General features: G+C 48.7%; 5 protein-coding genes and 1 non-coding gene across 32 annotated transcripts; 4 read left to right on the top strand and 2 right to left on the bottom strand.

The window, feature by feature from the left end:
- The first annotated feature begins 6,951 nt into the window (after positions 1-6,951).
- DDX39B (DExD-box helicase 39B) lies at positions 6,952-19,366 on the top strand. 2 transcript variants are annotated; one of them, XM_084841035.1, is made up of 11 exons: positions 6,952-7,022; positions 10,839-11,070; positions 11,210-11,337; positions 11,493-11,585; positions 11,897-12,080; positions 13,011-13,129; positions 15,079-15,210; positions 15,968-16,077; positions 16,724-16,868; positions 17,137-17,284; positions 18,574-19,366. In XM_084841035.1, exons 2-11 carry the CDS (start codon positions 10,860-10,862, stop codon positions 18,588-18,590), a joined length of 1,287 nt encoding a protein of 428 aa, XP_084697161.1. In that variant the 5' UTR covers positions 6,952-7,022; positions 10,839-10,859; the 3' UTR covers positions 18,591-19,366. The 2 variants fall into 2 exon arrangements, with proteins under 2 accessions (XP_084697161.1, XP_084697162.1); XM_084841036.1 differs by having other exon boundaries at positions 6,952-7,124.
- Positions 16,938-17,003, top strand: LOC146355574 (small nucleolar RNA SNORD52). Its single transcript, XR_014788696.1, has one exon. It is a non-coding gene; the product is annotated as a small nucleolar RNA SNORD52 (small nucleolar RNA).
- Positions 19,367-28,338: 8,972 nt separating the features above from the next.
- On the top strand, positions 28,339-35,132 carry C2H6orf47 (chromosome 2 C6orf47 homolog). Of its 2 annotated transcripts, XM_084841033.1 has the most exons (2): positions 28,339-28,456; positions 28,910-35,132. In XM_084841033.1, the coding sequence occupies exons 1-2, from the start codon at positions 28,422-28,424 to the stop codon at positions 29,520-29,522; spliced, it is 648 nt and encodes a 215-aa protein (XP_084697159.1). In that variant the 5' UTR covers positions 28,339-28,421; the 3' UTR covers positions 29,523-35,132. The 2 variants fall into 2 exon arrangements, with proteins under 2 accessions (XP_084697159.1, XP_084697160.1); XM_084841034.1 differs by lacking the exon at positions 28,339-28,456 and having other exon boundaries at positions 28,800-29,613.
- Positions 35,133-36,690: 1,558 nt separating this feature from the next.
- On the bottom strand, positions 36,691-48,232 carry APOM (apolipoprotein M). 3 transcript variants are annotated; one of them, XR_014788643.1, is made up of 8 exons: positions 48,088-48,232; positions 44,977-45,119; positions 42,740-42,813; positions 41,492-41,590; positions 41,258-41,356; positions 39,419-39,459; positions 37,173-37,470; positions 36,698-37,068 (listed from the first exon to the last, which is right to left on the bottom strand). XR_014788643.1 is itself a non-coding variant. In XM_084841032.1 (7 exons), the coding sequence occupies exons 1-6, from the start codon at positions 48,196-48,198 to the stop codon at positions 39,434-39,436; spliced, it is 552 nt and encodes a 183-aa protein (XP_084697158.1). In that variant the 5' UTR covers positions 48,199-48,232; the 3' UTR covers positions 36,691-37,470; positions 39,419-39,433. The 3 variants fall into 3 exon arrangements, 1 of the variants encoding a protein (XP_084697158.1); XR_014788642.1 differs by having other exon boundaries at positions 36,698-37,059; XM_084841032.1 differs by having other exon boundaries at positions 36,691-37,470.
- Positions 48,233-51,048: 2,816 nt separating this feature from the next.
- Positions 51,049-79,430, top strand: BAG6 (BAG cochaperone 6). 17 transcript variants are annotated; one of them, XM_084841031.1, is made up of 27 exons: positions 51,053-51,551; positions 51,817-51,948; positions 55,388-55,496; positions 56,211-56,328; positions 57,333-57,523; positions 59,251-59,304; positions 62,010-62,084; positions 62,181-62,412; positions 62,680-62,809; positions 64,034-64,231; positions 64,337-64,613; positions 65,733-65,819; positions 65,950-66,060; positions 66,205-66,317; positions 66,431-66,515; positions 67,041-67,381; positions 68,983-69,325; positions 70,260-70,429; positions 70,543-70,596; positions 71,314-71,416; positions 71,511-71,635; positions 73,435-73,581; positions 74,151-74,210; positions 74,823-74,963; positions 75,069-75,176; positions 78,825-78,971; positions 79,111-79,430. In XM_084841031.1, exons 8-27 carry the CDS (start codon positions 62,267-62,269, stop codon positions 79,207-79,209), a joined length of 2,985 nt encoding a protein of 994 aa, XP_084697157.1. In that variant the 5' UTR covers positions 51,053-51,551; positions 51,817-51,948; positions 55,388-55,496; positions 56,211-56,328; positions 57,333-57,523; positions 59,251-59,304; positions 62,010-62,084; positions 62,181-62,266; the 3' UTR covers positions 79,210-79,430. The 17 variants fall into 17 exon arrangements, with proteins under 17 accessions (XP_084697152.1, XP_084697145.1, XP_084697157.1 ...); XM_084841022.1 differs by having other exon boundaries at positions 55,353-55,496; positions 62,195-62,412; XM_084841021.1 differs by having other exon boundaries at positions 51,313-51,551; positions 62,195-62,412.
- A 3,562-nt stretch (positions 79,431-82,992) lies between these two features.
- On the bottom strand, positions 82,993-123,855 carry PRRC2A (proline rich coiled-coil 2A). 7 transcript variants are annotated; one of them, XM_084841011.1, is made up of 32 exons: positions 123,642-123,855; positions 110,762-110,930; positions 110,320-110,497; positions 110,113-110,212; positions 107,876-107,948; positions 107,278-107,421; positions 107,019-107,155; positions 106,853-106,932; positions 105,622-105,761; positions 105,366-105,456; positions 104,858-105,077; positions 100,631-101,036; positions 98,780-98,997; positions 98,159-98,519; positions 97,750-97,960; positions 95,371-97,440; positions 93,768-94,018; positions 92,508-92,638; positions 92,248-92,377; positions 91,780-91,865; positions 91,346-91,591; positions 90,287-90,475; positions 90,062-90,139; positions 88,835-88,997; positions 88,691-88,743; positions 88,403-88,491; positions 88,025-88,283; positions 87,078-87,176; positions 86,769-86,981; positions 86,594-86,682; positions 83,852-83,945; positions 82,993-83,729 (listed from the first exon to the last, which is right to left on the bottom strand). In XM_084841011.1, exons 2-32 carry the CDS (start codon positions 110,871-110,873, stop codon positions 83,589-83,591), a joined length of 6,852 nt encoding a protein of 2,283 aa, XP_084697137.1. In that variant the 5' UTR covers positions 110,874-110,930; positions 123,642-123,855; the 3' UTR covers positions 82,993-83,588. The 7 variants fall into 7 exon arrangements, with proteins under 7 accessions (XP_084697137.1, XP_084697132.1, XP_084697139.1 ...); XM_084841006.1 differs by having other exon boundaries at positions 86,769-87,176; XM_084841013.1 differs by lacking the exon at positions 90,287-90,475.
- Positions 123,856-125,850: the final 1,995 nt, after the last annotated feature.

Raw genomic sequence — 125,850 nt, 5'->3', positions numbered from 1 at the left:
GAGCTCTCAGAAGCTCCTGGTGAGCTCACAGCCAGTCAGAAGGATAAAGGGCAGCGCCCTGGGCTTCCTGCAACCCACTTACCTCTTAGCCTCTGTCTCCTTTGTCTCCTTTGTCTCTTCAACCACTGCAACTCCCCTGGCCAACTCCTGTTTGCTCCCCCTGTTCGCTCGCTCTGTTCGCTCACTCTCTGGGAGCTTGCCTGCTTCTGTAGTCCCTGGACCAGCTGGAGCAGCTTGCTCTGCTCTGCTCTGCTCAGCTGGGAGGCGGGAAACAGACTGAAGCTTCCCGCCCAGTCAGCTGCTGGGAGTACTCAGGCCACACCCCTCCAATTCAGTTGGAGCTCTCAAAAGCTCCTGGTGAGCTCACAGCCAGTCAGAAGGATAAAGGGCAGCGCCCTGGGCTTCCTGCAACCCACTTACCTCTTAGCCTCTGTCTCCTTTGTCTCCTTTGTCTCTTCAACCACTGCAACTCCCCTGGCCAACTCCTGTTTGCTCCCCCTGTTCGCTCGCTCTGTTCGCTCGCTCTCTGGGAGCTTGCCTGCTTCTGTAGTCCCTGGACCAGCTGGAGCAGCTTGCTCTGCTCTGCTCTGCTCAGCTGGGAGGCGGGAAACAGACTGTACCCGGGTCAACTGCTTGGAAGGCAGCTATGCTCACCACTATACTATATATATACTATATATATATATAGTATATATAGTATACTATATATACTATATATAGTATACTATATACATAGTATATATAGTATATATATACTATGCTCACCACTATACTATGCTCACCACTATATTAGGATTAGAGATCCTAATCAGAAGGTACTTAAGGTGACCATTAGGAGGTCACTATCCTTAATCTCTGGTGTAGGTTTTTTTTGAGGAGCAAAAAACCACTCTCCCCCTACTTTTCTGTGGAACCTTTGACTTCTGCAGAAGTTTAGTAGCTTCAGTACAGCAAAGGATCCAATCAGCCTCCACAAACTTCTTTCTCCCCCTCTACTTTAATTTCTCTGAAATAGCTGTAGGACTCAAATTATTTCAAATGGAGGGTTAGGACTATGTGGCATCATGATCGAGGAACTGCTAAGGCTTTAAAACAGGTTCTACAGTTTAAAAAAAGCTAGAAAAAGCCCTCAGCCACCTCACTTCATAAAGTTCATTTCAGTACGTGCAATCCTTACAAACCCTCCACAGCCTCCTAAATTCTGCTGAAGTACTATCCCTCTGAAAGGAGCCACTTGGCTTAAGGAATTCTCTCTCCCCCCCCCCACATTTCCAATCACCATTCTTCTTTTCTTCTTCCCTCCCCCATCCTGTTCTTTCTTTCTCTTCTTTATTCCACCCAGAGCATACCTTGAGGAATTCTTAAAGAGAATTCTCTTTGGTGGGCAAGAGAAGTTCTGAACTGTATTTGACTTTATACAAACAGACAAGAGGGTTGGCTTTTCTCCTTCTCCTCACTCAAGTCTTTGAGAAGAGTGGGTTGACATGGTTGCAGAGAAACAAATCTGGGGCTGTTCTGTTTGTCAGTTGCCATTATCCAGCAATACGAAGGGCTGTAGGTCACTGGTAGAGCACACGCTTGGTATGCAGAAGTCCCATGTTCAATCCCCAGCATCTCCAGGTAGGGCTAGGAAAGAATCCTGCCCGAAACTCTGGAGAGCTGCTGCTGCCAGTCAAGTGCCAAAAATTCTAGGCTGGATGGACCCAGGGCCTGACTCAGTATAAGGCAGCTTCCTATGTTCCTATGAACAGAAAGCTTTAATAAAAATAGGAGTTTTTGATTTGTTATTTTAAGTGGAGGAAAGATAAATACTGCTCATTTATACAATCCTATGTTTGCTTACTCAGAAACCCCATTATGTTTAATGAGGTTTACCTTCAGGAAAGTGTGCATAGGATTCCAGCACGAGTTACTTTTGCTGGGAGGTTTGCAGCTTGATGTTCTGCATGTTTACTCAGAAATAAGTCCTGAGTTGTGAGCATGGTATTGCAGGCTTAATACAGTGCCTACCCAATTCCATTCAAAGAACTGACTACCCTTTCAGCTCAATCTTATGCATGTTTTGTCATTTGTGTTTTTTTCATTTTGCATGAACTCTAGCTTCAGTGGTGAGGGAAAGGCATTTAGTAAATGCTCAGTTTCTCCATAAATGAGCCCTAGTTTTGAAAACAGACTCATTAGCTGAAACCTGGTGAAGTCTTGGCACAAATGAAGTTATGGGGAGGAAGATACATTGAGAGCTTGTGCATAACAAGGAGGTGGTAGAGGAGAGTCGCACAAAACAAGAGATCTGTTTTTATGAAGAGTTGCTGGAGGACAGTAGGATGAGGAGGGATGATTGCATATAGGGGAATAGAATTGGTAGGGGGAGAATGTAAGTGCTCAGTGGTGAAAGAAAAGCATTCTGCATATGCTCAGAGGCACTCCATATTTAAGAACATAGGAAGAGCCGTGCTGCATCAGACTAAAGTCCATCTAGTCCAGCATTCTGTTCACACAGTGGCCAACCAGATTCCCACGGGAAACCCACAAGTAGGACATGAGTGCAATAGCACCTTCCCACCCATGTTCCCCTGCTGCTTATATTAGTGAAATGTAAATAAATTCTAGTCATTCTAAATTTGCATGCATGTATATCCTTCAGATAGGATATACATGCAGATAGGATATACATGCATACATACATATCCTTCAGAGATGCTGGGAAAGACTGAGATGCTGGGAAAGATTGAAGGCAAAAGGAGAAGGGGACGGCAGAGGATGAGATGGCTAGATAGCATCATCGATGCAATAAATATGAACTTGAGCACACTCCGGGAGAGAGCGCAGGACAGGAAGGCCTGGTGTGCTATGGTCCATGGGGTCACGACACAACTTAACGACTGAACAACAAAATATCCTTCAGAAACTTTGCAGGTTTCTTTCCTGGGGGACACTTCTAATGACCTGTGCATTTTCAAACAAATTTACCCCAAAAATTGTTGGGGAAGGGGTGAATGGAAGGGAAAGCAAATCACTCCCTCCCCCAAACTGGAGAACTCCCCTTCCACATGAACTGCTGCACCTATCCTTCTGAAACTTTGCTGGTTTCTTACTTAGGGACAACTCTAGGCTGTCTGTAATTTTCAGAGCTATGGTCCACAAGAAAAATAAGGAGAGAAGTATGTCCTCTTTTGGAGACCTCAAAATGTCAAGGCCACCCTTGCACAAAAGCCCTTGTGGCTATCATTCTGAAATTTGGCAGACTTGATCTCCCCTGATGGGGCAATGAATCCTGAAATGTTTATCCAATTCTTCCAAGTAATAAAAATGTTATTGGCAGTTCCCTTTAAAAGAAAATTAAAATATAAACCCTGCACCTATTTTTCTGACATTGGGCAGGTGTAATCCCCTTCTAGGGGGCTACTATGCCTGAAATTATCATCCAGTTCTGACCAAGAGAAAAAGTTAACAGTTTTTTTTTCTAATTTCCCAAGGTAGTCAACAGGAAGCATAAAGACTCATTTTTCCAAACCTTGTCTCAGGTTTGGTGCTGAGCTGAAATGGTCTGACTACAAGTTGGCCAGAGCAGAAGCGGGATGTTTTCCAAAATGCTGAATCAGGGTCTGAGTTGAAATAGGGTGTGGGGGGGGTCAGTGCACACTTGTTATGAATGTATGTAATCTATATACACACACAAGCACACCACATGCTCACACGCACACACACACACACATATATATTAGAGGTGCACTTAGGCTCGGATATATAAGTGTGTGCGCGTGTGCGTGCGTACGTGTGCAGATGTGTGTTATGGGCCTGTTCTTTTAAGAACCTAGCAACGCCCCTGCACAGAGTTAAGTTCATGCTTTACAGTGTAGTCCTATACATCCTACTCTGAAGTAAGCCCTATTGAGTTAAATGCAACATACAAGTAAATGTGTATAGGATTGCAGCCTTACTCTCTCATAGGAATCAATGATCATTAAGGGTGCAATCCTATCCAGATAGGCAGCCACCTCCGAACTCGGAGGCGACTGCCTATCCAAAAGCAGGACAGGAGAAGCACGGAGGGGATTGTTCCCTCCGCGCTTCTCCTGCCCTGCTTTTTCTGCTAGACAGCTGACTGCGGATGTCTAGCAGCAGGAGCATGGAGCGAGGAAGGAGGGTGCTGTGTTGTGCAGGCAGCTATGATCTCCTTGCCCTGGACGCCCCCGCCCCCATGCCCCTTTCTGGCCGCTCCACGCTCCTCTTGCAAGCATGGAGGACAGGGCTGTTCCGTGCTGCCTGTGAAGCAGCACAGAAATGGGGGAAGGTTGGTTTTCCGGGAACCAACCCGAGTGCGAGGTCGGTTCCCAGAAAACAGCATATCCTATGGCCGTCTAGCCACTGTCTAGCTGCCATAGGATTGCTCCCTAAAAGTGCTTAATGTGGGCTGGATCTTAATGTATGTGTGGAGAGAGCGAAAGAGAGCATATTTCTAAAGTTCAAAAGTGCTTCATATGCATTACATATAGTGTTACCATATTCCAATTCCCCAACTCAGTTACGGTTTGTTGCTCTGAGAATGTTTGTTATAGAGTGACTCATAAATATAATTTATAATAAATTAAACAAACAAATACCATTGAACATTCGATTTTGGTTGGAAGGGGGTCTGAGAGGGCAATTGAACTTTACTAGGTTGATCTTTGTGTTGTTTTAAAGGGGTGGGGGTATTTTTGGCTGAAAATCCAAAGAGCCATTGACAGAGAGTGACCAGATACTGTCAGATGTTGGTAGCAATAATAACTTGTACTACAGCATTTAAAATATAACAACCCTAAGGCTCACACATCACATAAGCCATGCTGGGAACAATCCTGTGTAATTATTATAATCATTAACCCAATATTAGAACTAAGTGGCTGAGCGAATAGAGGTGGATCTGCTGAGTTCATTTGTTCAATCGTTAAGTCATGTCCGACTTTTCGTGACCCCATGGACCATAGCACGCCAGGCCTTCCTGTCCTCTGCTCTCTCCAGGAGTGTGCTCAAGTCCATATTCATTGCATCGGTGATGCTATCTAGCCATCTCATCCTCTGCTGTCCCCTTCTCCTTTTGCCTTCAGTCTTTCCCAGCATCAGGGTCTTTTCCAGGGAGTTTTCTCTTCGCATTAGGTGGCCAAAATATTTGAGGTTCAGCTTCAGGATCTGTCCTTCCAATGAGCAGGCAGGGTTGATTTCCTTTAGGATGGACTGATTTGACCTCCTTGCAGTCCAGGGGACTCGTAAGAGTCTTCTCCAGCACCACAGTTCGAAGGCACCAATTCTTCGGCGCTCAGCCTTCCTTATAGTCCAGCTCTTGCTACTGGGAAAACCATAGCTTTGATTAGACGGACCTTTGTCGGCAAGGTGATGTCTCTGCTTCTTACTATGCTGTCTAGGTTTGCCATAGCTTTCCTCCCCAGGAGCAAGCGTCTTTTAATTTCATGGCTACAGTCACCGTCTGCGGTGATCTTGGAGCCCAAGAAAGTAAAATCTGTCACTGCTTCCATTTCTTCCCCTTCTATATGCCAGGAAGTGATAGGGCCAGATGCCATGATCTTCGTTTTTTTAATGCTGAGTTTCAAACCAGCTTTTGCACTCTCCTCTTTCATCCTCAACAAGAGGCTCTTTAGATCCTCTTCGCTTTCTGCCATTAGGGTGGTATCGTCTGCATATCGGAGGTTGTTGATAATTCTCCCAGCAATCTTAATTCCGACCTGTGATTCATCCAACCCGGCATTTCTCATGATTTACTCTGCATATAAGTTAAATAAGCAGGGTGACAATATGCAGCCTTGTCGTACTCCTTTCCCAATTTTGAACCAATCGGTTGTTCCATGTCTGGTTCTTACTGTTGCTTCTTGACCCTCGTACAGGTTTCTCAGGAGACAGGTAAGGTGGTCTGGTACTCCCATCACTTTAAGAATTTGCCACAGTTTGTTGTGATCCACACAATCAAAGGCTTTAGTGTAGTCAATGAAGCAGAAATAGACGTTTTTCTGGAATTCTCTTGCTTTCTCCATGATCCAGCGAATGTTGGCGATTTGATCTCTAGTTCCTCTGCCTCTTCGAAACCCCGCTTGTACCAGGAAGTGATGGGGCCAGATGCCATGATCTTAGTTTTTTTAATGCCGAGGTCATAGCTGTGAGCTTTAAAGCTGGGACATAAATCTCGCATAATGCCAAAATTTACTGCACACAAGAGGAAAGGTACTTGTGTAAACGGGAAGAAAAGAATTGTGGGAACTACTTTTATAGGTCCTGCTCTCGTGCCTTCAACATCAGCCTAATGTATCAGCTGAAGATTTTTCTCTTTCAGTGTTAGGAAAAGCATGCGATTTCTTTTGTCCATTTCAGGCTGCTGTTAAAGGCACAGGAACGAGCATTATTCAGTCCTAATGAGAACATGGCAATCTGAGTCATGACATCACTGGGCAAAAGGCTGAACCACACTGCTTCCAGCAGGCATAGAAGAGCTTGTGTGGAAAATTCTTAGGAAAAGATGTTGGTTGCCACTTGTTTTTAATGGCAAAGCTCTTGTGGTTTTTAGCAGCTTAATTTAACAGGTGCATATTTTATATATATATATATATATATATATATATACACACACACAGCCTTTTAACAGCTTCATTTAACAGGTGCATATTATATTTATATATATATATATATACACACACACACACAGCTTTTTAACAGCTTCATTTAACAGGTGCATATTATATATATATATATATATATACACACACACACACAGCCTTTTAACAGCTTCATTTAACAGGTGCATACATTTTCTTTCACCTGTTAAATGAAGCTATTAAAAAGCTGTATATATACATAGGGAGCGAGTGAGTGAGTTAGGCTCTGAATTAGACAAACCCCTCGAGAAACTCGTGGGGTCCTCACAGCAGGCCCCTCTTGGGTCTTCCGCTGCACTCCTCGCTCGCCGGAAGCTGTCCATTCTCCACTGTGTTCGCCGCTCCGCGTAGTCGTCCAGCTCCTCCCCTTCGCTAGAGGTAAGATGCTCCCCGATAATCGCCTGTCTGTCGGTGCCCTGCGTAGTCATCCGCCCCGTTTCGGGATGAATATCGTTTGTCTAGACGATTCTCTATCCGGTGGTTCGTTTTGGGGGGGCCATTTTCCTGTCCGGACGCTCAGGAATTGGGTTGGACGAGGGGGCGGGGGGCGCCTCCTTTCCTGCCATTGTAGTATTAAGCCGTAGAATTCAAGATGGCGCCTTTCTTTGCGCGCTGCTTGGCTTTCCTTGAGCGGTTCGAAATCGAGAGACATCGGCCGCGTACTATTAACCGGGCCTTACACGCCTCGGCATTTGGATAGAGGAGCCGGTTGTGTTCCTCATGAACCAGAAAGGGGCGGAGAATGTAGAAATACAGAAGTTTTATTTTTATTGTCTCTACCAGCCCCCCTTCCGTTCTCCAACAGGGCCTTACATGTAGGGTATGGGCGACATAACTTAGCGAGAGGGGACGCATGGGTCTCTTAAAGCGGGCTTTTGGGGTGCAGCTGCAAGTGCTGCTTCTTAGTACATTGTTACTGAGGGTTAGTCCAAAGAGTGTGCTAAATGCCCCTGTGAGGTTTTGCAGTTCAGCTCTTCCGTGGGTTTGCTTATATTGCCTGGTATTTGGCGGGGGTAGGTGTAGGCTATAGTTTGGCGTAATTTGGAGACATGATTTGCCTCACGAGGTTATAGAGTAGCTGACACAGGACAATGAACAGTAGGCTGAAGTAACAAAACAGTATTTTTTTTAATGCTGCTATTAGTTTGGTTACGAAGAGGGGGCACATGACGATGTGGCTTATGTTGGGGGTGTATTTTGAGATTAATTTGCTCTGTTGTAGTATTCATCAGCACCCCACCCCCCCTTTCCAGGCATCTGTTCTTTATTGCCCTTTGTATGGTAGGGACAGGACTAGTGGGTGTAACATCATTTTACATTCACTGTTTCCCATTCCCGAGGTACCCCTCTCTCTCTCTTCTGTGTAATACATTTGGAGGTGGGAAAGGGAGATTCAGAAATAGCAATCCAAAAATCCTTCTATAAAGATCTCATTTGGCAACAGTGAAAGTTAAGAGTGGAATTCCTTCTCAACACTTCATGTTTTTCCTGCACAGCTTTTCCTTCCTTTTCACCAAGCAAGTTTCATGACTGAGTGGGCATTTGAACTTGGGTTTCCTGGCATTATCGTACAAATCCACTTTGGGGAAAAATGAGCCTGTATTTCAACACCATGAATTTCTGGGGAGCATTCCCTCACTGTGGCAATTTAGACTTGCACATCCATCTAACTTTGAGGAATGCACCCCATGTGGGCATCGTTGATAATACAATTTTACAACGCTGTTACCTTACCCCTTCCCCTATTGCTGGCAAGATGGATGTCTGGATGTTAGTATCCCAATGGCTTAAAAAGCAGTCTTGCTCCTTCATGGATTTTGAAGTGAGAAAATGTTGGTTCAGGTCTGCCTCCCTGGACCCATTTTCTCACTGTTGAGATGTTTGCTTAGAGTGCCTGGGTTAGGGATGCACACCTAGAGCTCCATGTCTTGTAGGAAGCACAGTATTACTAATATCAGAAAACAGTTGAGACCATCTTCTGTTTGTTTATTACATTTCTATACTGCCCAATAGCTGAAGCTCTCCGTTTAGTTTCATGACTGAGTGGGGATTTGAACCTGGGTTTCCCTGGTCTAAGTACAACATTCTGACCTCTACACCACACCAGCTCACATGACTTTTAGTGATCATTCTCCCCACCCCCCACTCCCCAAACACTGCTGCATTGGAGATAGATTATTGGGTGTACCCACTGGGGCCGCAATTCATGGATTATATGAGGGTAAAGCCACTAAGGGTACAATCCTATGCATGTTTAGACAGAAAAAAAGTACTACATTTCCCAGTATGCTCCAGCCATCATGGCTGGCGGGAAGGATGCTGGAAGTTGTAGGATTTTTTCTGTCTAAACATGCATAGGATTAGGGCACAATCCTATGGCTGCTAGTCAGCAGCTAGACGGCCATTGGATAGGTCCGTTCCTAGGAAGTGACCTTGTAGCCCACGCTCTGAGGATGGTTCCCTGAGAACTGACCTTAGCTCCGCACTCATAAGGGGAGTGTGGAGCAGCGAAAATGGGGCGTTCCTGAGGGCGGGGAGGGTGGAAGTTCTGATCCAAGGCTTCCTATGCGTTCCAATGCTTCCTATGCGTCCGGCATCCGTGCGCCCCCCTGACTTCCTGCGGCTAGACTGCCGAAATCAGCTGTAGAGCCGCAAGTGCGGGGTGGCTGAAGCATGGAGGGGAAGATCCCATCTGCGCTGCCCCTGCCCTGCATTGGATAGGTGGTGGCCTCCGAGTTCGGAGGCAGCTGCCTATCCTGATAGGATTTCGCCCTTAGAGACTAAAAAAATGATTTTGGCATAATACACTCTAGTCCACGAAAGCTTATGCCATAATAAAGTTGCTAGTAACTTCTAAAAATGTCAGCTTACTTTTGGGCAGCATAACCCAGGCTCTTCAAACTTACCATGCTGTGCTCAAGCTAGTGAGAGCAAATAGCGATTACTCCTTAAGTGTTGCTCAGGAGGTTTTCCCTTCTTGCAATCTTTATGGGTAGTGTGTCCCTCATAAGGGGGATCATGTCAAGTCATTATGTGAGGGTCTGTGTTCTGTGCTGAATTTTACTTCTCTAGAATACAATATATTCTGTGATGGGCAGAAGCACTTTTGCAAGAGGCACAGATCGTTTAGACGACAAAGGGTTTTGTGGCATCTTAGAGGCTGACACATTTATTGTGGCATAAGATAAGATTAGGGCCCACTTGATCAGGTATGCGAATGTTCTCAACGTTTTAGGAGACTGTTCTCCCACTGGTTTCTGAATGTTGCCATTTTTAAAAATTACCTTTTTAATTGATTTTCTGAGGAGTAATAATAATAAAAGATTTTTTAAAAAATCTTATAAATTCTCTGTATTTATTATACTTTTAGACCACCCAATAACCAAAGTTCTCTGGGTGGTGAACAAATACACTAAAAACATAAAATCATAATAAAACAATAACATACAGTTGGAATGATATAATAAAGACAATTACAAGAACAGCTTGAATGTTACCATTTTTAATGTCAAATTTCTGGGCATACTTTTGTGTAGAGACTGACCTGTTTGTCCTATGCCGGCAGCAGAAGGGTCTACATACCAGTGGGAGGACAGTTTCCCAGGACACTGCCTCTAACCTAGAAGTTTGCATTCTTTACCAAAGTAACTTCAAAGGAAGACCTGTGGAGAAATCGCTGGATTAGAACTTGCCAGGAAGTTTGTTTATCCATTTAGGCCTGAACTGAGGTGATTGGCTTCCTCTTCCAATACAAGTGTTAATTAGCTAAGCTAGGATGATTGTGTTACCACCTATTATTGCTGTTATGAATGGTCACTGTGCTTTATAAATGCAAGCTTTATATAGAATTGTCACCAGCTGTAGCTCTTGCTACATGACCAGTCTATACCCAAATAAGTATATTTACCTGCCAAGTGAGAATAATATTCCATGCAACTGACAAAGTGGACTGTAGTCCATGAAAACTTATGCTATAATACATCTGTTAGTCTTTAAGATGTCAAAAGGTTCATTGTTGTTCTCGCTGCAACAGACTGACACAGACTGACTCTGGAACTTTTTATCAGTTTAGAAGTGAATCTGTTTGAAACGTGCACTGGTTCAGTTTATCTGGTCCTGCTGCATCAGGACAGTGGCCAGGTTTTCACCCTCTAGAATGCTTCAGCTCCAGTTTCACATGAGTCTTGGTCTCAGTTTTTAGAGAGAGGCATCACCATGACTGAGAATGATGTTGACAATGAGCTGCTGGATTATGAGGACGATGAGGTGGAAAACCAGGCAGCTGGAGAAGGAGTGGATGTCCCATCTAAGAAAGACGTCAAGGGATCCTATGTCTCCATCCACAGTTCTGGCTTCCGTGATTTCCTGTTAAAACCAGAGCTCCTACGTGCCATTGTCGATTGTGGGTTTGAGCACCCCTCAGAAGGTGAGCCCAGATAAGCCTTGTCTTGGGGAGAGGCTGGTGGGAAGAGTTTGGGAAAATGGCAGAGAAGAGCTGAAAGCCAGGGCTTCTGCTGTCTCTGCAGCACCAGAAAACATTAGTTGTATTTCTATTCTCTATGCAGTGCAACATGAGTGTATCCCACAGGCAATCTTGGGCATGGATGTCCTGTGCCAGGCCAAATCTGGCATGGGCAAGACTGCTGTCTTTGTTCTTGCTACACTTCAGCAGTTGGAGCCAGTCACAGGACAGGTATGTGTGGGAAAGAAAAATCCCCCCCCCCCCCCAAAAAAAAGGGTGGATGGGTTGGTTGTCAAGGAAGCATGAAAATCCACCAGGTAAATGGACTTGGATGAGTGTCAGCCAGGTGGGCAGGAGAAATAAAATATTTCCATCCTCCTTGGCAGGTGTCTGTGCTGGTGATGTGTCACACCCGTGAGCTGGCCTTCCAGATCAGCAAGGAATATGAGCGCTTCTCCAAGTACATGCCCAGCGTCAAGGTGAGAGCCCAGGGCGCTGTTTCTGTCCCCTCTCCTCAAGTCTCTGCACAAGCCCTTATCAGCATGAGAGTCAACAGTAGAAAATGTATCTAGGGAATTGTTGGATGATTTAATGGGTTGGGGCTAAAACTGATTATGGAGATAATTATGAAGTAAACTGTTAATATTATGAGTGCTGCAGAATTTGCATCCTGCCTATGGCCTTGATACCATTTTGTCTATCCATTTTCATAACTTCAGGCTGCTTGTGTGTCCTGGTTGTTGGGTTTTGTGTGTGAGTATGCGATCTCTCTCTCTCTCCCCCTATGCAGGTGGCGGTGTTCTTTGGGGGCCTGTCCATCAAGAAGGACGAGGAGGTGCTGAAGAAGAACTGCCCCCACATTGTGGTGGGGACCCCGGGCCGCATCCTGGCTTTGGCCCGCAACAAGAGCCTCAACCTCAAGCACATCAAGCACTTCATCCTGGACGAATGTGACAAGATGCTTGAGCAGCTTGGTGAGCAGGGGCAGAGCATGCTTCAGGTGGGGTGGACAGCCAGTTCTCTTGGGCAAGCTAAATAGTCTTTGAGGCAGCTAGAAGTCTGACATTTTGCCTTATTGGAAACTGTGTTTCCTTGAACAAAAAGAACAGTGCTACTTCCAAATACAAAGAATGTGCAGAATAGTCTGGGGGTTCCTCTTCTCCCTGCTTGCCAGGCCACTGGCCCGTCTTATGGGTCTTTCCTGACTCCAGCCTCTGGGAGGCAGTCTCTGTGGGCTGGACATGGAAGCAGCTTATCTTTCTCCTTGGGGTCAATCCTGCTGTGCCTCAGCAAGGAACAGGAAGCAGATAGTGGCCTGTTGACCTGGCAGAAAAGAGAGAGATCACAATTAGAGATGGCATTCTCAGATGGAGGTAGAGCTTGTGGATCTGTATCTTTCAGTAAATAATGGCTATGCAACAGTTGCAGCTAGGATGGAGTTGTGGGAGGATAGCTGAGTTCCCTTCTAAATTGGGGGGGGGGGGGTTGAGAGAGAACGTTTGCTCGCAGATTGACATCCCCAGGAAGGCACAGAGCAGGATCTCTTCGGAGGCAGCATTCTCAGAGACAGTTTGTTTTTTTGAAAATTTGACCCTACCCCTTACCTCTCAGGGCAGCTTACAGTTAAATACGAATTTTTAAAACAAAGATAGCAACAGCATAGTTAAAACAAACAGAACCAGTACGGTGGAGTAGTAGGGGGTTCATACTCCTTAAAAAGTAGCCCGTACTCCTATTCCTACCTTGAATATTACTCTGAGAGATCAGCACAGGAGTTATTAAGGGTGTGTTGGAAAAAATATTTCATATGGACGTGGCCAGGTGGAGGAGGAGAAAAGGCTTGCTGAGTTCTCAGGTTAGGACAAACCACCATTTCTAACCACTTGGTCCTTTATTCCTCCTAGATATGCGCCGGGATGTCCAGGAGATCTTCCGCATGACCCCACACGAAAAGCAGGTCATGATGTTCAGTGCCACTCTCAGCAAGGAAATCCGCCCTGTGTGCCGCAAATTCATGCAAGACGTAATTAAATCCCTTCTACCTTCTTTATCCACCTGGCCAGGCGGCCAGCCTCCCTCCCTCCCCAATGAGGGAAGGAGCAGGGGGCCAGAGCTTAGAACACCACCACTATCTACAGCACATTGGGCTGCACCGCTGCTGCCTGTCGCTTACCCCAACCCTCCTAAGGCACTTGTAGGGCACATACCTTCCGGAAGATCATTCGGGTTACGCTAGCCAGCTTACTCACACACACGAAAGACAGGCCTCTCCCAATAGGGCTAGAGAGCATTCACACCACGATCTTGTACTGCCCGCTGGCACACTTGGCTTAGAGATCGTCCATATTTTGTCCAGGGGGATCCATCCCAGAAGGATCCTCTTGTGCCTGCACACCTGGCAGGTGGCGCACAATTCCTGGCGCCCCCCTGCTATCCTGTTTCCCTGCACTCCCTCAGCGTGGGATCCACCTACTTGTCAGCGCCGTGTTCAGAAGATCCTGGCCCACACACCCCCATGTTCAGAAGATCCTGGCCCACACACACCCAGGCAAGTGTAGCTCTTTCTCTTACCGCCATGCTTTAATCAGGCGCACGCAGACACGCACACACTCGCTGCACGCATGTCCATGTTCCTGCCCTCCTTGCCCTGCCCCTCCCTGCCCACTCACTCTGGCTGGCACTCTGGAGACCTGCGGCGAAGGACTCCCCGAGGGATCCGAGAGATCAGCAGCAGCCAGTGGAGCCGACGCCTGGTGACCTGGAGGAGAAGTTTTATCCTTTTTTTGTTCTGAACTGGCAAAACGCGTCGTTTCGTTTTCGATTACCCTTTTTTCCTTCCCCTTGCGCCGTGTGGAAAAGGGATTGATTTGAGGGTCCCCGCTGTGGGAGGGAAGCAGACTGACATTTTCCCTGAAGAAGCCATCAAAACATGCAGCAGGAAAGGCATGAAAGTCGGTTCTCATTAGTCAGGAGTAGGTAACTGGGTTGCCTCCAGATGTTTTGGACTACAACTCATATAATCCCTTACCATTTGCCATGCTGGCTGGGGCTGACAGGAGTTGTAGTCCAGAGCATCGGGGTGGTGGGAGAACTAAGCTGCCTATCCCTGCTTCAGATAGGGACTATGGGAATGCTAAATTAATCCTGGAATTAATAGGATGTAAGTCAGTGATTGCTGTGAGGCAAATAGTGGGAGTTCTGGGTCAAATGGAGAGATGAATTCCTGGGAAGGGATGGGCCTGTCAAGCTGCTTCTGGTATGCTTCTAGGGAGGCCAGGAGAAGCAGCTCCGTTTCTTGCTATTGCTGTAGGTACTTTGCTAGATAGGTCACTGGATAGTGCATGTTGGGAATCGCAGGGAAGCGGTACATGGCCCTGGACAATGCCCCCCCCCCTCCCCCCCCGGCCCTCCGCTATATGCTCTTAGAAAGAAAGCTGTGAGGAATGGTCAAAGGCCAGCATGGTTAAAGTGGTTGAAGCTTTCCTTTGCAAGTGCTTTTGAGGGTTTTTTACTCCCAAGTAGAACAAAAACTATTGGGTAGAAATCTAAGCTTTTGGAAGAAGACTTGTGACTCTTATTTGCTTTTTTTTTTTTTAAAGTTCAAGTCCACCAAAAATGCTTTGCAAAGGGGAATACTTTTTTAGAAAAAATTAGTGGCAGTGTGAGCGTTTTTCACAGAATGCTTTGCAGGATAAGTTCTTGGCTGAGTGGGGAGAACGTTGTTTCCCAGGATGCTTTGCTTAGAAGATTTTGGCCTCTTGAAGTTGTTGGGGGTGGAGGGGGTGAGCTATCAGCTCTTTGCTGATCTGTTAATTTTAAGGGACCATAGAACTGGTGTGTGTGTGTGTGTGTCTGTGTGTGTGACAGGGAAAGGTGCTGCTGTGCACGTTTGTGCTTCTTGTTCCCCTACCTCCCCCTCCAAGCCCAGGTCAGCCTTGCCCTGGTCTAACCGGCCCTGGGTTTGCTCCTCAGCCCATGGAGATCTTCGTGGATGACGAGACCAAGCTGACGCTGCATGGTCTGCAGCAGTACTATGTCAAACTGAAAGACAACGAGAAGAACCGCAAGCTCTTTGACCTGCTTGACGTGCTGGAGTTCAACCAGGTGCCTTCTGGAAGTAGATCCTGCCTCAGGGATGGGGATTGCCAATGAAGGAGGGGCCCGATCTTTCTAAATCCAGTCCACCTTTAAAGATAAGAGGGGTGACATGGTAAAATATGGGCAGTGGGCGTCTGTCACTGGCTTTATTGATCCAAGTCCTAAAGGTTGAGCATCAAGCTTAAGTATAACCTGAATTACAGCTCAAAATGCTTTGTTCTACCTTAATTGCTTTCTGCGAATAAAGGCCCAAAATGTTTGAGGAGGGGTTGGACAGGAGGGCATAGTCAATGGTGATGGATGATGGGAGTTGTAGGCCAAAATGTCTGGAGGGCCACAAGATGCTCACCCCTGCCCTAGAGAGTAATCTAGTTTAGCCTGTTCATTTTACTTGTATTTGGTAAACAAAGCTAAAGAAGTACCCCATGTTATTTTTTTTGTCTCAATACACTGTAAGTGTTTGACCTGAAATAGTTGAGGAAAAAAGTAAAGCACATCTAATGTGATTTAAATGTTACGTAGATTTTTTTACTGGAATTACCTGAAAAACATTAGTTACAACTTTGAAACTGCCAAAGTTGCCTAATACTGTATTTGCAATTGGCATCTATTCATTGTTCCTAATGAATTTATGAAATGGAAAAAATTTCCATTTTGGATCATTCACACCCCACCTACATCACTGGCTGTAACAAAGTGAGATCACTTCACTGCCCTCCCTAGCTGTGAGTAGGTGTGGCTGACCCTGCTGTTCCCCATCTAGGTGGTCATCTTCGTGAAGTCTGTACAACGCTGCATAGCGCTGGCTCAGCTACTGGTGGAGCAGAATTTCCCGGCGATTGCCATCCACAGGGGCATGCCCCAGGAAGAGAGGTGAGGAGGGCCTGCAGCTGTGGCAGGGGTGGGGTCCGGGTGGTTGTCTGAGGGGCTCATTTGCGATGATGAATTTGCTCAGACTAGAGTCTCTGACTCCTTCGGTGATGCTTCTCGAAGCCCTGAGCAATGGCCCCTGCAGGAGCTCTGTTGCTGAGATGTAAGCAGGAGTTGATCCTTTTACCAAGTGTGGTTTGTCGGTAGGAGAAAATGTTTGGCAAAAGGCCCACATGCAGCACAAGATAATACTATTCTTATGATTCATCTTGGTACAATTAATGCAACCTTCCTCCTGGGTATGGTCATGGAGTCTTCTTTGGGACCTAGGAAAAAGCCTTTTTTCATTTGAAAATTTGATGCAGGAAACCTCTGATCGTGTATTTAGCAAGAGACTCCTTTAGTGTTGCACATAGCCATTAATGTTGTGTCAGGATCAGCACTTGAGATTAGACTGCTACTTTTCCTGGTTTGGGGGTGGGGGAGGGAACCAAAGCCCAGTTAGCAGTGGGTGAATGTGAACATGGTAAGGGCAGTAATGTTTGGTGAGTTAGAACAGAGTGAGTGGAAGTTGGTCCTCTAGTGTTCTTCTAATGGATGGGGTTTTAGCGGGCAAGGGTTGTTAACATATAATTTTGGGGTTTCCCAGGTTGTCACGGTACCAGCAGTTCAAAGATTTCCAGCGCCGTATCTTGGTGGCTACCAATCTCTTTGGTCGTGGCATGGACATTGAGCGGGTCAACATAGCTTTCAACTATGACATGCCAGAGGATTCGGACACCTATCTGCATCGGGTAAGTGAGGCAAACCAGAAAGGGCTTAGAGGTCCAAGTTGGGATGGGTAGAAAAGTCCAAGGTAGAGTTGCACTGATGAGTTTGCTCAGACTAGAGTCTCTGACTTGCACTGATGTCTCTTCAAGCCCTGAGCAGCACCCTTGGCCCAGGTGGGGTTGGTTGTCTTCTAAAGTTTAGAGGGAGCGGAGTTTCCCTTCCCTTTCCTGAGGCTCCTAGTTGGGGCTATTGCACAGGCACCAGGTCCCATCTTCTCCTTTGTCTCTGCAGGTTGCTCGTGCGGGGCGCTTTGGCACAAAGGGTCTGGCCATCACTTTTGTGTCGGATGAAAATGACGCTAAGATCCTGAATGAAGTGCAGGACCGCTTCGAGGTGAACATCAGTGAGCTGCCTGATGAAATCGACATCTCCTCCTACAGTGAGTTCAGCAGAAAATAATTGCAGTTGGAATGAGGAGGAGAAATCGGAATGAGGAGGAGAAATCTGCAGGAAGTGCTTGGTTGAGTCGGAAAGCCAAGCAAGGATTTGGGGCCTGAAGGTGGCGTGTGTGTGTGTGTGATGAAATCAAGCAGTTTACATTTTCACTTAAATCAGCAAGAAAAAAGGCTGATTTAAACCATTGATTTACATCAAGTTTCCCATTGATCCTACTTCATATACTTCCCAAACAAAGGTGGAAACCTAACCGCTAAATAAGAGTATAATTTACACTGTTGTGTCATTTTTAACAGCCAAGCCTTGCTTCTTGGTCACCGTATAGATTTTGCACATTTCCTTTCTTACCTGTAGAGGGAACATCTGTAAAACATTCCCATACAAGGTCTTTCTTAAAACCAGCAGCCATGACAGTTTGTGAGATGAAGTGTGGAATGTAGAGCCCTTTGCACTGTCTTTTCAGCATTGCTCCTTTCTGCTTCATTCTGCCTTGGCCCAGCCCCCACCCTCACAAAAAAGCAAAGCAGCAGACAAAAAAGGGAATGCCCATGACTGTTAGGTAGAAGTAAGGTCTGATATTTATTTTATTTGTTTGTTTGTTTGTTTTTATTTATTTCATTTCATTTCTGTACCGCCCAATAGCCAAAGCTCTCTGATAGTTACTGGGCAGACTGGAGCATTATATTTCCATGAAGTGAAAATAAAATGTTTATGTCTAGTAAGTATAGTATGAATGTTAGATTTGAGCAATTATCACAGATGCATAGAAGAACCTCCTTGAACTCCATGTAAATGGTAGACAGCATTGATTCAGTTAAGAGATTAACTGTAGGGCTAAAGTGGTTATATTCAAATTATTTAATATTAACCAAATGTAAGAGAAACTTAGAAGCTACAATTTTGGGCAGTGGCTGGGGGGATGACAATTAAAAACTCATGTTTAAAGTTTTATTTTTATCTACCCTGTAAGCTGGTGAAGTAATATGGTACTTGGCTTTGCGTGAGTAGTACTGAGAGAGCAGGGAAAGTTGAGCGACCAGTATTAGGAAGCAGTTGTATACAGGCTTGCTTGCCTTGTGGGAGTTGCTATTTTTACCATGTGGAGTTGGGCAGGAGAGCATTTAATTTGGTAACAGTGGACAGACTTTGACCGAAGTCTGAGGGGCAATAAAGTTTGAGGGGCATAAAGTTTGAACCTGCAGCCAGAGCTTGTCTGCCTTACTCTGCCTAACGTATTGTGTGTGTGTGTGTGTCTCTCTCTCTCTCTCTCAGTTGAACAGACCCGATAAAGGGGGCTTTGCCTCTCTACATTGACCTTGGTTCAATTCCTGACCTCCTTCACTTCCCTGAAACTTCACGTTTAATTTCACCTGACGGAGAATGAGGTGACTGACAGTCTGGAACACACAAACACACCCCATTCCCGTGGCAGGGATGGAAGAGCTTCTGTCACTAGGCTGTGCATAGTGGAGATGGGGCTGACTTCAGCAGACCTCTTGCACTTCCCAGAGTCCTAAGAGCCCTCAGGGCAAAAGTCACATTGCTTAGCTGGCTCTAAGATGACGCGGAGGGTCCGACTGCTGGTGCCTCCACACAAGACCCACTTTCAGATGGATTTCCACTGCCTGCCTGCCAGCCAGCATTTTGGGACTCCACCTATTGTATTGCTCCAGTTCATCCTTATGTCAGCACTACCCAGTGATCTGCCTCTATGATGGGAAGCACAAAAAGGGGGGAAAGTTTAGGTGCTCTGTGAATCCCTGGCATTTCAAATTACGTTGGGGGGGGGGGGCTAAATACAAGAACATTCTTTTGTCTGCCCATTCATGCTGTTTTTAAGACTTATTTTTCTTATGTGTGTGTTCCCCCTCATTTTTAATTTTGTCTGCATGTTAAAATTAATCCCCTGTCCCAGCTGGTATCTCTTGGCAGGTAAATGAGTAGTGAAAGATTGGTAATGTTTTAGCTGTGGCTTGTTCTCTCTCCCTTTGATACCCTCTTATTTTTTGGTAATAAAGGAGCCCAGCTCTTATGGGTGTCTAATTAAACTAGTCTTGTGAGTAACCTTTTGCTGGTGTGGCTTCGTTCTTTAGGGTCGGAGCTTCTTTCCCCTCCTGAGCTGTGTGTAAGAAATATTTAACTGGGAAGATACAAAAGTAGCTGCAGGCTCTAACATTGCTTAAAGGACATTTAGATTGCCCTTCAGTAAAACTGAAGGTGTACTAGAAAATAAAAATATCAATATAAAATAAACATAGAACATCTTGGACAAAATTCAGCAGAGTGGATGCAATCTAATCAACCTCTTCATTCTGTGCTGTAATAAAATCCTCCCTGGTGCTGAAAAGTCAACATACTTGGCACTTAAGTCAGCCTTGTAAATAAGCTCCCAAACCTGCCCCTTCCCTTCCCCCCAAAATTAGTAGCCTGCTGGGGCCTGGCAAATTTAGGATGTAGAATTTCATCCCTCTGGCAGCTTGTTTGGTTTCTTTGCTGGCCAGAGTGAAGGGATGGAGTGCTCTGTCCCCCTCCTGCCAGCCCATCATGTGCCTGTATGGAATTCCATGCACTCACCTGCATGCAGTTCTGGTCACCCATAGCTACCAAGCTAGTGCTTAAATACAAGGCTGCACAAGGTAAACTTCCTCGTTGAGGACGTTCCATTCCAGGAAGGACAAACATTGCCAAAGGGGAGTTCCTGTTTTCTCCCCACATACAACAACAGTGTTCCATTCTTTTAGTTTTGCTAGAATCTGGCTTGGTCGGGCCACCTGCAATCATGTTGATCATAACTAAGCCAGTAGAGATGGGTTGGGTGAAGAAAGATGACATTCTCATAACACCCATCTTTACTCAGCTTCATCTATAAAGCTGGGAAGGGGGGAGTACAGGATTGAAAACTTGCGTACTAAAACCTGTCTGGGCCTCAAGAACACACAAATTCACTGAAGTGCTGGTCCTACAGATCTTTGCCAGGTCCATGGTTTTGCCACAGAACACCTCGCAATGTTGTCAAAGACCCCTCTATAATCAGTAATTCATGATGAGATTGGTAAGGCTCTTTGATATTTATAGTACGTAGTTTACTTTTCACTTTTACAATTATGAACTAAGGCTGTACAAGTAGTGTCAGTAATATGGCTGGGCTGAAATCCAAAGTTAGCACCAGGCTGAGCTGCCTTAATCTTTGACAGAAAAGCTGGGGCATTTAGGTGTGTGTGTCAAGTCATTCAAACCTATACAACACATTTGAGGCTGTGGCTGGGATCACTGGGGTTTTTATCTGCTTGCCCATGATTATTACTGTTAAGTGGTGTTCAATTCCTCCGTAGACCTATGATAAAAACACTGGCCCTATTCGGATGCACGTAGGGGGAGGGTGGTTAGGGTAGCTACAGATGGGTAACGAAAGGACAACGTGCACGGAGCCATGATGCACCGCATGGTTCCCATAATCTTTCCTCCTGTTACTATAACCATCCTCCTGCTCCTAGGGATCCCAGCAGCCCTCCTGCTGCAAAAATGTGTACGCTGGCTGCTCCATCCATTGCTATGCAATGGTGACCATAGAGAAAGTCTGTACCACCTAGAGCATCACTGGAGGTGCAGGATGGTCTAGGCCACCATCTCTATGGTTGCAGCCTAGAAACCCCCTGGAGCCATGCATAATGGTAAGCCACCTTGGGGCCCCTTAACCCTGCTGCAGAGGGATGGTTACCCAAGGTGGTTCTGGAACTGTGGTTAGCAGGTTTTTCTCCCCCTACATGACGTGGTAAGCCACCATGGTTAGTGCAAATTCCCTAACCATCACGCCTTTGCGTTACATGTGAACAGGGCCACTATGTACTCTGTATGGAGAATTAAGAATGGGAACCCAGAACAAATGTAGACCAGAAGTAACTTAAGGCTGGAAGTTCTGTTGGTGTTGTGTTTCCTTGGCTAGAGATTGACCCCTAACCAGAAGTAGTTAACATTTTTTATTTATTTAAATTGCCTTCCTGCCTTTCTACCAAGAAAAATGGCACTCAAAGCAATCATGAAAGTCATGGCCAGGCTAATTAGTTTAAATTTGTAGTGTAGAAGTACCGTTGGATCCTGTCCTACCTGCTCTTGCTGCCACGTTGGTCGTTCTTAAGGTATTGGGGTGGTTTGCCTTGTTTATAGCAGCAGGCTAACATGGGCTATGCCTGAACTGGAAAAGGCCTCAAGTAGCAACTGTTTCTATAGCAACAGGAGTTTCTCCTTGTTGCTGGAAATGAGCATGTGCAGCAGCCACAAAGCCCCTATTGCTTTTGAGGCTGATTTCCTAAAAGCCTGAACATTCGCAGTGTATTAAATGGTTCTTCATTAATTGCCTGGAATGTCATCTTTGTCCATTCTTTTCAGTTAAAACCTTTTGATAAAGACACAGTTTGAAGCCTGAGGGGGGAGTAGGAATTAGCGAATCCTGTAAAACAAGAATGCTTTATGAGCGCTCACATCTGCGCACTGAGAATTTGGTTATTGCTGTGATTTGTTTAGGAAGCTACTTTGATTAGAGAAATGTTTAAATATATATACACACACACACATACACACACTGCCATCTATTTGTTAACACCACAGAATAAAGTATTTTCCAATCTCTCTGTGTGTGGGGGGTAGTTTTTCATCTCATATTGATGGAAATTTCTAACGAATCCTGTTTTTCAAAAGCAAAGCCTTCTCAGCCAAATGTAGTGAAGTCGCCTATGTAGCCAGTTTAACACATATGCACAATCCCATTTTATTTTCATTTAAAACAAGGTTTTCAATAAAATCCATCTAAATTAAAAACAGTTGAAAACACACTACAATGGAATTTGCAGCAGCGTTAAACTAGCAAGGGATCATTTTATTGCTTGCCAAAAGCATAAGAAAATAGTTTTGAACTGCCACCTAGAAGGTAAAAGAGTAGTAAAAGGTAAAAGATAGGTATTTTGGGATGGTATAACAAAATACATTTATTGATTTTAAAAATTATTTTTTCCCAAAGGAAAAAAGATCAACAGCAGCACTGTAAAAACTGTAAAATTAAATTGGTGTAAATAAGGGATGAGGAACCTGTGGCCTTCCAGACACTGTTGGACTACAACTCCCATCATCTGACCATTGCCCATGCTGGCAGGTGCTGATGGGAGTTGGAATTGAACAACATTTGGAGGACCACAGTTTCCTCACCCCTTATATAGAATTCTGACCATTGGTTTCAACAAAAATATCTTAAACCACTAACACCGCTGTGCTATATAGAATAAACTTTGTAGGCCAAAGATCACTTTGGTATTTGTATGAGAGAGTGAATATTATGAATATATGGGGAAATGGTAGGGCACAATGATTACTTCCTATAAAATACAATGGTTAGTTTTTAGGTGCCAGAGGGCTCTTTTCTTGTTTTGGCTGTAACTTACCCTTTTGGATCTTGTCCAGAAAAGGCTGTTGGAATGCGTGTTTACCTTTTCTATGGGGCGGCTGCTGCTGCTTAAGGTTTCTTTGGAATAGGATATCGGTTCTTGAAACAAGTCACAGTTAAGAATCCTCAGTTTTGCTCTTGTGGGGCTATGGGTTAGGCTTTGAATCTATACCTCTAGGGACTCGACTCCCTTGTCCCAAATAAGGATTTTGGGGGTGGCTGTATTCATTGTGTTGCTCTACTTTTAATTATTTATCTGGGTCTTGCCCCCATTGATTTTATTATTCTTACTGGGTTGATACATATATTATTAATGGCTTTTGCTATTTGTTAATTTTTCTGTTACAATGTAAAGTTATATATTGTGTATTTATATGCTAGACACCATCTTGGGAGGGTTTGAGTCTGAAAGGTGGCCTACAAATATTTCACTATTATGATTAATAACCAATAATAATAATAATAATAACCACCCTTAATGGCAAAAGAATACAAGACAGTGCTTCGTTCCAACGCTCTTCCCTCTTTCTTCCAGTAAAACCCAGAGTTCTAGTTTCCACACTCCTGCCCATTTTCAACCAGCTCAACTCCCCTTCTGCTACCTGAGAAACCACCTCATTCTCAAGGAAGCTAGGAGTCCCCCTGCCACCACCCTTGCTACCACAAGCACCCAAGAATTCTAGTCAGCCCAGCATTCTCTTCTCACGGTCACCACCCAGATGTCATGGGGAAGCCCACAAGCAGGACTTCTCTGTTCCTTCTCTGGAAAGAAACCAAAGAATCCTAGCTGCCCGGCCCTTGCCTTGCTACTACAACAGCTACTAGCACTAGCAACACAGGGGATGAGATTCTTCGGTTTCTTTCCAGAGAAGGAACAGGGATGAATTGCGCTGCTACTACTATGATACTACTACTACTACTACGCCTCACTGTAGTAACTGTAACTTGTACTAACTACAAGTTTTTAATGTTGTGAAGCTGCCTTGAGTCCCAGTATTGGGGAAAGGGCAGGATATAAATAAATAAATGATCATACTGTAAAACGTGGGAGTTCTACTCCCAGCTCTTTTTCAGGAGATCCCTGCCTCACTATTACTAAAATATCCAGCTCTTGGAGAAAGAACCCAGGAGTCCTGGCTGCCTCGGCGTCATTATTACTGCAGCGCGTGGGAGCCCTATTCCTAGCTGCTGGTTACGGAACCCAGGAGCCCTGGCTACCAGTTCTGACTAGCCTGGAGAGCTCTTTCCCGCCCCTGAACCCGGCTGAAGCCCAAGCGGGCTTTCCCGCTGCCCCGCTCCTTCCCTCGTTCATCCACCAGCAGGCGTTCCCCCAGAGGCTCCACCCGTCTTTGGGGAGGCGCTTCTCCTATTCCGGTCCTGCCAGAGAATCCCAAGGAAGAGAGTTTCTCTCTCCCCCCTCCTCCATATCGCCTTACCCCTCCCTCGCCACATCCAGGGTTGGGCTGGTCCCTTCCTTTTCCCCTCCTTTTGCTCAGCGGATCCAACGCTCCTTAGGAACCCTGCCCTCCTCCTCGCGTTTTGCTGGAGCTTGGACTTTTATTTTAAATAGCAAGGAAGGGAACATGGAAAAGATCATTGTTTAAAAAAGGCGGCGGCGGCGGCGGCGGGGGGAAATAAACCCTTTAAAAATCAAATTAGCCCTTTTGCAACGCAAGTCTGAGATCGGAAGGAAAGGAATCTGAAAGAGGGGGGAAAGTTGCTCCGGAGGCATCAGCTTCTCTCCCGGTACGTGTTAACCCGAAATCGCCGCGGTTGGGGCGGAGGGCGGCGTTGCTGCGTTGCGGCCTCCCGCAAGAAACAGGCGGCTGTTGGAGACTTCTGGGGTGAGATGTGCGTGGGGTTTATTTCGAGGTGTGGGGCGATCAGGAGAACGACCCTTATTAGGAACGTTGTGTGTCAAAATCTTGGAGGGAGGGGAGCAGGAACCAAGGCCTGAACCTCCTGACAATTTGCTGGGGGTGTGTGTCTTGATAGATTAGGGAAGAGGGGGAGAAGAGGAGAGGCCAGGTTTAGGAAATTCCGATTTAGGAAATTTATATTATATGTACAATAAAGGCCCATAGGAATAGTTCCAATGTCCTCCACAGGGAGCCTCATAAACAGACATACAAGCCTATAAATAGATCAGATGTTATCCCCCCACCCCCACAACACACGCGCGTACACTTACACCACTTTCATACGTTACTGAGCTAAATGTATGTGCTGAGTATTTTAACCACATGAAATATGGTGCGTAAATTCTAAGTATCATTAATTCTAAGTGCTACAGAAGACGGACAGACACAGACAACCTTTGTAGAACTTTAAAAAATCCTGGAGGCTTCCATGAAGAGAGTATTGGGGCGCAAACCTATGGGGATAGTCGGCCGCCTCCGAACTCGGAGGTGACTGACTATCTATTGCAGGGTGGGCAGAGCGCAGAGGGGATCTACTCCTCCGTGCTCCAGTCGCCCTGCATTTGAGGCTAGATGGCCGATTTCGGCTGTTCTACCTGGAGTGGCGGGAGGGGGGGCGGATGGCACATAGGAAGCATCGAATTGGCGCTCCTGCCCTCCCCGCCCCAAGAATGCCCCCTTTTCCCCTGCTCCGTGCTGCTCTTCTGAGTGCAGAGTTGGGGACGAACCGTGCTCCCTACAAGGCGGTGGGGGAGGGGGCACAGAGGTGGTTTTCTAAGAACCAACCTCCAAGCACTGGCTTTAAGGTCGGTTCCCGAAAACTGAAAAATCCTGTGGCCGACTAGCCACTGGGGCATGCTGGGAGTTGTAGGACTTTTTTCTGTCTAAACATGCATAGGATTGCACTCTTATACTATAAATGCAATCATACAAGATCTTACCCACCCGCTCAGTATACCTCCGCAGTAGAGATTTTGATGAAGATTTCAGACACCCTTCCTGCAAAAAGCCCATTCCAGAGCTATAGAGAGTAAACCAAATGTAATACCAGAAATACTCCCACACCAGAACCCCCTCTGCCAATTCCCTACAGCTCCCTAGAGACAACACCCTCAAGGTTCTGTACACCTGGTGGGATGATTTCTCCTGCATCCCCAGCAACAGAAGGTCCCCTATAAACATACATGTAAGAGCGTAATTACCACAGAACAGACTCTCTGCCTAGTTTGAAAATCCCCCAAAGGAACCCCAAGTGGTTCATATATACCCTCTCCCATTTTGCACATGTACAGCAAATTCCATCAAAAGGCACTAATACTGCCATTTAATTGAAAAAGACTCAAACACACACACAGATGGTTTGAGGTGTGATGTGCTTGTGTATATATGTAGCTATGTGCAAAAGGTTTGATTAGTCAGGCTGTGAATCCTGCAGGGATAATTGCTGTGTATGTGGATGGTTATGAAGCCATTCAGTTTCAGACATTTTGGTTCAGTGTTTTAAAAATAATAATAACAACAACAACAACAACAACTTCATTTATAATTACCTTTTTTAAAAAAAATCAACCAGGCAACTTACATAAAATCAGTACAGTAGAAAATAAAAGTATAATCTAAAAAAAAAACAGAGTAGAGAACAAAAGCCACATCAATTAGCAGCTCAAAACAGCAGCAGAATACAGGATAAAATCAAGCACTGAAAATAGCTTGCTTAAATAAAACAGATTTCATTGCCTGCCAAAAAGCAGACACTGAGGAGGGCAGACGTTGCTCTGTCTTGGGAGACCTTTCCACATCCTGTTTAATTTGTAGCATGAGAATGGTAGGGACTTAGACTGCATCGAAGTCATGCCTTTGCCCTAATTCTGTTTGCAGTTACTCAGTGGTAAGGGGAAAAGCATGCTGAGTGCTCAGAGGCATTATCTTAATTATTACTACTTCATGGGTTCTTAGGCTGTGGTGTTCTGACACTTGATCTCTGCTAGCCCCTTATTTCAAATATCATTTTCTTGGTGCTGGAAATCTTATTTGGCGTGTATACCTTTTTTCTTGCTGGCCAACAGTTAATGTGCCATTAAGGTATGCCCATTTACCTGGGAGTGAACTCCATTGAACTCACTAGGAGTTACTCTTGAGTAGACATCTATAGGATTGCACTGTAAAATCTGTCTGTTTTCTGAGAGTTTGATACTTTTTCAATGTAGGGTTCAAGGGCTGAAATATTTTTGGCAGTGTAATTTCTCCATAGCACCAATGGAAACAGGTTTTAACTTGATGTTGCAAAATATATTACCCACCTATTACACCATGGGAATATTGTTTTGTGGCAACAGCCAGTCGATAGCCATCTGCTTATTTTCATTTTGTTACATATTTTGGGTTTATGCCATCCCGAAGAGATTATTATTAGAGGAGAAAACCTGCAAGCCTACTAAGATTGGACTGTTTCATAGGGAAGTAAGAAACCCCTTTCAGAATTTTAGAACTAAGTTCCAAGCCAATCAAGAGCTTGAGGGGTGGGGAGCTGTTTAGCTGTGTTTGTAGTTTGAGTTATTCCTGATTTCTGATTTCTATATGCAGGGAGTCTTTTTCTCTCAATGTATTAAGATATTCAGCTCCCACCTGCAGACTGAAGTAGTACAATTCAGGAAAAGATAAACCACTCATTTTCTACCGATCATATAAACCGGCCCTTAATCTCTACTTGCCTGTGAAAATTCACTGGGTAATCTTGGGCAAGTTATTGCCTCTAGGTCTAACGTACCTTGCAGGGTTGGGAGAGCCCCTGCTTATGCCACACTGAGGTCAATGTAGGATGAGGATATAAACATGATCAATAAAATAATGATGACTTGCGTTACAATCAGTTTTGAGAATGGGTGCTGTTTGGGGGCATTCACCATGTGAACTGATTTATTTGGGTGTGTTTTAAAAAATATGAGAATTGCCTTAAGAAGCCAACATGTAACACAGTTAACTTCAGTTCTTTGTCGGTATTTTGGGGTATAAAACATGTCCTGCCAGCTGAACAGAACAATCTTGATTTGGGTGAACAAAAGTTTAATTACTGCTGTACCTTAGAATACAGAGCACATTTTGGTCTTTTATCATGTTAGCCATCCCCAACTTGATGCCCTTCAGATGTGTTGGGCTGGAGTTGATGGGAATTGTGGTTGCTGAAGGCTGGTGTTTGCCCTCACAACAAGCTTGCAGGGTAGCTCACCGGTACCCCATTTTCCAAGACACAATGTAGGTAAAATAATAGACCAAAATAATAAAAGTGTCCCATTGCATTCTCACTAGATACCTGTTCTTAGGGTTATCAGCTGTTGACCTGAAGATTCTACCTGTTCTATCAGCGGGGGTGAGTAAAAGGTAGATCTCCAAATATTTTGGACTTCAACACCCATGAGCCCTTGCCAGCATAGCCAGTGGTCAGGAATGTTGGGAGTTGAAGTCCAAAACATCTAGTGATCTACTTTCTGCCCAACTCCTGCCTTGCAGAATGTAAGTCTTTCCCTGCCATCTATTTCCCATGGCTGAGAGTCCACTCCTCACATTAATGCCACCTTGTCCCTTGTGCAATCAGTTCACTGATTTGAAAATTGCTTGCTTTGTTTCAGGGGGAGGCCAGTTTGGAGCAGAAGGATCCCATCTTGGATTGGAGATGGTGTGATGTTTGGACACCTTGAATTAATAGGAAACTGGTTTTGTTTGGGGGATGCACAAATACACCTCTTTGGAAATCGGAAAGAGAGTCCTCCATGCTTGTTTTGAGAAATGGGCCTGCATGTCTTAAGTAGGTCACATTGTTAAAGGTATTGGAAAATTTAGTGTGATGTGGCAGGCAGCTGAATTTACTTGTATATAAGGAAACGATTACCCACCATATGCATTTCCCAGAACAGAGAAAATTATATTCTTGACAGGCAAGGCCTAGAACAGCTCCAAGCCTGGATGAGCCTTGATTTATGCATGTCTCAATTGTGGTTTCCTTGGGGATGAAGCCAGCAACCTCGGCTTCTGAAGCACTGCAAATCAAGCTGATGCTAGCAAGGGTGAAACACACAATCCTAGTCTGTATTCTTTGCAACGGGAGCTGATCTCGAAGAAGCTCAGGTCCCAAGTTATTTTTAGTTGATTTGTCTGTAAGTGCCCACTTCTGCTTTTTAAAAAAAGAATTTATTTTTCTTTGGCTTGGCCTTTACCAGAGAGAGCTAGAATTCTTTCCCTTTGCCATGTTCTTAAGCAGAGCCAAGTCATGGCTTCCTGGGCTACCTTGGCGGCGAGGCAAGGGGAAGGACTTGAAAAATCAGGTGGAGGAAGAGCCGGAGGAAATACAGGAATACACAGCACCCGCCAAGGCCAAGTGGTGGAGTGGCCGCCGGTTCGTGGAAGCCATTGGATGGGGCCAACGTTCCGCTGCAGCAGATCAGTCCCTATTGGCTGGAATCCCTCAGCATCTTGCCCCTCACAGGCCGTCTGTTGAATCACCAGAACACTTGCAGATCTGTTTCAACTTTGCTCGCCACCTCTTTGACTTGTGTGTGGTGACTTTGCTCTGCGCCTCCTCGCCAGCATTCCGGCTGGTTTTGGATATCTTGGGCTTTGGGGGTCCCCTTAAGGTCTGGCTTCATGGCTTTGCCTGTTTCTTGGTCACCGCCTATGGGATGTACTTGGCACTCTGGCTGGTGCAGGAGTATCTCGTGCAGTTTGCCTGCCTCTATGGCTTCCTACAGACCCTGGTCTTGTGCGTCAGCATCCAGGCTGGATCATCTGAGCCCCAGGAAGAGTCGGAACAGGGCACTGGCCCTGACATGGCCAAGGAAGAGGACCTGTCGGCCCCTGACATGTGCAAGCAGTAACTGCCACTATGAGGAGGAAGATGGTGTTGATCCACCTCTTGCAGCTGTTAGGAAAGACTTGGGGGATGGAAGCCAAAGAGATCAACCAAGATGGTTCCCGCAAGGAAGGAAGGAAGAAAAATGGAGTTTGTGTCTTGTATTTAGGATGGCTGGACAAACAAACAAAAAGTGATGGGTTGGCAGTGTTCATATGTTTGCAAAAATGAATAAGTGGTAATGGCTCAGGGAATAAGATCTAGAATGACAGAGCCTTTCCCTGTAGGTGATTCCAAGTCCAACCTGGGAACGGTGATGAGGAGAGGACCCATTAGGTGGGAGGGAAATCCCTCCAGAATGAATCCTTGTCAACACCTTGGCCTTGGAGAGCAGGAATCAAGGGGGGAAGAGGACTGAGATCATCTACGCTACACACGTAACCCAGTTTGATTTCCCAGGTTTTCCTGTCATGGCTGTCTGCAGAGGACCTTGGAAATTGAAGTGTTGTGTGTCTGAGGGAGGGACAGAGATCATTAGGTCTGTTCTTGGGTTCCTTTGATGGAGGAGCCACTTGACCACTGGTTTATAGTTGTAGTATTGACATGTCCATCTAGAGCATATTCATCTGGCTTCTTTTGAAGGACAGTAGAAGAGCAACCAGCATGTACCCAGCTCTTGCCATCTACATAGGCCTGTGATTTCATCCTGCCCTGGGCCCTTTGCCTGGCCATAGCCCTCTTCCCTTTTTTGTGGGGATGCCTGTAGGCCCAGTGTGAACCGTCTAGAATGAACAGGCTTTGAATTGGAGGGCAAACACTGCTTCCTGCACTGAATGGTTGAGTATATGAGGGAAAAGGGCTGGACCTTTGGATAAAACCTTTGCAGTTGGATGGGAGGGAAAAAAAGGAATCTGGGAGGAGCCAGGATATCACATTTAATGGGGGCAAGATGCAATGTATCAAGGCCAGGGGATGAATCCAGTCCTGTCATGGAGAAGTGGGACTGGATAGAGAAAATCCAATCTAATTGGAACCAAAGAGTGGATTTATCTTTATCTGAGCCACAGTAGACTTAGGGGTGGATTTGAGAAGTAAGAGTTGGATCCAGTAGACTGGATTTAAGATTGTCTTCAAAGAGCTGTAATCCATGGGTGTGTGTGTGTGTGTGTGTGTGTGAGAGAGAGAGAGAGAGAGAGAGAGATCTACTGTACCTGAATAAGAGGACTGAGATGAGCCAATGGGAGAAAAATTGACATTTGAAGAGAGGGTGGTTTTAATATGGTTGGGAGAAAGAAGGATAAAAGATTCCAGGGATCAGATCCAGATGTAGTGATGTGTAGTCATGCGATTGAAACCTATGGGACTTCAGTTAGTCATGACTAAAGTCCCATTGTTTTCAGTGGGTCTACTCTAATGACTTCATCTGGATCTAACCCGGTGGGTCATAATCTGGCAGAGGTGGATCCAAAGAAGATATGAAAGACACCACACTCAGTCCAGCACAACTTTTGAGGAAAACCAGCAGAAAAAAAGATAACTACTGAGCAGAAGTCTTCATTACTCCCTGTTAGGGGTGGGCTGGCTTTCCACAGCTGCTTCTGATGGAGTTGCTGATGGGTGGGGATAGGTATCAACAAAGCTTGATCTTTTTTCCCCCTCTACCCCAAACCTCAGGGATAAGCAGTTCTGAGCCTTGAATTTCAGCTAGATCCCACCTGCTCCTCTTTCACCAGCATCTAGAAACCTCTGAAGCCCTGAGAGGGACTATCACCTCATCCTGTTTTCTTGCTTCCCCTTCCAACACTTTTGCAATATTATGATTGTTCCACTGGATCAATCTGCATGTGTCCTGAGGAGCTGTGTGCAACCAGGAGAGAAGGTAAGCACCCCTTCTCTGGCCCACTTCTGCATGACCCACGCAGAGATACAAATGGCTATGTTACCATCACACTTCTGCACCATATGAGTGCTAAAACCCATCCTGCCACTTGGTTCCCATTTAATGACCAAGCTACTCCAGGACAAGAGAGTTCACCTCTGGGAAATGTCATCTGAATGTGGTTGGGGTTGCTGTTGGAGTTTTGATCTGCCTTATCTCAAGTTGCAGTGTAGGTGCTTTTGTTGGTGGTCTTGGGTGAAATCACCCCCTCCTTTTCAAGGCCCTGCTTGTGCTTGTTGTCAGGAGGTAGAAAGTTATAACAAGGCATGGCTGCCTGCAACCATTGGAACCAGAGACCATCCGAGCAGATGTAGTACAAAGACTGACGTCTTGTTTCTTTTCTCTTGAATTGGGGAAACTCATTCTGGTAAGGCTTGTGAATTCCTGACAAAACATTTTTTCAGCTCGAGTTGGCATTCTTCACTCATCAGATCTGTTGTGACCTAGATTCTAGACAAGACCGCTCTTGGGTCTAGAACAAGCAATCCATCCCATGATACAGCTCAGCTATGTCTATAGCAATCCCCTTCCAATTTATATAGTGCTTACATTTCTGTCTTCCCCCTTCAAAATCTACAATCCCAGGTACTATGCAGTCTTAAGTAGAATGAATTACCTAGAATGCTCATGAAATCATCTTTCCCTCCTGAGCAATCCCCACCCTGATGCCCTCCAGATGTGTTGGACTGCAGTGCCCATTTTCCCCATGGGGTGATAGGAGTTGTAGTTGAACACTTCTGGAGGGCACCAGGTTGGGGAAGGCTGGGTTAACCCCTCTCCTCTGAACATTGGGGATATTATTTCAGATGCAGACAGTAATGCATAAAACAGGATTTAACTCTGCATCTCTGAAACTTAGGTTATATGCCCCTTTTTCTCATTAATCCTTTTGCTGGTATCCATCTTTCTCTAGATCTCACTTCTGACTCCTTGAGATTCCAGGACATCGAATTTAACTGGGGCCCTCTCTTATCTCCAGGCAGTGGTAGACTAAGTGGGTGGCATCACTAGTCGATATTTAGCAAAACCAAACAACCCTATTCAGATGGGTGCAGGAAATCATTCCTCATTGCAACCACATTAATAACAAGCCCCATCTCATTTCAAGCAGAATTTTTCCACATCTCTGGAAGAAAACTTTCCTTGGGACACAAAGTCTCCAGAAAATGCTGCTCCTACAATAGCTTCCTCATCTTAATTTCCTTCTCCGATTATTTCCTGGCCCTGTAAGATAATGCCCATGTGATATTTTCAGGCGACACCCCCCCTTTCAATTTAAGGATTCTCTCTACCTGGATAGTTCCAGAGTGTTCCATGCCATCTGCTTTGGGCAAGAATAAAAACATAAGCTTCCCAGTTATAATGTAGAATGCCTTCTTTCCACCCTTACGAGTTTCCAGCCTGTCACCATGACTACCATCACCCTGGGCTTTGTCGTCATGCTGAGGCCATCTTAACGGCCTGATCCAAGGCATACAGCCCTGGAAGTAGTTCCCATTGATTTCAATTGAATGTACTTCCCATTAGAGAAGAGTCAGGAAGTGAGAGGAAACTGTTCTCTTGGCTTCAGTGTCTTTGGAATTCGCAGCAGGTCTCAAGTGCCCACCTTGTTCATTCCCCCGCTCACCACAAGTTTTCTTCCCCCTGCTGAGGGATGTAAGGCCCTGGCCTTATTTTCCCTCAAGGTACTTTTCTACCTTAGCGTCCCCATCTGCTGTTCCTGCCACTGGGGAGAGCAACCAGGGGTAGGATGGTTGGAATTGTGCTGTGAAGCTTCCACACTATTGTTTCTTCTGATCTGGACACCATTTTCTTCCAACATTCTGAAGACTAGTGAGAAGGGAGGGTCCATTTGGAATTGTGCTGGCCCACCTGAAGAAATGCCAGAGTAGGTCTCTTTCCTCAATCTCAGGGCCTTAGCAGCTGATCGATTCAGCTGATGATTCGCGCCAGTCAGATACATGATAACTCTATGGTACCATGCCCTTGGATGACTAAAAAAATCCCTCTTGTGATGTACAGCTAGCTGAGTGGCACAAAGAAGCCTCCCTTTCTCCCCACGATGCACACCTGGAGCTGCAGAGCAGCCGTGCAACTGTAGAAGTCATGCATGCGCCAGCAGGCCTTTGCCGCTCAGTTTGTTCTGTTCTCAAATTGATTTGAGATGGACTATTAGGGGCCTGGGCATACATTTAGAACTGTAATGTTGAAATCATATTTTTAATACAGTCTGGAATGGCACTAGCCACTCTGGAACAAAACCACCAGCATCTTTCTTTATGTACAACAAAGACGTCTAAAATTCTGCCCTTGGATACAAATCTTGCCTAAAACCTGCTAGCTGGGCCCTCTAGAGCAAAGCCATCCTTCCACCCACAGAATGGTCTTGAAATACTGGTAATGCTCATTCCTAGAAGAGGGGCCAATGTAGAAAATGGACCGGGGAGGCAGAACAGGGTTTCTCAGGGCTTCCACAGATGATCACTTTTTTGGAGCAATGAGCGTGACTCCTTCCCCTCTGGCAAGGGAAAATCTTGTTTTCCCCATTTTTCAAAGAAAAAGACAGAGTGGGACAAACCTGTTTGAAATGACAGAGTGTTACTGAGGGGCAAATGGGATACTTGTGCTCCCCCCACCCCCATCCTGGGACCAGTAAAAATTAATTACAAATAAGACCCTTTCAAAGCTTAAGCACTTACGGGCAGAACCACCTTGGGAAACCTGTGTTTGCTGAGGCAATGTGAACTTTTGTAGGGGAGGACAGGTTTGAGGGAGGTGCATGTTAACTATTCTTGTATTTATTTGTTTTCCCCTGCAATTCTCCATATACACCCCGTTCTTTCCTCAGCCAGCAGGAACAATTAAGCACTCCTGCCTGCTCACTCATTCTCCCCTGCAAGTGTCCTGACCCCCACATTTGCCCTAAGAAGAAAATAAGAAGCTGGGAACTCCTCATAATGTGAAGTTCTACCCTAAGTTAGCTGTGTTTGACCTGTTCTGTTTGTTTCTGTAGGACTTAGAGCTATTTTTTAAAAAGTCTTTTAAAGAGTTCTACAGGTGCTTATTTGGAAAAGCCAGTAAGCGCTCACTCTCTACTGATTGGTGAGGGGGTTGTGTGCTTGTCAGTGACAGGTACTAGCCAATAGGTGCCTGTGACATTCAGACAGCAACATACTCGCCTGTCTCACAGCACTAGGATTTTAACAGGTAGGTCCTGAGGCATTATTATGCAAACCACAAGAAAACGGTTTGCCAGTGATGGAAGTGCAAGAGGATAAGTAATAATAAACATATATTGTGCACAGCAGAAGGAGGATGAGCACTTCTCTGTCCCTAAAAACATGCTGTCTGTACAAACCCCAAGAGCCAAAATATACCTCTTCCTTGTCCTGTCCTGTCCCACTCTAGGAGTCTGGATGATCTCTAGTGCATTTTCTAGAGAGAATGTTGCTGTATGTGGGTTTGGAAGTATGGTGAGTGTATTCCTTCTTAAGGGTAACCAAATTAGCTCTACTCTGTTTTACTTGGGAATGCATGGGATGTGAATAGGGTGGGTTGTGGGTGGGAGAAGTATATAAACTAACCTGTGTATCTATATCCTGACCACTGTTTATCCTCTAAATGATACTGTTCTGGATCTGTTTATTTTTCCAACTTGTGTTAATATATATATATTTAAATAAAAAGGGAAGCATCAAAGAACAGGACATGCTCCATGATACTTGATTACAACCTGAGGGATCAACAGTTAGAGATACTGCTAGTCCTCATGGCAATTGGATAAAGCTTGGGCACGCAGGCAGCTTTTGCTAAACTCTGACAAAATTTAAACTAATTCTGGTTGAGGATTCCAGCAATCAGGGTACTTATTTACACAATTCAGGTTGGAACTCCATGTTGTCTCGGTAAACATATGTTCCCAAAGCTGTGTTAACAAAGATTATGGGAATGGAGGAGAGGGGGCATATACAGGAAGGATGTGAGGGAGTCGGAGGTTCCTAACCATTCAGGCACCTGCCAGTTCTTTCTTGCAAATACCCCTGGATCATTTTCTGCTTTGGTAGCTTAGCTGGGGGGAAATTATTTTAAATGGCTGAGATGAGCCATTTTCAGTGAAGAATCGGGAAAGGAAGAACTTCCTGCCTGCTGATTCTTGGCTGCTAAATCAACGTTTTTGAAGGAAAGGATTTGGAACCTTGTGCTTCCCTCCTAAATGTAGTTCTGCCCTCAGATTCTAGCCAAAGGGGAGAAGCTATAACAGCTCAACAATGGAGCACGTGCTTTCCGTGTATTTCTTTGCTCAGTCCTTGCACAATCTCCAGTTGAAATATCTTGCCAGTGTTGGGAAAGACCTGTAACAGATCCCAGAGAAACACAGGGGGCTTCCAGACCTTGGGCTTTTAGCGCTACCAAAAGACATCGAGCAGCTATTCCGTCTTTTCCTCCTTAACATTTGTGTGTGTGTGGAAAGAATCAAGGTGGAAGAAGCAGTGAAAACATGGGAGGGTTATGAGTGGAAGACATCATTGACTGGATGCCCTGTAAAATTCTGTGAAGGAGGCAGGTCGATTGCATGATAAAAGCCTTGTCTGGGAGAAGCACCCATAGAAAGGTGCCTCTTCCCGAGTCAGCCCATTGGTCCAGCTAGCATAGTATTGTCTACATCAGCCTTCCTCAACCAGGCTCCCTCCAGATGGGCTGGACTACAACTCCCATGATTTCCATCTTGTATTGCTGGTGGAAGATGATGCGAGCTGTAGTCCAACACATCTGGAGGGCACCCTGTTAGGGAAGATCAGCCTATATACTGACTGGCAGCAGCTGTCTGGGGTTCCATGCAGGGGTTTCCCTAGCTAGAGATGGTGGTGATTGAACTCACGTTCTGCATACAAAGTGTGTGCTCTACCATTGCGCTATGGCCCTTCCCCAAATCATAGAGTCATAGAATAGTAGGGTTGGAAGGGGTCTACAAGGCCATCGAGTCCAACCCCCTGCTCAGTGCTTCCAGTTCATTGGCCTGCTAAGTTATTCCAGTACCATCGGCTTACTCAGTTCTTCTGCCTTTTCGTCCCTGCCTATCAGTTCCTCCTTTTTCCCCTTCCCAACCCTGCATCAGCGTTCTGTGTCCCAACCTCCCTTGATTAAAAGCTGATTAAAAGAAAAAGAAATAGGAACAAAACACCCCAAATTATTGGGGAGGGAGTGTGGACAAAAAGTGTGTAACCAAAATCAATTGATGATGTAAAAGTAATGTGGTTTTTGTCTGGTTTGAATAATTTATTTTAAAAGCAGCATTTGGGAAATCTAAAGGTGCTGATTATAATTACTGCAATATTTCCAGATTTTTAAAAAGAGGATTGTGTCTCCAAGCAATTTAATACCCTTATATCTCAGTCCTTGACTCCACAACCCCACCTCTTCACTGAGGGTACTTATTCCAACCAAAGGATGGGCAGATCTGCCTGTTTGCAGCCCTCCATTTCCACATTTACCTGTTTTTAAATCTCTCTCAAAATACATATTTAGATGCATATTTTGATATATTAGCTGACAAGAACTGTGCTGCAATATTCTGAGAGGTGTGAAATCCTGTGGAAAGCTAAGCCATTCCAGGGGCGGGCAACTTGTGGCACTCCAGATATTGTTGGACTGTAACTCCCATCATCCCTCACCATTGGCTGTGTTGGCTAGGGCTGATGCAGCCCAGCAGCATCTGGAGGGCCACAAGTTGCTCACCTGTGCATTAATCCAAAAACTCCTTTTGCTTTGGGATCCACAAAGGACAAGTTCTTCAAGCATTCCTTTGATCCACCCCTGAGAGCCCAGCCTCGATCATCCTAAGTGCCACCATTCTTGGATTCTACTATCATTCAATTGTCTATACATTACAGTTTGGTGGTGGTGGGATTTTTTTTGGTCACCAGAAAAGGAACTTTATTTAACACGACAAGATGCATGAAGCAATTGATTCTCCAAGTGAGTGAGGCAGCTAAACGTCAGTGGATGATTAATTCCTGCCACAGTGGGTTGGAAGCTGAGGACAGAACAAGAAAGAAAGGAATGAGGAAATGAGGGGGTGGGAAGGATGATATGAAGGAATTTGAGGCTTCCTATTTCATCGGGTGGTGAACTGGACCTGGTCAGCAGATTCTAGAAGACAAGCCTGCTGCAATCTTAATGTTTCCAGTGACTGTTGTGCGACCAGAACTGTGCAGGCTCATGTGCTTCTGCCTTGTGTGCAAATTTCCCCTCCTTCCCCTTTTCCATGATGCATTGTTACACGTGCACTGAGATAAATGTTAACCATGGTTAGCCTCAAACTACAACTTACATCATGGTAAGAAGTGAATGTGCAGATTGATTTGAGCTAGCCATAGTTAACTTTAATCTTAGTCAAGATGTGACCCTGCACTGTGGCTAGCTCAGGAAAAACAATGAGGGAGGGGGAATCCTATGCAACAGAGAGTGAGCTTCTGAATACATGAGGGGCTCTTGGACTGTTCAACCATGTTTAGAGGGTTATGTCTATAACAGGCCCTAGCTCTGCCCATGAGTTTGCCATATGCCCCCAGTTCTGCAAACTGGTTAGTTGGCTAACTCCCATGAGGCTTCACCTAGTATTGTAATCCAGTGGCCCATTCCTATGAAACTGCTGGGTTCACACATACATGCATAAGACCAGGCTCAGGGCTGCTGTGTGAACACAATGTAAGAGCTTTTGGAGTTGTCCTGATGGTATGAGCTGGCCCAAACTCTTGCTAGTTGTGCAGCTTCATATCAACACTCCTATAGTACTCAAGGTTGCAATTTTCATTCCTATAAGCCTTTATGGCTCAGAGCATGAGAGAGGATAGGAGACAATTCGTCCACATTCCATTCTAAAAGACTTCTCCGCCTCCATAGATCCAGCTATGTGGGCACTTTTCTATGACCTTGACAGACCGTAGGAACAATGTACAGAACTGTAAACGCTGCGTTAAAACAATAAAAATCATTCCCAAGGGTCTCAAGCTCCACATCAAGAAAAGTTACCATCTGTATAAACCATACTGTTTTATATAATGTACAAATGTGCATATGTTTACATATTTTGCAGAATTGCTTCCGTAAGAGTTATGAAGGGCGTCACCTCCTTCATCACCTCCTGAGCATAGCCAATCAGCTGAAGCAAAGCCCCACTTTCGCTCTGGCTTATGAGATTTCACCACTGATTACTCACATACTTTTAGGCCTACTTTTGAAGCCTTAAGGGCTAAAAACATGCTTTCTTAACACAAAAATTAATAAAGTGCCCCTGTGCAATGTATTTCTATAGCAGGGTTCACAAAACGTCAGGAAATCCTTTCTACCTCAGCCTGCCAGCTAGGGAACCTTACTTCTGCCACGGAACTCCACCACATTGCAGAGGACTCTGGATTATATTCTAGTGTGAACTATGTATGTTCATGCAGTGCACTGGCTAAACCTGTTGGGCCTCATTGTTGCCCCAACTTGAACTTGTGTGGTTTCCTCCATTCTAAAAGGCTGCAGTGTCTCTCCTAAGGCTGAGTTACTGGCAGTAAGCGAAAATACTCCAGTATTTGGGTATTCTGTCTCCACCCCATTTGCCTTCAGTCCCACCCACTACTGGAATGTGCCCTCCACAATTCCCTGAAATAGAATTCGGCCCTCAGGCTGAAAGAGGTTCAACACACCTAATATAGTGTAGGCCCTCTTTCTCTATCCCACTCCTTCTCTCTCTCTCTCTCTCTCTCTCTCTCTCTGCCAACCCATCTCTCTCTGCTACTCCATCTCTGCAGGCTGCATGAAATTAGGCTGCAAACTCTCCACTCCAGATCTCTAAGGCTTTGGGGAGTGAATCATTACAATTTGGCACTCTATGAGAAGGTGTTTTGACTCTTGGAACAGGGAGATTGTTTTTCGAGGATGGTAGTAACAAAACCGTGTATGTGTACAGGGTGGGACAGCATGGTTTGTCTTACCCCAGAGTTCGAGGGTCAGGATTCTTGGAATTCACAGGCACCTGAGTGATAGAAGGCAAATTGTTATAAGAGTGGAATTTATTTATTTTTGCCACGTTGGTTATGACCCTGGCCTTTGGAATCCAGAAGTGTATTTGTGAGTCTGCAACTATCCAGGCACAAGAAGAGACAAAGTTAGCAATAGTAATGTCAAGTTGTTATATCAAAGCCTGTCATAGACTAGGAATTTTGCAGTCTCCAGCCCCAGGAAATTGTAGTTGAGCTATAAGTCAATTGCAAAATATGCTTCTGCTTAGGGTGGATATGAGGTATAAGATCTTGAATCTGCGGTGCTGTAAAACAGTTTTTGTAGAAAGCAGTAAAGACATAACCTACTACATCTGACAAAAAGGACCCTTTAAACATAAGAATTCCCTTGCTGGGTCAGATTAAATCAAAGTGTGATATAGTAATTAAGAGTGTTGACCTAGGACCAGGGAGATTCAAGTTAAAATCCCCACTCAGCCATGAAGCTCGCTGGGTGACCTTGGGCCAGTTAGTATCTCTCAGTCTAAGCTACTTCACAGTGTTGTTGCACATTGCCCAGTGGTGGTGTGGTAAAATTTGAAGTGCAGGCGCCCATCATGACAGTCCCCAAGGCCACACCCCCAGGGAGAGTTCAAACATGCAGGCAGCTATGTTGATCCATATTAACAAACCAGTTCTAGCAGTTTTCATCTTTCACTAGGAACAAGTCTTTTATGAAGCTATTGGGTCTTAACTGCCCATTCAAGATCAAGCCACCACAAAATATTTTGCAGTTGTGAGGGATAGCTGACGACTGAGAAAATTCATCCCCTGTTCCTGCAGCTGTTCTCACAACATGCTAACCCACACTCAGTGGTTGAGTGTGGGTTGTTGTTGAACCATTGGTAGTTTGTTGAACTCTGGGTTAGCAAGTTGTTTGAACCAAGGACATTTTCCACAGAGTTGTTTGTCAGCCATGCAGGGTGGCTTGTTAATCTCCCTGAACAACCCAACAACAAACCATGGATTCTCAAGGTGACTTGTTTGAGAAAAATAAGCCATACTGTATGGTTAACAAGCAACCCTGCAGAAAATGTCCTGGGTTCAGACAACACGCTAACCCACAGTTCAACAAAGAACTCACGGTTCAACAAACAACGCACACTCAACCACTGAGTATGGGTTAGTGGGTTGTGCGAACCCAACTGTGAGGACTGCAGCTAAACTCAGAGGAAACAGGGAATTCTGAGGTGGGTGGCAGATGATGTCGGCACCTCTGCTAATAAAAAATGTCGGTGCTCCATCCCTGTGAGTCCTGGCTCCATTATACCACTGGTGCTGCCCAGAGCTCCTTGGAGGGAGGATAAAAACTAGTCAGTATACATATACATACATACATACAGGTCTGTCTAATCTAGTGTTGTGTCTCCAACACTGGTTAGCCAGGTGCCCACAGGAAGTTCACAAGCAGGGCATATTTGGCTGGGAGCCACCCATTGTAGGAGGAGTCAAGCTGGAGGACATTTGTGGAATTCAGCAAGCCTCTTCAACAAATCTTACAGGAACATAGGGAGGTGACTTATACTGACTCAATGGTCCATCTAGCCCAGTATTGTCAACACTGATTTGGCAGAAGCTCTCCAGTGTTTCAGGCAGGTATTTCTCCAGCCTTACCTGGAGATATCAGGGATTGAACCTGGGCCTTTCTACATGCAAAACATGTTCTCTACCACTGAGTTATGGACCTTTAAATCCTAGAGTGGGCCCCTCCACCAGGGGCCAGTGCTAGTGCCGAAGGTAGAAAAGAGGCTTGTTCATCGGTAGTATACATACCTTGATTCCTGGGTATAAGCAGAAATTCACCCATATTAAAACAGGAAGCTTTGTCCTTGAAATCAGCAACACAGTCTTCAGCAGGATGGAGCACCCGGGCTGGGGAGAGAAGGGAGGTGCAACTCAGACCCAAAGAGAGAACCCAGGATACTTGAGTTTGGAGTGCCCTCCCTCCTAACCTATCCAACAGCATTTCCTTTCTCCTGGACTCAGATGTTGGGGCAAAGCACTTACAGTACAGGAGGATCCTCTGATAGTCTTGGTCTGATTCCTGCACAATGATGGAGTCGGGACACTTGGCAGAGAACAGTTCTGTCCTCATGTGGGGCCGGCCTGGAGTGGTGAAACCAGACAAAGACAGGTTGATGGACCAAGAGAGAGGTGGGTTGCAGTCCAAGGCTGATGCACATATACAAGAGAATTAGGTGGTACAGCCTTCCTTGGACAGTATCATGTCAGAATGTAGATGAGAAAATTGTGTGTTTGAATGCTCTTCTGTGTCCAAAGAAAAAGTCCCTGCCTATGGAAAGTTAGTCTGCCAAGGGCAAGTAAAGAGGCTCACACTCAAGTACAGATCAATGCAGCAGCTCGATGCAGTCGTAAATTTATTACGAGTATAAATATTTTTGGAAGCGCAATTAATTTTGAACTATTCTTTTAATTGGGTTAATACTAAAAGAAATTATAACATACAAATTATAAACATATAAACCATAATTTCACAAGAAGAACTAAGACACTTTTGTTTTTTAAAACTTGTTTCATGCATATAAAACAATAAAAGTAGGTTATCCTACATCTCTAACTATTCTAGAAAGATATTAAACTATATTAATGACTGAATAACCACTATTGCTTTACCTGATGCTTTACATCAAGGATGGGGAACATGTGGCTGATGGGAACTCCCATCATGCCTTACTATGCTAGCTAGGGCTGATGGGAGTTGCAGTTCAACAACATCTGGAGGGTCCCACATTCCCCACAACTTCTTTACATCAAACTTCTGACATCTGATGCAGGAGTGATGACTCGGTCATTGATATATTGTTTTACCAGTTGGACTGATAAATGTACGTCTTATTCGTTTTCATGTAGTTTAAGTTGCCCAGGCTCGAAACAAAGTGCATGAAAATAGATCTGCAACTTTGTTATCCTTAAATTATCTTTAGTTTTCTTTAATGACTAGAGGTATGGCGTGGCGCATCGGTTTTCCAGATACTGGGTTGGATCCAGACTGACTTAGTTCGTCATGACTAACAAGTCTCATTAATTTCAATAGGGACCCAGTGTGATTAACTTAGTTTGCCTCCAAGTCATTGATTCTTGTAGACACCTTTGCTCTCAGTTTTTGACTGCTACATCGTGTGTTTCACAGTCTTAGTAGTGCTATACCAGGGGTGGAGAACCACTTTCAGTCCAAGGGCTGAATCTGAAAGTGGGTTATCAGCTGAGCTGGGAGGAAAGAAAGTTGTCTGTTACCTTCTGTAGCCATATCAGGGCTCTCTTCCATAAGCAAGTAAATCCATGATTTGTGGAAACACTGACCTGTCTTCCTGGGAAAGAGAACAACAGATAAAAAATTATGGGAGGATAGATGGATGGATATGGGGGCCAAAATGTAGTGGATGCTTTGAGGCAGGATTGGTGAGGCAGAGAATCATAGGGAACTGATAGGGTTGAAAGAAAGAAAAAACGTCACTGATCATCTCTGTATTTTTAAAAAATTCCTCTTGATTTTTCAGGATCACTCCATCTGACTTACAGTGAATTCATTCCCAATACATTAATAAATCCAGGGAAAGGTTCCTCATAACTAGTGCATCCCTGACAAATGCCTGCCAAGACTTCCCTTGAAAAATAATGGACTGCACAGAAGGATGGACAAAGGGATGGATTTATGGAGAAAATGAGGGATGGTTGTTTGAGCATCTGCTAAACCGAGGTGTATGGAAATGGTGGAGAGCGGTTATGGCAGCTTTCTCCCACCTGGGGTCCTCCAGACTACAATTCCATCCCTTTAAGCTGGGATATGGTAACAAAGTTTCAAAGTAAGAGATCTCTGGACTCTACCTGGAAATCATGACCTCTGACATGGATGCCTTTTCCCTGCCCTTAGTTATTCAGTACTCTCTGCCCTTACCATGGGGGCGGGGGGGGGGGAGAGCGAGAAGGAGAGATGTGCCTCAGGCATCATATTTTGGCTGCCATTGAAAGGTAGCGAATTTGTCAGTTTATTACTGTAAGCTGAGACCATGAATATTTATTTCATGGGTGAAAAAGAGAGGATAAGAGGATGCCCTCCATGGCTAATTGCCCTTCTTCCTGTGATCCCTTAAACCGCAGAGGACCAGTACCCCTTTCAGCTTAAAGGACCAGGGTGTGTGGGTGAAAGATGCCCAATTCTTCCCCTTCCATTTAGGCTGCAGGCTGAAAGGAAGCTGCTGCAGCTGGCTGAGAGCTTGTGACTATACCTCTCTTTGCTTTCAGAGTTCCCTGTAAGCACAAGGGCAATGCATAGGCACAGACCTTGGCCTCCCTTGGTTTGGGAGGCAACCTGCTGACATTTTCCTGCAAGAATAGGGGGTCCTTACTGACACAGACAGCTTCTCCTAGCCCGTCCCTGTTTCCTCTCTTGTGCTAGGGCTTCTAGGATGTCCACATAAGAAGGGTTCTCTTCGAATTTTCTGCCTCAAATATAAAAATATTTTGAGTCCTACACTCTGCACATGCTCAAGAGATGCTCTTTATTATGATTACCACACATGTTCCAAGGTCCAGCAGTTCCAGAGGGCATTAGGGTGTTTCCAGATGAGGCTTTTATTGTGCAAATTATTTCTGTGCTTAGTCCACGGAATGTCACAGGGGATCCAGGCATCATTGTCTTCCACTTGTAATCCTTCTGTGTTTTCCCACCAACTTTTCTGTCTTTTTTGTCCATCCACAAAAAAAAACGGTAAGGAAGAAAAGGCGGAATAGCTGCACAATGGCTACGTCCACACAATGGCTGTGTTCAACATAATGCTAAGCCATGTTTTATCTCAGTCATAGTTTATTGCTTTAGCCATGAATTTTCTTGCATATGAGCAAACAAACCTGGCTTGTTCCCTCTATTTCTGGTTTGTTTCTCTCCCGTCCATTTTACCAGCCTTCAGAGTGTTCTCAGTTTTAGGCTGCTCTTGCTAGGCACCTCTGTTTCAGGGCAGAGATATCAGCACAAACAAGCCATAGATAAGCTATGATTCTGGGTTCAGACATCACAACAAGCCATGGTTTAAACAGGGATGGGCAGAAGATAGCTCTCCAGATGTTTTGGACTTCACCTCTCAGAAGCCCCTGCTAGCATGGCCAATGGTCAGGAATGCTGGGAGCTGAAGTCCAAAACATCTGGAGAGCTACTCTCTGCCCACACCTGGTTTAAACAAGCCCGTGTTCACAACCCAACAACAACAAACCAAGGGTACTCTTTCTGAGTTGTTGGTGGTTAAGATATTATGGGTTGTTTGCATGGATGGATTCAGACACAATAACAATCCAGATATCAGCAAACCACACCATGTCGGTGTTATGTGCAAACTAGGCCAATGTCGTCTGACTGGTTATGCTAGGATCCATCCATTTGGAAGCATCCTTGGTTCAAAGCTATCCCTGGAGGGATAGGGTGGGAAGGGATGCACTTCCATAAAGAGGACAGAAGTGTTGGTGGGAGGGGAACTCACAGTCGGATGGCAGCCTGTAGTTGTAATCGCTCTGGGCTGTTGGTCTGAGTCATGCTAAACATGGTGCTGTCGGTACTGGTGAATGTCTCCAACGAGGAAGGAGATGATGAAGCGGCAGCTATGAAGAGCCACTTGCCGAGATACTGCAAAGGCAAGAAATGTGTGTATTTAAACCCCAAAGGCTTTTCCTAGGGAAAACCAGCTTTCAGAGGGGACGATTCTTTCCCCAGCTACTACATTTCTGCTGCCACATTTGGCACCCCACAGGGTAAAGCACCTTGGAGTAGACACTGAGGAGGGAATTGTGGCAGAAAAATGTGGGCAAAGAGTTTAGCACTTTTTCAGCTTTTCACTGCCAAAAACTGAATTCCTTGCAAATTGGTTAGAATGAAACAGGATGTGTCAATTTAACTCAAACAAAGAAATAAAATCGCCCCCTCCCAAACCTGTTTTTCCCTAGAAAAAGCAACCATCAAGCTTTAAATACATGCATTTACATGGGGAATGCTGGGAGTTTGTAGGACTTTTTTCTGGCTGGGGCATGCTGGCTGGGACATACTGGGAGCTGGAGTTTTTTTCTGGCTGGGGAATGCTGAAGTGTGAGGCATGTTTAGCAAGCCATGCCACCAGACCTCATGGAAGAGACTTTTGGCTTGACCTGTGCACACTGTAACCCCACATGTTCACCAAACATGGAAGAGTGCACCCATTTTTAAAATTATTTTTGGGCAAGACTTTTTTTGTGGATACAACCCCCCCCCCCCGATAACTTCTGAATGTATTGGGTGTTTCCATATGAGGTTTTATTGTGCAATCACCCTGCCTCAAACACAGAATTTTAAGAAGGTTCTGGATGAAGTCATCTTCCATTTGTAACCCTCCCGTGTTACCCCACTGCTTCTTCCATCTTTTTTCTTGCCACAAAAAATCTGTTAGGGAGCAATCTTACAGCTGCTAGTCAGCGGCTGGACCGCCGTAATATACGTCAGTTCCCTGAGAACCAACCTTCCCCCCTCCTACACTGCCTTGCAGGCAGCTCGGAACAGCCCCGTGCTCCATGCTCGGAAGAGGAGCATGGAGTGGCCTAAATGGGGTGTTCTGGGGGGGCGTTCCAGGGCGGGGAAGGCAGAAATGCCAGTACAACACATCCAGCATGTCGTCCAGCAGCCTTCTTCCCTGCTCCGCCTTCCCGTGGCTAGACAGCTGAAATTGGCTGTCTAGACGAAATTCAGGGCAGCTGAAGCACAGAGGGGACAATCCGTGCTTCTCCTGCCCTGCATTGGATAGGCGGTCGCCTCCAAGTTTGGAGGCAGACGCCTATCCTGACTGGATCGTGTCCTCCAGGAGAGAAAGGTGGAATAGCCCAACAATGCCTTTTGACTGGAAGTGCTAGGAGCTGTCCATCTGGAAGGATCCATTGACACAAACCTATAGAGTGCAGCCATTATTCCCTCTACTTTCAAGGCTAACCTATACTTTGGGGGCATATTTGAGATCAGATGTTTAGAGATTATATTGAATGGTAATGTACTACATGTTAATTTCAATGGAAAAAGAAGAGCTGGACTGCCATGCTCTTGAATAAAATTACTAGTTATAAACTGTTGTGGAACTGACAGATAAACTCAGTATAGACTTTAAAAAAATGGATTCTATTTATTAGATACTGGAATAGGTATAGACAACTATTAGCAACTCTGGATAAACTGAGATCAATCTTATGTGCTGTAACAGCAACAAGGATAATTGTACATGGATTAGAAAGAATCAGAATTTTAAGTAAATAAAATAAAAATAATAAAGATAAAATAATACAAAAAATCTCTGTATTTCCAGAGTTCAGGTGTGAATGCCATTGCTTATGTAGCCAAAATGCACCACCCATGCACAGCAGGGAGGTATCAACAGATTTGGGGGAACCTTGAGGTTTGCAGAAGTACAAAAAATATTTGCACATCCCACCCACAGCGGAATGGAGGACTGCATGTATTCACTGGTTACAGAACGTTGACTGATGGGTGAGGGTGTGGGGAACCTGGAAACTGGGTGGAAAGAGGTCTTGGAATGGCGTATTGTGGAGAAAGGCATGGCTGACTGAATGGAACAGTGAACAAGAACACTTCACACTGCAACATTTTGTTGCAGGTCTCATATACAGGGCATTTTATACCATGCAATAAAAAATTATGTTAGTAGTTTATCTGAAAGAAACAGCAATTTAACAGCATTTTGAGTTAGTAGTGAGTTTCCTAACTGCAGGAAAAATATTCACTGCATGCAATTGGAAAAGTCCTACAATCCTTCCATTTAAGAATGGTTTAAAAGAGAATGGACAGCTGCACATTATAAGATTACTGCACTTTTGTGAGAACTGGGAAACTGGGAAATAACTTTATCAGAAGATAGATTACATTTGTGATGTACTGGAATGGAATGACAAATATTGATATAATGGATTTCAGTGCTTTCACTGCCATAAGATATGCCAGGTCCCTCCGGCTTAGATATCTTTTAAAGGGGATTAGAAACATTTGTGGAAGTTAGGTCTAGGCATGATAGCTAAATAGAACCTCCAAGTACAGCAGCAGTGTGCCTCGGAATACCAGATGCTGCGGAAGCAAACAACCAGAGAGGCCTTTTGCTCTCACCCCCTGTGTACACACTTCCTGAAGGCATCTGGTTGGTCACTGTTGGAAACAGGAAACTAAAAGACCCTTCCCCAGCCTGGTGCTTCCCAGATGTGTCAGACTACAACTCCCATCAACCCCACCCTGCATGGATTATGAAGTGGATGATGAGAGCTGTAGTCCAGACATCTGGAGGGTGCCAGATTCAGGAAGTCTGTATGTTCTTTTTTATGTTCTTAATTTTCATCCTTATACTTCATTTACATTGACACAAAACTACTACTGCTACAAATAACACCCCACCCTGCCGTGTTTATTATTTCCTTCTCTGTCAAATGCTGGATTGATATTTTTTCTTTCTTGGACAGCTCTGCCCTGTACCAGCTGGAGCCATTTGGGACTTTGAAATAACTGCATCTGTGTTGCTCCCCTCCATACACCTCCAGTTATTAACCCCAGCACCCCTAGCTGAGTTTGTAGCTACCTGGTCTCGGTTCAGCTCACTGGCGTGCAGCTTCATGGGTCTCTCGCACAGGGAGAAGACATCCACAAAGACCCCGTAGAGGTAGAGGAGATAGGACCAGAGGCCCTCCATTGTTGGAGTTAATGGAAGTTTTCTCTCAGAATCCACCTGCAAGGCTCACCTTTGCCCCCTACTTGTTAAATGTTTAGCCTTCTGGGGTCTAGAGTCCACACTGGACTGCCCTGTAGCTCATAGTGTACGTGAAACTGAAATCCAGAAAGCCCTACCAAGCAAAACCAGGGGCCTGAGCAAACAAAGGGGGATTAATGAATCCAACAGTGTTTGTGATGGCGGAGAGGATGTTATCACTGGTAACGAAGGTAATACTTGGAGTTAAGAAGGGATTTCCCCCTATGTTAGTATGGCTGCTCCACTGACTTAATTTATTTTATTCATGGGGCCAGGGCTGGTTTTTTCCTGCTGTGTGTGGTGTGATCCACAGATACAGCTGGCTAGTTTAAATTGGTGTGTACATTTTAACACCATCTCTGCCACTCCTTGTCTTCCCCTGCCCACTTGGTTTCTTTCCCTGCTCCCTCGCTTACAAAGTACCCTAGTTCATCTGCTCCCTTTTAGCTAACAGCACACAACTTCTTCTGTCCCCATTCTTGTGTGATGCCCCTGTAACTGCCCTCCCATTTACCTTGCTGAAACTTGACTGTTTGTCAACATTCTATTGCTGGCAGCTTCCCCTTCAGCATTGTTAGTGAACAGATTCATAGCCACTAAGGAGGGCCATTGCTACCTGAGGCAACTATAAAAGATGCATATGAACTTATATGGTTTAATAATAATAATAATAATAATCCCAAAGTGTTTCAGTCCGCAGAGCCTCTCTTAAGTGGAATATTTGTCAAAATGCCATGCCATGACAGCAGCTTATCCAATGGGAAGGGATGGTGACAGATGGGTTTAAGAGGTGATTGACAGGCAACACCCACTTTTTAGTATTTACTCTGCAGGCAAAGTTCCCTGCTTAGGGGCACACTGCAAACTGGATGGTATAGGCTGAACTGTGGTGGTGGTGTTGAGAGGCTGGCCCTACCTCATGACCTGTCATTGCACATTTGCACATTAGTTTATGCTTGTTAAATCCATGTACATTTCAGATTGATGACAGGCCAAGCTTTTTTTTTTTAAAGAAGCAAAACAAAAAAACCCCAAACCTCAGTCAAAGATATATTTTTTTTAAGGGGACAGGCCGTCTTAAAACGGCAAACTTTGCCCTTATCACTCCCTCAGTGATGAAGAATACGGCTTAGGACTGCCTAATAATAATAATAATAATAATAATAATAATAATAACAATTTTTAAATGGCAGCTTTTATATAGTGCTTCTAAAGTGCTTCACATATATTATCTAGTCATCTTTACAACAACATGATAAGTCAGTGTTATTATTCCCATATTGCAGATGTGGGGAACTAAGGCTGATAGAACAGTGGTTTGCCTTTTAGGCCATCTGGTGCTGGGGTGGACAGAATGTAGATCTGGATTTACTGGTAAATCTCTGGGTGATTTGCAGTAGATCAGCAAGGACTTCTGCCGTCCAAGTGTTTTAACAGCAGCAACAAAATGACTCCTTCCTCCCTCTCCCAATAATACTGCTCTGAAATGAAGAAAAGTTTGCAGTAACTTGGCATGTGCAAGGACTGTGAGCTCCATACTGTTCTGATACTCAGTACTAATTCCTGGGCTCAGAATTCTTTAATTCTAAGAATTCTAATTTGCACCAGGCTCCAGTTAGTGGATCTTTGGGTTCTAGTACAAAACCTGAAATCTCCCCCCCCCCCCCATTTTAGTGGATTCGTGGCTGAGGTGAGATGGAATCTGGGGAACTTCTGAATTGTAGCTCCACCTCCTAGCTACTACATCACCTCCTCCTCCAGCGTGATCTGTAGAAATATTGGTGCAGCTTTTCAGCGCATGCAGAGATTGGGGTGGGTGGGGGACCCCCCACTTGCTGAAACAAAAAAGAGTCACGTGTCACTTTAAAGAATAACAAAACGTATGCCTTAATACATTTTTTTAGTCTTTAAGGTGCCACAAGACTCTTGGTCACTTTTGCTATTACAACAGGTTAACAAGGCTACCTCCTCTGGAAATTCTCCTCTGTTGAATATCTGCCTGTCAGACACCTATCAGAGTTCTGCCCTGCTCTGGAAGAATGGCAAATGTATTCTTTATAGTATGGGTCAAAAGATCTACAGTTAGATTTTTGGCCAAAAGTTGTAATTAACAGCGGAGGCCCTGTAAATCTAATAACGAATTGAATATTGGCACCTGCTAGCCTTCCCAACTTGGTGCCCTCCAGATATGTTGGACTACAACTCCCAGCATGCTTGCTGCAAGATGCTGGGAGTTGTAGTCCAACATATCTGGAGGGCACCAGATTGGAGCAGGTTGGATTATGGGAAAACACAGAGCAGGGGGGGCGATTTGTGGTCTTCCAGATATTTTGGCCTACAATTCCCATCAGCCCCACCAGCATAGCCAATAGTGAGGGATAATAGGAGTTGTAGGACAAAATAGTAATAGTAATAACAATATGTTCTGCAGGGCCACAGGTTGTCCACCCCTGACCAATAAACGACTCTAATGGACGTGCCCCATTTCGGATATCCTTAATTACATTAATTTAGTGACCACGTCAAATAAAGTTGCGTCTTAAGGACGATAGGGCCGTTTCCATTCTGCGAACAGTTGCTAGGATACGGGCTAAACAAAGATGGCGGAGAAAGGATTTGGTTTTGGGATTAGCGGGGAGATTGTCCTAAGCAAACATGACAGACGTCGCAAATGCCTGTAACTAAGATGGCAGACAAGCTTGCTTCACCGCGGACCATTTGCCCTGAAGCGGCATGGCGACCACAAGCCACCAACAAGAGCGTTAATTGCGTCACAAGAAAGCTGCGTTAAGTGAACAGTGCGCAGGCGTGAAGCTGCTAAGCTCATCCTACGCCGTCCGAAGGTTGAGCTAAGTTTTTTGTTACTGAATATACAATGCTGTCTCCGCTCAGATGCTAAAATATATTTTAAATCGAATAATGGGCAAAAATGTGGTTGAGGAAGCTGAGAGGGAAACGGCTGCTGTTACTGAGATGCGTAGCTAGAAAAGCAGCAGGCATTGTTTTGGACAACTATAAATGGGAAACGGAAGAGTAATGAGCGAAGGGTCCTAGCGCATGCGAAGGAGCGGGTAGCCTGGGAACGCGGCGACACAACGAGGCAGGAGACGCTCCAGGCGCGAGGCCAGCGGCGGTTTCGCCACCAACGCCCGGTTCGGAGGCTTGTGGACTTCGAGAAGGGGCAGGAAAAAGGAATTTAGTGGGAAAAGAAAGGAAGCTGAAGAATTCGGCGATCAAGAAGCCCCCTTTCTCTGTTGCCTCCGAGGGAAGCGGAAGTGCCGCCATCTTGAAGAGAGGCAAGTGAGTGGCATAGGTGGAAAGTGTAGTTCGTAGAGATAAAAACGTGCAGAAAGATAAAGTCTGAAGTTCCGGTAAAAAATGACCGCCTTCATTGTTCATGATCTCTGTTGATGCGGAGTGACGTTGTGGTGTCTCTTGGTTTCTTCATGGTGAAACTTTGCACTGGAGGTTTAAGAGTAGAAAGGCGTTTCAGTCTGAGGCCGGTAGTGTTAATAAGGACTCCGGTGGTTTATGACTCTTCCCTTTGCTTCTTTTTTCTAGCTCTATGGAGCGTGGAATCCGCATCTGAACGGACGTTTGTTTGACCGGAAGTGTCTAGTTTTTGAGCGGAAGTGGGACTTTTGTGCTGGAATTGGTTCCTATTTGATGGGAAGTGAAAGGACGGGGGGCCAGGTTGGAAAAATAATACTGGGGTCCAGTATATTTTATTATATGTGGGACTTGAGGGGGAGGGAGGGAGGGTGTTTTCATCTCCATGGTGGGCAAAGGTTTGTGTGTATGTGTGTGGGGTTATAAATATATAAAGTAATTTGAGGCTCAGATCCCGAGACATATAAATGGGGCAGGTCCTGGGAGCTTTGTGGAGGAGTTTAGTGGTGCCTGCTGGGCCCAGAGCTTAGCAGCTGACTGCTCAGGGAAAGGACCTCTGGGGCATGGTGGTGTGGGGGGAGCCTGGCAGAAATTAGCCTGGTCCTTTGATTCTGTCTCCTTAGTGTGAGATTTCATACCTTCCCCCTGAGAAGGAGGAAAAACCCCTAAAATGTCAGATCATGTCCTGAGACCAGGCACCATTCACTAGATACACTTGTGCCCCAGGGGAGGGGTAGCTGCATTCTCCATTGGGGAGGGTTTTTATTGCCATTAGGCTTTTATAAGAGATGAGGTCACTTTCTCCCCCTTAAAACTTTTATGGTCTTATCTCCCTTTGTTGCTTGCTGTGGTGGCAGTTGGCTGTACTCCAGGAGCCTGCTTTGTAGATAACAGTCAGAGATGTGTATTGCAGTCAGACTTGTTGAGAAGGTGACTGGATTGGCTTTGCTTCCAGGGGAGCTCAAATGAAGTTTGTTTATGTAGTACCATCCAGGTATATGGTGCTTTGCAGAGCAACGAGTAAAAACCAAAGAAGCAGGTTCCTGTCCAGAGGAATTTACAACTTAAATTTTGACTGTGTGGGAGAGCGCAGTGTGCTACAGCAGCTAGAGTGTTGAGAAACTCTAGGTTTAAATCTCTGCTCAACCCTGAAGGAAATAGGGTGCTCTTGGGTGTGTCACTGTCTTGCATTAAAATGGTCTCACCCTTAAGTACGCTACCATGAGCTCCCTGGAGAAAGGACAGAATAGAAATGTGGTAAGGAAATAATGTCACTGTGGCTTTTGCTTCTCCTGTTCAATGAGTCTGAGCCACCTGAAGGTCTCCTGCTCTCCCTTACACACTATCTGTATTACTGTTGTGTAAAGCGAACTGCGAGTTGAGAGGGGGTCAGAGCAGTACCTTGCAGTTTATGAACTATAAAGGGGGATTGCCTATTTCCACTGCTTAATGTGGACAACAGTTTTGTAGTTTGTTGTTGTTGTTGTTGTTATTATCCATCTTTGATTTGTGGCGTTAGAAAGAATCAAGCTCTGGAGGGAGCAGTTCTATTGGATGGTGACCGGACTATCCAATGCAGGGTGGGTGGAGCATGGAGGGGATTTTCTCCTTCACACTCTGGCCACCCTGCATTCCCAGCTAGACTGTCAATTTCGGCTGTCTAGCCATGGAACTTTGGAGTGAGTGGCGGGGGGTTGGGGAGAAGCCAGGCGATGCATAAGAAGCATTGTACTGGCACTCCCCACCCCGGGAATGCCCCCTTTTCCCCCACTCCATGCCGCTCTTTTGAGCGCGGAGCCCAGGGACAATCCGTTCTACCTATGAGGCAGCAGGGGAGGAGGCAGGGAGGCGGTTTTCCGGGAACCAACCTTGGAGTGCAGGCGTTGAGGTCGGTTCCTGAAAACTGAACAATCCTATGGCTGTCTAGCCACTGTCTAGCAGCCATAAGATTGAGCCCTAAATTACTTTTAAATTTTTGTGTATAAAATACTTAAAAAAATCATTTTACTGTATTTGCTTAATTATTAAATTGTGAGCCCCTTGTGGACTGAAAAGCGTGCCTTGAAAAAATCTGCTGTAGTGTTTTGAAAAGGCAGCTTTATCTCTCTTTGTTTAGGAAGCAATCTTCATCCCCTACCCCACTTCCTTAAATTTATGATGTTGCCTTGACTCTGCTAGGTTTATGAGATGACTGGCAGTTTCTGAGGCAACTGATGCTGACAGTGCTGTGGTGCTTTTCTAGGAAACCGGCAAGCTTTAGCCAGGCTTCCTGAATACACCATCTTATTAATTTTGGCAGGAGATGTGTGCATCATCCATACTGAACCGAACCCTTCTTTACTAGATAGCATAGGAGCATAGGAAGCTGCCTTATACCGAGTCAGACCGTTGGTCCATCAAGTCCAGTATTGTTGACACTGACTGGCAGCAGCTCTCTAAGGGTTCTTTGAACCTGGGACCGTCTGCATGCGAAGTAGGTGCTCTCCCCTGAGCTATGGCTCCTCCCTATAGCAAGGCCACTGTGGGATACACAGTTTTGTTTGTCTGAACTGCATGTGCCTTTGCTCGGGCAACAGTACATTTTGGATGCAGAGTCCGTTCCATGAGGCTTGTGATTTTATGGGCATCTGATCTGCTTTTTAAATTTGCAGTCATTCTTGCACCCCTTCTGCTCCTCATTTTGAAGAATAGAACTTAAATATTCATAACAGGATTTCTGTTATAAGTTTATAAAATGAGAGATTTATTTATTACATTTATACCTTTGCCCTTCCTCCAAGGAGCACGAGGTGGCATAGGTGGGTTCTCCCCCCTCATTTTATTCTCATAACAACCCTTTGAGGTAGGTTAGACAGAGATATTGTATCTGTGTGCCTGGCCCAAGGTGAACTTATGGGGTGAGTGGGAATTATGAACCTGGGTTTTCCCAGTCGTCTGATGCTAATTTGTGAGGGTGGCATGCAGCCAGTGATGGGCAGAACCAGAGAAAAAAGTGGGAGGAGTCAGCGTACACTCCCTCCACCCCCATCTCTCCCCACTCCCTCCACCCCCCATCTCTCCCCACTCCCTCCACCTGACTGCACTTTCCCCCTGTTTTTCTCCTTCATTACTCCCATTAAGAGAGGTCTGAACTGATCTCTCTCTCTCTTTCTCAAATACACACACATGAAGAGGAAGCGATTCCCAGAGCGATGGTCCAGAGAGGGGGGGGGGGCTACACTACAGTGTCCAGAGAACTGAATTATGCTGTGGGCTGTAGGTTTTCCAACAGTGCTCTAACCACTACTCTTCATTCTCTCTAAAATGAGAGATGGCTATAGAGATGTGACCCCCCCCCCCCCGGGAAAAACCCAGAACAGATTTGAAAAGCCTTTTTTCCCCCAGGGATTTTTGGAAACTTTGGAAAAATGTTTTCTCAATTTTTTTTGTCCCCTGTCCCCAGACCTTCTCATCTCAAGATTGCTACAATCTTGCTTTATCTTCCTTTCTTATATATACTGTGCTATGATATGTGCTATGTAGTAATCTTACATTTTATAACCCAGTTATATGCTACATAGATATACATGGATGGTTATAATTTATATGTTGCTTTTCTTAAAATAATAACCCAAGATGTATTTGAGTAAGCAAGTACTCCTTCCCCCTTTGGTTTTTGATACCTTCACATCTGCTGGTAATTCTAGACCTCTGGTTAAAATTTCCAGATTGACCTGTATCTCTCCCCGCCCCCATCTCACAGAAGTATTTAAGGAAGCATTTCACGAGGCACCATGGCGGAGCCAGAGAGCCTTGAGGTGATGGTGAAAACCTTGGACTCTCAGACAAGGACATTCACAGTGGAGGAAGAGGTGAGAAGCAGCTGGGAGGCAGAAGGCAAGGGGCTCAGCCTGTACGATTACCGCGAAGGGGCTATGGTGTAAGTGTGGCAGTATTCTTCTTGGCAGCAGGCCACTGGGGTGGGGGTGGGAAGAGGCAGTTAAAGTAGATTTCTTCAGTGTTGTTCAGTACCAACGAGCATCAAAAGTTGCCCTGGATCCAGAGGTGGCGGGGTTTAGCACAGCTTTGGCCGTACAAAATAGTATCTCCTTGAGCTCTCTGGTACAGGGTATGGGTTTAGGGCATACTCCCTGGTGCCTTCCAGATGTTTTGGACCCCAACTCCCATCAGCTTCAGTCAGCATGGTCAGTGGTCAGGAATGCTGGGAGTTGCAGTCCAAAACATATGGAGAATGCCAGGATGAGGCAGGTTGCTGCAGAGCGACCCTCCTGTGACCTTGCCTATGGGTAGGAGCTGCGCTTTCTGTCTCTGGCATGTGTGGCACAGGTTGGCCAACTTGTCAGTATCTCAGTTGCACCCTCCTGTTTTAATAGATTGTCTCCTGTAATAGCTTTTTGCCACTCAGGTGCTGGTACCATAAGGAAGTGGTACAGTCCCCGGAAGGTTTAGAACTTCTTAGGCTAATGAGACGGAGGAGGGGCCAAGGATTGGCCAAAGAGTAATGGCGATGGGGGAGGGACGGACTTTTGCTGCTGGACCTTTTCCGTTTTACCTCTGCTTTGCAGATCACAGTGAAGGAGTTCAAGGAACATATTGCAGGCTCGGTCAGCATTCCCTCGGAAAAGCAGCGCCTCATCTACCAAGGGAGAGTCCTGCAAGATGACAAGAAGCTGAAAGAGTACAGTGAGTGGGCAGGAGGTTGTGGGTCAAGATTGGGGTGGCTGCACGCGGGGAGCAGATAAGGAGTGACTCGGGGAGGAATCTCAGGGCATTTGATATGGGGAAGGGGCACAGATGAAATTAAAGCTCTGAAGGTCACAGGGGGCCTCCCAAAAGGCCCTCAATTGCTATCACAAACATAGTGAAATGGAAGCATTGTCTAACGTTCTTGTTATGGAATTGTTTTGAAGTGTGCTCGAAGCAGCTGATGGCTCTGATGCATGCACCATGTAATGTGGAGCTCTGAGTTTTAGAAACACGCCCACTGCAGCTGGCTTGGGGAGACTGCACTTTTAAGCAGGGAAAGGGAGGGGTGCCTAACCCTTTCCCTGCCAGCTGTTTTTCATTCAACATTGCTTTTGCGCCCCCACGCCCCAGGGTTGTTTTTTTAAAAATTATTACTAGCAGAGTTCCAGGCACATTTTTATCTTTGTCAACATAACGTTTGTGAAGCCAGTGCGGGGCAAACAGCTTGGCAGGGGATGATTTTGAGCACAGAAATGGCCGGCAGAGAAACGGGTTAAGCATTCCCTCTGTCGCTATTCCATGTAAGATAAGATTCCGGGGGGGGGGGCATTGCTCGAAAAGAGAAAGAGAAACTCTTGGGGCTTCACTACATATATTGCTGGCTGGGGGATTATGGGAGTTGTGGTCCAACACATCTGGAGAGCACCAGATTGGGGAAGGGTGTACTATTCAAAGATGGGACAATGCAATCCTATACTGGTTTACTCAGAAGTAAATCCCATTGAACTCAGTGGGGCTTATTCCCAGGTAAGTGGTTACAGGCTTGCAGCCTGAGAGACAGTGGCAAGGATGCTAGAGACATCCCTGCTTGGCCACCAAGCTCACTGCCCTTGCTTGTGTGAGTCCTTCTCGGGCAGATCTACCCTGCAGGTTCATTGTGAGGAGAACACCCGCTAACCCTTGCGATCCCCTCTTCTCCTGTGCTCTTGTCTTTGTGGCAGATGTTGGAGGCAAAGTCATCCACTTGGTGGAACGTGCACCCCCTCAGACACAGTCGCCCTCCTCGGGGGGTCCCTCCGGAGCCGGCTCATCCTCCGTCCCTCACAATGGCGCAGGCCCTCGGGGGACGGGCCCCACGGTGCACGACCGCAACGCCAACAGCTACGTCATGGTGGGAACCTTCAACTTACCAGTAAGCATTATGGACCCGCAGCCAGCCACACAAGTGAGTCTTAGCTAGAGGGTGCTGCACTGCAGGGGGAGGGGGCGGATCGTGCCTCCCCACAATGCGTTGGGACCCGCCCCCCCCACCCCAGTAGAAGGAGGAATACGCTGGTGCTATGCTATGCATTTGTGGGGAGGGGGGCACCAGCGTATGAGTCGGAGTGGGCTTTGTAGCGTGGTGCCCTTACCTCCCGCATCTGTGCAGAGTGGAGTCAGTGTTGGGGACTCTCACCCCAGGCACGCACCTTTTAGGTCTCTTGATGCAGTAGGAGAGAAGGCCGCTTCTCACTTGATCCTGTTGTCCGCCCCCTCCCTCGCCTTCTGCGGCGAGCCATTCTCCAGATCTGCCGCACGACTGGTGAGGGACGGCAACAGGACCAGAGAGGGAGCAGGTTAGAGTAGCCATGGCAGCCTTCTCCCCTACTATTTGGGAGACCTGTAGGGTTGTGTCCTGTATCCAGAGTAAAAAGTGGCGACCCTAGTTTTGCATCTGCTGGGTCCCATCAGGTAGAAATTTCTCTCTTTTGTATCTTCGTATTCCTAACCTCTTGTTGTATCACGTGGGCAGCCTGCATGACTTTAGATGGACTGGGCAGGTGGGGGTGGTGGGAGTGTTTCCTGGTGGTGGCAGCAGTGTGGGGAGTAGTGAGGTAATGCCAGGGCCACTTTTGATATTACACACGCTTGCTTATATGCTTTGACCGATATCACTCAGGCTTGTGGATGAGTCCTCTTAAGATGCATATTCCGTGTTCCACATACTTGCAGATCTAATGGTGCAATCCCATGCGTGCCTGCTCAGCAGTAACCCTCATTGAACTCCTGGATAAGTGTGTACTGGTTTGCAGCCTAAGTGTGCCAGCCCACCTTTCAAAACACATTTTCAGTGACCTGTTTTTGGAAGGGGTCCTGGAATCCTTGTCAGAAAATGGCTAGCTGTGGTCAGGCCTGATACTGGTTCTCTCTGTGAGCCTCCACCTGTGATTCCACTGGAGCACAGAGCAGTGTCGAATGTGCCCAAATTTCAGCTTCCTGACAATCCCAGCTTTTAAAAAATTTTTAAATCCAAGTTTCAAGCCCTTATGACATTATTCTTGAAAGTGTGCGCACAACGCCTGCTGAACTCTTAGATCCCCAAGAGGTGGTTGAATAAGATGGCCATTGTTTGCAGGTGGGGTTTCAGTACCCTCCATAGCTCATTGCTAGTTCTGATGACAAACAAAACTAAACAAAATCATACAAAATCTTACCCTTTATGCAGGCCTTGGATTTCCACCTTCCCTGGCACAGAAACTGAATTGCCTCAGCATAGTATTTCTTCTTCTTTTTTTAGTACATAGTGTGCACACACAGTCTTGAATAATATTTAAATACTGAATAATAATATGTCTGGACCAAGAGAGAATCTCATGGGAAATAAATTCTAGTATGCATCTCTGACCTAGGCTCTGGGTGTTACCAGTGCTAAAAGAAAGTATCTTGCAAGTACTGTGTAATGTCAGAAGAGACCTCGAGGGGTGGGGTGGAACCCCTGGATGATATAGTACTTGGGACTCCTGTGTTCCCTTGCCTTTCCTTCTGCTCCATTTTGTTTTCTCTTTTCTCCTTCATCTCCTTTTTCCCATCTTTTTTTGTTTTGTTTCTTTTAATTTATTTCCCCTGTCTCTTCCTTTTCTCACCCCCCGCTTTCCAAAGAGCGATGGATCATCTGTGGACGTTCATATAAATATGGACCAGGCTCCCATACAGGTACAAGCGGGACGGGAAGGATGGAATTTAAGGCTGAAAGATGTGGTTGGGGTGTGTGTGTGTGTGTGTGTGTGTGTGAGTGAGAGATTTAAAAATATGTGGGAAGGATCAACTATATTTCAGTAGCATCTCAGTGATGCTTGGTTTTCTTGGGAGTTCTGCATTTCCATAAAGGGATCCTTCCAGTAGTAGTTACAAGTTAACAGATCATAGAAGTGGCACCTGCCCAAAATTTGTGGGAGTCTTGAACTGTTGTTCAGATGTAGACTCTGGTGTAGTGCAAGGTGACCTGGTCAGTTGACAGCTTTGTTGACCTTTTATTTGACTTCAGCCAAATATTCCATGAAGTGAAGAATACCCTGGTGTAAGTGGCAACCTACCTTTTTATTATATAGCAGCGTTATCTGAGGTTATCTGGTGGTAATGGCTGGAGCGAGGGGCAGGAGTCAGGCTGGCTGGGTGTGTCTCTCTCTCTCTCTCTCACATTCCCACATGCAGTATCCCTGCTCTACTTGGGAGAAGGTTCCCTGCACTGCTATTCTGTCCGAAGAGCTTCTGCTTTTTCCCTTCCCAGTCTGTTTATGTGGCTTCTCTTTATGAATGCTTCTCTGGGTGGCATCGCAGAACAGGAGCACAAGTTCAAGAGGAAGCATGAAGCAAACGCATGCACACACATGATCCTTGCAGCAGCCTGGGCCCACCATTGCCAGCCAGCCTCAGTTTGACATGAGTGGTGGTTGTAGCTCCATTTGCTGTGCTGTGAATGCGAATGGTCCATACATTTCTGCCCCTGAGGACCATGGAGCGGGGGGAGCAGTCCGATTTTTCTGGGTGCCTTTGGTGAGTTGTCATGCTTCTGCCTTGGTCTGGTCTACCAGAGGCCCTGCAGACAAGCCTGCCTGCCAGCCCAGAGTAGAGTAGAGTGTGTCCCCGTCAAGTGACTGCCTGCCGTCCCATCCTGGTGCACTTCTGGGCAGTGCTGCGTCTGGGGAGCCTCTGATAAAGGAAAGCTACTCTGTGCATGCATGGGGGCGCTTTGCTCTTGCGTCCTTTTTGAAGACATCTTCCCCATTGGAAAAGAATTCTGCACATGGTCCAGGCTGCTCAGGCTTAGGAGAGACCTTTTGTAAACTGAAGGTGGCAGGTCACCACTGCCTAGGAACCTGGGGCACCACAGCGTCAGTGCCATTTACTCTGGGAAGGTGGGGCCTTCCTGTGGGCGCAAGTGCTATGTAAGGCTTCTGGGAGTGATTGGGCTCTTCTGGTCATTTTTTGTAGTGATCATACTTATGTTTTTGTTTTGTTCTGCTGAATTCATGTTTGCAATTCATGGTTCTTATTTGACAGGTCAGGTTTGGCTTCCTCTGTCAGGAACTTGTTTCATAAGAACAGCCCCAACCTCTTGGCCTGCCCCCCCCAGCCCATTTTCTTTCAACAGAATTTGTGCTGGAGACAACTCCAAAGGACTGTGTCGCAAGTGTGTGGATTCAGTTTTCTACTCAGTGACCTTTGGGAAGGTCGCTAAAGGAACTTTGAGAGGATTTTAAGTTTTAAAATCAAATAGTTGGTCACTACTTACCCCAGTCTGGTGCTTTACTCTGTTTACAGAATAAAAGAGATCCAGTGTAGTGGTTAGAATATTGGACTGGGACTCAGGAGATCCGGGTTCTAGTCCCCACGTGGCCATTAAGTTCGTTAGGTGACTTTGGGCCAATTACCTACTCTCAGCCTAACCTACCTCACAGGCCTGTTATGAGGATAAAACGGAGAGGAGGAAGACCATGTAAGCTGCCTTGGGCTCCTTGCAAGAGGGAAAAACGGCAGGATAGAAGTGGGACCAACAATAATGCTGCTCAAGGCGTTTTGCTGTAACATCAGTATTGCACAACGCCTATAACATAGCACCTGCTATGGGGGTCCTGTGGCTTCACCCTGGTGTTTAAAATACAAGGAACAAAGCAAGAATGGTCACAAAACATCTCTGCACAACACCCAATAATTTCTGTCTGTGGCCAGACAGAAAGCTAGCTTGAAAAGAGACGGCTTTCCTCCTAAAGGCTCTCGGAGAGCTCTAGCGGGCTTCTCTAGGGGAGGGAGTTCAGAGGGGAGGTGCCACTACGGGTGAGGCTGTTCCCTAGCAGCCTCACCTGTTCCCCCATTAGACTTTTGGGGGCGGTGGGGTGGGGGTGCCATTCCTGTGACAGGCAGGGACTGTCGCTCAGGGGTGGAGCATCGCCTTTGTGCGCAGCAGGCTGCAGCCTCAATCCCTGGCATCTCCCGTTTAAAAAAATAGGCCCCAGGAGCGCCTTGGCACTCCCTGAGCTGCTAGAGCGCCACCCCCAGTTCGAGTGGCTGATATTGGGGTTCGATGGACCAGTAGTCGGACTTGGCAGATGGCACCTTGCATTCTAGGAAGGGGCCTCTGAGGCACCCACAGTTAGGGGAAGGGGGTGTCAGGTGGGAGGACTAGAGGAGGGCTGCAGACTTTCTGGCTCCAAGCGCTACTTTGTCATGTGGCCCCTGTGAGCAAATCTAAAGGGGGGACAGGAGGGGCGTTGGGGATGTGGTCCGAAATGACTCTGTGTTGGACTCTTATGGGGTGGGGCGTTGCCTGTGTAGACCCCACAGTCTTGTCTGAGGAGGGCGCTGGAGGGGTTCTGATTCCGGCAAGATGGAGCCAGACTCCTCTCCTCTCTCGGTTGCAGAGCGAGCCTCGAGTCCGCCTTGTTATGGCCCAGCATATGCTGCGGGATATCCAGGGCATCCTGAGCCGGCTAGAGGTGAGCCAGACTTTATCCTTGGGGTGGGTGGTGGTGACATAAGAAAGGAGCATGGAAGTGGAGCAGGGATCTGCTTCTAGGCAATGAAAGTTGCAGGCCCCCCTCTTCAGGGTCACACCAACGGCCAGGCCGCATCGGGACCTGAGGAGACGCCATCTGCCAGCCATGCAGAACGGGAGCTGATGGAGGGCGCTGAATCTGAGCCTCTCAGTGAGCCCACGCCTGCAGAGGAGCTGCCCCCGAACGGGGCTGAGGCGCCCCCGAACGGGGCTGAGGCGCCCCCGAACGGGGCTGAGGCGCCCCCTGTGGCTGAGGCTGCTGCACCCAAGTAAGGCGCGGGCCCATTTCGTGGGGAGGGGAGTTGGGGTAGCCCAGAGGCCCTGCCAGGGGTCTGGGCTGCCGCCCTTGTTCACTGCTGGGTGGGATGGAGGCAGGAGCCAAGTGGGAATGCTGGGCAGGAACCAGGCAGGGCTTGTCTGAGGAGGGTTTGGGCCCAGGGAGGAGGCCAGGGGCAGGCAGGCCATCTGTCTCTTTGGCCAGGGCCTGAGTGCAGGAGCCCAAGCGATGGCTGAGCATCCTCGTCTCTCCCTGGCAGCCACCCATCGCCAGGCGAGTATGTGGAGGTGCTGGGCGAGCTCCGCGGGGTGGAGAGCAGGCTCCAGCCCTTCCTCCAGAGATACGAGGAGATCCTGGGAAGCGCTGGCACTGCTGACTACAACAATAACGTAAGCGGGGCTTGGGGGGAGGCGGAGTTGCCTTGCGCTATGTGGCAACAGGAGGACCTGCAACGTTCCTCACTCTGTGCCTAGTTCCAGAGCATCCCAGAACATTACGGAACCGTTTTTGTCCTCACTTCCTCGGGATGGATCTGTTCAGTCGGTTTCCCCGGCACATACACCTCAGTTTCTTTCTTTCTTACATTTTTATGCCGCCCAGTTGTCAGAAACCTGCCAAGTAACTAGGACCTCTGTGTGGTCTGACTTTCTCCTGCCCACCCCCACCTTCCTTTCCATTAAGCACTTGAGTGGTGAGATCAGTGCGGGGCCTCGGCCCACCTGGACTTGTGGCTTGGATGGCAGTAGTCCGCGTGGAGGCTGATGGTGGTTGCTCCTTGAGAAGGAAGGGTCTCTTGCACGTGCTCAGAGGCACCTTATTCTGTAGGGCTGAACCTTGGGGGTTTAAAAGAGGCTCTGGGTCTAGCCCTTGGTGAGTGTCTCTGCCCCCCTTCCCAGCGTAGGCTACTCTCATGTCCTGTTCCTGTGCTTTTGGGACAACCTTGTTTTGTCGGAAGGAGAGAGAGAGAGGCGTGGGAAGAAGGTCGGCTTGGTCTTTCGGCCACACTATTCCGTGTATCACGTGGCAGCTGTCAGAATGGGGTGGATGGAATAGCCAGCTTCACTCCGTCTGCCTGGTGGCCCTTTTCCTAGCACAGGCTCGGTTGGTAACCACTTCGTCCGGCCCTCTGAAATAACTTGTTGCCTCTCATGCTTACCCGGGGTCCCTCGTGGTCTCCTGTCCAGGGAGCCAGATGCCTGACTTTTCTCCTCCTGAGAGCAAGGCCACATGCATTTAGCTCCAGCAGTGTTGCAGTGTTACGTGCTTCCAGGCTGTTTTCTCAGCCCCTCTCGGTCTTACCTATTTATTCTAAGTATTTTTATTCTACTCTTCAGCCCAAAAAAGGCTACCGGAGCAGCTCACAACCAATCAGTAAGCAAGACAGTCACTGCCTGCCTGCTTACGATATGACAAAAGAAGACATGACACACAAGGAAAAAGGGATGGGGAGGGAAGAAGAAAAATGACGCAGACCTTGCTTTCCCATCTTCTGGGGGGTGAGGGATGAGAGTTTCAAAACACTGAATCCTGTTTGCACTCCTTCTCTCTTCTTCCTGGTGGAATGTGGAGCCGGGGCCTGCTTGCTCTATTTCCCTGCCACTTATTTTTGCCAGACTGACGGCCGTGAAGAGGACCAGCGAATGATCAACCTGGTGGGGGAGTCGCTGCGCCTCCTGGGGAACACCTTCGTCGCCCTCTCGGATCTGCGCTGCAACCTCTCCTGCAGCGCCCCCCGCCACCTCCATGTGGTGCGGCCCATGTCCCACTACACGGCCCCCATGGTGCTGCAGCAGGCGGCCATCCCCATCCAGGTGAGGGGGCTCCTGGGACTGGGGGCCTCCGCCTCGCCTCCAGCAGCAGCCACAGATCTCTGGGCGCAGCCCGTTCGTGCCTCACCAGCCTGTCTCTCGCCTCAGATTAACGTGGGCACCACAGTCACCATGGCTGGCAACGGGGCTCGCGCAGCGCAGGCCAGCTCAGAAGGGTCTGCTGCCCCCCAGGCTGCCACTCCTGCTCAGCTGGGCACTTCTAGTCCATCAGAGGCCAGCCGGCCCTCCGAGGGGCCGCCCCCTGCCTCCTCCCCAGGGGCCGCCCCTACTCAGACGCAGGCCTCCCAGACGGGCCACCCCCGTGTGATCCGCATCTCCCACCAGACAGTTGAACCTGTGGTCATGATGCACATGAACATACAGGGTGAGTCCTTTGCGGGGCCCTTCCACCAAGGAGAAGGGGCGGGAGATGTCAGCTCCCTTCTAGTGTTGGCTCGTTGGGCTGTTTGGGGAGTGGTGGGTTGGAGGGCCTTGTGAGGTAAGAGGTGTCGGGCCCAAGAGGTCCTCCAGATGGCTTCTGCATCTGCTGTTCTTGGAGGCCGTCAGTGCCCCAGCCGTGGATGCCCGCTGTCTATGTGGTGTTCGGCCCGCTTAAGAGCTGGCATAGCGAAAGTGTTCCCTGTTCAAATCTCACCTCCACTGTGAACTCGCTAGGTCAGCCTTGCCCAACCTGTTTCTCTCCAGGTGTGTTGGACTGCAACTCCCATCATTCCCGGCCAGCATGGCCTGTGGTCAGGAATTCTGGGACTTGCAGTCCAACACATTTGGAGGGTACCTCCTTGGGGAAAGCTGACCCAAGTGCTCTTAGATGAGCTCTTCTCCTCCCCTGCAGGTTTGATGAAATACAGGGATGATAATACTGACCTACGTTACAGGGTTGTTCTAAAGATGGAGATAGTATGAGATGGATAGTATGAGATGCATGGCTTTGAGGGCTTTAAGGGAGCCGTACAAGTGCCCACCTCCACCCAGCCCAGTGCCCTCCCTCCCACTGTGGCCGGCTGGCTGAGCCCCAACAGCCCACAGGCAGTGCCTGGTGGCCCTGCAGCCCCCTCTCGTGATCTGTCCCCAGCCCCGCTTCTCAGTTGTTGGCCACGTCCGGTCTTGGAGAGTCCGTGTAGTGACCAGGGCTTCAGGGCAGGGCTGGGCCACTTGTGGCCCTCCTGATGTTGGTGGACTGCAGTTACCATCATCCCTTGCCAACCTAGCCAATGATGAGGGGTGATGGGAGTTGCCCGCCCCTGCTTTGGGAACACCGGAAGCAAGCTGCCTCTTTCCGAGTCAGACCCTTGGTCCATCTTGCTCAGTCCTGCCTACACTGAGTGGCAGCAGCGGGTCTCTGGGATTTCAGGCGGGTTTTTCCAGCCCCACCTGGAGGAGTCAGAGATAGGGCCCAGGACCCATCTGCATGCAGAACAGGGGCTCTGCCGCCGAGCTGCAGCCCTTCCTCCTCAGCAGTGGCCTTGCTTTCCCCCCTCCTCAGACTCCGGCTCCCCGATGGGAGGGAGCGGCTCTGGTGGAGTGCCGTCGGCAGGACCTCCTGGGCTGGCTGGGCATGGCCAAGGAATGGGTAAGGAGAGTGGAGACCCCCGATGCTGGGAGAGCCTGGGGCTGGGACGGGTGTGTGGCTGCACGGCCAGCCGCCAGGGCTGTGGGCTGCTCCTGGCCGAGCCTCCTGAGCTTGCCCCCTTCCCCTCTAGGCGGCCCTGCTCACCTGCCGCTCCCCAGCCTCCCGCCGGAGTTCATGCAGGCTGTGGCCCATCAGATAACGCAGCAAGCTATGGCAGCCGCCGCCTCTGCTGCTGCTGCAGGTAACAACGCAGGGGCTGGGGGAGGGGAAGCACAGCAGAGGATGGGGTGGGGAGAGGCACGTAGGGTCCCCTCCTCCTCTGCGGTGACCTGGAGAGCCGGGCCCAGATTCTGAGCGCAACAGACTTCCCCTTCCCGCCTCCTAGGCCAGCAAGTCCCCAGCTTCCAGTCGGCTCCGACACGCGTTGTGATTGCCAGGCCCTCTGCTCCTTCTGTTCGGCCGACGCACCCTGGGTCGCCCCAGGCACCAGGACAAGGGGTGAGCACATGCCGGGGGGGCTGGAGATGGTGAGGCCTCTTACCCCATTTGGGAGTAGTGATCCCCCCCGGAAGGGGGAAATCTTTTTCCTCATCTTTCTCCTCCTCTTCCAGGGCCCTGGCCTGGGTGGGAACGCTTCGTTGGCCCAGATGATCAGTGGCTTGGTGGGGCAGCTCCTCATGCAGCCGGTGATAGTAGGTATGTGGCGAAAGGTGGTGGGGAAGAGCCCCCAAGCATTGAGTGCTGCTTTTGTGATGTTGGCATGTAGAAACCCTTTGATCGTCATGTCCGGAGCACCTAATGTACACTCACCCTAACTGGTGTGCAGAACCTCTGGCCCTCTGGGGTCTCCCAAACAGTGAGGTCCTCTCCCTTTCCCTCATCCTCTGCTTGCCCAGTGGTTTCCCTGCTGTTCTAAAAGGTTGAGATGCTTCTCGTAAGGCTTAATCACTGTCAGAAAGAGATTTCAGCGAAAGCAATCTGGTAGTTTTGAGTTTTTGGCCCCACACTTTTTGCTTTTGGCCCCAGTATGGGTATGGAATTAGTAGTTGGCTAGCTGAAAGGAAACAGTTAAAATCGGGTTAGTTGTCGGTGCCCTTTGGAAGGGAGGTGAGCAGTCAGAGATCCCAGACCAGGTAAGTGGGGCATCTTGAAGTGCCCAGGGATGGACCAGAAGTTGTCTCTTCCCCTTGCCTAGAAGCCCTCTCGGTCTTTCCTTCCCAGCTCAGGGCAGCGGGACATCCTCCTCCTCTTCCGCCAGCACCCAGGCTACCTTCAGCACCAGCCATTCCACTTCCCCACCCACCGCCTCGGCCAGCGCTGGCACGACAAACACTGCCACCACCGCGGCGGGGGGCAGTTCGGCGGGTGCCCCTGGAGGGCCCTCCCCCTCTGGCCAGCCTCCGACGGCTGCCGCCGAGCTCCAGTTCTCTCAGCTGCTGGGCAACATCCTTGGAGCAGCAGGCTCCAGCGTGGCCGGGGTGGCTGGCGTGGGCTCCCCCACCATCACAGTGGCCATGCCGGGTGTCCCTGCTTTCCTGCAAGGCATGACGGACTTCCTTCAGGTGAGTTTTGCTCCTAAAATTCCTTAATGCCTAGCAAGTGGGCACTGTTTCAGTTGGACACTTTACCGCCAGGCTGAGGGGTAGTGGCGGTGTTACTTCTCACAGATATATTTGGCTTTGGTTTTTCGAAAAATAGGAACATGTGCGAGTGGGAGGGGGGTGGCAGCAGAGGCAGTCTCGCAGTTAGTTTCTCGTTTTCGAGCCGTGGGTCATTCTTCAGAATGTGAACCTGTTTGAGCAGCAAATTGGCCCTTTGTTGCAACCACTGTACCTTTTGGGGGAAGGACTGCTGAGGCCCGTTCCCTGGACCAACTGGATGTTACAAGGGATCCTGGGGTATCTTTTAAAGGGAGGGGTGATGCATGAAGGCCCTGCAGCTTGCTGTACAGCGATAAGCAAAAAACAAGACAGCTCCTGCCTGCAGGATCACAGTTCAGTAGATACGATACACAAGAAAAAAAAGGGTATGTGGAGGGGAAAGGAAAAATGAGCAAACTCAGGCACCAATTCCTAAAGGTACAAAACTCATCTTCCAGTGACTAGGGGGGATGGAGGCGGCAGCGCCGAGGGGGGAGAAGCCAAATTAGCTGGTCTGAAAGTTGACTCATTCCACACACAGCGCTGGGCTTAAATGTCACCCTGTGTTAGCAGAACCCCCACTCTGCAGATGCACCCGGAGTCCCCCTCTTACGTAAGTGGTAGAACTAGGTCAGCCTTCTGGGGCACATCTGGAGGCCGCCAGGGTGGGGAAGGTTGACCTAGGTAACAGGACAAGCTGTATTTCATGGGAGCTGGTCTGCTGTCATTGATCTCCTGGAGGGCTGCCTGGTGCACATGGAGGGCTGGGGGACATTGCTCCCTGGAGTGGGGCATGCGTTATGCGCAGAAGGTCCTTGCTTCGATTCCTGGCATCTCCACTTAAAAGGCTCTTCAGCTGGGAGGGCCCCTGTCTGTCTGTCTGTCTGTCTGTCTGAAACCCTGGAGAACTGCTGCCAGGCCAAGTGGACGACAGCGGGTCAGGTGAATCGGTGGTTTGACTCCCGGCAATAAGGCTGCTTCAGCTGTTTGCATCTGTCCGAAATGGAAAAGTGGTGAGATGTTGATTCTATGCAGCGGAGCATTCTAACTGAAATTAGGAAGCTGGGCCGTTTGGACGGGGGCTCTGGCAAAAGAGGTGACAGTCCTCCTGGCTGTCTGGGGGGGATCCGGTCCACACAGTCCCGAGGACAGAGGCCCTACGAGAGGCTGAGCAAGTAGTAAGCGGAAAGCACGGGCAGCAGTGTGCTGTCATTGGCTGTGCAAAGGCCTGTCCCGCTTTGCTTCGTCTTTCTCGTTTACTGGGATCACCTTGGGGATGAAGACGCCAGGCCCTCAAGCGGTCTTGGCAGAAAATAGCTTCTTGCTGCCACTGCTTTCTCAGGCTATTTCGTTGTAGATCTAGAGGTCAAGCCCTATTGATCCTAGGCATCCAGTGGTAGCCCCTTTGATGTCTTCCATCATGCCTTCTTCCTTGTTCACGTTAGCAGGGGACATCCCAGCAGCCTTTGCAGGTGCTCTGAGCACTGCTGCAGTCCCTGAGCTCCCCCTCTTTCTCTCCCCAGGCAACGCAGCTGGGGGCAGCTCCCCCACATCCTCCCGAGCAGGCGCCGCTTCCGCCACAGCCGGCGGCCTCCCCCCCGCCACCACCTCCTCCCCTTCCCCCCCCGAGCGGCACAGAGGTGCCACCAGCCGGCGTGGGAGGTGGCGGCGGCAGCAACGGACGTGGCGGTGCCTCGGCGGATGCACTGCCGCTCGAGTTCTTCACCAGCGTAGTCCAGGGTGTGCTGTCCTCCATGATGGGCTCGCTCAGCGCCCAGCAGGGCAGCACTGAGAGCATCGCTGACTTCATCCAGCGCCTGAGTGGCACCAGCAACATCTTTGAGCCGGGCACGGAAGGGGCCCTTGGTAAGGGGAACACTTTGACACTTGGTTACGGAGGGCCTGCCAGGCTGGAGAAGGCTGTCTTTTGCCCATGATCCTTCCAATGCCTTGTCCTCCTGGTGGCAAGATACTCTGCTTTCCAGAGCCCTGGGTGCCCCAGACCTCATGGTGGACTCTTCTTTCTTAAGAGTTTTTAAATTGGAGCCTGGACGGTCACCGGTTGAGAATGCTCAAGCAGTGGGTTTCCTGCATTGGCAAAGGGTTGGGCTGGATGACCTTTGAGGTCACTTCCAGCTTTGTGACTCAGTTCTGCTCCTTCTCCCTGAATGGAGAGATGGACTGGGACTCAACTGAATCCCAAATTGTGCTTGTCCTTGTTCTTGGTAGCTCCTTTACTCTGCTCCTTCCACCTTCCACCCACACTTTCCTGCTGCCTCTATGCTCAGTCCCTTTCTGAGCACCCCCGTTCTCAGTGGAGTCTCCTAGAGGTGGTGGTGATGATGATATTGTTCTTGGGCTTTGAGTCCTCACTTTCTCTGCCCTTTCAGGCAGGCCAGTCATCTTCTCCCTGTATTTTAGGTGGGGAGTTCAGGCCAAGGGCTTTTAATAATGAGCTCATGGCTGAGGCAAGGTTAGAAACAGGATGTCCTGGCTTACAGCTCAGCCTCTTAGTTGCTCCATGCCCCTGTCAGTGGCATCTAACCACTGGAATGATGGAACCTCAGCTCCTGGCTGGCCTCGCTTCCTTTTCCCTGGCTGGGCGCGAGTGCTGCTGTGCTCTTGCTTCCTGGGGAAACCCCGGGGTATTGTGGCTGCCTCTTTGCTTTCCTGGCCTTCCAGTGGTGCTGTGGGCCAGGAAGAGGCCTCCTAGGTTGAACCAAGAGGGCCAGAGTGGAGAGTTGGTAGCTCTCCTTTCCCCCCCTTTCCTCCTTCATTTTTGCGCCTGTCCGTTTTCCAGGCTTCTTTGGAGATCTGCTCTCTCTGATCTGCCAGAACTTTTCCATGGTCGATGTGGTGATGCTCCTGCACGGGCAGTTCCAGCCGCTGCAGCGGATCCAGCCCCAGCTCAGCCACTTCTTCCGTGAGGAGTACCTGCACGGCCACGAGCCCACTGAGCGCAACGTCCGGGTGAGACAGCCTTCCCCTGTCCCGGTCCCCTGCTCTTCCAGCTCTGCTGGTGCTTCTCACTCACGTTCCTCTTGCACTCGCTGACAGCCACCCCTCTCTCCCGGCTCTTCCAGATGGCCACTTACAGTTTGATCAATGGCTTGGAGGAGTACATCCGCGAGAGTTTTGTAAGTTTCACTACCCCCCCCCCCCCGTACCAGCCTTAGTTCTCAACACCCCCAGCAGTAGCTGAGGAATGGGAGCAGACCCTCTCTGGTGCTTGCAGAGATGAAGCTGGGGATTGGCTTAGATTGGCTCCGGCCTCTTCAGTAATGTCTCCTGGTCGCATTGAAATTGTTGGGCTGTCCTGGGAGGTGTGCGCATCCCACATCTTCACAATCATGGTCAGAGCTGTGTGCTTTTTAAAAAGGAAAAAAGTTGAAATTCTGTGCTGCAAAGCAGTATTCTGCAACCTGCAATAAATTATGCATCAAAAGGGGCGGGGGGCGGATGTCCTTGCATGTGTCCTCGTATTTTTGCATAGCAAAGAGCTATGTGGGAGACTGAACCCCTGCCCCGAACAACTGGAAACCTTCTACCACCCTTCTTTCCTTGCACTTCCTTTCACCCACCGGCACAGCTTTGAGGGCTAGAAACGTCATTTAAAAAGTCAGCTAAAAATAAACTGAGGTTCTCAGAAAGCTGAACTTTGCACCCATGATCCCACCCTGCAGGGCTTTTGTGCTCCCATGGAATCCGGCAGACACAGTCCTGGTGATGTACAAATGCATTTGCAGCCCTGTTCGCGACAGAAGCAGGCTGCCGAGTTGACTTCTCCTTGCAGTTTGGGTCTCCAGTCCGGCCATGCCCCCCACCCCCTGACCCCTTCTGCTTCCACACCCCAGGCCTCTGTCCGAGTTCATGACGGCGTCGACATCACCCGCACCAACCTGGAGTTCTTGCAGGAGCAGTTCAACCGCACTGCCATGCACATCCTGCACTGCACCGGTAGGGAGAGGCAGCGTTCAGGGGGCTTTCCAAGGGGCCCTTCATCGTCTCCTCCTCAGACCATCTCGCATGTCTCGCTCTCCTCCTCTTCCAGATAACACCTTTGGGCACCGGCTGCTGGAGCTGTGCAACCAGGGCCTGTTTGAGTGCTTGGCGCTGAATCTCTACTGCTTGCGGGGAGAGCAGGCAGCCCTGACGGCCGTCGTCAGCGACCGCATCGTGAGTGATGCCAAGCTGTGTCCCGTTCCTGCCCCAGGGGCCTGCCTCGCCTTGGGCTGCCTCCTCCCAGGGGTGGCTGGGGTGTTTTTTCCTCCTCTAGAGGTGCTAGAGCCAGTGGCAAAGAGGGGAAGCTCAAGAGCTGTGGCGTCCCCTGATGATGCTTGTGGTCTGTGGCCAGAATCATGCAATGAAAGTCGAGGTTAGGATTCGGCAAACCCATTCGTCTAGGACATGGGTTTGTAAAGTTGGAAAGGGACATTTAGGCCACCGAATCCCACCCCCTGCTCATTGCAGGAATCCAGTTTAGAGCACCCCGAAAGATGGCTGTCCAGTCTCTGCTTGGATACCTCCAGCAAGGGAGAGCCCAGGACCTCCTTAGGCAGTTGGTTCCATTGTATGACTCTTCTGACTGATGGGAAGCTTTTCCTGACATTCAGCTGAAACCTGCCTTCCCATAACTTAACACTGTTTTTTTGTGCCCTGGAGTCTTGGACGGTAGAGAACCGGTTGTAGCCCTCTTTTGTGAGACAACCCCTTAGGTACTTGAAAAGTGCTATCATATCCCCCCTCCATCTTCTCTTCTCAAGGCTTAACATGCCCAGTTCCTTCCATCTTTCCTCATAGGCCAGAGTTTCTAGTTCTACGGTTGAGACTTGTTGAATATGATGTGGAAGCCATTGGGGGGGAACAAAACCCATGCTGTATAAAGTTGTGCTCTCCTGATGAGTGTGGCCTGATTTCCACATAACGCTAACCCATGGTATGGGTTGTTGAATTCTGGCTTGCTGAGACATGTGAACATGGCCATGCTAACAAACCAACATTTGTTAACCATGAACAACCCAGAAAAAGAACCTATGGTTGTTGGGTTGTGGATTCTGGGTCGTTTAAACCATGGGTTGTCGTTACGTGTAACCCCAGAACTGGGTCCCCACACATAGGTTCTTTCGTCAGGCTATGGAGGTGGCAGGCAAGAACAGTGCAAAACAAAAAACCAGCTACTCTACATGCCAGTACTAAAGCGCCACAAAGGCATTTGGGATGCAGAGAGGGAGCAAGTGAAGGAGAAGGGGAATGAACAACCCAGGGATTGAGAAAACAGGTTATTTGATCATTTGCCAAATGCTGGGTAGGATGACAAACTATGAGTTAGCTGTGGTTAAACCAACCCTGGCCTAGTGTTACGTGCAAACCAGGCCCATGTGTGACACTTTTGTGTCAGGCTGTTTCTAAGAGGTCCCCAGGGTGGTATATGTGGTGGCTGTCCCAGTTTTTTCTTCTCTGCAATCTTGTGAGGTAAGGTAGGCTGACAGCGAGTGACTGGGCCAAAGTGCCGCCCATTTTGCTTCACACCCAAGAGTTGAACCTTGCTCTCCCCCAGTCCAGGTCCAGCGCACCATCCATAATATCACACTGGTTTTCAAAGCTAGCACGTTTTTGAAATTGTGAAAGGCCCTGAAATCATCTTATGCAACCAAATCAAGTTCTGAAGTGGCCCTCTCCTTTCTGAATCATCAGCCTTAAGGACTAGCAACTTGTCCTTGCAAATTCTGAGAATGTGAGCTTTCACTGTGTGGCAGATGGTACCGCTTTGATAAAGCATTTTATTACTTTGCTGTGAATTTGCCCCAAAGGAATTGTCACTTGTGCTGGCAGGAGGCCAACTGCAAGGCCTTGGAGGGACTTGGCCTTCTTTCCTGAAAATGGCTCTTTTAGAATAGCAGCTTGCCACGCATCTGGTTCTCCTTTCTGGTCTTGACGGCCCTTTCCCCCTCTCTCTCGGCCCATCCCGGCGGCAGAGGCGAATGTCGGCAGATATGAACCCGTCCTTGGTGAGCTGGCTCACCACCATGATGAGCATGCGCCTGCAGGATATCCTGGAGCACATGCCCGTCACAGAGGAGCAGGTCCTGCAGTACGTTCGCAGGGTGGGCGACCCGCCACAGGTGAAGCTTTTGGGCCACTGGAAAATCTGAGAGGGGGCTGGGGGGAGTGGGGGGGGGTAGGGCTGTTAGCTCCAGGAGCTGGTCAGTGGCCTTGGGGGACCACAGTCTGTGCTCTTGGAGGCCATTCTGCTCTGCAGGAGGTGGCGCGCGGCAGAGGGCAGGTCTTAAAGCATGGACAGCCCACCCCTTCAGGGGCAACCAGGCTCTGCAGCAAAGCCAGCATGGTCAGTAGCAAGGGCACTGTGTTTCTGGGCGCGTGTTCAGGCGTGGCTGAGCCACTCAAATGCACATGTGCCGTCTAAAGGGAGCGGCTGAAACGCGAGCGGCTTCTCTCCATTCCTCAAAAGCACCTTGATTTTTCTGCAGGAAAGCCCCCTCAGCACTCTTTGGTCACAGTTGGGTCCGGCTACCCACCTTAAGAGCCAGAGGGCTTTGGGGACCATGTCCTGGCTCGAGGGGCTGCTGGCTGGGCAGGAGCAGAGCAGCAGGGCCTGGGGAGGACGATTGTGGGGACGGGCATGTTGGAGGGGTGGATAGGCCCTGATATGCTCCCTTCTTCCTGTCCTCAGCCCACTCCTGAAGAGCCCATGGACCTCCAGGCTGCAGAGCAGCCCCCCGAAAGCCTGCAGGTGCGAACAGGAGGGAGAGGCCTGATGTGGCAAGGCGGAGGGAGTTGCGAGTGTGTGTGCGGGCAGATACCAGGCATGGCAGAGCAGGGAAGGGGGTGCATGATGGTGATACTTCCTATGTGTCTGGCTCTTCCGCGTGCTGGTGTGCGTCAGTCACCAGGGATATTTATGAGAGCCCCCTCAGGGGTAGGCAACTCTTTGTGTTCCCCTCTTGCAGGCAGGGGGCTGTGGCTGCCTTGTCCCAGCACCCCTGCCACATAGGGTGTGGTGGAGGCGAACGTTGGCACCAGAGACTTCCTGGTCCCTCAGCTCAGCCTCCCAGCTGCTAGCACATTGAGAGGCATCCGAAAGATCCCAGTAGCTTCCTCCTCCGGTGTCCGACCGTTGGGTCGCCTGGCCCAGGGTCCTCCACTGGCTGGGTTCTGAGCTGAGGTGGCAGGCGCTGAGCCTGGCATCTCATTGTGTGTGCGAAGGTTGGGCTCGGCCTTTGTGCTCGGCCCTTGTGCTCAGCCTCTCCCCTGTGCGGAAGGGCTCTGTGTGGGCGCGAGCGAGTGCTGCGTGCATTGAGGCAAGGTCCCCTGCCCTGTCCATTTTCTCCTGCCCCTCCTCCAGCGCGAGAATGCTGCCTCCCCAGCCCCAGCCACTACCGCAGAGGAGGCCATGCCCCAGCCGCGAGGGGAGCCGGAGCACGAGGAGCCCCAAGGAGAGCCCCCCGCCCCAGATGTGGAGCCCTGGGCTGCGGCAGTGCCCCCGGTGAGTTCCCTGGGGGGGGAAAGGGGCCGTGGAGGGGGCGTGCCCTTGGCAGGGCATGCTCCGGGCTTGCTCACAGATCCCTCTGTTTCCTCCCCCCCCATCCAGGAGTGGGTGCCCATCATCCGGGAGGACATCCAGAGCCAGCGCAAGCTCAAGCAGCAGCCCCCTCTCAGCGACGCCTACCTGAGCGGCATGCCCGCGAAGCGGCGCAAGGTGAGGCTGCCCTTCCCAGGGGCAGGAGACGTGCTGACCATGCGGGTCCAGAAGGATGGGAGTTGCAGTCCAGCAACCCCTGAGGCCCCTTCATGGATCACTGCCTTGTTGTGGCGAAGGGGCTTGCGTAACTCAGTGAAGCCATAAGCTATGCCGTGCAGGGCCACCCAAGACTGACAGGTCATGGCGGAGAGTTCTGACAAAATGTGGTCCACTGGAGGAGGAAATGGCAACCCACTCCAGTATTCTTGCCAAGAAAACCCCATGGAACGTATCACAAGGCTAAAAGATATGGTGCCGGAAGATGAGCTCCTCAGGTTGGAAGGTGTCCAATATACTACTGGGGAAGAGCAGAGGGAATTTCCAAGTAGTGCCAGAAAGAGCAGAGCAGCTGGGCCAAAGCCGAAAGGACACTCAGCTGTGGATGTGTCTGGTGGTGAAAAGAAAATCCGATGCTGTAAAGAACAGTATTGTTTAGGAACCTGGAATGTCAGATCAGTGAATCAAGGTAAGCTGGAGGTGGTCAAACATGAGATGGCAAGACTGAACATTGACATCTTGGGAATCAGCGAACTAAAATGGACAAGCTTAGGCGAATTTAATTCAGGTGACCATTATATCTCCTACTGTGGGCAAGAATCCCGTAGAAGAAATGGAGTAGCACTCATAGTCAACAAAAGGGTGGGAAAAGCAGTACTGGGGTACAGTCTCAAAAACAGGCAATCTCAGTATGAATCCAAGGCAAACCATTCAACACACAGTAATTCAAGTCTATGCCCCAACCACTGAGGCCGAAGAAGCTGAGGTTGATGGGTTCTGTGAAGACCTACAACACCTTCTAGAGCTAACACCAAAAAAAATGCCTTCTTCATCACAGGTGATTGGAATGCTAAAGCAGGAAGTCAAGAAATCACCGGGATAACAGGCAAGCATGGCCTTGGTGTACAAAATGAAGCAGGACAAAGGCTAATAGAGTTTTGCCAAGAGAACATGCTGATCATAGCAAACACTCTTTTCCAACAGCACAAGAGGCGACTCTACACATGGACATCACCAGATGGTCAATATCGAAATCAGATTGATTACGTCCTTTGCAGCCAAAGATGGAGAAGCTCCATACAAAAAGTAAAAACATGACCTGGAGCTGACTGTGGCTCAGATCATGAGCTTCCTATCGCAAAATTTCGGCTTAAATTGAAGAAAGTAGGGAAAACCACTAAACCATTCAGGTATGACCTAAATCATATCCCTTATGAATATACATTGGAGGTGAGGAATAGATTTCAGGGATTAGACCTGATAGACAGAGTGCTTGGGGAACTATGGATGGAGGTCCGTAACATTGTTCAGGAAGCAGCAACTCAATCCATCCCAAAGAAAAAGAAATGCAAGAAAGCAAAGTGGCTGTCTGATGAGGCTTTATAAGTAGCTGAGGAAAGAAGGGAAGCAAAAAGCAAGGGAGAAAGGGGAAGATATATGCAACTGAATGCAGAGTTCCAGAGAATAGCAAGGAGAGACAAGAAGGCCTTCTTAAATGAACAATGCAAAGAAATCGAGGAAAACAACAGAATGGGAAAGACTAGAATTCTTTTCAAAGAAATTGGAGATCTCAAGGGAACATTTTGTGCAAAGACGGGCATGATAAAGGACAAAGAAGGCAGAGACCTAACAGAAGCAGATGAGATTAAGAAGAGGTGGAAAGAATACACAGAAGAACTATACAGGAAAGATCTTAATGTCCCTGATAGCCATGATAGTGCGGTCACTGAACTTGAGCCAGACTTCCTTGAGAGTGAAGTCAAGTGGGCCTTAGGAAGCATCACTAACAACAAAGCTAGCGGAGATGACAGTATTCCAGCCGAGCTATTTAAAATCCTAAAAGATGATGCTGTTAAAGTGCTGCACTCAATATGCCAACAAATTTGGAAGACTCAACAGTGGCCGCAAGACTGGAAAAGTTCAGTTTACATTCCAATTCCAAAGAAAGGCAATGCTAAAGAGTGTTCAAACTACTGTACAGTTGCGCTCATTTCACATGCCAGCAAGGTTATGCTCAAAATCCTACAAGCTAGGCTTCAGCAGCATGTGAACTGACAACTACCGGAAGTACAAGTGGGGTTTCGAAGAGGCAGAGGAACTAGAGATCAAATCGCCAACTTTCGCTGGATCATGGAGAAAGCAAGAGAATTCCAGAAAAATGTCTATTTCTGCTTCATTGACTACGCAAAAGCCTTTGTCTGGCTCACAACGAATTGGCAAATTCTTAAAGAGATGAGAGTACCAGACCACCTTACCTGTCCCCTGAGAAACCTGTACGAGGGTCAAGAAGCAGCAGTAAGAACCGGACATGGAACAACTGAGTGGTTCCAAATTGGGAAAGGACTACGACAAGGCTGCATATTGTCGCCCTGCTTATTTAACTTATATGCAGAGTACAGCATGAGAAACACTGGGTTGGATGAATCACAGGTTGGAATTAAGATTGCCGGGAGAATTATCAACAACAGATACGCAGACGATACCACCCTAATGGCAGAAAGCGATGAGGATCTAAAGAGCGTCTTGTTGAGGGTGAAAGTGGAGAGCGCAAAAGCTGGTTTGAAACTCAACATTAAAAAAACGAAGATCATGGCATCTGGCCCCATCACTTCCTGGCATATGGAAGGGGAAGAAATGGAAGCAGTGACATATCTTATTTTCTTGTGCTCCAAGATCACCGCAGACGGTGACTGTAGCCATGAAATTAAAAGACGCTTGCTCCTTGGGAGGAAAGCTATGGCAAACCTAGACAGCATAGTAAGAAGCAGAGACACCACCTTGCCGACAAAGGTCTGTCTAATCAAAGCTATGGTTTTCCCAGTAGTAACGTATGGCTGTGAGAGCTGGACTATAAGGAAGGCTGAGCGCCAAAGAATTGCTGCTTTCCAACTGTGGTGCTGGAGAAGACTCTTACGAGTCCCCTGGACTGCAAGGAGGTAAAATCATTCCATCCTAAAGGAAATCAATGCTGAGTGCTTATTGGAAGGACAGATCCTGAAGCTGAAGCTCAAATATTTTGGCCACCTAATGCGAAGAGAAAACTCCCTGGAAAAGACCCTGATGCTGGGAAAGACTGAGGGCAAAAGGAGAAGGGGACGGCAGAGGTTGAGATGGCTAGATAGCATCACCGATGCAATGAATATGAACTTGAGCACGCTCCGAGAGAGAGCAGAGGACAGGAAGGCCTGGCGTGCTATGGTCCATGGGGTCACAAAGAGTTGGACACGACTTAATGACTGAACCCTGAGGGTTGGGGCTGGCTGGCTTCGTGGATCTGTATTGGTTCTGGCCTCTAGCCATGGATCCTTGTCCAGAACCTGGAAGGGCAGAGATGCTGAGCCTCCAAGTCATGGCTCTCCAAGTGGGCCCTATCCGTAGGCACAAGTGGAACCCGTCCTGTGGGGTGGGGGCCGGATTGGCTCACTGCTGGAAGAGCCGTTGCCCCCTTTGGTGGGGGGTGGCTTTTTGGCCTGTTCGGGGGGGGGGGGGAGTGCTGCTGCAAGGAGCCTGCCCCGAGTCCCCAAGTGCTGTGGGGCAGGCAACCTGCTGCTTTTGCTTGGCTGTAGCCTGCCTTGGGAAATGTCGGATTGTCTCTCCCTTCCTCCACAGACGATGCAGGGCGATGGGCCCCAGCTGCTTTTGTCCGAGGCGGTTAGCAAAGCTGCCAAAGTAGCTGGCGTAAAGCCCCTGACGAGCACCGAGAGCCTGAGCCGAGACCTTGCTGAGCCAGCGCTGCAGGAAGGCTACCGACAGCAGGTGGGGGACGTGTCTCCAGCGGGACTGAGCGGGAGATGCAATTCTTAATTTTCACCCCAGCAAGTGTCTCTTTACCCCCCAGTGATTTGGGGTCACCAAACTCATCCCCTACGCCTTTCTCCCCCTTTTTCTCTTCCAGCTGAAATCTGATTTGCAGAAGCGGCTGCAAGCGGATCCTAGCTTCACTCCCCAGCGGTTCCCCAATGCCCAGCAGGCCTTTGTGGCTGAGGACTCGTAATGGCTGCTGCCCAGACCCTCCTGGGCAGGAGGCCCACTCCCTCTGGGGCTTGCCTCTTTGCCCTTCATGCACGATGCAGACAGCCGCTCTCTTCTCAGGCCAAATATTTAAGTTCCTCCCCATCCCCCCCCCCCAGTTGCTGTGACCTTTCTCCCCCAGTGGAGTGTCCCAGTTGCTGCTGAAATCAGTAAATAAAGCCACTTGTCCCAGGGCCTGGTTGTACTTGTGTCCCTCAATGTTTTTTGTGTGCGGTGTGCTTAGGGGGAATAATTAGCCTCTTGGTTTGTAGCTCCCCTTGGGTCCATCTGCATAATTACCTGTGGAATTATTTTGCAGAGCTTGTTTTCATGCCTGTGTTTTATGCAGTGAAGTTGTAAGCAGGTAGCTCTCTGTCCAGACCTTTCTCACATGAAGGCTTTCAACAAAAAGTTGCATCTGCTTTAGCTTTGTTTTGCCTTGGTAGGATGTCCACCTACCACACTACCTGTGCACAGTTAGGCAGTCGCACCACCATTGTTCCCACTCTTATGGTGACCTAAGCTTGCACTGGTGTTGTTATGGATCAGCAGGCAGACTCTAGAGACTGTAAAAGCAGCAGTATTTTTCTTCAGAAGTATTTACCAGCGCAGTAGTAAAAACGGTGGTGTGCCAGCTCCCCTTACTCCATAGGCTGCATTTTTATTGCAGAGTGGTGACTGATGTGCAAGAGAACATAAGCGCCATGCTGAATCAGGCCAAATGCCAAATGCCTACGAGTCTGTTTGCAGTGGCCAGCCAAGTGCCCAGGGCAAGCTACAATCATAAAGATGGTAATACCACCCTCTCGCTTGTGTTCCCAGCAACTGGTGTGCCCAGGCATACTGCCTCTGATACTGGAGGTAGCATAGAGACATCAGGACTAGTAGTAATTGATAGCCTTCTCCAGGAATTTGTCTAACCCCCCTCTTTAAAGCCATCCAAATTGGTCTTAAGGTAGCGAATGCCAGTTTCACAATGTGCTCTGTGACGTTCCTTTTATGTCTGGAATCTCTCGCCATTCAGTGACCCCCATTGGGTTCTAGTATTATGAAGGGGGAACATCTCCCTCTCCACAATGCATAACTTTATACACCCCTCTCATTGCCTCCCCATACTTGCCTTTTCTTCAAAGCTAAATTATAGTCCCAGATGTTGTAAACTCTCCTCATAGGGAAGTCACTCTAGCCCTTTGAATGAGAACAAAGCTGCATAGCAGCTGAGGAACAGCAGAACAATTGCTGGCTGCGGGGAAGGGGTGTGACAGCTGAGGAGGGCTGACTTTGGCTTTTAGGCCCAAGGTTTCCCACCCTGGCCTTGGAGCATGCTGCTCTTTGGAGACTGCTGGCCCTTGCCAGTATTGTCAATGATGAGGGGTGATGGGAAGCACAGTTTAACATGGGCAGGGCTCATCCCTACTTTATATGAAAACCGGAAAACACAAATGAGGCCTATTTCACGAGAGAGGTTCCCCCAGCTCAACGTCCACCTGTCTAAGCAAGCTCAGGTGCAGAATGGTGCTGCTGCTGCAAAGCAGCTGCCACCAAGTCTGGCAGTGCACCTGCTTTGCATGCAAAAGGTTTGGGCTGGGAAAAGCTCCTGCTGGAGCTGCTGTCAGGAGATACTGAGCTACGTAGCTCAATGGTCTGACTGGGGAACATAGGAAGCTGCCAAATATAATCAGCAGAGCAGTCCACAATGAAGAGTGCAGCAAGTCCTTGGTCAGTCTTGCATCCGATGAGAGGTGGCTGCGCCACAATCCATGTCTGGAACTAGATGCATTACACACAGCCTCCAGCTACTCAGGTGTTGTATTTTCAGCCCAACTTGAAACTGTGTCCCCTAAATCAGAAGTGGGGAACCCACAGCCTGCATGTGGCCCCCCCAATGGCTGACTGACTCCCCCCTTGCCCTCACTGAGTTTACCTTGCTGGCAGCAAAAAAACTGATTTTGCAAAAAAAAAAAAAAAAAAGCACGTGGGGAACATTCCTCCTTTGGAAGCAGTGCAATTCTGTTCATGAACAAGCATGGTTTTCTTCCAAAATCACTGCTTTTTGTGCGTGTCAGCAACAGCAGAACAGCAATGCAGTCCCCTGACCCCAAGCTTGTCCATCCAAGCTGCCAATAGTTTATAACCCCTTGTGAGATCTCTACCATCCCATGGTTGTTAAAACCACTGTGAACTACTGTAGTACTATTTGTATAGGTAGCAACAGGTCAGCAAACTAGAAATCTTTGCTCTACAGCTGGTTCTTCAAACACTGAGGGGGAGAAAAGTCTTTTGACAGCTGTGCAGTCACGTTTTTCTGGAGGGAGAGAAATACAGGTATGCCTTCCTGTGCCTTGAGGCAGGTTTTACTCTAGCCTAACCAAGGAAGGCAGACAAGCAACTGTGCTGTAGCCAGGCTCAGTCATGTTGCTGCTTTCAGCTAAGCCACAGGGGCAGCTATGCTGTCAGATGACTGACTATTCAAGGTAGAACCTAGGGGTGGAGGACTTTTGTTCTGTCCACAGGTCAAATTTCAATCTGGGAAAGGTCTCGGACGCTGTGTTCCATCCATGGGTGATGCCAAATTTGATTCTTACAGATTTTAAGCCTGCTCCGAAGAAATCAGGAGCAGCATGTCTATTCATCAGCAAGCAGGACTGAAATGCTCTTATCTCCTATCCCAGGGGCTGATCAGAGATAAGAGCGATTCCCCACTGAGTGCTGAGAAAGGGTACCTTGTCCAGTGCCCAACAGGAAAAGCATGTTGACAGCCAGGCCTCCTCCCAAACAAAAACATTGGGGAAAATCAAGGTGGTGGTAGTGGGGGAGACAGATCAAAGGGAGGATGGGTTGAAAGTGACCACATCCACCAACAATCGTTTCACCAGCAAGAGGTTCCCCATCAATGGTTTAGACATTCTAGACCAGAAAATGTCAGGGCTTGCCTGTTTCTGTCATGAGGGGACTACCCTATCTTTTCGAAGCTAGGGGTGTGCACTGGAATAAACAAAGCAGCCTCTTGGATTGCCAAGTGGTATAGCTTTAGGTCAGGGGGGTGGTCAGCTTGGGGCCTTCCAGCTGTTTTGGCCTACAACTCCCATCAGCCCTAGTCAACATAGTCAATGGTTAGGCCTGAAGGCCAAAATATCTGGAGAGACACAAGTTGCCCACATCTCATTTAAGCTATACAGAACTAGAGGCACCCCGACCTAAAGGGAGTTGGTTGTTTGTATACAAAGTTCCTGGAGATCTGGCCTTTTGTTAAATTGTTTTAAGTACTTGCAGCAGAAGACTGGGCTTGTGGCTGGTTTTTCCTCTACAACCTACTACAGGAGGTAATGGCACCGTTTGCATGTAATGGCAGCAAACAGTTGGTTAATTACACCACAACTTGCCGGGCTGCCATTTTGAATAAGCCACCTCCAGTGATCAGAGGTTGCTCCATGACATCCCAAACCAGACACTATGGGCTAATCATGTGTTAAACAAGCAATGGTTAACTTAAGAACTGTAGGTTAATTAATCCACAATTTGCTGCTGTTATGTGCAGCCCTGTTCTGAAAGTTCAGAGGCACATAAGACTATATAGAAGCTCTATCACAGTTGCAGCTCTACCCCTTTCTAGGACATTATCTTCTGTGACACACAAGAACAGGCATCACATAACATGACTAACCTAACCCACTGACATCAGTGGATTTACTTGAAGTATGACCAAGTCTGGATCTAACCTATGTTTAAATTTAATACAAGCAAGAGTTAGCACATGGAAACCCCAACAGTTTGACTTTTTATTTTATTGGTTTTTTTAAACAACTTTTTTGGTTTTTATTTATTAAACAAACCAGCTTGACCACCTTTTTAAAAACTCAACGCTTCCTATTTCAAACTCAGGGGAGCAAAGAGACAGGAGAGGTGGCAGGCTCCCAGATTCACCTCCCCCTACCCCCATAAATAGAAGAGGGAAGAGGCGAGACCCCACTTGTTCATATTTATATATATTTACACTCCACACCTCAGAGCTGCTCCCCCCTCAGATCAACAGGGCAACACAGCCCCTGCCAGAAAAATAAACTCAGGTGAAACCCAAAGGAAATAAGCAAAAATACATTCAGCTGGGAGCCTCCCAAAATCCTGATCCTTGCCCCCTCAAATTACACTCCGAGCACCCCACTAAGTGTCTAACACCCCTAAGTGAGGGGGCAAATTCCAGTGTCCCCCCCCCCCCCCCCGACAAACAGAAAAGGAGTTGAGGAGACACCCCAGACTCAGGATACATCAAGGGGGAGAAGGAATGAGCCCCTTCCAAGAGCCCTCGCACAATTTTGGGGAGGGGGTTAACAGAATCAAAAGGGGAAAAATGAGCATCCTGGGCTAGTGGTGGTGGGAGAGACTGGGGTCCTGCTTGTCAGTGTGGGAGCGGGCCTCGGGTTCAAGGTGGCGCGCTGGAGCTCCATCACGAGGTTGAGCTGCTCGCTCCCAGGCGCGGGGCGGGTTCCAGCGAAGGACATCCGACTGAAGCCAGGAGTGAGGGCAGGGCGAAGACACCAAACAGAGAAGCGTCAGAGAGCCCATTCCCCTGACCATGCCCTGCCCGCCCGCCCCCCCGTGAAGAAATATCAAGGCAGCAGCCTCACCTGCTGGTAGACCTCAAAGCGCTGAGCACGGAAGATTCCACCATAACCAGACCCAGGGGATTTCAGCCTGGCATTGAAGCCTCCAGAAAAGGGCCTGTGGGTGAGAGAATAAGCCTCAACCATGAGGAGAGAGCCCGAAGTGTGCTGTCACCCATCTCCCCCCTCAGGGAACAGTCTTCACTACTGCCAGGTTGCTTTCCCAGGGAGAAACGGGCGGCTGGAGCCCTTGCTCTTTTTCAGGTGTTTCTTTGTATCCTGCGTTCCCTTCCAAAAAAGGAAGTGCAAACAGGCAGCTTTGCTATTATTTTTTAAACAGATTTATGTCTCCAAATAAAAGTCTCACAGACCAAAAGGTTCAAAAGCCTACAAAATCTAGGTATGGCGGCACCATCTAACTGTTCCAGCTGCTAGGGTGTCTTGAAATCCCCAATGCTTGTTATTTATTATTACATGTAGCCCACCTTCCCCCAAAAAGAGCTCAACCTGGCATATATGGTTCTTCTCCACTCACTGTAAGACAGGTTAGGGTACCTTACAGACCCAGGATCTGGCCCAGGGTCACCCAGTGAGCTTCATAACTGAGTAGGGATCTGAACCAAGATCTTTCCAGTCCAAGTCTGACACACTATATTCTCTGCACATGAAGTCACAGAATCATAGAATAGTAGGGTTGGAAGGGGCCTACAAGGCCATCGAGTCCAACCCCCTGCTCAATGCAGGAATCCAAGTCAGAGCATCCCTGACAAATGGCTGTCCAGCCTCGTCTTGAAGGCCTCCAGTGTGGGAGAGCCCACCACCTCCCCAGGTAATTGGTTCCATTGTCGTATTGCTCTTACAGTCAGGAAGTTTTTCCTGATGTTCAGCAGGAATCTGGCTTCCTGTAACTTGAGCCCATTATTCCGTGTCCTGCACTCTGGGATGATCAAGAAGAGATCCTGGCCTTCTTCTCTGTGACAACCTTTCAAGTACTTGAAGAGTGCTATCATATCTCCCCTCAGTCTTCTCTTCTCAAGGCTAAACATGCCCAGTTCTTTCAGTCTCTCTTCATAGGGCTTTGTTTCCAGTCCCCTGATCATCTTTGTTGCCCTCCTTTGAACCCTCTCCAGTTTGTCTGCATCCTTCTTCAAGTGTGGTGCCCAGAACTGGACACAGTACTCCAGATGAGGCCTAACCAGTGCTGAGTAGAGGGGAACTAGTACTTCCCGGGATTTGGAAGCGATGCTTCTATGAATGCAGCCCAAAATAGCATTTGCCTTTTTTGCAGCCACATCACATTGTTAGCTCATATTCAGCTTGTGATCGACAACAATTCCAAGATCCTTCTCGCTTGTAGTGTGGTTGAGCCACGTATCCCCCATCTTGTAACTGTGCATTTGGTTTCTTTTTCCTAGGTGCAGAACTTGGCATTTGTCCCTATTAAATGTCATTCTGTTGTTTTCTGCCCAGCGCTCCAGTCTATCCAGGTCACTTTGAATTTTGTTTCTGTCTTCCAAAGTATTAGCTATCCCTCCCAATTTTGTGTCATCTGCAAATCTGATCAGCATTCCCTGCACCTCCTCCTCCAAGTCATGAATAAAAATGTTGAAGAGCACTGGGCCCAGGACTGAGCCCTGCGGTACCCCACTCGTTACCTCTCCCCAGTTTGAGAAGGTCCCATTGATAAGCACTCTTGCAGTCCGATTCTGTAGCCAACTGTGGATCCACCGGATCGTTGTTTCATCTAGCCCACTTTGAGCTAGTTTGCTCATCAGGACATCATGGGGCACTTTGTCGAAAGCTTTGCTGAAGTCGATGTATATGATGTCTACAGCATTCCCACGGTCTACAAGGGAGGTGACTTGATCAAAAAATGAGATCAGATTTGTCTGGCAGGACTTGTTTTTGACAAATCCATGTTGGCTTCGAGTAATCACGGCATTGTTGTCAAGGTGCTTCCAGATGGATTGCTTTATGATCTGCTCTAGAATTTTCCCAGGGATTGATGTCAGACTGACTGGTCTGTAGTTCCCAGGTTCCTCCTTTTTACCCTTTTTGAAGATAGGGACAACGTTAGCCCTCCTCCAGTCATCTGGCACTTCCCCCGTCCTCCATGATTTCTCAAAGAGAATAGACAGCGGTTCTGAGAGTTCTTCTGCCAGTTCCTTTATGACTCTAGGATGCAGTTCATCTGGCCCTGGAGATTTGAACTCATTCAAAGTAATGAGGTGTTCCTTGACCATAAGTCTGGAACATGTGTCAGAGCAGCGACATGGAATAGGAGTGTGTGCGCACGCGCGTGAGAGAGAACACGAAATCAAGGCACACTCCTTTGTTTCAATCTATTTCAAAGCAGAGGCGGCCCCATTTTACCTGGGCTGCATCTACACAGTCATCAGGGGAAAGGCTGACCGATGATGACAGCCAGCAACAGTGCTGACCAGACCCCACCCCCCAGATCTGCAAAGGAACCCCTTAACTGGTTCCTCCCATAGTTTTGAAAGCTATCAGGATTGGCTAGCAGACAGGACTCCTTGGCCAATAAGGAATGGGACTGAGACGTAGCCAGCTGTAGAAGATGTAGACAAAAAGGGTCTTCAACCGCTCATGCTGATGAAGAGGGAGGGGTAGGGAGGGGTGGGGAGAGGAGGGGAGTTAGCCTCAGGCGTGTGGAGCTGGTCAAGCTACACTGAGCAAGCATTAGCCCTCCACTCAGTTTCTCCCACTCTCCCCCAAGGCAGTTTCTGCCCCACCCTGAAGACTCACCTGCCCCCGGAAGAGGGTCGGGCCCCCGCAGACCCCAGGCCATTGAGTTTCCTGTAATCTTGTAGCGGCTTCATTTCCAGAGTGTGGAGCTGGGGAAGAGAAGGGGCATCAGCACCAGAGGACAGGGAGACCACAACTGTCCAGCAGGTCCCAGCCTCCCAACCCCCCTCTTTACCTCACTACGGCCCACTCCGCCGTGAGGGAAGGCTCGCACGGCTGGAGACACAAGGCGCCCAGCCAGCTGTCCCGGCGGCCGCAGGGCCTGGGTTGCCACAGGCACCAGGGGCATTGGGGGAGGCGGTGCAGGGGCAGCAGGGGGCGCCTGCTGCAAGGAGCCAAAGTTCACCACAGGTGGCAGCTGAGGTGGCTCCACCACTGGCAAAAGCACCTGGGGCAGAACAGAGAGGAGACAGGCAGGCACAGCATTCAGAGCGGGGCAATGCCCAGGAAGGGGCCTGGCTGCCGGAGATGGTGCTGCGCTCACCTGCTGGGCAGGGCCGGTGGCGGCCAGGAAGTTGCTCTGGCTGCCTTGGCCCAGGGTGGCCGGGTAGAACTCGGAGGGGGAGGCGAGTTCTTGGCGCACCTGCAGAGGGGGAAAAGAGCAGCAGGTCACAACGGCACAGAGCCTGTTCTTCGAAGGGCCAGAGGGGGAGACCAGCTTCAGACCCAGTGCTTCTACTGTCATTGGTGGGAAGGGCCGGAGCACATTCCGTGGCCGTGCTTTGTGCACAAATGGTCCCAGGAAAGGCTGGGAAAGACTCCTGTCCAACCCTGGAGAGCCGCTGTCAGCTGATGACACAAGACTGAGCCAGGTGGACCTATAGTCCAACTAGATTCCTAGCTGTAGCTGTCAGCATTACCACAACCCTTCACAGCTCTGCCAGCCAGCAGCCCTTGCTCATCCTGGGAAACCTATATAATCTTCAGTGGCTGGCAATGTGCCACAGAGCTGGGCCTCTGGGTACGGTTTTCTGGAGCGGTGAGGGAAGGGGCTCTTTGAGCAGGCGGCTGCCATTCTTGGCCAACTGAAAAGGAGGTGCTACGCAAGCACTGATGGTGAGAAACAACGCTCAAGGATCCTCCCCTGGGCCCACCCATGAAGCATGGGAGGAGGCCCCACTCCACGCCCCATCACTGGAGGAGACTGAAGCACAACTCAGACACCCGTTTGGTGCCCAGGTCTCCTGGCTTCAGGGATTGCTGCCCTAGCCTTCCCTGCCCTCCAGATGTGTTGGACTGCAACTCCCATGATCCCCAGCCAGCGCTGGAGCTGCAGTCGGACACACCTGCAGGGCGCCAGGCAGGGGAAGGCTGTGGTGCACCCCGCTTTGTGGTGCATCATGGCAGCCTCTCTCCTGCCCATCCCAGGCCACATGGCAGAGCCGCCACCGCCGCACCGTTCTTGAGAATGTTCTCCGTTCTCCCCCGTACCTGGAGCAGGGCTTGCTCAGGAGCCAGCTGGCTGCCGCAGAAGGCGGAGCTGTAGATGAAGGATGGAGGGGGTGCCTGGTACAGCACGCCTGTCGCCGGGAGCTTGGGAAGCTCCGCTGCCTGCAGTGCCGAGATCTCCACATACTGCCCCTTCAGGGCCACCCCGGAGAGCAAGGCTGTGCCGGGCAGCACTGCCCCCGCAGCCGTCGGGGCTGGGGAGGCAGGGGCGGGGCTGGGCTGCAGGTACAGGTGCTGGGACCTGGCGGAGGAGGAAGACAAGCCCATGGGCGCCCAGGCTCTGGCTCGCCAAGCCAGGGAGACGTGCCGCACTGAGAAGGGTCGGCTGTCTCCCCTCCCCTGCCCTCCCCCTGCCTGTACCTGTAGGTGTGCAGAGAGGGGGTGCTGGGGCGGTAGCTGCTGCCCCCACTCGCACTGTGAAGCTGCGACTCGAGCTGTGCGTTGGGGACCTGCAGCAACAGTATGCAAGAAGAATGTCAGAGCACTGGGAGAAACCTGACCCCCCCCCAACACTTAGTGAGGCCCCCTTTCGGCAGCTCAACAGCCCAAATGATCCCCCTCACCCTGGCCTGGCACCACCATGCCCAAGCAGCCCCAGGGCTCTGGACCAGGCAAGCCCCTTTCCCTGCCATCAGCCAAGGTGGGTACCTGGTTCCCATAAAACAGCTCTGGGTACAGGCGCTGGCCCTGGCCCCTTTCACCTGCAGAGAGGGGGAGGAAGACAGTCAGGCCCCACTTCAGGCTGCCCCCCCCCCCCCGCCCCAGCTCCCTGCTCCAAATCTCACCCCGTACCTGAAAACACGGACGTGTCTGCTGGGAGGCCGTGGAGGCAGGAGGCAGCGGCAACAGGGAAAGGTCTGGGCTCACAGGAGCGACCAGGAGGCCCCTCAGGGGAAGCTCTGTGGCTGGGAGGTGCAGGGGGAAGCAGCTCCCACTCCCTGGGGGCAGAGGTCAGCTGTAGAGAGAAAGGGGAGGGTGAAGAGGGGTAAGGGGAGGGTGAAGAGGGGTAAGGGGAGGGTGAAGAGGGGTAAGGGGAGGGTGAAGAGGGGTAAGGGGAGGGGCAGGCCCACGCTCGTTCTCCAACCACTCCCCGCCCCTCTCTTTGGAGACCCAACCTGTGGCTCTCCAGATGTCGTTGGACTGCAACTCCCATCAGCCCCAGCCAGCATAGCCAATGGGGACGGATGACAGGAGCTGCAGCCCAACGTCTGGAGGGCCACACATTGCCCAGCCCAGCCCTGCCCTAACAAAGCCAATGTTGATTCATTCACAAAGTACACCTATACTGTGCCCCTCTAGAAGGAGTCTGTGGCCGCCTACGAAGATACAGTGTAAACCAAGGCATTGCTGCAGCAAAGAAAACTGGATGGAGCTCCAGTGGAGCTGACAAAACATGTTCTGCCTGTCAGGGATGGGCAGAAGTCGGCTCTACAGGTGTTTTGGATTTCAACTCCCAGACGCCCCGCCAGCAAGGCCAACAGCCAGGAATGTGGGCGTTCCATTCAAAATATCCGGGGATCTACCTTCTCCCACCCCTGTGGTATATCTCATGCCAGTCAGAGCAGCCCAGTGCTGCATTTCGAAACAGACATTTCTGAGACACCCTCAGAGGGCCTTGTAGCAGGCAAGGCATGGAAATCTTTCGGGATTTTGATCCTCCAGGGAGTAGGAGTAAAAAAAGGTAGCTAACGGGCTAAGCAATCCCTTATGGGCAGAATGGGGAACAGGCTTCTGAACAGGAGAAGCCGCTTGTTCCCTGCTCCCCTCCAGGAGCCAGGCCGAGACTGGCCTTTCTCAGAGGAGAGACTGCGATTCAGCCGCAGATTTTGTGGCTTGAGCGAAGAGGCTCCTACGGAGCAGTCCACAGAGCCACCGACTACAAGGGGTCACCGACTGGAGCCTCTCTTACCTTCGCAGAGGAACTGCGAGGCCACCCATGCCCAGGCCAGGGAAAATCAGCCCTATTTCAGCCCTCCAAGGCTGCCCCCCGCCCCATCCTCCCCGTTCGGCACCACTCACCCCCTCAGCAAGCGCATGGTGCAGCTCTTCTTTGCCTTCATTTGGACCCTCATTCACCACGAAGCGAAGGTCAGCTTCCTGAAGGGGGCAAAAACCCGAATGGGGATTAGTGCCTGGGATTTTCTGCTCAGGGTCTTGTTGAACAGCCTGATGGCAAACCTGGGGAGCCCTGCCTCTCTCCTCTCCTGCGCAGGAGGAGCCAGGACTCCAGGCCGTCCCGCTTACCTTCTCGCTGGTTCCAAACTGGATGGGTGGGCAGGCCCCCGGGCACTCGAGCGGAGGGCTTGGCTCAGGCTTCACAACCCCCAGCCCCTCTGCGCTGTCCTTCGCCTTCTCCGCTCGCTGGGAGCGCTCTGTGCCAATAGCGCCAGGGGGAGGGTGGTCTCGGGGCGGCGGCTCAGGGGAGCTGCTCACCTGTCGCAGGAGGAGGAGCGGTGAAACTCATGGGCCCTTCTACAGCGGGGAGGGGCAACTTTTTGGCCCAGGGCGACATCTGGCATGGCTGGCCTGACCCCTGCGCCAGGAAGAGACCAACTCCCAGCTGGCCAGAGACCGTTTCCACACAGGCAATGGCTCTGGCAGTGGCAGCCGCTAAAGCCGCCCCAGCTGGCTGCACACATCACCGTCTCCACCACTTGCACCCCTGTTGACAAGACGGAGAGGCGACCAGCCCCCAAATGAGGCCCAGATGTCTTCTGACACTCACACCAGGTCATGCCAGCGTTATGAGGAACAGGAGAGTGAGACAGGGCAGTTCTCCTGCACACTGAAGAGGCCCAGGAGGGGGAGAACTGGATGATGCATGAGGGCCAGATGTGGCCCCCAGGCTATCATTTGCCCACTTCTGCACTGGAACACCCCCACATACTGCAGGGGCCCCCTCAGAACAGTTATTCCTCATTTTGCCCAAGATGAATCCCACAGAAACTTCAAAACTGCTGCTGCTACACTACTCGTTTATTTAACACCAACGGTGTGCTTTCAGCTGACAGGGGAGCACTAAGAGAGACAGGGCCGAGGGTTAGAACCCAGCCTGAAAGGAGTCAGAGAAGAGACCCGATTGCTCCTGCAAGGAGACCGGTGAAAAGTAAGCAAGCAAGTGCACGACAGCGTACAGCAGCCTTGCCCAGCTTAGCCCCCTCCAGCTGTGTTGGAACTGCAACTCCCATCATGCCCAGCCAGTATGGCCCATGGGGGTTGTAGTACAACGTGTCTGGAGGGAGCCCTACTGGGAAGTCTGGTGCAGGCCGAAGGCTTGTAGCTATCCCAGAATAGATTTTGTACCTTCTTATCCTTAAGCAGGCCAGTGTCTCTGGCCGACGGAGGCCGCCGCCTTTGCTCTTTCAGCTCTGCTCCCTCAGGCCCAGCAGTGGCCGTGTCCTCGTTGCCCTTGCCGATGGCACCGCCGCGCTTGGTGCCAGCGTCTGGTGTGGCTTTCAGACCCCCATCAGGAGAGCTGCGCTGGCTGCAGGTGGCCGAGGAGACCTGCGAGTCACTGCTGAGGTCCACACCGCTGTCAGACAGGCTCATCTGGGAAAGGGGCAGCGGAGAGTTGGCAAACAGGGTCAAAGGGACAAGGAAGCCGAGAAGAGAAGAGAAGAGAAGAGAAGAGAAGGGCCTCCCCCCCCGCCTCCTCTCTCTCAAAGGGAACCTCCCCCAGCCACACACACATGCACGCTGCCTGGCACACTGGCACAGAGCAGCTCAGTGACCCTCACCTCTGTACTGGCCACCTCTTCAAAGGCGTTCAGCGGGTCAATCCAGGGTTCCACAGAGGCCGGGCGGTAGCTCTTCCGGGAGGAGGCTGAGGAAGAAGCAGGAACGTGGGCAGCACGGACAGGTGTCCAAGCCATCGCCAGACCCTCCCCCTCCTACAGTGGGCTCGAGCCTCACCCCACCCCACCCACATGAAGCTTTGGCACAGCGCAGCGCAGGAGGTCTCAACCCACAGCAAACGCCAATTGTTCATTCCCAACCCACTACAAGTCTCTTGTGGAAGTTGCCATCTCTGAACGTGGAAAGAACCCAGATGCAACCTTTCTGCCTCCCCGGCCAAATGCGCACCCGGGATTTCCAGGGGATCCACCCCAACCTCCCAGCTATCCCCGCAACCAAAGAGCAGCCCCTCTTATTGCCAGCTCTGACTCCTGCCTGCCCCCTAAAGCACAGCCGTCCCAACAACTCACTAGAATTCAGCTGATTCCAGATCTGTGGGGCGAGCCCCTCAGACACTGGGACGCTCCTGCTGCGAGGCTCCCCTGGGGTCTCCTCTTTGGGGGCTGAGAAGCCTGGGCCACTGGGGAAGGCCAGAGGTTCCTGGGGGGGGGGGGGGAGAGAAGGGGGGAGAGAAGGGGGGAGAAATGTAGGCATGAGAACTTAAGCCAGATGCCCTCCTCTGTCTGCCTGCCTTTCCCCTCCTCCCAGGACCGTGGGGTAATCTGCTGACCTGCTGCAGCAGGTCTTGCTTGCGAGGCCGTTCCCGGCGCTTTGCAGCAAAGCCGCTCATGGCGCCAGGCTCCCTCAGGGGGGCGCTGCTGCTGGAGCGGAGTAGCTGGTTCTTCTCCGGGAAGCAAGAGTCTGAATGGGGGGGGGGGGGAATAAAAGAGTTATGGGATCTCTTAATAAATGAGGGTGAGGGTGAGGGTGAGGGTGAGGGTGAGGGAGGGAGGGAGGGAGGGAGGGCGGGGGGAGCGCCTTGCTCATAGCTGACTGAACTGCACTCAACATCTTAGAAGAGCCCAATTTACATCTTAAGAAACGGGGTATCAGACCTTCCGTTCTTTGGCCTTGGCTATTGCCAACTCATGTGAAGCCTGCTTTGGGGATATTAATGACTTTTGAGGCTGCCTGTAATCCACATAATTTATATGGGTACTGCAGGACAAGACAGTTTGTGGATCCTTTTCTTACCAAGGAAAATTTTGAAACAGAGATAATAGCCAGGACTCGGTCTATACATAGTCATGTGTATACAGCATTATGACCTACTCATATGTACACGCCCATTTTTCTGGAATACTTTTTGCATTTCTTGTATATGTTTGTACTTTTCCAAATACGCTTGGTGCGATATTGCATCTTGCTGGGATTGTTTGAACTGGGGATTGTTTGAACTGGGGATTGTTTGAACTGGGGATTGTTTGAACTGGGGATTGTTTGAACTGGGGAGTGCTTTTTGCTCAGAAGAGGAGGAAGAGCACATGAAAACCCCGGAAGCCCAGGCATCTGGCCCCCGCAAGGCTGGGCACGCTCGGCAATGCAGCAGACAGTGCAACCATCCTCACCCAAGCCCATTAGTGCGAGCCTGGGGAGTCTGCAAAGCTGAGATCGCACTGCACATTGGCGAACCTGGCCTCTAATGCAGTTTGCAGCATCGAGAAAACCTACTGTCATAGGGGTGGGAGCCACTGATGGCAATTTCAGAGGAAGAGTTAAATCAATTAATGCACTCAGCATAGTTAGCAGTCATGCCCCTGTGACGCTCATCTCCTGTCACTGCTGCAGTTTCCTTTCCCCCCATCCCATGAGTTAAACTCCCTCTTACAATTCCAGTAAAAATAAATATTAGTTAGCAGCAGGCAAATCTCTCTCTCTCTCTCTCTCACACACACACACACACACACACACACACGGACAGAATTTGGGATTTCTGAGCCCAAAAGGAGCCAGAGTTTCTGGCCTACTGACCACACACACCACTCGTTACCTGTGCTGCTGCTGCTCCTACTCTCGAAGCGTCCCAATGGGAGGGCAGAGGGGTTGCTGCCTCCAGGCCCCAGGAAGGGTGGCTGGGCCGGACCAGGGGAGGCTGGCTTTGTGTGGCGGCTGCCCAGTTCAGCCAGTGCCTGCTGGATGCCAGCTGGGTCACTGTGGATGACGCGGTCCAAGCGATACACCGTGCTGGTGGTGGGGGCCGGGGGCAAGCTCAGGCCCGGCGAATGGTCGTCTGTATTCCGGCTAGAGGAGGAAGGTAGGAAGTGTTACAAATCAGAAGATGGCACTCTCTGCTCAAAGGGAGGGGATGGGGCTGTTATGGCCCTCTCCCTGTCCGTAGGCAATCTTCACATTCCCCTCGCCTTCGCTGTGTGATTACGGCAGTTTCTCTTAAAGTCTCTGATGGAAGATGCCCCGGCCTGCTGCCCATTTCTCATTCCCATGCCCCCTTGCAGGTGCTGTCCTGCCTCTTTTTGCTCCAGCCCTGTGTTCAAGGGATTCAGTTAATGCTGAATCCCAAGGACGTCACCTTGAGTTCCACAGGAGAGGCAGAAGAAAGAAAACAGTTTGTGCTGGACCCCTCAACACCGGCTTCCCTCATGCGCCTCTCCCTCCGCCGAGTATCTTCATCTCTTCTCTCCATGGCACCATGTGCCTCACTACGCCTGGCCACTGGCATCATGCTATGGGGGCTTCCAGTTCGGCTCACCCCCATGTGCTCTGTGGGCAGGTGCCTCTGAAGGCAGTCTGGGAACACCAGCTAGTGCAAATGCTGCTCACCTATCAACAGTCTCGGTAACCATTTTCACCTATTCTGAAACTTCTGCTTTTGACACCAATTTGTTTCTGGGCTGAATAAAAATTGCAATTTTAAAAAACCTTTCAAGCCCTAAATAAATGGCCCAGGTCCCCATATGAGCGCCCCCCCCCCCCCGAAGTTAAGACCTCCACTTAGTTCCATCTCACACCGAGGCCAGGCTGGCCTCCACGAGAAACAGGACCTCTTCCATGGTGGCCCCAGCACTTTGAAATGCCCTCCCCAAAGAGCCTTGTATGGCCACCCCACCCCCCTGCTGTTTTTTCCATGGCAGTTCAAGCTTTGAGATTAGCCAATCTTGCCACTTTTTTGTTTTTGCATTGATAAAGATGCCTAAGACTGAGAGAAACTATACTTTTTATTTTTGTACACTTTGGATTTCTTTTAAACATGAAAAGTGGTATAGAAAATATAGTGACCAAAAACACAACTGCTCAGCTGACCCCCATGTCTGACGCAACACCATTTTACTACCCGCTCTGTTGATTTCCCTCCCCTCGACTGGCCAGCTCCTACTGTCCTCCAGATAGGGCAGTCTATAATTCCCATCACCCCAATGATGACCCTGGCTGAGGATGATGGAAGTTGTAGTTAACACATCCAGAGGGCCCCAGGTTGGGGAAGGCCACTTTAGTCAGCCCAAGCAATCCAGTCATGAACTTCCCCATGCCACCAATTCCATTACCCCTTTTTTGTCTTACACCTCCTCCACTCCCATATCCAGATGTGGTCCGGCTCTCTCAGCCCCCCACCCCGGTTCGTTGCTCCCAGAACTTGCCTGCGGTTCTTGGGAGAGGGCCAGCTCCTCTTGTCACCGCCGCTGCGTCCACTACCACTCCCTCCACGGCCGGTTTTGCCTCCGCCCCCTGGGCCAGGGTTGGACCGCCGATTCTGCCGGTCCATGCCAGGCCGCTGACTGGAGAAGCTACGCTTGGACATCTCCTTCCTCTGGGCTAAGCTGAGCTCGTTGCTGGAGGGCCGCCCACCCACAGAAGGTGTGCCAGAACAGCCGCCTTTCAGGAAAGCAGTGGGGGGAGGCCCCCCGGGAGCTGGTTCCTTCTCGCCAGTGCCCCGGCGCTCGGTGAAGTCGCTGCTCTCCGAAGCCGTCTCCCATTCCTCATTCGCCTGGTCTGAGTTCTGGTTGGACAAGTCGGGAGACTTCGTGCCAGCCACACGCCGGGCAGCCAATTCCTCGGGGAGGGGGGCAGAGGGTGCTGGGGAGAACGGCTGACCCGTCCTCTGTTCACCGTTGAGTCGGGCTGCGTTCTCCCGCTCCTGCTTCAGCCTCCGGAATCGGGGCGGCTTGTCCTGCTGCTGAGAACGTCCGTGGCGCCGTCGCCGGGGCGGCCGGTCAAAGCCACGGTCTGAGCCAGGGCCAAGTAGTGGCTGTTTCGGGGGGACTTGGAAGCCTCCGGAATCTTCCAGGGTCACTGCTGGAGTTCCTGAGGATGGCTTCTCCTTTCCAGAGGACTCCAGAACTGCCTCTTGTTGCTTCTCCGGTTTCTTGTTGGGCTGGGGCTTGGACGGAGGGCTCCATCCCCCTGGGGGAGCACGGCCGCCTCCTCGGCCCCGGCGTGAAGGGACACCGCGGGGCGTGAAGACACGTCCACCACGGGTGCCAGGATCCGAGAGGCGTGGTGGCATTTTGTCAGCAAAGCGAGGGAAGCCAGGGTGGTGGGAAGAAGGGCCAGATGCTGATGACACTGGGGCGCCCCGGCTGCGCTGGCTTGGTGCTGGCTCTTTGGTCACCTCCTTATCTGAATGAGCCACATCACTGGCACTCTCATGCGTCTCGCTCCCTGTCTCTGACCCCCGCTGACGGCGCCGTTTGGGGATCTCTTCATACTCTGAGCCTTCGCTACGCGTCTCACTGGTGTTCCGCGGGCGGAAATTGGAGCTTGGCCCAGTGGCTTTTCCAGCACCGTCATCCAGCCGGTAGAAAGGTTCACGGTAGCTGCGGAACTCCCGGCTCCTTCCTCGGCCCCCTCGCCCGCGGCCACTGTAGGCACCCCGGAACCCCCGCCCTCGGGCAAAGTACTCGCCTCGCCCCCTAGCCCGGCCACGGCCAGCGTAGCCACCACGCTCGTAAGGGCCGTCCCGCCGGCGGCGGCTTGGTGACAGTGGGCCCTGGTGCTGCTCCTTGGGCAGCATGATGGTTCCACCGTTGACCACCGGCTTGGCCTTGTTCTCCTTGCCCGGCTTTGGAGACTCTTTAGGCGGCTCTGGCTTGCCGCCCGCTGGCTCTCCGCCCTCCTTGGCCTTCCCCCCGGGACGCGCCTCCTCACTGTCGTCTTTGGCCTCCTTAGGAGGGAGCGGTTTCTTGATGGGCCCGGCTCGCCGGGGGGCCTTGTCCCCAGCTATCTCCTCAGTTCTCCGGCTGCTGCCCGGACGGGGCCCCCAGCGCGTCTCCGTCTTGGACTCACGCCGGGGCTGCTTGTGGAAGGCATGCTGCTGCCGTGGTGGCTTGTCCACCCGCCGCAGAGCCTCTTCTTTGACTGGAGCCTCCTCTTTAGGCTGTTCGGAGGGAGGTTTCTTAGCTACCGCTGGTCGAACGACTGGCGGCTCGACCGATTTGAGCTCTTCAGGGGGATCCCGATGCAGCAGCTGTGGCTCCTCCTCGCTTTTGTGAGACAGCTGGATTTGGGGTTCAGGGCGCCCATTTCTGCTCACCTCTGTTGGTGCTGCCAGAGCCACACTGGCTTGCCAGGGGGCTCCTGGTCGTGGTGGCTCATCCACTTGGAAACGGTGTAGTGGGGCAGGGTTGCCATTTTCTGAGAAGCCCTGGTAGTTCCCCATGTAGGGCTGGGGGGTGATAGCCTCACGCAGGCGAATGGGAGGCGTCTCGCTTCTGAAAGAGAGATGAACAAGCACGATCAGCCCCAAGGAGAGCCATCGGCCTCTCCTGTCCCAGACGGCCATGCCAGAGGGTTATGAAAGAGCAGCTGGCCGCTCTAGGGATGGGGCCGAAGATCCTGGCCCACCCCTCCTTCGTCATGGCTGTCAGTGGAAGGAGTCACCGGCCTCCAGATCTACGACTCCAGAACTTGCTGATGTGGCCCCAGTAAGAATGAGTCGGCCTTCCAGACCAACACTGGTCTACTTCAGTTGCCCTGGACCTCATCTTCCCTCGCCCAGCCACCCTCCAAAGATCCCTCACCTTAACCCTTTCTCTTCCTCCTCCTGCTGCCGGAGGGATGCCGCTTGAGGCCGCCCGTCTGCACTAGAGGGGGCATTAGCGAAGACGTCTCCAGCCCAGGCCAGCTTGGGATCAACTGGTGGGGTGCCGCGCTCGCGGAGGATCGGAGGGTGGCGGTCGAACTGCTCCGAACTGGAGCCTCCACTGTCCGATCGCTCACGGGGCAGAAGACCTGAGGGAGAGAAGGAAGGCAATGCGCGCACACACACAGGAGTCAAACTGGATGGCTCATGCAGACCTCTAAGCTCCCCCACTCTGGGTCAGTCAGGTGAATCTGGCTAGCCCTGTTCCCGCCCCTGCCCAGCCCTGTTCCTGCCCCTGCCTGCGCGCAAATCAGTGGCAGAGCCAGGGCTTCTCTGGGGCTCCTTACCAGAGGGGTGGACCCCAGGAGGGTAGAAATCCATGGGGGGCCGCCCTTGCATCATGCGGGGGTCCATGTAAGGCGGGATCATCATCCAGCGAGGATCAAAGTTCATCTGCGGCATCGGCGGGGGCCGTCCAATGGAGCCTGGGTACATGCCTTTGGGCGGAGCTTGCTGCGCTGGAGGTGGGGCCGGGGGCTGCTGCTGCTGCTGCCCTGGTGGCCCAGGTTGAGCATGAACATTGCCTGAGGGGCCCAGAGCCGCCAGAGGAGCCCCTGTTGCCTGCTGCTGGGCAGAGGAAGCTGCCAAGGGGGGCTGGACCTGGCTGTGCTGCTGCTGCCATTGCTGCTGCTGCTTTAACAACTGCTCCTGAGATTGGGGGGGGGGGGAGAGTGAGCGACCCCTTAGCGAGCAACTGTCAACAACAGCCCCCTAATGTGAGCTCCCCGTTCTCTTTGGCCCGGGGCTCTCACTCAGCGGAGAAGCACATGTTGCTCAGGTAGCTGTGAGGACATCAGCCGATGTCAGAGACTCTAGTCTCAAGGCTCATCATGGCAACAGGTGCTTCCCTTCCCGTTCCGAGCACGCCTCTTGTCCCTTGGCCAGGCACCGGTCTCCATTCCCCATACCTGCTGCTGTCGCTGGAATCGAGGAGGCAATGACTTCTGGTACTTCGAGTAGCCCAGAGTCTGCGCTGGAGGCGGCTGGCGTGCCTGGAGGACCGTCTCCCCCTTGGGCTCCCCCTTGGCAGGGATGGGGGCAGCCAGAAGCGCAGGCCCAGGTAGGACCGGCGGCTCTTCCCTCACTTCGGGTACTTCCTTGGGGGGAGGAGCCGGAGGCGGCTCGACTACAGTGCACATACAGGAGAGAGGCAAACTTTGTGAAGCAGTCAATGGGCGCTGGGTTCACCCAGCTTAAGCTCCAGAACCCTTCAGCCCTATCAACCTGAAAGAGCACCTCTCCCCATACCAGCCGGAGAACTGCGTCTCAAAATTTGCAGGAGAGGCTCTTCGCACAGAAGCTTCAACTTATCACGTGACACCTAAGGAAACAGCTTTCTCTGTTGCGGCACCCCATCCTTGGAACACCCTCCCCCAAGAGCTGCGGCTGGTGCCGGCTTTACAACAGTTTCAGCACCAAGTCAAAATGGGTTCGGTTTTCATAGGCATTTTAAATCAGTCAGTCTGTCCTACCGTTTACTGTGGTTTCATTGTTGTATTTTATTTTGTGTCTGATGACCATTTTTATTTATATTTATTGTTTACTGCCTTGATCTCTCTTGATGAAGAGTAGTTATAAATATCCAAATAAATAAAATGTACCTTTCAGATTAGCAGCTGAGGCGTTGTTCCTCACGTACATTCCAGTACTAAAGAAATTCAAACTGTGAACCTGAGCAGCCACCGGGCTTCCATGGTGGTGGTGGTGGCCTGCTCTATGAATATCACTAACCTGAAAAATACATGCCTTGCACTCTTTTCAATCCACGCATTAACACACCTTTTTTTAGTGATCAGGAAGACGTTTGAGAAAAATACTGCTGGAGGACTGTGTACAGTTTCACTTCATATGCGGTGTAAACAGCTGCTGATTTTAAATATTTTGTTTAACAGGTATGTTCCTCAATTTTGTTTCATTGTATGTGTGTTTGAGAGAAAAAGCTAATTTATGTTTTATAAATTAAATTCAGAATTTGTTTATTTTAACATGGTGTTTTATTCTTTTATCTTTGCAGTTCATCACTCTGAAATCTTTTGATGTGGAGTGGTATATAAATATTGAAATAAATAAATAATACGAATGAAATAAGACAGATTGTGGCTCGGTGCTGACAGAGGACTTCCTCCCCACTTCCAGCTGAATTCTTTAGGGCAAGTTCCCATATTAGTGGTCGTTACTCAAAGACTACAAGATCAACTGATAGCCTGCATGTGTGTTGTTTCACTGCTGTTTCACACAACACTGCAAAACGGAGGGTGTTCATCCATGCATCCAAGAATCATTAGACAAGGACACACACAAAGTGGCACCTGTTCAGGTGAAACAACTCATGAGATCAGTCAAACTTGTCCACCCTTTAAGATGAAGCCCTTCTCCAGGTGATCCCGCCTTCGGAAATTCTGCAGGTGGTGAGAGGAGATGGGTCCTTTCTGGTGATGGCCCCACAGTTGTGGAGCACTCTTCTATGGGACACCTGCTTGGCACCTACTTTGCTATTATCTGGTGCCTAATGGTTCACAATCTGATTCTCCTGAAGTTTAATAGATTCAATTACGGCTCCCTTGTAACTATTCTTTTACTGCTGTTTTTATTTTTACTAGATGACTCTCCTTTTCATCTCCGCAGTTTATGTTTTTTACTCTGTTTTGGGGGGTGGGGGTAATTTCCTCATGTTTTAATCTGGTGATTCATTTGCTTTTCGCTCCTCTATCCCACCCCATCAGCATAAATATCTTTTAAGAACAAAGCAAACAAGTTACCGGGACTGGAAGAGTCCAAGCTGCTCCCACTGCTGCCGCCGCCGCCACTGACAGTACTGCGCGCTTTGCCCGCCAGAATGGGCTCCTCTGCCTCTCTCTTCTCTTCTGGTGGTGCTGGGGGAGCAGGTGGGGTGGAGGGCACTGGGGGGGGAGCTGGAGGAGGCGCAGGCGGCTCCTTGGATGGCTCCGGCTTCAGGCGCTTGTCGGGAGTGCCAAACTTCTCATCCAGCCGCTTGAGTTTCTCGGCGCAGGCAGCCCGCCGCTCCTCTTGCATACGCCGCTCCTCCTCCTCCCGGCGACGTCGGGCACGCTCCACCGCGGCAGAGATCTCCGAGGAAGACTGCTTTCGGCGCTGGCGCCAAGCTTCGTCTTCATCCTCTGGGGGAGGTGGCCGCAGTGGGCGGTCCTGGCAAGGAGGAAGAGACCTGGCTCACAGCTGCTCCATTAATGAACCTGATTCCCTTGCTAAGCGAGGCAGCAGGAACTGAAATTCCAGCATTTTATCTTGCAACTTATTTTACTCTCTTGCTACTTCATCAAAGCTGAGAGACCCCTGGCTAGCTCAAACCATCATCAGATCACCTAATTTCAGGCATCTTCAGGAGAAGGGCCACTTAGGTGACTTAACCCCACAATCCACACCACATAAGCACAACATCTGGTATCAAGCACAGCATTTAACATGAGAATCTTGGCTCTTATGAAAATGACAGGGAGTTGTCAGACCTTAAGACTGCAGATATATGCCTGAAAGGGTAGGTGCTATGCCTGGTGTAATCTTAGAGAGGCAATCAAGGAAGACTTCCAGTGTTCAAGACTCCAGGGCTTCACACAAGGCTTGGTGTAGTGCTGGATCCCTCCCCATGACTCACAAAAGCAGAAGGAAGCAAAGCAGGCCACAGAATCCAGCTTTTCTTGGGGTACGCTGCATTAAGAACAGCTGCCCTGCTTCTGCCACTCAGTATTCTCATTGCTCTGCTGCCTTTGGAATGGGACTCACTGCCTAAACGGGACTGCAATGCATCCCGTGCACAGGTTCACATCCCACATAACTCAGAGACAAAGCCTTCCTCATAGGAGTCCACAAATTATGTCTAGGCTTTAGTGGCCAACAATTCTTTCTACTAACCAGCAGAACTGTAATAGTGCCTCCAAACATATGCAGACTGCCTTTCTATCTAGTATCCTGCTCATCCCACAGAATGAAGGAGAAGGGCAAACAGCAAGGTAACACTGCTCCCCATTAGCCTGGATCTCGTTAATGATCTCTCATTAAGTTTCTTTCTGAAAAATAAATGTTGCCCTCACTTTCCTGGCAAGCTCCAGCACAGCAAGCATCTGTTTTCAAAACCAGTCCCTCCCTCTCCCCAAAAGAAATCTACTCCAGATTTTCCTTCCTTCTCTACAGCAGCCTCCCCTTTACATCCCAAAGCTCGTCCATATATGAGATGTGTTTTTCCTTCATTCTGGTGTGGAAAGGAGTGTGAGAGAGAAGCCTGTTGCAAGTGGGGCTGGGTAGAGGGAGATGCAGAGGGAAAGAAGGGATGGAAAAGGAAATGTGAAGATCTCCTCTCCCATCCAGCCAGTAACACAAATCTTCCTGTTCTTTAAAAAATGAAAAAAATGTTCATCAAAAAATTGGAATGAAATGGCAGGGACTTGTTGTCTGGGAGGTATTTGGAAGGGATATATCCTCAGGGTGAGGGCTGGAGCTGGAAAGCAGCTGCTGCTGCGTGCCAGGAGAACAGAAGAGAACTGTGTTGAGAGGAGAACAAAAGACTGCATGGGAGAGGGGGGGAGAAGCTTTGCACACGGAGAGGGAAAGAAATACACACAGTACTGACCACCAGAGAGAGACTGAAAATGGTGCAGCAAGCCCCAGCCCATATATCAGTTCTGCTGTATTCCCCAAAAGCGAGGGAAGGGGAAGGAATGCTTACCAGCATCACTCAGAACTAGGGAACAGAATCTCTCCCCCACCAAACTCTACTCCAGGTTTTTCTGGTAGCCCAATTTTAGCTGCTGTAAAGCAAAATCTCTGAGCACTTGTGCTGGTCAAGATCAAAGATTCTCTTGGCCCTGGCCTGTTGGAAAGTGGATTTGTTGAATGCCAATTCCTCACAGTATGTTCTCTTGCCTCCTACCCTGGCCTCATATCCACCATACAGAATGGATCCTTCCTCTTCCAGCTAGATTGCATGCATGATGTCTATATTTTATGACAAATACATCTGACATTCCTGGGATTCTGCCCAGATTTGCCACTAGAGGTCCAGTCCACCATACCCTCAAACAGGAATCAGCGTTCCCATGGCAAATTTCCTACTCCTGGACCTACTGCAGTCAGAGCCACTGAAGAGCAAACTCCCTCTCCACAGAGGCCAACACTGTTGACCTGGATCACGAGTAAGGAGACTCAGACCCAGTTCAGATATAACGAGAAGCCAGGTTTCTGGTGGCTTATAACGCTGGCTTGTCCGGGAAGAGCCAAGCCAGAATTCCCAGTTCTCATATAACAATAAACCATGGTTTGTTTAACCACACACACTTGCAGGAGGAGCCAAGTGGGAGCCATCAGGCACCACAGACCAGCAAGCTGCTCAAGCACTCTAAGCCAGGGTTCCCCTAGAATCCTGGCTTATCGTTGCATCCAAACCGGGGGCCTGTCACTGACATGACTCACAATTAAGTTCTGACATGTCTGGGAAGGCAGTGCAGAGTGGGGAATTCACCATGGGGAGACCAATTCTCACAGCAAATATAGATGAACATCTAGACCAGCTCAGAGCCAAATCACAGTGAGATCATGGGGGTCCAGACGCTTTTAGACTTCCATACACTGTGTTCTGACCAAAGGGAACCCACTCTGACATAGCCAGATGCATTATTCCTTGCCTGAAGCACCATCTCTGTCCCCCATCTCCATCCTGTGCCTTCATTCCTACAGACTGGCAACCCTATCTGGCCCCCCAATGTCACTGTCTCTTGCCAGTTCCCAGGTGTTGCTTAAGCCTATCAACTAAGCAGTAGGAACTGATGATCCCTCTGAATGTTTTAACTGCCTGGTGCCTTGTGAAGAGATGATGGGATACTGTGTGTGTGTGGGGGGGGAGTTCTCACTGAGATGGCATAACCTGTATCTGGGCTGCATCACTGGAGTGTGCAGGGGTGGACTCATGATGAGATGCACCTCTACAGAAAAAAGACTAGAGGGGTTTCCAGCATACAGAACACTAGCATATCAAGGAGGAGGTTAGGGCAGGGCACCCAAGATTTTTTTTTTTTAATGTGGAGGCAGCTTTGGTATGGCAGGGCATTCTGGTCACATGAATCACTTATGTCATCTGTAAGATGTTTTAGAATTTTGTTTTAATGGCTGTTTTTATATCTTTAAAAAACAGTCTCAATTTGTTGGAAGTTTTAGATCTTTTAATTTTTGTCTTACCTGTTGTTTTACATCAGGGGTGGGCAACTTTGGGAGGCCTGGGGGACATTTTCACACACACCCCCAAGGCCATAGTCAGGAGTCCCAAAGAAAAATAAAATGGGCGGCGGGGGGAATGGCATCCGCAGCTGCTGCGGAACACCAGAAGTGTCAAAGAAGTCAACTTTTTTCCTCAAAAGTGTCTTTCCCTTTTTTTTCCAGGGTGCCCTACAAATTTGGCAGGGGCCGCACCGGGGGCCACATGTTGTCCACCACTATTTTAGGTGCTGCCATTTTTTAAATATACATTGTACTATTTTAACCTGTCTTGATTTTTACTGTATTTTTATTTTAAGTAAAGTGCTTTGGTTACTTCTGTAGCTGAAAAACATGGCAGACATAAGACAATGATAGTAAGATTTTCTAGGTGAAATAAGCTTTCAACATTACAAGGATGTTTGTTCCTTCGCTTCACTGGACACCTATAGCAGCCATGGCTCAGTGGCAGAGCACCTGCTTTGCATGTAGCAGGTTCCAGGTTTGGTCCCCGGCATCTGGAAAAACGCCCGCCTGAAAGCCCTGGAGAGCCACTAATGGTCAGTGTCGACGATACTGGGCTAGATGGACCAATGGTTTGACTCAGCAGAAGGCAGCTTCCATCATGGCTATAACCTCGACTCTAGCTTAATTTACTTTTACGTCCCTTGACGTAATGCAGGCTCCTAGTCCTTATGCTCTGGTCCACCTGAACGGCAGCTGACAATGCCGGGCACTGGCAAGCTTTATAGCCTGTGTAAACTCACCGGGAAATCATTGGGCTGCCCCCAGTTGCCCCGGTTAGGTGGTGGGGGCGGCGGCCGGACTGCAGGGGAAGGTGTTGCTGGTGGCTCTTTGGCACCCTCTGGGGGATGTGAGTTTTCAGCCCAGGCCGTTTTCACAAGAAGTTGATCCTCTTTCGGAGTTCCAACCTTCTTTGTGTCTGTGCCTGTTGATTGGCTGTCAGGGCCAGAAGCCTCATCATTGCTTAGGGACAGATGCAGAAGAACAGAAAGAGATTAAACAGGGCTTGGAACTGGGATGACAAGGAACAAGAATGGGTTTGACTTGGGGGTCCTTGAGATGTAGCCACAGCCACATGGAAGTTGCTATTTTGTGAGGTGATCTCACATGGCTGGGGGCTGCATCTCAACAGTGGCACGTGGGCAGGGCTGATTACAAGGGTTCTCTTTCCCAGGGAACTGACATCCTGGGTGCCCATTTTGTGGGACAGATGGTGATAGGCCACACGGGCACTTCACTGCCAATTCTCACTGGTTCTCAGTGGTTTCTTCATCAGAGTCCTTCCCATCTTCTTCATCGCTGAATTTTAGCTTCTCAGTGTAGTCCACTTCTTCATGGGCTCCTAAGGGAAACAGACAGGCAGCTTCAGATCGACCAATTCAGTCGTAAGGGGCTGGGCAGGAAATGTCACGAACAGGAAATTCTTCTAAACTTTTGGGTCTCAAATAAACACAGCGGACAGCTCAAGGTGCTAGGGTTAGGCTCGGAGGTTATGTTCTCCAGTTACCTGCCCAGCCTTCATCATTCTCCTGGTCCAACTCATCAAATTCTTTTAGGTCGTCCTGTTTGAGGACGGGTGGCCGGCTCACAGGCTCTGTCATACGCACTGGGGGTTGTGAGGGGCGGGGTCCCGGGAGCCGCTGGAACCTGAACAGGATGGGGATTCATGGAGAAAACAGCAGGACGGCCATTAGCAGAAGCCCTACCTCTGTCCTCCTCCCCAACCAAAAGATGCTGTAACCCCCTAGACCAGGGATGAGCAAAATGTGGCCCTCCTGATGTTTTGGCCTACAACTCTCACCAGCCTTAACCAGCATGGCTAATGATGCAGATGATGGGAGTTGTAGGCCAAAACATCTGGAAGGCCACGAATCGCCCACTCCTGCCCTAGAGGCCCAAAGGCTCAAGCAGAATGAAGCAGGATCTGCCTACAGAGGTCCATCCTCTTCACCTGCCTGTTTTTTCTTCACAGGATCAGAGGGCAGACAACTGGAGTATTAGTCACATAAGGTGGGCAGGCATAGTTTAGAACAGCCTTCCCCAACCTGATGCGCTTCGGATGGTTTGGACATCAACTCCCATCAGCCTCAGCCAGCATGACTGCTAGGAGTTGTAGTCCAAAGTATCTGGAGAATACAGGGTTGGGGAAGGTTGGCCTAGAGTTTCAGGGTGCAGTGGCTGCCAGGCTGTATCATGCCACTCACAGAAGATGCTCCTTTGAAGTCAGACAGTAGCCTTGCACCCTTGGTTCAGCAGCAGCGGCAACTCCCTGACTGTGGTGTTCACTGATGGGAAACCAATGGAGTCACCCCTCTTCATTTTTGTGTGGATGCTGGGAGAAAGGAATGCTGCCCCTCAAGGGCATTTACCATTCCACAGATGCCATCTCCTGCTCCCCTTGGTCTGTCTGGCCCCGTGGATTTGCTTTTGAAACATATGAACTCTTCCCACAGCCAGGCCCTTCATGGATCTTACTCTTGGAGAAGATCAAAGCAAGCCCTTAAGTCAAATGGGTGAAAACAGTTTCAGAATGCTTCTACTGGACCCTAATATGCTCCCACAAAGAACCCACATCTTCTGGCTCCTCTACCGTGCCCCCCAGTGGGCCCCAACCTCCTGCCAGAGAACAGTTCTCCTCCTTCACCCAAGCTCTGGCCCTCCCTCTATACACTCCCGCTGTCCCAATGCCTGGACCCCTGAGCACCATCACACATTCTACCGATCTCCCTTCTGCTTACCTCTGCGCCTCTGCTGTGGGGTAGCGGTACGGTCCCTGTGGCCCATACGGAGGCGGGAACGGGAGGTACGGGGGATACATCTGTGGTGGGGTAGAGGAGGAACTGGTTACCAGCCAGTTTCCCAGTTTCCCCCATCTCTCTAACACAGGCCACCTCCCATACTTACAAATGGCGGCATCATCCCCCGGTAGGGAGGAAACTGAGGTGGGACGTTGGGCTGCATGCCGACTCCAGCCCGGCCATCCTCAGGCACCAGCTCCCCGTCCGTACCTCTCCCGCCTCCATCCCGCCAGCTGGTTGCGTCTGCAAGAGATTGGGGGGAGGGGAAGAAAAGTTACGAATGATGCACCCCTGGTCTGCCTTGGAGGGGGTATCCCCTCACCCCAGGGCTGTGGATCAGCTGCCGCTTGTGTGGTGGCACTCACTTTGGGGGCGGAGGTTTGGTCCGGGCCCATACGACGCATCGGTAGTGTCCTTTTCTTTGCCAGCTTTGTCCTGGTCGCCAGCCGCCTGCAGGGTCGGAAATTCCTCGCGAGAGAATCGCGACAGTAGGCTTGATCCCTTTCCACCTTGAAGTCAGAGAAAGAAAGTCCAGGTGGATCCCATTACAAGACCGCTCCCTCATGGTCTCTGTGCCTCTGGAGGACTGTTCTGCTCCTCTGGAAGGAGGCAATCCAAGATTTGGGAAACGGATGATGGAATGCACTGGATTGAACAGGGAACGCAGCCCCCTCTGAACATGTCACTCTGGACCAAAGCATTCTGCCTTGCCCTCTAGTGGACACCAAGACTCACAACCCACTGCTCAGGAGTCAGCAAACACTATTGACTGTATAACGGAGGGCTGATACAAAGGCCCTCACCCTAACAAGAGGCAGGCTCTTGGGCTTGATGAAGAACAGGGCCCTGGCCAGACTAAAGGCTTCCAATGACCACAAGAACCACTCCTTACGGACTATTCCTTGATCTTTCCCAGTGCCTGAATTCCCAGCTTCACACAACATGAGTTGAGGCCCAACTTACCATCTCCTTGCGCTCCATGGGTAACGCTGGCCTGTGCCCAGGACTTTACCCCGCTTGGTACTGTAGGGGGATTCTGAAAGAAGAGGGATGGGAGGTCAAAATTAAGCAACAGACCTTCCTGCTGGCTTCCTTTTATCAGAAGTTCTCAGCAACTTGACAGAATTTAGAGGACCACATCAATTTGTTTGAAAACAAACAATGTTTGACATCCGTGATTGAACAATAAATGAGTGTGGCTCAGAACAAGTGGCAGGGTGACTTATGGTTGGTCAGTGCACATAACTGAGCCTTCCTTGCCCGTTGCTGTGTAATTATTCTCTCTCTCTCTCTCTCTCTCACTCATGCACGCACGCCTCATTTGGACAGGATGCTAAACTTCTATTTAGTGTCACACGAATGAGCCTCAGGCTCATAAGTTCCTCCTCCTCCTCTGGCGCATGCACACTGGCACTCACCTCTCTGTGTTCCTCCTTCTCCTCTTGCACACACAAGAAACGTTTGTGTCTGTTTTTAGCTAACTCCAGTTAATCATTATGTCTGAACGCAGGCAAAATATGATTAGTATTACCTATGGTTTAGGGAAACAAACCAACTTCAAACTGTGGTTTACGATCCTGGCTTGTTTCTCTAAACCTGGAGTTCTCAAACTTTCTATCACTAGGGGTTGCTTGAGAGGGCTAAAAATTAAGATAGATGCTTAGGGCAGAGCTGGCCAAAAAATCATGACACCCAAAATCAGGTGTCTGAGGCAGCTGCCTCACTCTGCCTAATATCCTTCAATCAATGTGAATACCATGGGCGTTACTCCTGAACAAATTTGCATGCTTAGGATCAAGCTGGACCCCTGGGACTACAGTTGATGGGGGGAGAAGAACTGTAGAAAACAAGCCTGTGCATGCTTAGAGACCTCATTTCTAAGGGACTGAGAACAGGTTATAAGGATGAGCCCTATCTCAAACGTTCCCACAAACGCCCAAAGCTCCAACACCAGATGGCCGCAGAAGGAGGTGTGAAGCTCCCAGGCACACTAACACCCCTCCTGCCACCTCTTTAGTGCTCCGCCCCGGCACTTCTCCAATTGCCTGAAGGAGCAAATGCACTTGGAAGACACAGCCTGCTACAGCTCCCGACTGCCTCACCTGGCTCTCTCGTCTTCCTGCCAAGACAAACTCTGAAGGAAGTGTAACCCCCTCCTCCAGGGCTCTGCTGTTCACTTAGGACATGAGAGTCCAATGATAGGAGTTCTCCATTGCCAGCTTTCTCGACCTCCGCACCTGCTAGCTGGTTGGAGCTCCAACTGCCCGGCAGGCTCTGAGGGAGAGTGGGATGGCTGAGGCTTCCAACTACCCGGCAGGTGCAGGGACAGAGAAAGCGCCCTTGGGAAGCAGAAGCCAATGCTTCTACTTGCTTGCCTGTTGGGTGCTGCTTCCCAAAGGTGCTCCCTGCAACTTTGGGAAGTGGCATCCAACTCTTCCCCTTGCTAGGCCTTTCCTGCTCCAAGCAGTAAGGCTGGGGAGGGAGGGGAGAGGGAGACATTCTCCAAAGAACTGTGCAACAGGCTGACACGCTTTGAGAAATCCTACTCTGTTTCAGGTACAGAGTTAAATTAAGGTGACTTGAAAAACAGAAGCAATCAATTTCTGACCTCACCCCCACAGCCATGCCAGAGGACAGGGGAGCACTGAAGTCCAAAGCTCATGCGTGTAATGCCAGACCGTAGGTGAACATTATGTCCAAACCAGATTACAGAGTCAGCCATAATAAAGTCCAGGTTTCGGCACAAGCTTTGCTGACAGAATTCTGCAAAGCTGTGCATCAATTCCAATGGCAAAACCCGAACCTCAAGGCAGGAATTGTGGTGCATGTAATGCCAGAAGTTGCAACCTTTCACTAGGGAGACTGGAAAAAGAGCGCCTTACATGAGAGGTGCCTCCTAGTCCAGCCTGGTCATGTCTATTTGCTGACAAGAACCTGCTTCTTACTGGATGGAGAGTGCCCATATGTGGGATACTGAATGGTGATTAGTAGAGAAACTGGGTGCTTCTGCTAGGGACAAACTGGGTCAGAGTGAGGGATATCTGGGAGGGGAGAAGAGGTTGGGGCTATAGATCCCAGTTCTCTGCAAAAACAAGTTTAGGACCTCCTAGGCTGGAAATGAAATACACACAACTCTCCAGAGGAAGAGGAGAGGTTCTAACTGGCTGCCTCTAGCTCCCCCACTCTTGCCCCAGATTTACCTCGGGGGTTGTTGGGGGTCGTTTCGGTTGGTTTGAGGCAGATGTCTGTGAAGCCGGCGGTGACTGCGATTCCGGCGGCTGAGCTGTCGAGGCATCGGTACTGGAGGCAAAAGAAAAGGCACCATAATAAGGAAAAAGTCAAGAGGGAGGCAAACCTGGAAGCGCACCATCCAAAAATCATGACACCGCTCTTGCTTCCCCACTTACCTCTTTGGGTCTGGCTGTTCCTGCTTGCTTGCCCATCCTGTCCCGTCTTTCGGTACTAGTGAGACGTTGGGGTCATTGCCTTTGTTCTCTGCTTTTAAGCTTGGCAGGTTCGCAGGGGGTGGCATGCGTCGGGCAATGGCAACCTTACCGAGACTCTGCAAGCCATGGCGGGGAGTGACTACGGGGAGGTGAGGAGCAGGGGGTTAGATGTGGACCTGGAATGCTGCTGCAACCTTTGCCCTCCCCCTAGTTCTGCAGCACAACATCCCTTACTGATCCATGGCAACTTTCAGATGAGCTCAGAGGGGGAGGGCAACTGCTCAGGGCGCTGCGAGTGCCATCAGGAGGGCATCAGAGACAAAGCAGGTTCATCATGGCAACTACCTCCTCCTTTGAGAACAGGACTGGGAAGAAGCAGCCCCCGAAACACTGGACATTTTACCTGTAGGTTTCTGGATCTCTAAGGACTTGCCCTTGTATGTATCAAACAGGTTGAGCGATGAATACTTTTTTCCATCCTTCCCCTTTGCTGTTTGCCCCAAACGATCTGACATTGCGCTGTAAGGTCATTGAGTATGATGGTTCCTCCTGGCTCCCCGCGAAACGTGCCTCTGTTGGATGAGGAAGGGGGGTGACTAAAAGGAAGAAAACTCTCAACAGTCCTGACTCCATCCTTTCCCATCGATCAGCAGCTGCTATTTTCAAGAGCCAGTTGACAGGCTCTTTCCTGTACAAACCCAACATATTACCCAGACTAATCATGGTGAGATGTGCATCTTTTCACATCTACTTCAGAAAAGCACAATAAACTGTAGTTAAGACAACTCCCATGTTCGTGAAGGGGAGCATCCAGGCTGGAGAAAAGAACAATGGTGTGGTGGGGGAAGGCTGACCACGCCATTAGTGCCTATTTGTAAGGCTGATCAGAACCATTTACAGGTAAGGATGCTGGTCAACTGACTGACAAGCTATTGTTTTTTGATTTCTTATATATATCTGAACAGGGTCAAACATTCCATGAAGCCAGGAATGTTCTTAAGCAAGCGTAAACCTACACATCTGATTGCATCACAGCATCCCCCAATAGCAAACACAGGAGGGGTGCCTCAGTCCCCAGCTCTTCAGGTCCCCACACATACACCCCACTGAAGAGCAGGCACCCACAGACCAATAACTATCACACTGAAAAGCTACTGCAGCCTTCCCCAACCTGGTGCCCTCTAGGTGCGCTGGCTTACAACTCCTGTCATCCCCAGCCATCCCCCCAGGATTCCAATTAAAAAAATCCAATAACTATTTTCTCTCTTGAATAGGGGTGACACGTATTTGCATGACATTAGTTGTTTACAGCTAACAATCACAATACAACTACTGTGATTAGCTTAGAATTTAATTCCTGTTTCCCAACTGTTAACAAAGTTCTAACTTGTTCTTTGTATTGAAAAAAACTCTCCATTTTAGCCATTTTAACTCTCTCTCTCCATTTTAGTCCTACTACATTAACACTTTAAACACCTGGCCAATATCTGACCAGTCAATTGGCCAACTATGTTTTGATCAGCCAAAAAGCTAATCCTATCTATAAATAGGATTAGAAACATCTCTCCTGGATGGTTTAGAATAAAAGGAATCTCTTTCCCCAACACATACACACCCATGATTATTTAAAAGCACTCTTACTTTTCCCCTCGACACCCACACGCTTAAGCAGAGAGACAAGATTTGCACCATGCACCATTACCTTCCCAGAGCCTCAGAGAAGAATGATAGAATTGGAAAGGACTTTGGAGGTCATCTAGTCCAGTCCCGAGTGTTGCAAAGCCAAGCACTTGTTCTGTGTGCAGACTATTACATGAGAGGCTGGAAGACGCATTACAAACAGCAGTGCATGATTCTGGCCAACAACTGTAGGAGAAGCTGGGCTTCTCTCTACCTGGACATTTGCAACCCATTCCAACTACCCTTGCTTGCATTTCACACCCAAGGGGACTCCACCCCAATACACTTTTCACTCACCAGATCTCCTCAGCAGCCTCTAATGCCACAGGCAGGAAAATCAAGAGCTATTTCCCCATGGGGAGGGGACAGGGAAGGAGTTGAATGTTCCCATTCACAGCTTTTTTTTTTTTCATTCTAGGAATTGGGACTCTCTCAGTTTAACTCTTAAGCTGAACCGCACCAGGAAGTACAAACTTTTTCATCCCTTGACTTGCAAGAAAGAGAGAGAAAAAAAGTCTGTACATGGGCTTGATGGTTTTCCAGTGAAACACTCACCTCAGACTTGGTAATCAAGATTTCTCCAACTGTGACAAGGTTCAACATTGCAAGGCAGGGTTCTGTGCGTGGAAATTGATGCAGGCTAAAACTAGCAAGGTTATGACTGTAAAGGCACCAGGATTTTATTTACTGGCCCTTGAAATAGTGCCACACATCCCCAACACTGGGACTCAAACTGAAGATAACCTTCCCACAATCCCATTCTCTGCCCCAAGACAGCTAGCCAGATCCCAGCTACAGGAAACAGCTCCCATCTCATAACGCACCAATTAAATGATCTAGATTTGCACCTAGATCAAGCTATCAGCCATTAAACCTTCACAACCCACCAAAGTGAAACTGAATCAGCAAGTAGCTGAACAGTTCATAAATGCGACAAATCCTGGTAATAAAAAGGTAACCAGCCAAAATATTTCTACCATACTCAGCCAAAAGGACAATAAGAACTGCCTGCCTATGATACTGCATTGTTAACATGATGTTGCTCTTATGCAAGTAGGTGGAGCCACGGCTGTGCCAAGGCAGCACATAGGGATGTACATAACGGCATAAGATGGAAAGTAAATGTCCACGCTGTTTGGATAGTCCTATCCATAATCTGCCACAACAAATATGATAAATTGCACAACATCTATAACACGTGCCTCAGAAGTCAAATGTTTCCCCTATGTGGTAACAGATTTTAATTCATATTTTTGCTGAGCGTCATAAATCGAGTTATAAAATAAATCTAGAATTTAACATGTTTGCTTGCATTCAGTTCAGATGTCATTTCTGAAGCGTTTTTTTATTGACATATGCCACTGGTTTTTTTATTCATCCAGGACAGGTAACAAATCATTTTAAGTAATATAGTGTCAATTTCTGGTGGCTCTCTTTAAGGACATGGCCCTGGTTTGCACTTTGAAACCAGGACCAGGGAAACCGGCATGGAGGATGTACAAGGTCTCAGTGACAGGTGCAGGATCGAGGAGAGGCAAGGATGGGAGCCTGTCTGGGACGCTAAAAGGCTTCAACTTCCACCTGGCAGGAGGCAGCAATAAAACAAGAACAACAACAACCATTATTCCTCAGTATGCATTTAGCATGAGCCATGTCAACAACAGGGACCAAGGAACACGCTGGGGTAAAGAACCTATGAGGCTGCCTTACGCAGAGTCGAACTATTCTGACTGACTGTGGCCCTCCAAGGTCTCCAGCAGAGAGTTTCCCAGCCTCCTCCCACCTAAGCTGAATTCAGGCTTAATATACAAAACTGCCCTTATATGGAGCCAAACCACTGTGCTCTAACCGAGGACTGCTACTCTGCCTGGCGGCAGGTCACAGACAAAAGTCTATCCCAGCCTGCTACCCAAGAACCTGTAAGAACTGAGCCAGACCTTCTGTTTACAAAGCATGTGCTCTGCCAATGAGCTATGGTCCATTCCCTTGCAAGGACGAGGAAAAGTAGGGGAGTTTGGGACTATACAGAAGCCAGGGTTATTGGAAAGGGCAACTCATGCACACATGGGAGGTTTGGGAGTGCTACTGTACAATTGCGCTCATTTCACATGCCAGCAAGGTGATGCTCAAAATCCTACAACCTAGGCTTCAGCAGTATGTGAACCGAGAATTTCTGGAAGGACAAGCTGGGTTTCGAAGAGGCAGAGGAACTAGAGATCAAATCGCCAACTTTCGCTGCATCTTGGAGAAAGCAAGAGAATTCCAGAAAAATGTCTATTTCTGCTTCATTGACTACGCTAAAGCCTTTGATTGTGTGGATCACAACAAACTCTGGCAAATTCTGAAAGAGATGGGAGTACCAGACCACCTTACCTGTCTCCTGAGAAACCTGTACGAGGGTCAAGAAGCAACAGTAAGAACCAGACATGGAACAACCGATTGGTTCAAAATTGGGAAAGGAGTACAACAAGGCTGCATATTGTCACCCTGCTTATTTAACTTATATGCAGAGTACATCATGAGAAATGCCGGGTTGGATGACTCACAGGTCGGAATTAAGATTGCCAGGAGAATTATCAACAACCTCAGATATGCAGACGATACCACCCTAATGGAAGAAAGCGAAGAGGATCTAAAGAGCCTCTTGTTGAGGGTGAAAGAGAAGAGTACAAAGCTGGTTTGAAACTCAACATTAAAAAAACGAAGATCATGGCATCTGGCCCCATCACTTCCTGGCACATAGAAGGGGAAGGAATGGAAGCAGTGACAGATCTTATTTTCTTGGGCTCCAAGATCACCGCAGACGGTGACTGTAGCCATGAAATTAAAAGACACTTGCTCCTTGGGAGGAAAGCTATGGCAAACCTAGACAGCATAGTAAGAAGCAGAGACATCACCTTGCCGACAAAGGTCCGTCTAATCAAAGCTATGGTTTTCCCAGTAGTAATGTATGGCTGTGAGAGCTGGACTATAAGGAAGGCTGAGCGCTGAAGAATTGTTGCTTTCGAACTGTGGTGCTGGAGAAGACTCTTATGAGTCCCCTGGACTGCAAGGAGGTCAAATCAGTCCATCCTAAAGGAAATTAACCCTGACTACTCATTGGAAGGACAGATACTGAAGCTCAAATATTTTGGCCACCTAATGCGAAGAGAAAACTCCCTGGAAAAGACCCTGATGCTGGGAAAGATTGAAGGCAAAAGGAGAAGGGGACGGCAGAGGATGAGATGGCTAGATAGCATCACCGATGCAATGAATATGAACATGAGCATGCTCCAGGAGAGAGCGGAGGACAGGAAGGCCTGGCATGCTATGGTCCATGAGGTCACGAAGAGTTGGACACGACTTAATGACTGAACAACAACAAATTCAATTATTCGCAACGAACACCTGACCGACCAGTGAGATCTGGGAGCAGCTACTCTATCAACCTATAGCCCTCCTCCTAAGGGCAGTCTAAAGAAATCCTAGGAGCTCATGATTTTTGCAGCCTCTGATGTTTAATACGATTTTGCAGTTTGCAAGGCCAGAGGGACAATATTAACTCTGTCTACTCTGACTTCACATTTACAGAGGCTATGGAACAAATAAAGGTCACACTGCAGAGATGACCAAGTTCTCCACAAAGTCCTCAACAGGAGAGCTCACCTCCTCCTTCATGAATTGTGCAAGGGTCAATTGCACTCACTATTAGGAAACCATACCTAGATTAAAGCGATCTGCTGCCTGGGGTGGGCAACACACAAGCCACAGAACCATTATTCTGCAGCTACTGGAGCAAGTCCCACACTTACAGTTGAACAGGGTCTGGCTGCCTTATGGAGCTGCATACATTTCTGGCTCATTGCCTTGCTTTGGTATGACATGGCATCATATGAGTGATGTTACAGTTACAAAAGGCAGGCAGGCAGGCAACGTGATGTGTAAGACAGGCTATTTTTGCCAAATGGAAAGGCTGTTAGCAATTAAGTGGCTTAATTTATTGAACTATGTATTGGTGATTTTAGTGTTTTACACACATGCACACACAAGTGTAAATTATATATATAGTTACTAGAAGCTGTTCTGATGTTGTTTTTAAAAAGGCTAGGGTATAAATATTTTAACTGTATATGACAAAGGAAATTTCCACTTAGCGTAGTTTAGCCCTAAAAGGTCTGGGTTCACGTTACCTTAGGTATCTTTACCAGGTGTTTCCTCCGGCAGGCTCAGGTCATCCCAGGAGACTCTGCTTTGAGTACTTTGGCCCTGGCGGCCAGGCAGGCAAATGAGAAGGCAGGGCCTTTTCAGCAGTAGAATATAGCCCCACTCATTTGGGGCTATTTAGAAAAATACACTGAATGCCTGTGTTTCAAAAGGCTTTCAGGCCTAGTTTTAACTGCCCTCATTGGTTGATACCGCTGTATCCTTTTAATTTTATTTTGATGCGTTACATTCTAACTCTCTTATACATGTCTGCTATGAAGCACCCTGAGGACCACTTGGGCCAGAATGACGTGACTTCAACTTGAAAAATGTAAAAATATATTAAGGGAAGTTAGCAGGCAACTTCTGGCTGATAGACTGGGCTTTGCTTACCTTTTGCAACTGAACTGCCCATTAAAGGAGAGCAAACAAAATCACTCCCCAAAAGGAAAGAATTGTTAATTAATATGGAAAGTCTCATGTCAGCAGAGACAGCTGACACTTACAAGCAAACACCAGGTAGAGCTTCCGCACCTTTTACAGTTACATATTCTTCCTTCTGACCTCCAGTCTCAGGCTGGGTCATACCCCTGGGCAGAATCTAGATCCATAGAATTCTGAGCTTTTATGTAAGTAAGTTATTAGTCCTCATAGTGGTTTGGCAGTTTGAAAGCATCTACTTGGCAGAGCTTCTTTGCCTTACACAAGTCCTTTGTCTGTCCATTTACTTTATTTTGCCTGCTACAGTTGTAGGAATAACTGCCTTTCACAAGAACTTAAATATGACATTGAGTAAACCATGCAAACCAGTCATCTATTTACAGAGAAGCCAATTTCCAACATCCAATCCCACTTATCCTACACTCCATTGGAATACAGTCAGACCAAGAAAAAATGCAGGGTCTCCCACCAGCAATGAATGGGAGGGCAAAGAAAGGACTCAAACTCTCAATGCCTCCCTCACTAGTCAATCTTGAGGGGGTTTTAGCTCATTATCAAGCTCTAAACTACATGTTTAGAGCATTAGGAGGTAGGCAGAAAGAATGCACTGTTGAAAAGGTGGTTGATAAAGATACAAATAACGTAGGCAGTGTAACGTGTCTTACTCCCATATATAGTCATACAAACATGAATACAAAGTCATACAAACATGAAAGTTATAGTTAATCTGAAATTCAGTGGGTTCCATATTTGTAGTGGCTCAACTGCACTGGTGGAAATGGATCTCCCCGTTCCCTCCCTCCCACAGAAGCTCTTCCAGCCCCTTGAAAATGCTACAGAGTCAGGAGACACTGCTGAATGGGGAAAGCTGTGGTGTGTGTGTGTGTGGGGGGGGGGAAGTGTGATCTCCAAAAGATCCCCTTCTGCAACCTTCCTCTTGCAGAAGGCAGATTTTGGATCCAACCCAGTATGTGTTGGGGGGCAGTGTTTATTTCTATTCCAAATGGGCCACACTTTCATTGGAAATTTGGTTAGGCTGTAGTTAAGATGACCTTGCCAGTGGTTGGTTACATATTAGTAATCACAACATTTGGGCTCAACAAATTATTATTCCTATTTTACAGATAGGGTTAATCAATTGGCACAAGGCCTGCCATGCCAGATTTTTGTTTTCTTGCAATATTCCTTGCTCTCATTTAAGTACTGGGATTCAGAAACTGCAGATCACGCAGAGATCTCCAGTAGACCCCAATCTACCTTTTGACTGCCGCTTCTCTAGGTTAGAGATAAGCAACCCACAGACTGCATGCAGCTCTCAGCCTTTTTTTATGTGGCCCCCAGTGACTCCCCATTCCTTCCAGTACTAGAGGCCACACCTGCCATAACAATGAGAGAGAGGCCAATAGGCAGGCAAACACATGAGCTCAGAGGCACAACCAGAACATGGTGGCTAGAGCATCTTTCCACGGATGCTATGCTGCTTTAGCTACTGCACTCTACTGTAGGGCCTCCAAGTTCCTGTTCATGTCTGCCTGCTTGCCAGTCTCTCCTTTTCTCCTCAAGACAGCAGCTAGATTGATGTAGACCAGTGGTGCCAGATGAAGCAGTGAGTCCTGGAGGTGGGGGGCGGAGGGAGGAAGCGGGGCAAAAATGGGGTGAGGCAAAAAGGAGGGGGGAAGAGAAAATGGGACAGAATGAATATGTGCTTGAGAGAGAGAGAAAGAAAGGAAATGGATGGGGTATACAAGTGTGAGAAATAGAGATGATTTCTACTAAGAGCTACACCACCCCAATCTATTTCTCTCTCAGAAGTCTTGAGAGGAAAAAAAAGTGAATGGTTCACAGAACACAGTGGGCTAATTGGGGGTTGTTTAACCCACAATGAGCCATGGTGCATGCAGGTGACATTTTGAATATGAAGGCCCCACTTGGGGGTTGTTGTGTCACATGAACCTGGCCAATGAGGGTTATTTACGCGTTAAACAATCCTCACGTAACCCCCAGGTTTGCATGACACGGTAACCCTCCCTCGGGGTAGCATATTCAAAATAACCCATGGTCAGCTGGCCATGTCGTGCAAACCAGCCCAAGGAGTGTAGGGTGGAGATGATCTTAAGAGGGAGGGGCGATGCCAGCTCTGGTCCTGGTCCCCAAGAGCATACATGCAAGGGAACGCTGCCCTAAACAGAAAAAAAGTTGCCCATTCTAGAGCTTCAATTTCAAAATCAGTTTTGTACTAGAAGCCTATCAACAGCCTGGCATCTAGCCCATGGAATTTTGAGAACAAAAGTTCTTTAAAAACGCTCTTGGTATGAAATTTATCCACCACACTTCAAAACTACCGATATGTCTGCCTAATCATGCAATGACCACACAGGAACGTTGTTTTGCTGGATCAGTTCATCTAAGCCAGCATTCAGCTTTAAACCAATGTCCAGCTAAACCCCTCTGGGTATGCACAAGCAAGGCCTGAAGGTGATGACTCCTTGTTTTTCTCCACAATCTGATATTTGGAGCGACTTACCACTGAACGTACCACTGAACATGCAAAAGTTATATCAGCTTAGTGCAACAGCACACCAAAGGAGGGTATACTTGAACAGCACAGTCACAGCGGCCTTCCCCACACAATCAACACACCATGGGATGCCAATTTTGTAGGAGGGAATGATGTGACTGGCTTTCCAATGTGGTAGTGCTACTCAAACACACACCCTGGGCACATGGTGTCACACAACACTCAAGCAGCTCTTGAGCGAGAAAGAGGCAGAAAGAGAACCACTGAATTTTTGACATATTGTGTTAATTGATATACAGAGGAATGCATTTAAGATTCTAGTGGCGGTTAATCCATTATCAGGCACATGTCACAGTAAAGGCTTCTAACATCTAAATCATAATTACACTTAATTACATGCCAATCTGTAAAGTGTCATCCTGTAGGAATAAAAGATCTAAAGAGTACCATCCTATCAGCTTATACATTATAGGCGCTATCAATAATTCATGTTACACTAATGGTCACAAAGGGCCCTATTCATTTATAAATTCTTCTGCAGAACTGAAGGTACATTGAAAGCTGCCCCTCAACAATAAAAGAATCTTGATTTAAAGGTGATAGTCAATGATGCATCATAAAATGGATCAGAATTTGAGCATTTTACCCTCCCAAATCATGCAGTTTTAATGCCGATTATGTCAACTGAAGATGTAAAAAAATATTCCTAGGATGGCCTGTTCTATAACCCCAACACTGGCCCTCATGTAGTCAGATAATCAGCAATAGCGCTGATCAAGTGTTCAGTGGAGCCAGTTCTCTGCTCCCTCTGTCAGACAGCTGATCAGCATTATTGCTCAATATCTGACCACAGCTGGATCAGGCCTGGAACCACTTGCACAGCAGTCATTAGACTGTGCAGATGCCCCTAGATGTATCAGGGTGACTGTGTTTATAAAATGATTTGATCCATTAAAACCCCCAATATGTTAATTAGTATTACCTTATGAGCTTATCATTCGAAGTTCCCACTCTATTAACAGCACCCCATGTAAATCATTCAGGTCACTTTCCTAATGCCCAAACTGCAAAGGTAGTCATTTTTTGTTCTATTACCTGTGATTTTAGATAGTTTTAAGTTGATAGGGTTTTAACAGGATTGTTTGACCTTTTGAAAAGGCATCTAATATCACAGCCCTCTTTGTACTTTCACTACATAATACATATCTAAGATGTCCAATTCCCCCAGCACTGCACAACCACGTATAATGGCACCTGAGCAAAAACAAGCCAATAGCAATTTTAAAAATAGCACATCTTACTAGTAGCAGCTGATATTTTAAAACCCATTATTTATACAGTCTTTCTGGAATATACATTTCCCATCCTATTTGATTTTAATTGTATACCATCCTTTGGAGCCCTGGCTATCCATTTATTATAAATCCACATGTTTTAACAACTTTATAAATCTGCATGTTTAATAATTCAAGTGATTAAAACCTCAATTTAATGATTTTTATTGCTTGTTCAGAGGAAAAAGACCCCTCCCATTTCAAAGCCACCCTTATACTGAATCAGCAACCATTAATTATTAATATATTCAATTTATCTGCAGAATCCCAAAGCTGCATTAGAGTGGAATAGATTTTAAAGTCAGAGAAGAGACTCCTAGTTTGAACCATGTTAACAACAGAAACCAATATGTATTATCAAAATGAAAAAAACCTCAAATCAGAAGGCATTTCAATGAAAAAACAAGCCCCCTAAATTCCATCACCAGAACAGGAAGGCATCTGTTCCTGTTCTGGTGATGAGACGGTCTTCCTTGAACAACCATTTTAAAGGATGGTTTTGAATCAAGCAGGGAAACAAATAGCCACCGCCTCATCAGCGACATGCTCACAACCCTTCCCTACATTTAGCCCCCCAAAAGAACATGCTAAAAACGAGATCCAAGACTATGAAAGAATGGGGGAAGGGAACTGAGAGCACCCCCAAGGCATTGCACTCTCACTCGACCGCACAACTACGACCAGCAGCACTGTGTGAATTTGCACTAAAAGGGCTTGATATTTAGATCATATGCAATTAATGGCAAATTCACTTATCCAGAAATACAAGATTTAGCTATTTCATTTCATCTCTAATCCTTTATTGAAATCACTACACCTTTTTTGTATGCACAGTAAACCTGACAAGGACCCAGTTAAGACACTCATCCAAAAGCTGCCTTGCTTTTCAGTGTTATCCAGTATTTTGAGGCGTACCTTCAAGCGGGGGGGGGGGGAGCACCCTTCTTGCTGCATAAACACACCCTATATTTTGGAAATCACCCCATTCAGAGACCTATGGTTCTGAAATGAAAGGGAGCCATATTAGCTCTCCTTTTTTGTGTGCCAGCACCTTCAGATCACTATCACCCCACCCTCTTACCAAAATGCTGGGAAATTCGAACTCTGCTTTTAAACTAAATTAATTCTGGCTGTGCCCTATTTTTAAAAAATACCAAACAAAAAGAGGGGAAATATGCCACAAAAGCCCATTTAAGAGCCCAAGGGAGGGGATCCTTCCTCTCCCCCCAATTGATTTTGTGTTTAGAATTGCTACAAGAAACGCAAAGCTTTACCCATTAACTAGCCCCTCTGCCTTTTCCACAAGGCACACCCACCCCTTGTTTCAGTACTACTCCCAAAGAGATATGTTTATCTTCCCTAAACAGATAGATTTTCTATGAACTGGATTTAAAGAAATAAAACACCTTCAAGCATGAATACTAGCACTTTAGCACTAACAGGACTAGATTTTCACTGCCACCTCAAAACCATAATCAAAACTTCCTCAATTATTAAACAGGTTGATATTTTTTAAAGTGCAGCTGCAGTAAAATGGGTTTTTATATGAGCTCACCTCACAATTAATGCAGCATCAACTTCATGACTACCTCAGTATTGCTTTTATTTAGGTCTTCTCCCTGAAAATTGAGAAGCATCTTCTCAATTTAGAGTGGTTTTAGGGTAGGTACTGAAGAGGTTGGTTTAGCTGCCCTCTTCAAATATTACTCCTGCCTAAAATTATGGGAACACCTGCCACACCTCCTCTCCACCACCTCAACCTCCCCTTGATCTATTCCTAGGTTTGGAAAAATAAATATAGACTGAATCTAAAGGGTAGAAATAGATTTTTAAACTATGAACTGCAAACCTCAGGGGCAATGCAATTATCATCCTTAACAAAAACAGCTTCTAATCAAGCTATCTATCCCTTCCTTCAATAGATTTGGGTTTTGCTAGCTGATTGTTTTATTTTAATAAGAAAGGCCTCTATAGATAGTAACATGGATTTCAATTTACTTGATTTCCTTGTTCCAGCAGAATCATGTATCCCAGAGGTCGATACCATACTGAAGGTATGAAGGTACGTATGCTGGGGTGAAAAAGTGATTCTCCCCAGTCATCCACCCTGCTCCCCAGGAGTGGCGTTTTGGATTTGAGAAGCATCAAGTCACCTGCACCTTCCACACAAATGTTGTGGAAATAATGGCGAAATACAAAGAGGATAAAGGAATCGTCGGATTCAGCACCAGATCCTAGAGCTTCTGCCTCCCATCTTTTAGAAAAATTAAATAAAAGCAAGCTATCGCCGTTTCTCCACTTCAGTCTCCATTTAGACGTCATCTGAGGTTTTGATGGGGAATCTTTTAAAGATATGAAATAAAATCCAGGGAGCGGGGGAGAAAGCACCTCTTGCTCCCTCCTCAATTTCACTGGCATCTCAGCCCCCACCTCAAAAATAGCCTCAATATTTCTGAGCAACCATAAAGATGGATACTTGCTGGGCGATTAAATGGCTCGGGTCGCTCTTACACCCCCCTCCCCAGACACTTGCCCCAGGATCACCCTGGACCGTTGTTTCCACCCCTCCTTCACAACACCCCTTCAAATGTAGGCGATTCTTCTCTCTCCAATTATCAGGTGTGCCGTGAAATGGGGGGGGGGGGGAAATGGGGTCATAACTGAACTCCGCCTGAAACTCCGACAGGCAAGTTACTGTCCTTTCTCAATAACGGCCCCCCCCCCCCGGCTTTGGCCTGAGGGGAACCGGTTTGGGGGTGGGTGAAAACAAGAGGGCGCCTCTTTCTGTAGGCACCCGCTTCTCTCACCTCTTTGTAGGCGGCTCGACTTGGGATGACAATTCGGCGCCCAAGTACCCTCTACCTGGGCAAATACCCACCAAGAGCAACAAGGGCGGCGCTCTGGGAAGGGCAGGTCTGGTTCAGGGGAGCGGAGAGTGCGGCCCGAGGGGCGGATGGAGGCGGATTCAGTTTGGAAAGAGAGCTCAAGACGGATGAAGCAGGGGACAAAATGGCGGAGGCCTGAACGTTCTACCGGCTCAACCCGACCCATTCTCCCTCCTCGCACCAGCGCCGCTTTCTGGGAGCTCGAAGACAGGCTTACTGGGAACGAACCAGGCCGATACCCACCTCGACGGCTCGGGCTCGGTCCGCTCTTTCCGGATACGGGCTTCCCGGGGGCGGAAGGGAGTCCTAGACGGAGGATGGAGGCGGATTACGCTATCCCCCCCTCCCCCTACTTTGTAATTTGTCCCAGGCCCGATGTGGCAGCCTCGGCGTCTAAGCACCGACTAAACGGCCATCCGGGTCCCAGGCCCCGGCGGCGGCGGCGAAGCCACGCCCCTCCACGCTACGTGAGAGGAGGCGCTAAAAGGACAAAACCCGGAGGAAGGGAGTTTGGAAACAGAAAGGGGTGGTGTGTGGTTGAAGACCAATCGGCAGGAGTCCCGGCATAATTTATGCAATCATGGAATAGCTTCCCGTACGTACAGGAATAGGAAAATGGCTGGTTTTTTGCCATAATTTATGGCAAACTACAGTTCCCCGCATCCTCAGCCAGCATGGTCATTGACTTGCTGACTGGGGAATCCTGGGAGTTGTAGGACTGTCTTCTGTCTACACATGCATAGGATTGCACCCTTAATGGGTTTTCCCAGGCAAGGAGTTCCACAAGCCTAATGCAACCAGTGATATTTTGTAGCCATTTTCTGAACTTCACGTGATCTGGGGTACCTCAATAAGAACCTTGCTGGATCAGACCAAAGGCCTATCTAGGACAGCATTCTGTTAATGCAGTGACCAACCACACTTGCCTGTGGGAAGGGCCTCTTACTAATGCTCAGAAAGGTTCATAGGCAAGAAGGCATACCCCTAAGCAGGGCTATGTCAAACATGGGTGAACATTTACAGTGCAAAAAAGGGAATTTGGGGGCTTCTTAAAATGTTCTCTGGAAGATGCCAGGTTTTGCACCAGTTTTTCTTTCTGCTGGCTGTACCCCTATCAGCCGATTCTTCTTTGGGGCTACCTGATACTGCCAATTAGGAATAATGTAATCAGCATAATGGCACCACATAGCTAATCAAGGATGGCAATGATGTCATGAAGCCAAATCAGAGTGAGGACAATGCATCCTGCCTTCACTCTGAATGGGTAAACAGTTTCCCCATGTTTTGCAGACCCCAAATTATTGCTGATATTGGGGGGGGGGATTGTTGCCCAACTGCTAAGAACCTTGGACCCAAATCATGTAAGGGGTTTAAAGGTTAATAACAACCTTTTGGACTGCCCCCAGAATCTGACTGGGAACCACAAGACAAGGCTGCCCATTGTCACTGCTATTGTTTATATTGGTTCTAGAATTATTGAACAGAGATATAAGACAAGATGATCAAATTACAGGAAAAAAGATTAAAAAGAAGAAATATAAGCTGAGGGCTTTTGCAGATAACTTGGTGTTTATGTTGGAAGAACCTTTAAAGGAAATTGAAATTTTAATGAAAAAATTAAAAGAATTTGGAGAAGTGGCAGGGTTCAAAGTTAATAAACAAACAGAAGACAAAAATTATAACAAAGAATATGAACGTTCAAGAAAAAAAATTGATGGATAAGACTGGCTTCCAAATTGAAAAGAAAGTAAAATATTTGGGAGTCCTTTTGACAAATATGAATTGTATGCTTTTTCAAAATAACTATGTAAAAGTGTGGAATGAAATTAAACAAGACCTATTAAAATGGGGAAAATTACAACTATCACTTTTGGGAAGAATTGCAATGATCAAAATGAATGTATTACCTAGAATGTTATTTTTGTTTCAAATGATACCCATTATTACATCGGATTTACCTTTTAAGCAGTGGCAGAGAGATATAACCAAGTTTATAAGGCAAGCAAAAAACCCCAAGAGTTAAAATAAAAAATTTACAAGATGCAAAGGAAAGAGGTGGCTTGGGATTTGTTGTTGTTGTTGTTGTTCAGTCGTTCAGTCGTGTCCGACTCTTCGTGACCCCATGGAACATAGCACGCCAGGCCTTCCTGTCCTCCGCTCTCTCCCGGAGCATGCTCAAGTCCATATTCATTGCATCGGTGATGCTATCTAGCCATCTCATCCTCTGCTGTCCCCTTCTCCTTTTGCCTTCAGTCTTTCCCAGCATCAGGGTCTTTTCCAGAGAGTTTTCTCTTCGCATTAGGTGGCCAAAATATTTGAGATTCAGCTTCAGGATCTGTCCTTCCAATGAGCACTCAGGGTTGATTTCCTTTAGTATGGACTGGTTTGACCTCCTTGCAGTCCAGGGGACTCGTAAGAGTCTTCTCCAGCACCACAGTTCGAAAGCATCAAT

Source organism: Heloderma suspectum, chromosome 2, assembly GCF_057233095.1.
Source record: "Heloderma suspectum isolate Gila_16-S chromosome 2, 16-S_ref, whole genome shotgun sequence".
Taxonomy (NCBI): domain Eukaryota; kingdom Metazoa; phylum Chordata; class Lepidosauria; order Squamata; family Helodermatidae; genus Heloderma; species Heloderma suspectum.
The sequence above is the reverse complement of the archived record's forward strand: the minus strand, read 5'-3'. Positions and strand labels throughout refer to the sequence as shown.

Excerpts from the sequence above, each read along its gene's own strand:
- DDX39B (XM_084841035.1), top strand. The coding sequence starts at position 10,860 with ATGACTGAGAATGATGTTGACAATGAGCTGCTGGATTATGAGGACGAT. Across the intron at positions 11,071-11,209 it reads GTTTGAGCACCCCTCAGAAG|TGCAACATGAGTGTATCCCA; the intron begins GTGAGCCCAGAT and ends TTCTCTATGCAG. Across the intron at positions 13,130-15,078 it reads GCCGCAAATTCATGCAAGAC|CCCATGGAGATCTTCGTGGA; the intron begins GTAATTAAATCC and ends TTTGCTCCTCAG.
- C2H6orf47 (XM_084841033.1), top strand. The coding sequence starts at position 28,422 with ATGCTTGTTTTGAGAAATGGGCCTGCATGTCTTAA. Across the intron at positions 28,457-28,909 it reads AATGGGCCTGCATGTCTTAA|AGCCAAGTCATGGCTTCCTG; the intron begins GTAGGTCACATT and ends GTTCTTAAGCAG.
- APOM (XM_084841032.1), bottom strand. The coding sequence starts at position 48,198 with ATGGAGGGCCTCTGGTCCTATCTCCTCTACCTCTACGGGGTCTTTGTG. Across the intron at positions 45,120-48,087 it reads GTGAGCTGAACCGAGACCAG|TATCTCGGCAAGTGGCTCTT; the intron begins GTAGCTACAAAC and ends TTGCCTTTGCAG. Across the intron at positions 41,357-41,491 it reads TCAGAGGATCCTCCTGTACT|CCCGGGTGCTCCATCCTGCT; the intron begins GTAAGTGCTTTG and ends TTCTCTCCCCAG.
- BAG6 (XM_084841019.1), top strand. The coding sequence starts at position 55,419 with ATGGCGGAGCCAGAGAGCCTTGAGGTGATGGTGAAAACCTTGGACTCT. Across the intron at positions 66,318-66,430 it reads CCCAGGCACCAGGACAAGGG|GGCCCTGGCCTGGGTGGGAA; the intron begins GTGAGCACATGC and ends CTCCTCTTCCAG. Across the intron at positions 73,582-74,150 it reads GGGTGGGCGACCCGCCACAG|CCCACTCCTGAAGAGCCCAT; the intron begins GTGAAGCTTTTG and ends TCCTGTCCTCAG.
- PRRC2A (XM_084841006.1), bottom strand. The coding sequence starts at position 110,873 with ATGTCAGATCGTTTGGGGCAAACAGCAAAGGGGAAGGATGGAAAAAAG. Across the intron at positions 94,019-95,370 it reads CCCTCTCCCAAGAACCGCAG|CCGGAATACAGACGACCATT; the intron begins GCAAGTTCTGGG and ends TTCCTCCTCTAG. Across the intron at positions 83,946-86,593 it reads CGACCCTCTTCCGGGGGCAG|GCCCTTTTCTGGAGGCTTCA; the intron begins GTGAGTCTTCAG and ends TCTCACCCACAG.